Source organism: Nelusetta ayraudi, unplaced genomic scaffold, assembly GCF_046127955.1.
Source record: "Nelusetta ayraudi isolate G7.1 ecotype Tasmania unplaced genomic scaffold, CSIRO-AGI_Nayr_v1 ptg000050l, whole genome shotgun sequence".
NCBI lineage: Eukaryota > Metazoa > Chordata > Actinopteri > Tetraodontiformes > Monacanthidae > Nelusetta > Nelusetta ayraudi.
Genome location: NW_027466100.1, coordinates 3,592,245 through 3,736,423, shown reverse-complemented (window position 1 = coordinate 3,736,423; position 144,179 = coordinate 3,592,245). Strand labels below are relative to the sequence as shown.

Here is a 144,179-nt window from a genome sequence, read left to right as displayed (position 1 = left end):
TATTGTCAGAATAAAGCAGAATAAGCACTTTTATATTTAACTCATTTGCTAGGCACTCACCTCTGTTTGATGCCAGAATGACTCGGATCCAGTAGAATGGATCAGCTGAGTCAGTGGACATGATGCCAAAAAGGGGAATCTGCATGAAGCAAAGTTCACACCATGAAATCAAGTACCTAAACAGTGCACACTTCTGGTTGCGTTCAAGAGCTTGTCAAACAATGCCATTCACGTAACAGTTTTAGATGTCAAATCTTAAAAGCTCTGCAAACTTCAATGACGGAAATGTGATTTTTTTTTATTTTTTTAACTTGGACGACCATAGGGTGGCATTTTACCTGGCAACAGACCAGAAAGATGAAAAGGGTGATGGCAGTCCATAATACCTTCTCTCTGAACTGGATCTGTTGGAACAACAGACTTTAGTAAAGCAGTCACACAATTGCAAAAACCACCGTTTTCATGAAACGAGCCGTACACACCTTTCTTTCAGGTTTCTGGATCTCTGGTATCACCGCACAGAACGGCTTGATCACCTCCAGGAATTTGACTGAAAACCAGCACAAATTTTGTGAGGGCAGTTTTTTTTTTTTTTTTTTTTAAACTCAGTTTTACTTTTATGTAAAAAAGAAAAACAACAAAAAAACAAACATCTGAATGTTTATAAAGAAAACTTTAAAAACAAACAAAGCTTAAAAACTGTCAACCTGTTTTCTGTCTGCGATGCTTTGTAAGCTTGGTTTAACTGGTGGTAAACGGCTCCCTTCAAAATGTCAAACAGTTATGCAGTGCAGGCAGATACAGATACATCTAGTACTCTTATTTCCAGAGCCATGCAGTTGACTGAATTTCAACAAATGTCATTCCTCCATGTACCCTTCTCGAAGACACTATTCTCAGGGATCCAACCTTAAAAGAAAATCTACTTTAACCGAAAAGCACATTTTTTGCTTTGCATTTCTCAACCTAATGATGAACTTGGTGGGTTTTCTGGACGTCATTGACGATAATTTGTGAAACACTTGATCCTGTGTGAACTACCTGGGTTATTTCAAAACGTTTGTAAAATTCTTCCCACTGTGACTCAGATAGCAATGACTGTTGTGAGTATACAACTTCTAAGCCTTTGGCCAGTCTATTTTCTGAACAGCTCAACCCCCCCCCCCCCTCCCCCCTCAAGTATCAAACCTCACAACTTCTGTGAAAAGTGAACAAGTCTAACATTTTTGCATAATCACGGCATTCAGAATAATCACTCATCACCTAATATCTGACAGTATTTTCGTTGGACGTGTTGGACGAGTAAGGACATCTTCGATTTTAGGAACAGCATTGTAGCTGCCTGGATGGACATCAGTAGGACGTGGCAGTGAATGGTGGGCGGACCCAAGGCGAAATCTGAGTCTACAGTGACCTAAACCAAACCGTTTCTACAATAAAAAAAATACACGCTAATGAAATGTAACAAGAGTTGGGCATTCCCACCGAAACAAGATTCATATTTATCACAAGCAGATGATTTAGAGAGCGGGATAACAGCGGGTCTCTAATGCGTCGTCATCACTCGGCTGTCGCTGTCTTTGAATGAATGGTTAGCAGCCTTAGCTGAGAGGCTGTTCCAAGATGAACTGCAGCGTTTGTAACGCTAAACCGCGAACGAGATGCTCAGAACGGGGGGAAACCTCTTCAACTGTTTCGCTGACCCTTTGCGAAGTTTTTCTTCAACGCCAGCCCCTTACGCGAGCACGAAACTGTCCTGGAACAAGCTAGCATCGCACGCTAGCGCGTCCCCAAGGCTAACGCTCAAACAGTTGGCTAAATAAAGTTATTAGTGCATTGTGGGGGTCTTGGTACACATGCTCTCTGTGTACAATCTTGCAGCAGCAGTCGAGAAAAGTTATACTCACTGCCCATGGTGTGCCAGGTGTCCAGTCGCCACCTCCACACAACGCTCGGCTTGATCACTGATGTGACAGATGCGCCGGCGGCAAGGGGCAAGAGGGGAGGAAACTTTAGAGACACGTCACTACTATAGAGACACGAAGAGCTGAGATTTTTAAAGAAGCAGCCAGTGAGCGTCAGGTTGGTTCAAGTGGGCGTGTTAGGGAAGCATTGCCTGCAGTGGAGTGACTGTGACAGCCTGAATTAACGTCAACCTCGATGTTTATAATAAATCAGAACTATCTCATATCTCATAATTTCGACTTAAATAAATAAATAAATAAATAAATAAATCTCATAATTTCTGTAACAATAGGATTGTTATGTTAATATGTGGTCCCACACGGACCATTTTGGAAGTTACTCGTGTGTGCAGTACAGCCGAGCTGACGGTGATTTGGTTACAAGCTCCAAGAGCAAAGTTATAATAAAATCTATATGCAGTTAAAGACTGCGTCCATCGTCTATTCTTTGAGTGGCAAGACAAAGAAAGTAACAATTTCGGTTTTCTTATCTAATAATTTCGATTTTTTTTTTTTAAATCTCGTAATTTTGATTAAAAAAAAAAAAAAAAAAATCTCAGAATTATGATTTACCATAGGGAACGGGCGGAAATGGGCTCCCATATAACTGTCAGAAGGTCATAAAAACAATTTTAACCTTAATTCCTGATTTTGTAATGGCTCGCATTTGGTTTGTAGCAACTGCGATGTCGGAATCCTGGCTCAGTAGATCCACATCATGTACTGTAAATATGTAGTGACACAAAAAAGGTCAACACGTAATCAACAAGTCAACACAACAAACGCACTTGTGCGTCAAATGACACATAGATAAAACCTTGATAAAAACTGGTAACAAATGTGTATTTTCCTCTGAATCTGAATCTTCTTAAGAATATTCTCATGAAGTTAGCTACCTTTTAACATTCCTGGTGTATTATTTGGATTGTCTGTCTAGAAAAATGTTTGTTAATTGATCAACATTTGATGACATGTTCTAGATTAAATCAAGTTTATAAAGAAGTTAGTCTAAACAATTATCCATTATTATCATAGTAGTGGGTACTTATTTCAATTAAAGCAGGAGATTATCTTAATTACTTCATTCCTTAATTGTGCTCAAGTCTAATTTGCAGTGCAGAAACAATTCAGAATTTTGGTAGTTTTGTGCCTTGCATGAGCTGGCTCTGGTAGTCTATTGTATGTCTTTGGCAGTAGTCTTACTTTGAAAACAAGGACGCCAACGATCACTACAGCGCACAGATGACATGTCCCCACTAGATGGCAGCAGTGGCAAGACCATTATAACAGCGAGGAGTTTGCGTCGGGTTTGCTTGTTTTCTCTCTCTCTCTCTCTCTCTCTCTCTCTCTCTCTCTCTCTCTCTCTCTCTCTCTCTCTCTCTCCCTCCCCTCTCTCTCTCTCTTTCTACCCCCCCCCCTCCCCTCTCTCTCCCTACCTACATGTAACCTAAAGAACTCACAAGCAACAATTGTATTGACAAAATAGCCCAAAGGCTCCGTGGTGTCAAAAGAAACACTTCACCTGAAATCACCTTGCAATTAACCTTTTGGTTACCAGGGTTTTTTTGTTTTTGTTTTTTTTTACTGAGCGATGATGCTAAAGGTTATACTGTAGGATTCAACTTTAAGAGGACCAAGCAACAATAAATGACAGCCCAATTCAGAGTCAGTGTGTTTTGAGGAAGACGTAACCCACAACTCATAACCTTTCCTTTTATGCATTTCATTAATCATTTCTTTCACAGCTACCATTCATACCGCTAAGTTACTACGATGTGTACGTGTATAACCCATGCTGAAACTGTGTGTAGAGATTAACATTTATATCTTTCCAAATAAAGCTAAAGTTGTCAGCATTTCATAACTATATTACACTGTCATTGTAAAAGAGCAAGTGGCAAGACGCGCTATGGTAGACGACCAGATGTGGAATCTCTTGTCCTGCTTCATTTTCACGTGGTGAACTTACAGCACACCCCCAGCTTGCTTTAGTAAATGACCTAATCTGACAGTTTGGTATGTGACACAAAAGTCATTGAAAAACCTCATTTTGTAAAAATGTGTAGAATGTTTGCAATATTGCTTTATTTCTATGAATCACTTGTGCGTCTGGCCAGCTTACGTAACATTGAGAAAGAACAACAAGAACAACAAGGCAACAAGTCTGGCTCTCTACTTGTAGTGCATCACTTCGTCCAACCCCTCTAAACTTAAATCTAGTGTATTTATCCAAACTAGATTTAGAGCCTATACTTGCAGGGGTGCCTCGGCTACTCCGCAGACAAGTTCAAAACAGAGAAACTATTTAAACTAACCTGCGTATCAGTGAACTCTAAGAGGAGGTCCGGCTACACATGTAGTCATAAAGACGAAGAAAGGTCTCAAATCAAAGAAACATTCTAGGACAACTTCACCTGCTATGATTTGTCAACAAAAAGATTGTCAATTTAAGCTTAATAATAATAATAAAAAAATAACCACAACCACTCTAGGACATAACATTAGATGTATGTCTCTAAATTAAACCGACCAGCTGTTTTAGAGGCAAAACCTTCATGTGTTCATTAGACCAAATATCTACTTAGTCAGTCACATTTCGGAAACTCAGTGCATTTTATAGTCAAGACAATTGGTCCGAACATGTTCAAACTGGGCATCAGAGTAGGGCAAAAGGTTGATTCTGGCAACTTTAAATGGTTGTCAGTGTGATAATTGGGCTGTTCTGAGTATCAGGTAATAATCAATCAGGAACTATTGATCTACTGGGATTTTGCCACACAACCTTCACAGAAGTTCACAGAAGATGGTCTGCAAAAACCAGGATATCTTAGAGGAGAATGGTGAGACTGGTGCGGGATGTCACAAAGACAACGGTAACTCCAATCGGCTCTTATTACAACCAAAGACCACCAATTTTTTTTTTTTAACCTATCCTGTCAGCAACTGAGACATACGGTGAAAGATCTGCATACCCTTGTAAAGCGTGCCAGATTTATCCTCCAAAGGAGAAGCTTTGGGGATAAGGTGTACATACACCAGCATTAGCAAGCTGGGGCTGACGAAACCTCAAAACCTGCAGACTTTTAACTGTCTTTTCTCTTTCTTCGTTCAATTTTACTGTAGAGGGTGATAGAGTGACATGACGTTTGAAGTCTGATTAACCTAAAACTGTTAATTGCAAAAGAGTATACAATGGCCCAAATATGTCGGCACCACATTCTCTTTACCCTCGTGTGCACACGGAGAAAGGAAATGCTGGATTGGCAGCTCAGCTCCCATTACATAAGAGGCTTTGAGTTTGCTGTACTATGAAGGAATGTTGAACTCCGCTGGCTGCTGCGGTTTATTCCCGCTTGTATCTTGTGGGGTCGACTCTCTGCTGCAGAGAAGTACCTGCGGGCTATTCCAGTTATTGCTCCCCATTAATCCTCTGCCAACAGTGACTGTTTATCCTTGTCAGATGTTAACGCCAGTGCAGTTTTGCTGTGACAGGATGGTAATAATCGGTGCTCTGCCATATCAGTGGAGTTTCTTTATGTCAGAGGGGAACGCTGGGAGAATCCAGTAGGAAAATGGGTGGGAGTAAGGAGTCACAAGATCACCATGAGACTGGGTGAAGGGAGTCACTTCCCACTCACGCTTTACCAGCTTTTACTGACCATCAGATTGAGGTTACTTGCTTGGACATCGTCTACAATTGTAACGCTACAGTATATCTGTTGCTAAGGGGTCAGATGGAAAGGTTGGTGGGTAACTGGTGGATTAGACCCCTGCCTCTAATCCATGGCCGTGACCCAGCACGCAGAGGAACGTTGTGTCCTCGTCCACACGCATGAGGTTACATAAATGTTGACAGATTAAAGATCCCTGTCTGCTCTCGCTCATACAGACCATTTCTGGCACAGCGTTAGAAGGGTTAATGAAGAACAGCCTGTTCCTCCAGTTTGAGATAACCCCAGCATCCTCATTCCAGTCATGGGGAAAAAGCCACTCGGCAGCACTCAGTGCATCTTTCACACGTCGCTGGTGGAGTTGAGTCAACAGAGGGATGTGCTGAGGCTGTTGGGTGAGAGAGGCAGATAGACTAAGGACCCGTTTACACCAAGATGGGTTTAACTGAAAATCATAAAATTCTTTATTGTTACTGCCGTTGTCACCAAGACCCGCACATTTTTGAAAATGGCCTCCAGGGTGGGAAAGTTTGAAAATATCTCCCTTTGCTTAAATTCCAAAAAACAGCATTTTTTTTTTATTTAATTGTAATGATGTTGTAATGATGTTATCTTAGGTCCACCTTCAGCTCGCAACCTCAACTTGAAGTGACAACAATGACGGACAAAAGACTTGTGTTACTTCTACAAAAGATTATCAGCCTGAGTGATCTTCTGCTTCTGCACAACAACAAGCAGATAATGGTGGAGAATAACTGTGGATTGTGTGCAAAGTGTAAATAGACACAATGCAAGTAATTTGCAAACTTCTTGTTTTCCTTTTTAACTAATTTTCTTCTTCTGGGTTACGCTGACTGGGATATTGAACCAGAAAAGCAAAGCAAAATGTCGCAGAACTTCGACTAGCATGACTCCCTATCAACATCATCAGGAGCTTTGAGGCTTCGTATTCTACAATAACTAGAAGCAGAAGTTCAACTTTGTCGTCTATCTTGTCCGAGTTTCTCCTTAATAGACCATGCTCCAGGTTTTCCACACCTTCTTCAGGGAGTAAACTCACATTGCCACACATGGCCTGGAATAGGTACTGCAGCGCTATCAGCAGTTTCCGACAGTCACGTGTAAGATAACATTTTTGGCGACGGCTTTCTTGAAATATATGATGCGGTCAGTTTCAAAGAATACAGTCTTTGTGTAAACAGGGCCTAAGTCGCACTCTGACGTGCAACACAGGGGCCCTTTAAAAGTGAAGCCACATTGTTTTGACAGACATTGAGGGACACACCCACACACAAGTTCTTTCTGTCTTTATGTCATTTGTTCAAGTGTTGAGCGCGACTTTAATGAGTCACCTAACACAACAGAGATGGGCTGATGGGTCAGTCCTGCATATCGATGACTGGAAATTGAGGACCGTGCATGCGTAATCCCGCTCACTGTACACAAAGACAGGCTGAAAGGAGTGAGCAATACAATGGATGTGATGAGGGGATGTACGCAGCTGGTCGATGACACTACCTATACAGTTTATCCCCAGAGGGAGTGAAGTGGGAGGTGTGTGCTGCTGGTTTTGCTCTTTGTTATCCTGCTAATCTCATTTGAACCGCTGCGCTTGTACAAGCACCAGCGTCCATTGCAGTAGTCTGTGAAAAGGTTTTCCGGATGAACGGTGCCTGGCTTTTGACAAACTGACTTGCAAGGTGTATTAAGAGCAGTTGATCATTAATGATAAAGTTAACGCTTAGTATCTGGGGCAACAGATTAAGATGGTTAATGCCGAAGCGTGCATTACACTCAGTGGCAGTGTACAGTGCGGCTTTATCTGAGCAGAGCAGACGTGCTGTGGAGAACGTTGAAATGAATGCTAAAGACAAAGGGCAGCTGAAATACGCCTTTTATAGGAGTGAGCTATCCAGCATGGCTTTAAAGATATGCTGTTCTGTTGCAAGCTTTATTACAGTAATCAAGATGTCAACCGTGACATAATTGTAAAAAAGGAACAAGTGCTTTTGAGGACATGTCGGTGGGACACACCTCCATCGGTCCACAATTACAGCACGTCTAGGAACATTGTAATTAGCTCAGGCAAAGTCAAGGGTTCCTGCGTGCACGAGGTGGAAAATGTACGTGTGACGGATTAAGGCTGCCAATTTTAAGTTGAAACTTACACGAGAGCTAAGCATCCCTGACCAGACTGTCGCCGTGAGACTTGATCCAAATCATTCCAGAGCAGAGACTGCACACTCATCACTGCCTGTCTTGTCCTGTCTGGGATATTTTGAGCACACACACTCATGCTCTGTGATTGCTACAATGAGAATACACGTACATAGAAGAATAAAATGATCCCTTTTACTCTTTGGTAAACCTGCAAAGTGAAAAGTCACTTTTTTTTCTTCCTGGAAAATTAGCTTTAAAAACACACATACATTGTGTTTTAGTGATGACGCCAGCGTATGTATTCTCATGTTACACAATCACCCCTCTGTCTCTGCTGTATGCCACTGCCAGTTCAAAAACTGCCAGTCTGTGTGGCCTCTTCATTCCTCCACTAAATGTGTTTGTCCTGTTGGTCTCATCCTGGAAGGAAACTCCACAGGATGTCAGGGTGTTGCCGTACGAAGAAAATGCATTCGAGCCAACCAAATATCCATTCCGGTATCTACTACACACAGATAGTCGCATGTATGCAGGGAGTACAGTTGTCTGTCCACCTTGCTATGTGTTTGACAGCGTCACAAGAACTAAACCTGTTCAGGCGCATGTGGCAGGAATTGTTGAAAATAAAACATATATGAATACTGCCTAAAGTTAAAAAGAATATATATAAAAATGTCGGCCTGTTCTGCTCATAAATTCTCTCTCAGGTCGACTGTGACTTAGATCTAATCGAGTGCTGTTGTCTCTTCAGCCTGCTGATCAGGGTTCAAGGAAAAGTTGCATAATAAACTGTGACATCACGGCCTTTGAACATGTGATACGCTGTGTGGTGTCTTTTATAGGCAAAGAGCAGGACAGTGGCTTGAAGCAGCACAACCAATAATATCTTTTTGCATGTGGGCTGGACGACGACGAGAACGTCGGCCTCCACTGAGCTCTCGGCATTGGCTGCCAGTTGGAGTCCTTCTGACAAACTCACTATGATTGTGGAGCGATTATAACTCCAATAAAAATCGGCAGTTTCCATAAATTCCGTGCGTGCTGCGCTGAGCCTCAACCAACAGCCGTCGTCCAAGTGTGAAGAGGCCGAGATGACACAAGGCCTTCTCCGATGACACGCAACCGCGCTAATCTAATTATACCCTCGTTGGAAACAATCATTGCACCTTTTATAGGGCAAAACACTTCTGCAACTATATTAAGAAATATTTTCCAGACCACAATTGGGTCTTGAACAACCACGCAGGTCCAACTCATGCGCGCTTTCACTTTTAGTGCTCCGCTTTAGTGCTTTTCTGATAAAAACTTATCAGCCTGGAGATTATTTACCACCGTGTTTGTATATGTTCTTTTTCTGGCTCTTTTGGTAGCAGCTTAATGCTTGTGTGTGTGTGTGGCAAGGTCAAAGCCCCTGCCTGTGTGAGCAAACAAACAACGCTGAAGCTGTTGCAGAGAAGAGGAGCGTGCGTGTGAAGTGACACAGCTTTTTCGTATTCCATGTGGCTGTTCTAGTTACATGGTGGCAAAGTTGATTTTTTCCAACTTTGCCACCTGTTACATAATGAGGCCAAGACATTTCACGCAGGTCCGCTTGGACACAAATAAAAACACCTTTGTGCGTTCCTCCACGTAAGACCTTTGCATGCGTGAGCTATCTGCCCTGTAACATTTATCACAGAAGCTCTTACAACACCGCTCACACTCTGCTGCAGGTTATCAGGTCAATCTGGCTTGATTAGTTGCATTAGTACATTGTGAAACCACCAACTGATCTAAAGGTGCAATTTCATTTCAAGCGATGATCCTTTTTTCATTCTGGCATTAGAAATTTGTCAAGTTTTTTTTTTTTTGTATTTATCTGCTGTGTTGCTTGGCAAAATCAATCAGGTCAAGTCCCATTTAGTCGTGCAAAGCTGCAAAAACATACAAAGGAAAAAAAAACAAAAGACAGGTCTGTCAAAAACTAGACTCACATGATACACATTAATCCCTCTGAAGAAATAAACCCAGAGCTGCTAACGTTTGTTTTGAATGCAGATTACTTTTCATTTTCATTTTCAATGGTATAATAATAATAATAATAATAGAATAATAGAATTTTATGAACACAGGCACAAGTGTCTAGTAACAGGCAGCAGATGAGCAGTGGCGCCCGATTATTTTTAGAGCGGCAAAGAGGAAACGATAATCTGTCTCCACGTGAACCTCAGGCTGTTGTTAATCCAGACATGTCTGACACTTTATTAATGTTAAAAATAAAACGTCTTCTTTTTATTTCTACAGCAGCTACTATCCCCGTGGATTTACCCTCCGTAAATCTCAATGTTTACCGCTACTAGCGAACAGATTAGGAACTCCTGCAAAAAAAAAAAAAAAAAAAGAAGCTTTTTTTTTTCTTCTGGTCAGCAGCTTTCACTACAGAGTTGTTGCTGCACGCAGGTTAGCGATCAGCTGAGTTTGTTGCCCTCGAGTTGTTTTTTTCTCGTGGAAGCTGAGGGGGGGAAAAAACAGCAAGTTGTAATGCTTCCTGCTTAGCATTAGCGCCCTGAGAGAAGGGTTTATTCTCCTTTTTGAAGTTTCGAATCTAAGCCCTGCTGCAGATCAGTCACCGATATCTCAGCTGAATTGGCAACCCTGCCCCAACCTTTCGCTAAACCACTTAATAATGAACTCTGAAACAGCGATGACGCATGCAAATCAAGGTTGGCACTCTTTGTATTTAGGCTGCCACGACATGTTTGCTCAAAACAGAAAACGGGGGAGAATGTTGCACTTCTCAGGTTTTGTCACACACAGTGTGTTGCACAAACTAGTCCCAGCTGAACCAACATTTTCCCTCCCCAGTCGTCATCAGCGCTAAATAAGGACACAGAAAGCGATCTGAGGAGCTGATTTTAAACCACATGGCTTTTATATTTTAGGTGCGTGAAAATATCCAACCACAGTTTTGTGTCGGATGTCACAGACTTGCACGCTCCGTATTCACATAACCACGCAGCGTTACTCAACCCTAACTAAGCACGGAGCGGTTTTGTCTGCCCTGTGTTGGTATTAGTGACAGACAACATCTGAGACATGTTATTATATCTCACCCGTCAGATTTCAACAGACCGCAAAGACGGCTGGGACTTTGATCCTTTTGCAAAAAGCAAAAAAAAAAAAAAAAAAAAAACCTTTTCCACAGTTGAGAAGAGTGTTGTTCTGTTAGATAGTCTAGTGAGACGACTGAATGACTTTTCACAGGTTAAAAAAAAAACATTGAGTACTGTGTCTATACAACTGCTGAATTAGAACTCACACTATGCAAATTTGATGAAAGAGTCTGACTTGGAAAGAAAAAGAAAAATGACCCACTGAACACGATCATTTATGCAGCATGTTCTCAAGTGTGCGGTTGCACAACTCAGTGAGTTCTGCTGATGATAGTGTCACCAGACGTTATCAGCAGAAGCGGCAGCAGGAATATCACGGCATTCTTTCCATAGTGTAGTGTCTATACTATACTGCCTACATACCCCACCACCTGGACGCTGTTCACTCTGTTTATATTGTTTATATTCCACCACCTCGTTGCTGTTCATACTGTCTATACTATTTATATTATACTCTTGTCTATTTATTTTTATTACACCAACATTCTACCTCCAGATATCTCATATTTTTTTTATTTTATATTCTATCTCGTTTGTACATAACATAGATTGCTGTACTGCGGAACGGGGCAATGACATTTCGTTGTGGAAGGAATCACTGCTGTGTTTCTTTAATCAATGACTATAAAGAAAGTCTAAGTCTAAGTTAGTCTCGTCTTTTAAACAGCATTATTCCCTTTTGTTATAGAAACTCATTTACGATCAGCGTCCTGCATGAACTCCACTTGTTTTTGTGTGCTGGACAAGAATGCACGATTTCCTTCACACCACATGGATATGGTAAAGAGACAAACAGAACATTTTTTTTTTTTTTTACCACAAATGAATGCCTTTATTTTCCAAGACACGTATATAACACACAGGTACACAGGAGAGGTATTAGCTCTCTCAATAATAAAATAAATCAAAGTCAGTACAGAACAAAACATTAAGAGTGGCAAAATGGAATGTAGCTGTTTCCATTTGTAATCTTTTACACGATCCATTTAAATAAATAGTACTCTGTAATAGTCTCTGTGGCTAGTGTTTCAAATCAATAGATATTCTTTGTTTACTTTCAGGAATGACGAGAAAGAAAGTACTAAAGCAAAAGCAAAGACCGAGACAAGAACACAAATATTGTCCTCGTAGCAAAATGTCTTGATTATAGGCAAAGACGTCGAGAGGAAAACATCAGAAACAAAGGCAGATCCCTTCTTCTAGACCTAAAAGTTTTTGTTCTTCCACCGAAAATTAAAAGTGTAAATCCAAAGTGCCAGTGAACTGACAGCCATGTCTGATACGAACAAACAGACACCAATAGAAAAACAAAGCAAAACAGTCCTTTTCAGGAGTTTTAAGTTGTCAAGTGCTACAAAGGCAGTTGACCTAGGCAGCCAAGGCCAGCTTATACAGACAACGTCCCCGCTATTAATGTGCTGTGTTGTTGGGGATCAGCAGTCGAAAACATCACTTCAAACAAATCCTAGAAAAAAAAAAACAACAACATTGTTTTTTTTGTTTTAATATGTCACAGGTAAAGCACCACATCAGGCTCCTACAACTACGTTTGAGCTTCAATACTCCCCGACTCGACTCTTTCTCTCCTGGAGAGAACATAACAAGGAGGGAACAGAGGGGAAGAGGCGGGGGGGCGTGTCAGGGGTGTGTCCTGTGCTTTTGTCAATGGAGAGTGTCCTGAACCCCTCCGATTCCCTCCTGAAAGAACAAAGAAAAAGGAGCAGTCTCACCGAGAGGAAAGTGCAAGTGAGGGACTCGGGCAGCCCCGCCCTCTGGCACCGCGTGGCCACGACAGTGCCGGACCCCCCCTGAGGGCGCCTCATAGTCCCACCGGGCAAAGGGAGGGTCGCAACCCGCCGCGCAAGACAACGAGGACGACGCTCTTCCCCAGAGCAGAGCGGCTCCGGCGAGGCCAGCTTTGCTCTTATGCGCTAAAACAGCAAAGACAGTCTGTCAGTCTGTCTGTCAGTCGCTGCTGTGACCCTCCAGCTGCGAGATGATGGTGATCAGGTTCTGGAGGCCAAAGATGAAGCCGCTGTCCTGGCCTTCGTGCACCACGCTGTCCTCCCCGTAATGCCGACAGGTGGTGTGAGCAAAGTCGATCATGCGCACGTCCACGGCGGCGCTGCTGGCCTCCCCGCCGCCACCATGGGAGGAGCGACTGCCGCCGCATCCGGCCACGCTGCTGACACCACCGCCGCCGCCGCCACCGCCGCTTGGCGAGGGCGAGAAGCTGAAAGCACCCTCCTCCTCCTCCTCCTCCTCATCGTCCTCCTCCTCCTCTTCGTCGTCTTCATCGGACTGCTCGTCCTCGTCGCCCTCCTCGCCGCCGCGGTGGCGGGGCCGGGCCGGCGGCCTGGGGGGCTGGCCGTCGTAGATGATGAGCAGCGAGCTGGAGTAGAAGCGGTAGGACTCGCAGGCCTCCAGGGCCGCCTGCATCTCCCGCAGCCGCCGCAGCACCGGCGAGAGCAGCTCGCGGCGCAGGCGGAGCCCGTCGTGGAAGAACTGGTAGAGGGCGTCCTTGAAGCCGGCCAGGGTCATCTTACGACCCTGGTATTTGTTTATGAACATCAGGTGGCCCAGGTCCGCCTGGTACACCTGCGGAACGACAAACGTGGACGCGGTCAGACGCCTGGTGTCAAACACCTGTCACAGCTGCACAGCAAAAAAAACCACAACTGACCCACACCAATGACTTTGCACTATTAAGCCACTTGAACGCCTCCGCAAAATAGAAACATTCTGCTGCTATTACTGTTACAATTTCAAACTCTGTTGCTACCTCGTTTGTTATGATCGAGTATCAGTAAATGTCTCATCTCTTTACTGTGCATTTATTTATTGATTGAATGCATAATGTTGGGACATGTCAGTACGTGCCAGTACATGTTTTTTTTTTTGTACCTGTACCTTTAATTTATCGCCACTGTGCGACAGTGGGAAACGTAATTTTGATCCCTTTGCATGTCTGGTACATGTGGCGAAACCGCCAAATAAAAGTGAGCTGAATGGAACCGAGGCTCGACATCCCACCTGCATCCCGCAAAGTCGCACGCCGATGGAGGCCGACGTGCTCTGCTGACACTTGCGGATCTGGTTGGCCTTCTTCTCCTCCGACGCGTCGTCGCCGTGCTGCCGGGTTCCCATCTTCAAATCCAGCACGCACGGCACGGCGTAGCGCCACGTCAGGTTCTCGAGGAGGATGAATTCTTTAAGGGGGAAGTCAAGGATCACAGCAAAGACAAAGAAAAAGACAGACTGGTACGGAGAGGTATATAAACACAGTGCGTGGGGGCTCAGCAGTGGAAGGATACTGTATTGATTACGGTGCTTCGAGTTCTCCTTCATCCTCTGCAGGTGCTGCTGGTGACATTTAAGACTCCAGGGGTTGTGTATGAACTGCGGCACCCTGTTGCCCTTCTCCAGGCTCAGGTAGAGGACCTCTGCTTGCTGATGTTGCTGCATCTCATCACGGTTAAAACTGCAAACAGGAAGAGGGGGGGTGAGTTTGGCCATCGAAGGGCATCATGTCGAAAATGAGAGCCCTCCACCGACTCCTACCTCATGAATTTGTCCTCTTTTCGGCCGTGCCTCGACCTCTCCTTGCTGTAGTTGTCCTTGTCCAGGAGCAGCGCAGACTGCATCTTGTTGCTCCACTTCAGCATCTTGCTCTTGGGTTCGCAGTCTGACGCAGGGTCGTGGTTCTCCAGGTCCCCAGTTTCGCTGTGCAGAGGGTAGGCGATGAGGCACAGGTTCCCTTCCTCATCCTCCTCAAAACTGACCGACACCACACCTGCGATGGGCGAAGGGGAAAGAAAAAGCTGTGACTTCATGTAATTTATTGCTGCCAACCGCATTAATACAAACACGAGCCAAAGCACATTCACATGTTAGATGTGCGAGAGAAAATGTTGATGAGAGAACAAAAGTGGACGCCAGAGAGAGAAAATATCACACAAGGCCAAGATGAATAGAGTGAAAAGTTGTTTATTAAGCAACTGCTTAGGTCACCGTGAAAAACACACAACACATATTACTATCATAGCTAAAAAGGAAATTGAGCTTCTCTATTCATGCGGTGAGAAAACATACACTTAACAACAGCAGAGACGATACAAATTACAGTCACTGTGAGAATCACTACAGCCAGTGATTGGTTTGATAATATAACACAAACACTTACAAACTGAACATGTTAATGGGGTGGAGTGTCAGACAATGACTCTAGATGTAAACCAGAGAGGCAAAGGAAATTTAAAGGAAACACAATGGAGGAAACTCCAGATAACAGATAACGTCCATCGGCACTCAAACAGTCCCTAAATGGGCCTGTGTGGCCCTTCTTTGTGCAGTGCGGGGGTGTTGTGTTGATATGAACGCCACAGCTGCAGCAGCAGATAGCGTCTGTTCATCAGAGCTGATCAACAGACAAGGACAGCAGCAGTAGCAGCAGCCAGCAGTATTCCAACCCGAGGACTGGCAGGAGCCCACTCGTTATTTCAAAACCACATAGAAAAAAAAACCCATAGTAAATCCAGTAATAGTCGTTTGTTCCATGACACCACCTAAACCTTCTGTCAAAACAAGCGGCGGCATTTAAAAGGCAGGCCCGAGCTATAGGCCCGAGGACCCAGCGCCGCCATTTTTTCCGCAGCCCGGAGCCTGGCTGACGTCATGCGTGCTGACGTCACCGTCCTGCAGGGAGGCTCGAGTCGGTCCTGTCATCCTCGTCCCACCAGCACGGCGAGTGTGGGAACTTGTGAGTCACTTACCAAAGTTCCGCCGCCAGTTAAGGCGTTTTTGGCGTTTTAATCATAAACTATTCGATAAGTTCTTTTTTTTTTTTTTTTAAGAGTTACTCACTGGAACATTAAGAGCTTCCGCTGTGGAAACCGGGTTCACGGAGCCTTCTATAAAGCATGTAAATGCCACATTCAAACCCCGGGCACTGCCGTGTCCTCGTATCGGTACCGCTGGCATTTAGTGCACAGTGTTCTAGTCTGATTTCAGGCACTGCGAAAAACCAAGTGGGATAAGCAGCTATTCCGGTCTGCTCTTTTAAAAGGCAAGGGGGAACTCCGGGTCACACGACCAGTGCAGACAGCAGACCGTCACAGTGGAGGAAACATTCCGAGGGCCGAGAGCAGCGCCGCCTTCTCATGTGCAGTCCGACTCATGTTAGTCTTTTAATAGTCTCACGCTGTGCCACTGCGGAACCAGATAGCACTCTAGTCTTCCCTGTGCCCCAATATGTCTTTAACATCATGTTCTAGGTTTTATCTATCCTTGAGGGAGAAACCACGTGGGAATGTGGACCTAGTCAGGACACAAGATATTGCAAAAAAAAAATAAAAATAAAATAAAAACATGGAGAGCTTTGGGTGAATCTCCTCAAGTGACTTGTAAATAAGGTTTTTGGTCGTTTGTCCCATTTATTTTCTATCTTTGTGGGACTATATTTCACACCCGGAAATGAAACTCTGGTAGGAGGGACATGCTAACCGAAGACACTCCTCCTTCCTCCGAGCAGGTGGTCAGGCCATCGGCTTGGATGCTACTAAAAAAAAGCCCGTTCTTCAATTGCCCGGAAGTGACTGGCTTTGCTCGGATGCGAGTGAATTTGAAGCAAAAACAATCTGACAATCCGCAGCAACGATTGCAAGCTGACCACTTCTATGGAATTTATCATAACTAAAGATTTGAGTCCACACGTCATCATCTTAAACAAGCCAAGAACAGCCAGGATGTTTCCATATTTCGCTAATAAAAATAAAAAAAAACAAAAAAAAAACGAAACACAAGATCCACACAGGTCGTTCTAGATTAACAACAGAGGAGGCGGGATTTGGCAGCTGCCCCCCCAAAAAACAAAACAAAACAAAAAAAAACATCGACCCCATCAACACACATGCGCAGTGGCGACAGACGCCTTGGCCTCCGTTTTTCAGCGCACACACAGGATGCTGCTTCTTACCTTTGTAAAGAGGGGTGAACTTCCTCATCTCCGGAGGCAGGCTTTTGTAGAACTGGTGCTCCCGAGGAATGAGGGGCTTGCAGATGGTCTGCTCCCCGAACCGCAGCACACACGAGTGGCCTCCCACCTGGTGCACGAAGGGCTCAAGCATGACCCCTTTCCCGGGGTAAGGAGTCCCGTCCGCCTGCATGAGGGCTTCCAGAGCGGGACTCATCCTCACTCCGCATCGGACAGCTGAGCTGGGGGGACCCACGTCGCTCAGGTGGCACGAGGCTCGGCAGCTCGTCTCGCTCCCTATCCTCGAGCTCGCTCGCTCGCTCGCCTTGCGCGTCGGCTCGCACGGGGGCGCTGTTGGTCGCCTGCACGAGCTAGCAAAAAAAAAAAAAAAGAGGCAACAACAAAGGGCTGACGGAAGGGAAAGAGGGCGACGACGAATCCGCTATTTCCCCCCTCTCTTGTCCAAGTCGGAGGACAAAACTACAAGGCTCCCCCGTTAAACGACACACTCTCCTTGTTCAGACTTGTGACAAGCCTGAAAAACGACACCTATTTTGCCGTGAAGGCTGCTTAAAACGTTTGAATGCTGCTGGCTATCCTCTCCGTGACTGGCTGCGACCGAAACTGACGACGATGCTGATCCCTCAGCTAGACAAACAGCTCGGGCAGGGCTACAGGCCCCGCCCTCCCTCCCGACAGCCAGCCAATCACAGGAGCCGTGTCTGTCGCTGGGAGGAGACAAGGTGCAGAGGAGAGGATCAAGCAGATCAAACAAACAAAGAGGAAGGAGAGAGAAAACAGGGGAGGAGGGAACAGGAAAAATACTAGACGTAAAAATACAGCACTGACGGCATTTGAGATTTAAATGTACACTTGGGACAAATCGTCCGCGTATGTTTATTTACATCTTTTCCCTGTGACATTTATAGCGAGATGCATATTGGTGCTTTAAAGGCTGTTCAGTGGCTGGTCATCAGTTTCTGCAACCCTGACACCCACGGGGGTATTTCAAGTGTTGCATATTAAAAAGTTCACCTAGATTTTCTGTAGTTCGTAATTTTCACACACACACACACACACGCACGCACGCACGCACGCACGCACACACACACACACACACACACACACACACACACATGTATATATGTGTGTATGTATATATAATATATATTCATTTATACACACACATACATAACACTGTATATATGAGCTAACATAACCTAAATAATACAAAAAACACATCGAGATGAACACAATCTGTGAATATAACACATTTTCTGATCGGTATACAGCATGGTTTGAATCTGTGCATCAAGTGTTGTTTCAAAAATATATAAATGCATCCCTTGCAAAGTAAGATGGACAGTCCAATGCATACAATTGCCGTCCCTTCCTCAAATCTCTCACCTCTTTGCAAATTTGACATTTTCAGTATAATCATTGCATTTTGGTATTAAAATATGGCAGTTGCATAGGAATACATTGTGGTTTAGTATAGAAAAAATAGCTGTATTTTGGACCTCCGGAAGTCGAGCCCATGTATCTATAAATACATTTCTAATACTTTTTCTGTTTTCTTAAAATAACAATGTTTTTTGTGATAATCTAGGCAGAACTTGCAGATGATCACAAAATGGGTCATGTGACCCCATCATCCAGATTTGGCAGACTGAAAGCAGGATTTATGACCTGACATCATGAAAAGGTCTGAAACATCGACTGAAACAGTTTCACATACACAGGGAAACAAACAAATGGTCCTTGTTTTTATTTGTTTTTCATTCAATGTAAGAAAACAAAGGGCATTTTCTGATTGCACTCCCTGCATGTGACCAATTCAACCTGCTTTGGATTTTCTTTTTTTTCATGCGTATCAAAAAAGTCTGACTGGTGGCCTGGCTAGACAAAGCTAAAGTAGGCCTACTGTAGCCTGGATCACTGGACGACCTAATCACACACTAATCTCTGATGTACCAGTTCTGCACTGGGATTACATGTGGGAAGAAAAGATCCCACATTCAGGCTGTGAGGGGATTAAATGATCAGCGCTTGAAGATGGAGTTCTGTGTTAGTCTGCCGTTCCTGGAGGAGTGGGCTCCCCGGTGGTCTGCTGTGAAATGTGGAACAAAAGGGCAGGCTGAGAATTCGGTGTGCAGGGCACTGTGTGAAACTGTGTGAAACTGCGTGCGCGTGTGTGTGTGTGTGCGTGTGTGTTAGAAGGTACACCTTGTCCTTCCCAGATGTTCTGATCCCAGGAACAATTTAGATCTAATCATTTCAAACCATGTCAACTTACTATGCATCTTTGACTTGTGATTTTAAAGCTACAGTGGTACCGTGAGCCAACGCACCAGGAGTCAGACCTGAACTTTCTGTCTGTGTTCAAAACTTTGAGAAAAAACTTTAGTCTTCAAACTAATTTATTTTAAACATTTAAAATACATTGTGTTCTACGAATCAAAAGTAAGAAACAACTCGAAAACGGGAAGTCCCACTGGAATGCTTATAGACACGGTCAACCTGTCTAATAAACATGTTATTCTCTAACCCTGTTTTTTAGCGAATTAGATGACTTGCATTTCGTGACTTTGCGTTTCCGAGGACACGCGAAGGATCCGAATAAGCTTGTAAATGTATGAGAGCAGAGTTTCCACCCCCGTCACCCTGGCTCTTCTGCTGCATCAGGGTTATGTCATCTCCGAGCAGCTTTCCTTCGCATGTCATGGTCCTGTGCTGCAGGACAATAGGCTCAGGCTGTGTCACTGGGTCCTCCAGCCAGCTATGACATAGTAGAAATTCATCAGCCTAATGCTCACTGAACAACGAGAGGCATTCTCAGAGCAGAGTCAGCATTGTGAACTCCACCCATCAAAAGCAGCAGAATCTCTGTCTCTGACACACCCGGGCAAGGTGAAGGGCAGTTCCAGTGTCAGAAATTGTAAACAGATTAAAAAAAGAAGAAAAGAAATGCAGCACAGGGAGATGATGGACTTTTGCTGTGGTGGGTGTTGATGCCATATTTGGGATTGGCTGGGCAGCATGTACGTTTTCAGGGCTTCCAGGGCCCTGCTCAAGGGCCTTCAGTGGTGGTGATCATCCCAGCCAAATGTCCTGTTGGTCCAGGGAATCAAACCAGAAGTCTTCCCATTATGAGCTTGCTTCTCCAACCTCTGGACCACCACTACACTGCAGTGGCTCACTGTGTTGTGTGTGAGTAATATTTTGTTGTTGTTGTTGCTGTCACTATGCGATTTACTGCGTTACTGCTCATTTACTTCAAGTTGCAAAAACAACTTAACGATGCTGATGGTCATTTTCCGACAGACGTAGGTTTCCTGAACTTGATTTAGCGTTTCCAAATGACCTCGTACGCACGTGCTGGGACTGTGAGAGGAAACTGGAGAACCTGGAGAGATTCCATGCAGACACAAGGTGAATAGCAAACTATACAAAGACCTGGGAATAGAACCCAGGAACGGCAAAACAAACAAACGAACAAAATAGGCCACCTAGAAATACGCAAAAGAAGAAAATAAATGTTATAGAGCTGATAAGGTAATTTATCGGAACAGGACCCATTTAAACAATTTATTATAGAATTATAATTTTTATTACAATTTGCATTGTTGCAATAAATGAGTGATACTGGCCAATACAGTGTGCACTTACTGACCTTGAAAGCGTGACCCATTTAGCTCAACCCTGTTACCAGCATTAACTCAGTGATATCAAATAATAAATAGTAATAGTCACTCGTTTGTCTGCAGGCTTGATGAGTGGACTACTTTGGATGTTGTTTAGCTCCATATTTTATTATTATTATTATTATTATTATTATTATTATTATTATTATTATTTTTTTTTTTTTTTAATTCTGTAGGTTATATTCATGTCTTTTCTTTTACATTTTGTGCAAATTATTATTTTGAGAACAGGTTTGATTAAACTCTGCTCCTTTGTATAGGAAGAATTTCAAAGCTGGTCCTCACGCTGGTACTTGCCGCCCACTATACTCTGAGTTGTTATTATGCTTGTAATGCAGTAACGCAGCCCAACTGTTGGCTTGAGCCTTGAATGGCTGTGTCTCCAGGTCACGGTTGGACTTGTTCCAAACGGATATATCAGTTTGATAGCTAGTTGATATTCTTGGTCAAAGGAGAACCAGGCCCACGTATTTAAGAGCATGAGGCTAAAAACAGCTCCTGCAAGATCATCAGCGGGGGATTTTTACAACAGTCCTAATCTGCAGATGTGATTCCACTTTTATAACCCCTCCCTCTCATTTCAAGACACGTGAGGAAGTGGAACTCTGGGGGAGTGTGAGACTTTGCTACAGAGAAGGGATGGGCTCACATGCTCTGTCGACTCCTCCAGCTCGTGCTTATGCTGATGAGAATTGCTGACACACTCAAAGACAAAGTAACGCCAAGGGTAGACCTGTGTATTCATGTGTTCTGATCAAATGTTCATGCCTTCCCTCTCAGTCCACACACTTGAAAGGGAAACCGTGTTCAAGGACGCTGACTGGGAGGAAGGGTTTATTTTGGTCAGCAGGCCTAATCCTCAAGCCCAATCAGCTTCGAAACTTTTTCATTGCCTCTACCAGACTCTTGAACTTGAACGAACATGTGGACGGTTTAAGCTTGGCACACGAGTTGTGTTTGGACAGTTTATTACAAGTCAGTATGCAATAAGGATGTTTAGCTGACAGAAAGGAGAACCATAAAACGTGAGCCGGGGCAATATACGTAGAGTAAACACAGAAGCCAAACGATAAGGCCTAATGGAGCTCCTATTCTAGGAAATCCAAACTACACACTTCTCTTTTAGACACCTCGAACTGTTGACACAGGGAGGGAAGTATGAAGGCACCAGACAGAGGCTGATAAAATTAGGGTTATCAGGTTTACACTGCACAGGTTAGTACTTGAATAAGAATCAATCAGACAGAATTCAGACTCAGAAAAAATTAGTCTTACAATCTTAAATTCTGTCATTGTCAGCTCATTGCCAGTAATTGCAGTTATTACATTATACAAGTGCATTTCCTGAAATCTGTTGGCATTGGCATTGAAAACAAATTCCCGTGAGCCAGTTCCCTCCAGGTCAGTGCATCCGTGCACGCTCGCGAGTGACGCACTCACACTTCAGGTCGCGCCAACGAGCGAGAGCTGAGGAGGCACGTGCAAAACATAAACAACGCCTGATGCCTTCAGCAGCGCAAAAACCGTCAACAGCAAATGACCGAGATCAATGATTGGCCGCCGCCGCCAGACGACCCGGCGCTGGTCAAGCTCGCGGTGTTTGGGGATCGCCACAGAATCTTCAGCTTGTTGGAAATGATAACAGGCGGTCAACCTTACACGTCCACAAACAAGCGGCTGGACCCTGACCCACTTAGCAGATGGCAGCTGACTCCTCTTCTTAAGTTTTTCTTAAGAGGAGGGGTGGGTCTGGTTGAAGGTGAGGTGGTGGTGGTCATCAGATACCCTCCCAGGGTATCTGAGGTAAACAGGCTTTTCAAACTGGAACGTGAGGCCCGAGGAATTCAAAAGGAGAAATGAGTGAGTGAGCGAGTGCGTGGGCAAACAAATATCCAAGAATGCCCCCTCCACCCTCCACACACACAGACACACACAGACACACACTCACTACCCCCCTGTGCGTTTTCATTGCTCACATGCCTGGGCAATAAATAGTGGAGTGTGTTTAGGTGCCTGAGTGCTCTGGCCCAGTTTTTTTACACCCGGCAGATCGATTCAAATCTTTCTCCATCACATCACCATGGGAACAGCGTTGAGAGGACAGCATGCATGTCAGCAGTGTTGGAACTGTTTTTTTGCAGGTTTCATTAGGTCCCTGGAAGACATGATACACACTGATATTTGTGCATGTTTCCAGAGGATGTAATCCGTATGATACCAATAACAAACAACATGGTGTGGTTTAAAAGGAGCGAGTCACCAAAAGCTTTTCACTGCCTTTTATTTTTATTATTTAGGCAAACGCAGCAAGGTTATATATAGTGCTCGCTCTGTTTCACAGCTCTGCTGACACGACTGTCAAATCCAATTCTAATCTTAAATACCTTTTACACCAGCTCCCAAAAAACCTTGAATTTCGTTTTTGTGTCCAATTCTTGGGCGAGTCTCCATCTCTGCTATAGCATTTCTCCAGGTTTGGGGCGGCAAAGCTCTGCCTGCCTGCCTGCTGGTAGCATTTGGGTAGCTTCCAAACTGCAGCACCGAGTCTGGTACACGTGCTTGGCTCATTTCCTCTTGCCCTACATCCTGCCCTGACTGCCTTATTATCATTTCTGGACACATGTCTATTTGTGCAAAAAGCAATTACAGGGACGACTAAAGGCTTTTTTTCTCTATACATTGTGCTTGTTCTGGACTTTGTTGCTCTCAGTTTGTATGATTTACAGGGATTGCGAACTGAATTTTGTGTTTCTTATGTTTTAGTACTGTTTTTCCAATGACAAAGTTGAACTAAGAATATATTATAATTATACGTATTAATATGTGCAATCATTGTGTATGATATATCACAGCACGACAAATACAGTCTGGCCATGCTCATGCTGTCCTCTTATAAGGAGAGTGTATTAATTTAGCGAAGTTGCCCTTTGCCACAGCCAACCTTGCTCAGTGTCCCAGTAAATTCAGCTGGCTGTTGCCACATTCGCTACTTAGCAGCAGTGACACTTGATGCTTGTCACTGTGCCGTGATGAGCTGTGGTGCCCTGTCGTCTTACACTAAACTCCTGCCAAAGCTAATCAGAAGCAGGCAGAACCAGTTTCTGTCTTATTCTTTGTTTTAAAGTTGTCCAGGTTTGGCGAGACTCATTAAAATCGCAGAATTCATTGTTTACACGCTTTCAGAAACATCTAGCTTTTGCTACAAGTAAACGTTAACCTTGAAGCCGACTTTCTAGCAACACCAGTCGTCCCTGGAAATCTCTGTTGAGCTGCAGACGGCTCAGACTGAAGCTGGGAGATGAATTTGTGACTCAAAGTCTCAGTGATCCACTTCCTTGTAAAATCAGCTTTTCACTTCTAACAACAACAACAACAACAACAAAATAATCTACACAGTACACAGAAACAAAAGTTTTGTAAAAGGATTTTTGTCACGTCAAAGTCAGCTAGAAAACATTTGTCCAAGCTAAAACCAATGGAGGAATCAAATAGTTTCTACATGTGAAAAAACAGCAACAACTCCTGGTAAACAAAGTAATAATTATGTTTTTCCTATTAGTGAGCGTCAAATGACCAAGTGCAAACAGGGCCTATGGATCATGTCCAAAACTGAGTGAAAAACACAGGAACCCCACGTGCATTGACAACCTTGGTGGGAGTCGACCATAGAGACAAAGAAAACAACTTTCTAGCTTCTTGGTCTGTGCCAGTTTTTTTTTTTCACTTTCTGTAACATGAGAGCTGTCTTATCTCTCGGCTATCTTGCTCGCGGCTTTCTCTCAACATAAAGCTCATTCGGCGTCCGCCGAGAGAGGCAGTGAGTAAATATGAAAGCAGACACAAACAGTGTCACACAATCTTGTGAGATTCAGCCTTGAACTGAGTGACCGAAAAACACAAAGTTGAAATGACATCATGCGAGTCGTGCACTGTGGGACTCTTCGCGCTGCGCAGTTCACTGTATATTAACAAGCTCCATATGACTGGAACATGCAGAAGGGGAGAGAGAGAGAAGAAGAGAGTGAGGGGTCCGATTTCTATAAACACACCACTCCCCCTCCTTGTCCACGTGCAGGACATCACATGTTTCTTGGGAGTGCAAAAAAAACAAAAACCCTAAAACCATACTATTTTGATTTTACACACGGACGCACAGAGACACACATGCGTAAAAGAGGGCCTTGTGCACGCTTGAGATCCAGTCCAAAACAAACAGAGCCGCATGCCATTCAAGGACTTCTGAGAAAGAAAAGCTCATGGGGTCAACTAGAAAAAAATAACAACAGAAAAACTCAGTGGTCGGGAAAAAATGAAACGCAAAGGAAGAGTCAAGCTTTAATGGAATGTTTTGATTCCATGCAAGTATTATGGAGTTGTCCTTCAATCTGTTCTCAAAGCTTGGGTGTGGTAATGTTTTTGTCCACAGTGGACAAATAGTTAATCAAGTTTGTTAGTTAAGTTAATTAAAGGATTTGTTTTTGCTCTTTCCACACATATTCTTTCAGCCAGCGTCCTTACGCCGTGCAGTGTTCTCACTGCATAGTTCAGAATGCTTCCAGGAAAAGTGAGGCAAACATCTGCTAAAAGTCAGGGCCCAGGCTCCTCCCCTCTTGGCTGTACATAGTGAGGGTGTTGTTGTTTTCCGTCTGGCTCGCTGGAGTTCCCTTACAGTGCAGGCATGCGCACTCACCTACCTTCATGCAGATGTGTGCTTCTGACAGAGGGGAACGAGAACATATCTTCTGCCGCGTTACATAAGAGTCCAGTGAATCCAATCTAGCTGTACTTGGACCCCATGACATTATATTGACACAATGTGCCGCTTGTCCGCAAAGTCACAGCAGCCATGCTGCAGCCGTGTTTTGAACAGAAAAGCAGCTGCCCCGCTGGCACCTTACGCAGCGTTCCCCAGGGCCAAAGTTTGAATGTGAAATATGCAGCAAAGAACCCCAGAGTGGATCTGGTAGCAGTTTCCCCTCGCCTTCTTTAAGTTCCAAACTTAAACTTAACTCTAGTTCAGACAAAAGAGATGATAGGCCAGTTTACATGAGAGGCACGTCTTTACGTCTCCATAATAGAGATTTCAGTATGAAGCCACACAAACAACACAAAGTAAAGAGTCGACAGCTATTGTGTCTAAAAAAAACAAACATCTACAGCTTTTAAGTAAGAATAGGATAAAATAAATAAAAAAAGAAAGATTGAACAAAAAGGTTTAGTTTTTGGGATGAAGATTACAAGATCTTTAAATGCCTGCGTGTATCTGACCTTTGAATAATTAGTGTATCACTTAACATCAGTGTTGGCTAGTAATCTATAACTAAGCAATCCACTACTGTAATTAAACTAATTTTTGAGTAAAAGAGTAATGTAACTAGATTACTGTGACAAAACTGGTAATTATATCATAATTACTTTATCAACTAATTTGTTACTTTTCCCGAAAATTTCTAATCATTTTAACAATATGGGCAGTGCAAAACTTAACCCTAACCAAAGTAATTAGTAAAGTAATTAATTATTGATTACTTATGAAACAAAGTAGTTTAACAATTTGATTACTTTATTACGGAGTAATCAGTAATCAGTAGCATTACTTTTATGGATTAATCCCAACAACACTACTTAACATGTTGTGGTAGGAACAGGAAAAAACAAGAGCCATATTTGTGTCATGTAGTCTTTTGACCTTGATCATGTTTTCACATTAGCTTCAGCTGTCAAAGAATATTTTTGCCCCTCACACATCCAGCCTGATCATTACTAAATATTCAAGAGAAGCTCTCAGCCCAAAAGCAGAAGCAGAAGCAGAATGATGAACTTTTATGAGGTTGCTTTATGTAATGATCCCGTTCAACTGTGGCAACGGCAGCTGCCACTGCGGTAGAAGACAAGAGCAAACAGACCACAGAGTATTTGTTTTTAATTAGCACCCTGGCAGCCGGTATCACTAATTAGTGCTATCATGGAGCCAAACCATCAATATGTGACAAAGTTAGCAACAGCAGCATCCGGCAGCTCTCTTGCTTGCTGAGTGTTGTGGCTGAAAAGAAAGCCATCAACAGCAGGGACACAATAACAACTCCTTGTCATGTGACACCATGCGAGTTGTTTTGGGAATTATCACAGAAGTCGGCCACGTTTAAAAAAATATTGTTAAATGGATGCAATAAAAAAGTACAAAACACATTTTTGTTTGATATTTTTTCTTTCCAGTGGACCAGTTTTATAACAGATGTCCTCTATTACTAGACCAATAAAACCAAAGTACAGGCACATTCCTATTTGTTCTGGAAGCCCATGCCAGTCCACGTGCTACAGCTAGCTGTCCTTCCATGAACATACGCCTAAAAGGCCAAGACAGGCCAAAACAGCAAATATTGCCAAGACCCCTTTGATTCACATTCTTATTGTGCCCGGCAACAAAGGCGTGGCCACTAAACTAATTAAAATGAATGTCTGCAAGAATTGGGAATAATTCAGAAAGAAGAGAGAGAAAGGCAGATTGTGACGATGAGGTGGCAGCAGACGGAGCACTGGACCAAACGCTGGATGAGTCAGAGTCTATTTAAAATGATAGTAAACAAGAAACAACAGCTCTTGGGGTACAATTTAACTGTTTCATTCGTGACTTCATCATTAAGATCTCTCAGGGTGCACAAGACAGATCAGGCATCAGAGTGATATCTTGAGTTTCAGTGACCTCTTCATACAAACCACACCTCTGAAAAATCAAAAACATTTTCGATGAAAGAGTTATAGTGTCCAGATGGTTGTGTTGACTTGGGAGTGACATTCGGCCAACATGTTTCACAAATCAAGTGGGGGAAGAGAGAGGCCTCATACGTTCTGAGAACTGCTGACAAGAAATTGCAGTTCAGCGCTTTGGGAGCTTTCAGCAGCCAACAATGATTCATAAATGTTCCGAGTAAGCATTTCTAGGAAGTGCTCTTAAAAGTCCTCTAGGAGATGCAACATAGAAATTCAGGGCCAAATATGCTGTAATTCTGGAGATATTATCATGATAAAAAAAACAAACTACACTTGGGTAAACAGGTAGAATTTAAGCCACATATTGAAGCTACTGACACTGTTAGACAGCAATGTGGAGCAGGTTTGGAATAACATTCATCATAAATAGTGCAGTCAAATGTGGGCTGAATATAACGAGGACCAGTAACACATTCAGCCCATGTTCACGTGTCAGGAGCTTCCTCAATTTTCCATTACATTCAGTCCGTGCTGATGCATCACTGTGATGCTGGTCAATAACACAATGTGTCAGTTGCTTCAGATGAATCTGTACGAGCCAACTGGCAAAAATAGAGCGATTGATTGGTCACTTCGTCATAGCTGCTGTGGTGCTCTAGGCGCCGAGTACGTTCCAGTTTTCTCAATCTAGAAACAGGTTGATAGTAATGGTGTGAGGTCAGTTTCTGTTTATATGATTCCTCTCTTTCTGATTTTTGTTTTATCTGTGGCAGATTCAGAAAGAGGCGCCATGTGGCTGTGAGCATGGCAGTTTTAAGCCTTGCAATCCAATAGGGCCCTTTAATCCTGAGCTTCGCTATCAATCTGATGTTTACTCTAAATGGGATTTTGGGAGGCAGAACCTGCAATTCCCTCCTTGGCTGTTATACGTGCATTGAAACTTCCACTAAGGGGACATTCCATTAGAACAGCCCTCAACTGCCCCAGACCTGTCTCTCAAGCTGCTGAAAATTACATAAGACACAAGGCTGTGTCATGTCATGTCAGTCAACATCTGCTTCTCCAGAATCAGAGGTGGCTGTTATTGAGTAAGACCTGGGGGCAACATTTCATTTCCTATTGCATGACAAACACACAAATTGTCCAAGTGTTCCCCTTCCTGCTCTCTGACCTGCACCATGCTAAAATGAAATGAACCACTTACGGCTTTTTGCTGGTCTGAGGCAGTTTGGGGATTCACTCCACAGGAAGGGAGAAAGGCATGCTGGGTAAGACAAGCCCTGCCACAGCTACCTCTACCCCATATGGAACCAGTTGAATTCCCTGGAAATACACTGTGTCAGCAATTTGTGAGTCACAAAGTTTTCACAGTGTGAAGTGAACAACTTGAGCAAATTGTAAACACAATTGACAAAATTAACTATTAGACTTGAAACTCTTCCTGATTTTTTTTAAAAAAAGAAAAAGAAAATCCAGCCAAAAATGAATTGTTTCCTGACACATATTATACTATATATAGTAAAGGATTACATCCTTACACAGGTATTTCATATTTAAACTGCAAAAAATTCACAAATAATCAACTATTTTAAAATGTGTTTTATGTTGAAATTATTTGAATTAACAGTAGTTGTCATTATTTTCTTAGATGATATTAATTGGTAAGTACTGTTCATTTCAGTTTTTACTGTTTCATAAGAGATTTTGTCCCTAAATGCTCAAGGCTTTTTTGGAAGAGTGGACGTGGATGCAAGCTGCAGTTTTCCAAGGGTCTATAGTGAGTCAGTGAGTGCCAGTGCTCTGAGCAGCCGTATTTGAGCACTGCAGCGATTTTCTGCCTGTCCTTAGTGCACGTGATGATGGGTGCACGTTTCAGCAGCCCACAATTTGCTGCACCTGCTTGTCCCTATTCAGGTCTTTCCTTCTGCTTGAGTCACTGCAATTTATACCGCTTCTAAAACATCCCATTACAGAATAAAGCACATCTTTTAGTGGCATGTCCTCTAAATCAGAGTGCCTTTGTATTGTTGAGTTAATAGCATGCTGAAATAGACAGGTTTAAAGAATCAGATCTACAGTCATGTTTTCTTCAGGTTTTTTTTTTTTATATATGGCCATTGATTAACTCTCCGAAGAAAATTCTCCTCTCTGCTCTGCATCCCCACAGCATCTCTCCCTTTCTCATTCTCTGCCACCCCTTTCTTTGCTGCGGAGTGGAATTTTCCAAGCACAGCGAGTGCTGCAGTGACCCCAGAAAGGATGACACGATGAGGGAAGGCAGAGGGAAGGGTTAATGCCTAATACATGCAGTGTGAAGGCAAACATTTCAATGAAATGCATTGAAATTAGGATCTGCATTGCACAATTTGCCTAAAATATATCTCAACAACATTTTCTCACTAGTATTTAGATTACAACCAAATGCACAGTGAACAAGAAAATGATCACAGCTTGCACTGTATTGCAACATCACATAACCCACGGCTATGTGTTAAGTTTTGGAAAGTGTCTTCATTCACTGCGAGGAGAAAATGTTTCTCAGCAGCTGATCCGATAGACAGATCCTGCTCTGTCCTCCGTGTGAACGTGGGGGAGGAGGCGATCGGAAATGTGCTGAGGACACTCAGTGATTGCAGTGCGGAAACGACGGCACACTGTGCGGCTGCAGCCGAGGTCGTGCCGAGGCTAAATGGCTGGCTCCTGTATTTGCTGCAGTGAGCCAGCCAGTGGGTGACATTGATGACGCTGAGGAAAAGGGATGGTGAGGTGTGCATGCGTGTGTACCACGCCGCTGCTGTGGATGTGACATCATTTACCCGCTGCTGCAATGGAGTTTTCCTGTCCTTTGAGTCCAGTCACCTCAGCAGGTTGAATTTTCGTTACACATGCATGCTCTCACGCACACGCTGGTAAAGATGACTGTACGTGTTTTGCAAGTTTTAATACATGTCAGGTCATTCTGAGCTGGAAAGACTGCTCTCCTTTCTTTCCATCACACATACATAGTGTTGTAGACTTTACAACAGATACACCAACCAGGCAAAATGGATATAAACTATAAGACTGCAGCAGTATCATGCATATCGAGCATACTGTACAAAGCATAATGAGAGCTAGTTTGGACAGAGTAGATAGAGTAAAAGATTGATTGGGTGAGGAGAGTGATAGAAGAACGATCCCTGTAACGGGAGCGAAAGATCTCCTAACTGTGTCTGCCCCCCTCACCGAGGCTGGAAGATGATTCCAAAATAAAGGTGCCAGGAAACTGAAACACCTACCTCCTGACCTAACTCTAGAAATTTTTGGGATAACTAAAAGACCTGAATCCTCAGAGCGAATGGCTCTTGGAGGATGATAAAGTTCAATTAGTTCCCTAATATAAGAAGGAGCCTGAGAATGAAGAGCTTTGTAAGTTAAAACTAGAATCTTAAATTCAATTCTAAATTTGACTGGCAGCCAATGCAAGGAAGCTAAAATTGGAGTAATATGCTGCCTCCTTCTAGTTCCCGTTAACAATCAGTTTTGGATTAACTGTAATGTCCTAAGGGATGAATTTGGGCATCCTGCTAGTACCGAGTTACAGTAATCTAGCCTAGACGTAACAAAAGCATGGATTATTTTTTCCGCGTCTTTGAAGGACAAAAAACCTCGAATTTTGGCAATGTTTCTTAAGTGGAAGAAAGCTGACCTCCCTACATTCTGTATATGAGAATTAAAGGTCAGGTCCTGATCAAAAGTGACTCCAAGGTTCCTCACAGTAGAACTGGGTGTAGTACCAAATAGACCACCTTGTCCATCAAAGGCTCTGTCCCTACTCTCTCGCGTTCCAAATATAATGACCTCAGTTTTGTCGGTATTAAGCAACAGGAAATTCTGTGTCATCCAAGTTCTAACATCACAAAGACAAGATTCCAATTTGGCCAACTGATGAGCCTCATTTGCCTTAAAAGACAAGTACAACTGTGTGTCGTCTGCGTAAGAATGGAAACTGATGCTATGCTTTCTGATGATGCCACCAAGAGGTGACATGTAGATGTTATATATAGATAGATAATGGAGAACAATATTGCTCCAAATCAGTTGGATAACTTGATATTTCCAGCTTTCTGTCAGTACTGTAAACACCGACATTGGGCTACTGCCCAACCATCAGTTGACACATATGTTGCAATAAGGGCAGTTTAATCAGAGATGACAATCTAGTTAAAAGAAGAAGGAACAGCAGCGAATGCCTTTACTCCCACTTGGCTTTGTCAAGAGTTTGGCTACTAAACACAACAGCGCATTGGCCACCAAAAGGAAGCATTGCAATTAAGGAGTATTCCGGTAATTATCAACAAACTCCTTATTTTATTTCTTATTACACTAGATATTTTCCTTTTACAAGCAAATGTGCAGAATCTAAATTGCTACTAATAAAGATGGAAAGTCTTAATTCTCTCCCTTGTACTAATCTAAGGATTTATAAAATACGGTTACTTTTTTGAGTTTCAAGAGAAAAGTGTTTGGCACCAATTTCACAGAGGAGTGACACTGCTGCCATTTGTTATTCTGCCACTAAAGGAAACTATGCGTTGGAAGAATCTGTTCTTGCATTCACACATCCAGAGACACAGCGGAAATAACTCAAAATCCAAAAAGAGGAACATGTACCATTAAAAAAAAAAAAAAAAGTCAGCTAGAAGTTAATTCCATGCGAAGAGATAAAAAAAAAAAAAAAAAAGTGACGTTACATCAGACTTTCTCAACCTGAAACTTATCCCGTAGCCTCCTGTCAGCGCTATAGGAATGTAACTTTGACCACCGGACATTTCAGCCTGTCTGACTAAATTCATCAAAAGGAATAATCCTAGGGGGTTGCATAACACTGACCCCAAAGCCCTTCATCACAACTAACTGAAATCCCAGAGATGAAGAAACAGATCAGACAAAAGGAGGACAGAAAGAACAATGGCAGGATGAAATGAAAGGGGCCGGCCATGCAGGAGAGGGCATTGGTCCTTCTCTGAGAACACAGACTGTGTGGGAACAATGTTGCAGCCGAGCACAAAGCACCGGTTGGCAAAGGGAAACCAGTTACTACACACACACACACACACACACACACACTGTCCAATTGCCTTGGCTGCAAAGAACACAAAGGTGTCGGGTTGTTACACAAACAGTCGGCTAAAGAGATAATTATGGAGGCAGATGGGAGATTGGGAGGAAGTAATGAAACGAAGCAGGCAAGGAGTTTTGATTTTCGAAGTGTGTTATCTCCGTAGTAGGTGGAAAGTAGTCCTGCCAAAAAAAGACCTGGGAACTGGGGCAAGCCTCCGTGTGTCCATGGCAAAGCATCAAAAAAAGCTGATGCAGAAAAAAAAAAAAAAAGTGACCCGGAAAGAGCCAAGTCAGAAATCTTTTCAGTTCTTCAGAGACAAGGAAGGTGAAACGGTGGGAGGAACTAGGCTAAAAACAGCTGTTGGGGAGGTAAATTACAGCCTGTATCCGAGGATACGAGTACGTGTTTGCACTTAATCAGAACAGCTCGAATACAGAGAGGAAAGGGGGAGCTGAGACAGAGCAGAGGGCCTCGGCTGCAACCGCTCACTCTGAACATCCTGTGATCAACTGAAATGTATGCGAGTTTAAAAAAAACACAAACCAAAAAAATGCAACAAATGTGCCTCCAAAAAAGAGAAGTGAAAGAAGAAAAACAGAGAAGTGTCTCTCCTGCAAAAGGTGTCTCTGAAGAGAAGGCCACTGATTGCTGTTAAAAGATCAGAACCTGACAATATCTACATCTTAAAAAAATGACATCATCTGCAGTGTGTTCTGGTTCGGCTTGATTATTTCTGCCACGTGTAATGTGAATACAATCTCCATGTGAAAAATGCGCACAACTTTATTCCAGAAAGCGAATGGTGACGCACACAGGATGTGTGAGCGTTTTAGATCAGGTGTGGCACACACAGTCTAACTTCTTCCTCGTCTTTTTCTTTTTTTTTTTTTTCCCCCTCAGACTGAGAGGTCTGTCAAAGTGGTCGCATGAGCGTGACTTCATTTTCTCCCCGCTCTCGACGCCTGTATCCCTTATGTTGTTTTTCTCACCTGCCAAAGAAGGAGCTGGATCCGTACCATGGAGACCAAGCAGGGAATGCCCTCGCATCTCGCTTGCATAAGACATACTGTACGTGAAAAGTGAGACGTCAAACGTCTGTCAACAGCCTGGGTTGACACGACGAGGCCGTATTTGCCTGACATAAAAATACACTTTGTCCAGTGCAATTATTTACCATCCCCACCTATTTCTAAATCAAAGAAGAAAAAGGGGGAGCGGAAGAAAAAAATAAAAAAGTGCATACATTTGTTTTGATGGCTATTTTACGATATGCAGGTCAGCCATTTATCTTCTGGGGGTGAGCTGGTTTGTCAGTGGAATTCGGCAGGAACCCCCCCCATGAACACGGAGTCAGGCCAAAGTAAGCAGTAGCAAAAGGTCAGGCACACTGTTGACATGAGCTGCGTTTAGGCCCTCTGCTTACATAAGATTCAGTGAAAGTGATCCACGCCTGTGGATCACCCGTTCAAACCGCAGCACATCCACCGAGGACAACCTTCGATCTTACAAAACGCACGGACACAGCACGATTGAAGACACACAGTCTGGAGCCGGGCGAGTAATGTTTGGTAACTCAACAGCAGAAGCATATTGACAATAAGTCTAAATGTTGGGGTAAAGAGCATCAACATATCAGAAGTGAGACTAGAAAACTGCCATAGTTGCAAGTGTGTTGAAATTGTGCCCACTGACCCAAAGGTCACTGGGTGAAAGTTCTCTGGGTGAAAATACCTCCAGAGGGAAGAATTGCCAGACTTGAGATAAAATAAAGGCCACATTTGAATGACTTTGAATAGGAGGTTCAGCAATTGGTGTCACCAACATAAAAGCACGGGTCCATCCCGCCTTGTATCAACAGTTCAGGTACACTCATTTAAATGTTCCAGTCAACCAGAGTATCGTTACTCTCAGTACCTTTGTCATGCTATGGTGTCAATATGGATGCCTATTAACAGTGTGGTATCAGGGCATTCATCCTGTGTCAATACCTGCTTACACAGATCCATTATATGTTGTCCCACTTGATATTTGTCTGGTTAGAGGTTAAGTGCATGAGGCTCCGCTGCAGCAAGCGGATGAAAGGACCTCTTGAACTGACACAGTCCTGGCCGTGCCGCAGGTGTCACATGATAACTGCATCAGAGATCTTCGGGATCTGAACGAGCTCGCTTACTCACTCTGACCACTTCGCCCTCCGTAGTAAAACCAATTGGAGCAGTAATCCAACACCAGCCAGTCTCTGACGTTGGGTGTTGCTCCATGGGTCCAATGGGCAGCTTGCTGTGAGCCGCAGCTGACACCAGCAGCATGTGTGCCGTGCCGCTGCTGCCGTGCGTCGCTAGGAGGGGATCAGTGGGACGATGATATTAAACTTAATTGGCAGACTCCCAGGGGAAATATCAAGAATGGAGTGGGAGGATCTCATCTACCACTGACCTACACTGTATTCCGACACGTGAAACTGGGTTGAAATAACTTGAGTGGCATTCATCTTGATAATTGGGGCATTTGTCCAGTCAATTACTAACCTTGGCTCAGAGTACTAATTTCCACTGCAAAAAAAAGGTAGTGCAAAATGTGTCAAGGGAACAAGGAAGAGGCATACGTTGGCTGTCCTCCGAGCATGGAAAACAAAAAGGGATAAAAATTTATCTCAATTTTTTTTCTACCTACAATTTTTTAAATTGGTTGGATTATCTATATATATGTAAAGATTGTATAGCTATACTACGCTGAGTTTCCATTGTGGGAAAAAAACCCCAGCAACTATTTTTCTTTGTTAAAAATAAACAAAATAAGTAGTGTGCGGAAGTTACTCTGATTCAAGTCAAGTCAAGACGTGACGATGGCCCTCAAACTCATTCAACATGTTGAAAAAGTTGCTCAGATAATGAAAACCCAAGGGAGTTCTTTGCGTACTCTGTTCTTCCCGCAGCTGAAACTGCCCTAATCAGGGTAAACAGTGGGCGGAACCGCTGAATATATGCCATTAGCTCCATAAACAACTTAGTAATAGGCATGCCGGCGAGGCTGTGGTTGGTTCACCTGGTGCTTAGAATGCCTCCTATGTGCTGCGCTGACAGTCCTGCTACTGCTAATGTTCACTGGCAGGTACGACGTCAGTCACTCCCCTGCTGGCCACAGGTGTTTAGCAGATGACACGTCTGCCCTGGCACAATCCCCCAAAACATTATAGCTGGAGTTAAGCTGAGCTCTGGTCCGACCATTCAGGCCATCATCAGACGACTCGTTTTGGAGCCGTCATCAATTTCATTGTTTGCGCGGCAACTTGGGCGCTTCCACGATTGTCCTCACTGCCAGAGTCGGTGTTGAGTAAGAGTCGGCTAACGCCCTTGTTGTGTGCGCGCTGGCCAACTGATGCGAGCAGCTGCTCCTGGCCTCAACTGGAACACACTGATCCGCAGGGGTTAAAGCGGTGGTCAACCCCGACACGACACAAGCCGCTCATTCCGACAGCGCGACAGCCCATTACCAGACTATAAATACAGAGTGACTCCTGAGAGCGCTGGTCAATGGGAAGTTCTTCGCTTGGTACTGCAGGAGCATTGACGCGGAGAGCCTACACCGGCGTGGTATGCCTCTCATCAGATTGTATTGCGTTGCCGTCACTCAGCAAGTGGAAAAAGAGGGCATCGCATGGAAAACCTTCATTACTCTTCGCTGTGAGGAAGATGCCTGTCGAGTCCAGTGAGCAAAGGAACGGCAGACAGTGATGGTCCATCGGCCGCTTGGTTTGATGGCTGACCTACAGGTGAAGATACTGAGGAATTATTTTCTTTTTAACTTTCCTGCAATGTCTCTCAGAGAGTGCAGTCAGAACATTGCATTTCTAATCAGGCTGTGTGTTTTCTACTTAGTGTAAATCAGCAGCTTGAGTTCAAGAATAGCTGCAAAGAACAAGATCGCATTCACTCCAATCAGGAGGCGAAGGTGTCACAAAATGATCAGCACAATGGCCAGCTTTAAAAACACCTATTACAACTATGAACAATCAAAAAGAGGAATAAACAGGAATGTCCTTCAAAATTCCTCCCTGTGCTCAGGAGAGGAACACCACAACTGTGTGGGTGAGGAGGAAACGATCAGTGCAAGTGTGCAAATGGGAGTGCATGCATGGCCAGTGGAAGCAGGCGTGAAGCCAAGATACATCAGGAAGACATTAAACAAAGGAACCAAACATTATTATTATGAAGCCACAGTAAACAAATATTTTGTAAATCAATGCTTTAATCCATACACATTCAGACCAAACATACACTGTGCTGGAATGAGTCGTAGTCTGTCTTTCCTGGTGGTAGGTGTTGACTATCACTGATGATCAAAAAAGGTGTGTCGCCGCTTTGAATTGGCTAAATAAATGAGATACATGTGCTGAGATAAGATAACCGCGCCAGTGCCACTTTGTCCCTCCACACCCTTATTGTGAAGGCCCGGCGCTGAAACCTGGGGCCTTGTGGAATAAGGTTTTTTTTATTTTTTTAAAAGGCAACCTAATGCGGCTTCATATTTTTGTGATAATACTTCCCCGGTTTTTTTTTTTTAAAAGCAATATTTTAGAGGCCACCACAGGCTGTGGCTGCTCCCCAACTTCCTGTATATCGCTATGGATACGCAAAGGCAAATATAAATTAAGAGGCATCAGCAATGGCAACTCACCACCTTAATGAGCACTGTTGTTCACACTGGTCCAATACTCCCACAAAAAAATCTGTTAACAAATGGGACTCATTTATAAACGCATTTTATTAGAGCGCAGCGACTACTTTCAAAACTTTACAACACCTGCTTATTATCATTCCTCAGTCACTCATGCCAGCGTGGCGTTCAAGGCTCTACCCTTGTACGTTCTGATCCACAGCAAGACTTTTGGTCAACCCTCCAGCCAGGGACCTGCAAACTCCCTAAATAAATTTCCTTTTGCTTTGATTTTGATTTTATGTCTTATCATGATACAGTGACGACTCTAAACAATGATGGAAGGAAGGAGTTTTGTGCAGGAGAATCACTGGTCTTTGAGTGACAAAAAGAAAGAGGGCAATCTGCACTTTGTCGTTCATTCATCTGACCTCCATTTTCTATTTATTAGCAGCTGTGACTGCAATTTTTTAATGGCCATGTGACTTCTTAGCGCGAGTACAGTAACGGAACTGCAAGCTGAGGCCTGAAAGATGAACCTGAGAGTTGCCTCAATGAAAAAAAAAAAAAAGGAACAAGGACGAGCGTTTGCAGCAAACCACAAAAACGCGCTCTTCCTGTTCTCTCTCTGCATCGCTGATATGCCAAGTCAACACAACTGCCGGGGCTGCTGTGAGACAACGTTTGAAAGGAGACGCCATTGCATTCCCGTGAAACAATAAAAGCTTCCATTTCTCAATGATGAGCGCGAGTGCCACAGTTAGCATGAAATGTTCCGCGTCTCCTCGCTGGCTGAGAACCGCCCTCTCTCACAGTCAGACCTGCAGCAGTAGCCATGTCATATCAGAGAGATCACTGCGAACATGAGTATCACTGTTTGCAAGTCATTGAGCACAGCTACCCATTGTATTGGCTGGCTCTGTCCCGGTGGTTATCGAGTATAAGGACCCTGAAATGTAGACTAGTGTGTCCTTCACAAACAATTAGTTCGAAAGAACACATTTTCTGAACAGGATCACTTCCTGAACTGACTCTTTTCTCACTTCAGTTTAGCTCTACAGTGGAACTACAGACGCGCAACACACCAGGCAACAAGCACAAAGAGAAATGCATTTCTGCAAAAGCTAGTGTACGCAGGTAAATGTGGATCTTATGGACAATGAGTCCAGACAGCCTAGAGGGCGGGGGGGTTCACAAAGCAGACGAGGCCTCTAAAGATAGCTTGATTATGATTTAAATAAATAAAATAGAATTCAAAAGGTCAGGTAGCGGACCAGAAGAAGAGCTGTGTGTGTGTGTCTGTGCATGTCCTGACAGCAAGGCTGCAGGTGGAGGCGAAGAGCTCCAGTTTAACATCATGTGATTGCACAAGCAACAAAGAATGCAGAAAAACATGCACTGGACAAAGACACCCACATGAAGGAAGCAGGAGAAGAGGAAACAACGAGGGAAGTTTTCTGACACTCAATCTTCTTGTATTCTGTCATTTCGTTTTATTCTCAGCCAAAACGTTGTTCATTCTGCACACAAGGCTAATTACACACACACACACACACACACACACACACACACACACACACACACGTCGTCCTGTGTGTATGTGCCCATCAATCATTTGTTAGGCTGCTGTCGTAGAGCTTCATCTTTCTCCTTCTCTCTCACGTGTCTGCGCCTGTTGTTTTTGCGATGGGAGGCCCAACTTTTCATTTCTCACCGGGACATCTGCAGTCTGTTGAACCTGAGACAACTTCACCAACATCAGCGCTTTGTGCGACACGAGTCAGATGCTGACGCAGTGGAGAATGGAGGGTGCAAATGCTTTGCGCCAACGATGGCCACACTTCAGGTCCTCAGTGCACTTACAATTAAGATTCTAGTGAGCAATCACATCGTTAGAGGTCATAGGTCAGTCCTGATTCTCTCCAGTTTCTCTAGTTCTGCAGCGTTGCAGAGAAAAGTGGTCGGGAGATTCGCTCAGAATTAATAATGCAAAATCTTTGCGATGTGACCGGGTTCAAGGATCACCTAGAACGTGAATAATTTACGAGGGCACCGCAGAGCTACTATTAATTTGGGGATTTTATGACCTTTGAAGCGGCTGAATGAAAGGAAAACACATCTCCTGGATGATGACACATTCCAGTTGGCTCATGGTAGCGGCACAAAGGCTAGCAATCAGTAACAAGGCCATGTGTTAAAATTATTTGGGAGAGGTGATTCCTGCCACAGGACAATTAAATTCAGCCAGGGTTCTGAACTTAATATCTGAATTTGTGAAACGCTGTCATCCAACACCAGCAGACCATGTGACTTTGTCCTCAAATGCAAATTGCAGCAAACAAATCACTGAGTGTTGAGACAAAGTTCAGTTTCTCTACATGTTGCACATTGTGAGGACCAAAGAGGGGGTGGGGGCTGGGGCGGCTATGGTGGCATGATTTTCTTTTGTGTAGACGATCAATGTTATTGTTATTATGATACATAGTAACAGTGGAGTTTCTGCCTGTGCTACACAAGACATTATGATCTGTATATTTAAAATTGCAACAATAACATTTGCTAATGTTGTAATGGGGAATGTGTAAAGAGAATGCAAATCAAAGACAAGTTCAAGTTTAGTACACTCTGCTCCTGAGAGTGTCACAAGCACAAAAAAACAAAAAAAAACCCAGCCAGGCTTTGTGCTGTGGTTGCAGTCATTGAGTTCAGGCGACTGAGGTAGAAGGTGTGCGTAGTATAAACAAAGGTGTGGCACCTCCTGGGAAAGAATAACAAAGTCACGGTGGAAAATCCACACGTGGAAGCCAGTGGCGACAAAGAATTGCCCTGATTCGTCGACGGATAAACAGTGGGGCGAGTGCTGTGTGCAGGGGGAGTGGTTTGCAGGGAAATGCAATAGATATTTGAAATCCGGGACATTTGATGAGCTGTATCAGGAAATATGCGCGCCTGATCCAACGTAGTAGCTGTTGCAATTGTCTTGATTCTGTTGTGTCTGCAAAATATTTGTGGTTTATTAATAACCTTTCTATTAAAAGGTTAATCAGGTCAGACGGCAGTCATGCAAGACTGTGTGTTTTTAATTGTGTTTCCTTGTAGGAGGGGAGAAACAAACAGACAAAAAAAAAAAAAAAACCTGTTGTACAACATGTCAACACACATAAAGAAAATAGGCTGGGATGATGTGAGTCACCACAGACAAATGACATGATAAAAACTAAGATGTTATTTTGAAAGCATTTTGAAGACACAGGGACTTTTTTTGAAATTGCCTCTTACAATTTCCTTGGGAAGGAATTATGAGGAACTTACTTGATTGGTACAATACAAGACAAAACATGCAACAAGATTGTATGGCCAACTGTAGCCTCGCTACAATGCTAAATATTCCATAAAACCTTCATATGCAGGCTCAACTCAGCGTGTCATGGGCCTGTACAAATGCATTTCCTCATCAATTAGGAATAACAAGTTAAAAATATGAAGTAAGAAACCGGGACTCTGTTAGGACGCACACACTCAACCACCAAAAAACAACCCAAATCATCCTCTAATTTGAATGTAATCTCTAAATAGCATCAGGAAAAAAAACGTAATATTTGAGATATTAAGGTTTACATATCACAGATCATGTCACTGAAACATGTAACAATCATTTGTCCTAAAACTCAATTCATTAAAAAACAAAAACAAAACGACCACTCAGATACTTCGAAGACACGTTTGAATGCAAGTAATGGCTGGTGGTTGCAGCATATTTAAAGTTGGTCACTCAACTAACCCTCTATAAATTCATATCGTCTTCCGCTTGCCTGAACTGAACTGCAGGCAGGTTTGCTTTTCGCGCTCCCCTATCTGTGTTCTGTTGGCCAACATCGCCCCCTAGTGAAATGACCGGAGACCGGTTTAATTTTTGTAACGAAAACATAAACCTGGGACCTTCAGTCACACTGAACGCGGGTTTTTTTTTTTTTTTGCCGCGGTCTGCCGCGCGGTATGGCGCAGACAGGCGCAGAGCGCTGTGACGATATCTTGGCGCGAACAATAGGAGTGAAGCCGGTGCTAAAAATAAATAAATAAATAAATAATAATAAAAAACTACACATACATACATACATACATACATACATACATACATACATACATACATACATACATACATACATACATATGTATATATATGTAACGGTGTTATTAAATTGTTTTAGTTCAATTATGTTAAACTTGGTTGGGGCACACTCATGGCTCTTTAGATTTTATTTTTATTTCGTTTTGTATTTGATGTATTTTATTTTGAAGTTAGAGCTTTGCATTCTGGGCGATCCTCAGTACAGAGGAAGCCTATGAAACAGGAGGTGACCAGGTTGCTTTTTCCCTTTTGGCATTGTAAAACACAAATGGAAAAAACAGTGCCAAAATTTTTTGTCTTTGCCTTTTCTTTTGCCCTTTTTCTTTCTCTTTTGCCTTTGCCTATCTATGGTCACGATCTCCAGATGAAGTGTGCGCTGCTTTTAAAAGTCCGGGCAGCTACAGTACGATGGATCTTCTTTCCGTTTTAGTAGTTCTTTTATTTATTTATTTATTTATTTATTTATTTATTTATTTATTTATTTATTGCCGTGTTGTAGTTCTTTAGTAACGCCCCAGTTTAACGATAGATTTACTTATAGTGGCGGTCATAATCATTTGGCGTTTGGCTGGTGATAATGACCGCCACTCCGGATTGTTTAAACTGACCATTGAAATACCTGTAATTAAATAAATCTTTCTCACGATAATTTCACAAGTAGATGTAGGTCATTCTCCATGAAAAAAAGTTGAAAGTCACGGACAGCGGTTTCTCTATCCCACCGCCAAAAAGGGATCCCCTCATTTCTGCCGAAACCCGGGATCGAACCAGGGACCTTTAGATCTTCAGTCTAACGCTCTCCCAACTGAGCTATTTCGGCGTCTTAAAAGCATGTCGTAAATTAGCAATTTTGTAACTATATACAAATACAAAACGCGTCACTCGCACGTCTAATAAATTGATTGAACAAAGACGACAGAATTCTTCTTGGCTAAATAACAAAAATGCGAACATGTTGATAAGTCATTCAGTCATATGTCGAAGTTAAAAAAAAAAAAATTAAAAACTTGAACGGAAGAGGGCGCCATTGAAACACCGCACGCTTGTGAAGCTGCAGTGTATTATATGTCGAATAGAGTCGATTTTACAGTTACACTCATTGAAAGGCGTTAATCTCTTAAGGGAACAATGAATGAATCGAAAGCCACAACACACAGGTCAATACTTAACAGATTATAGCAAATGTGTTTTCTTGGGTTGTTTTTCTCATGCATAGCACAGGACAGTGAGTCCATTTTTTTTAAAATATATATCATGATGCCACCTAAAAATTGTACAGCTATGACTTCTCCATCTATAGGCAACTGCAACTGGCTGAAGGTGAAATACTATCTTTATCTTTATCCATGAATTGTGCTGCTATCTGTGTTTTTCCCTCTGTTCCCGATCCCTCATTTCCACCAAATACACAATCTTTAGTCTTACTGACAGACTCCCCCCCCCCTCACTCAGCTATTCGTCTGGCAGTAGACAAAACATTTGTCCAAATTAGTGCTGTGTGAATGCTGCCATAAATCACAAGGTGTTGGGTGGGTGGTATAGGATGCTATAAATATTTGTTGTTCCTTCAGACTTATGAGCTGTGTGGTTATCGAATAACCAAATGTGAGAATATTTTCACAGTATAATATTGTGAGACTCAACAAGGCCAGAGGAGGAAACACAAAAGCCAATGCAATAATTTCCTCACTGTTTCCCCCCCTTTTTTTCTTGCTGGTTTTCTGCAGTGATGCGGTGCTGTCCCGTTATTAGTCATAAGATGTCCCAATGCCAGCTTTATGCCTCCCCCCATCCCTCTTTCCCTGCTAATCTACCCTCCTCGTTGCCTCACTCTCTTTCTCTCCTCCTCTCTTTCTCCATTTTTTTGTTCCTCTGTCATCCCCCAAGGTGACTTTCCATCCTTCACAGGCACTGCAGATTTTTTCTGCTTTGTTCTGGAGGCCCCTCAGAGTGGATAAGAGATGAAGCCGATGCAGACCGACGGAATAAAAATAAATAAAAAGGAGCGCCATGAAATGACGGTGTGAAAGAGGAGAGACTGATGGGCTTTAAGTGCATCGGTTCTGCAATGTTGTTTCGCAGCACAAATAAGTCAGGAATTCAACTCACTCTCACACTGTGCACGCAGCTCCAGACACGTCCTGTGACATCACCTTTTATACAGGTACTTACCTGGTGGCCACGTTTTCTTTTCATCCGTGCTTGTGATCAGTATAGTTGTCACATCACAGTGAATAAACAGTGAGGGCATACCACGCTCACCATTAAATACAGCCAGTATCTGGGGCGGAGTTTCTAAATTTAGGAATTTAGGGATCAAAGAACCGGAGAGTGGAAATAGGAGACATAGAAAGGCAGAGGCAGCTGGAAAAAAAAAGGAGAATGATTTGGACAGTAACGTCCAGAGAAAGAGGAAGGGAGGCCTCCATATACAGCACACAGAGATGAGTCCATGCAGTTGGCAGTTAAGACACAACAGCCCAGTAATGTAACCTTCCCACTAGAAGATTCTAGTAAATTCTTGAAATAAACAATTTTAAATTTCCATTCATGTGGAGGAAAACTTTTCAGCCAGCAGTTTTGTAAAAAATAATAAAAATGACCTTTTTGCAACTGCATTGAATTCTCCATGTGACAATGTTCCATTATCAGCTGGGAGGAAACATTGGTTCAAATAGTTGAAAATAGATGACAAGTCAACAGCAAACTGAGATAAGATTACCTTTTTTAATACAGATTCTGCGCTATGTAATAACACGTAATATAAATCTTATACAATACTAATATTTCTCTATACACATGGTCATAAATGTACAGTACATTGTACACACATACATAATTAACACAAAAACGCTTTTTTTTTTTTTTTTTTTTTTTTTACAGTAACTTGCTCAGAGTTTAACACAATGGCTGAGTTTTCAGTCCAGTAGATGATTGTGACTGAAAGAAAATAAAGGAAAAAACTAAACAAAACAAGACAATTCCCCCCCCTTTTGGACTAAAACCAAAACATAAACTTCATTATTTACATCCCTGAAAAAATGTACACAAATACACAATAATTGTTGTCTGCCTCACAAATAGTGTAAAAGGTGATGAAGGAGATAGCCCAAAGCCCAAGAAGCTCTCCAAAACTTGAGCTTATACAAATTTTAAAGTGTATTGTATCTACTACCTCACAGAAATGTTAATCTATATTGTAACACCCATAATGCAATAGCCGATCAAGGGCTGCTTTTTTTTTTAATTTGTCATGTGTTCCGAACATTTGGAAATGAGAAATGAAGCCCTGAGGAGAAAGAGAGACACAGGTATAGTGAATTGTGTCCAGGATGCTGACAGAGGCGTTTGTGTTTTCTCAGTCACTCAAAGTGCTGTTCAGAAGCTGTGACTCTGTCCTACAGAGCAACACAATGCTAATATGAGGAGGTGCCCCAGCTCTCCGGTTTGAGATGCTAGTTTACCTGCAGTGACTACATTTTTATTTTTATTTATTTATTTGTTTTTTTAAACAAAATGCTGCCCTTTAATTTCCACTTTAAAAACTAAAGTGATATGATTTCAGTGGTATTACAGTGACCTGTGTGGTTACGATTGCTTCACATAACTGATTTATACATTTTGCTTAGTGGCATAACACCCCAGCAGATTAGTAAGTCCCCGTTGCTCTCCTTTCCTCCTGTACGCTCACTAGAAATACAAAACTCACAAGTCTGTCTTCGTCACATCCTAGAGGTCATTGCTTTGCACACGATTTATTGCACATAATCATGGACGCACGCGCACTCATGCACACATGCAAACTTACATTCAGGCGTACACATTTGGAAAGTCATTCGCTCCTATGTCATTGTGGCCGTCTTGCCCTTGAAAACACGGTGCTCACAATTTAAAATAAAAATCTTAATCAGCATTTTTCTTTTTAAATTTCTGTAAATAGTTCTTTATAAGCCTGTAAACATGAAATTTGTATACTTGTCTTTACCTGCCATTTATTTGCTTTAGCTTCAATAATGTGTAAATGCTGTTACTCCGGTACATTATTGTAAACATACGCCAGCACACATTCAGCACCATGAGGATATTTTAACACAGCTCAATTAAGGCATGGAAATTAGGTGACAGAAAACTTCTGTTAATGTTCTTTTCTTCAGAAAATATCTGTGCAGGTAGATATTGGTGTGCTTTCACAGATACTGACTTAGTACAGATTAATGTGCATTAGGTATGTGTGTGTTTGTCTATCTGTGCATATGAACATGCACGTGCAAGTTAAAGTTGTGAGTAGGAGCATTAATATAGTTTATACCTCTGCTGTTTTATTCAATTTGACTCAACTTGATGGGTGCGTGCCTGCATTTGTTGATCACTGTGGCTGTCGTGCTTTGTCATAGTGCTTTGCCTGTTGTGTTACTGCGGAAACGCCACTGTGCCACTCTGGCGGTGGACTAACGAGGCCCAGTTGCAGGACCAGCCGTCAGCAGCCTCTCATTAGAGCTGTGGACTCGCCTGTCTCCACATCTGCATGGAGGCAGAGGTCGCGTGATTTGTCCTGACCTTTGTAAACTAATTCGTTGTCATTTTTCTCACACCCACCTCCAGCAAATTAGTGACATACTGTACTTTAAATTTGCAAATACGCACACACACACGCGCGCACACACACACACACACACACACACACACACACACACACACACACACACAATCTCTGAAGACAAGCCTCATTCCCTCACCACCTCAGTGAGGCACCGATCCGTGCCATCACTGGCCTCCACCCTTGGCTTACGGGCCTTCCTCTGACCTCCACCCTCCACCCAGGAGTTGTGAATAACTGTTCCCCCGCTGGGAGCCGGGTCCACCTGCAAAAGAGACACCACCCGTTTCTTCACGCGTGTCTTGAGGGCACGGCGCAGCTTTTGTCTGGTGAAGGCATAAAGCAGAGGGTGGAAAATAGTTGTCCCGTATGCCATGGCCAGGAAGCAGAGGCGCAGGCGCACCAAGCCGTCGCTGGGGCCCAGACACAGGATCAGAACGTTGACTGCGGACAGTGGAGCCCAGCAGCCAATGAAGGTGGAGATGATTATCAGGGACATTTTTAACACTCGACGCTGGCGCTCCCGGCGGTCTCTGTGCCTGCGCACGGCGCGCCTCAGGGCGATGATGGCCGACACCGACGCCTGTACGCCCATTGAAGAGGCAGGGAGCGGAGAGATGGCGTTGGTCGGGTTCGAGACTGAGGCCGGGGTCGGAGATGCTGGGGTGGCCGGCGTCGTAGCCACCGGGGTGGTGGCGGCGGTGCTGACAGTGGTCACGGTCGCTCCGCTGTCGGACATTCCCTGGGGTACAGAGGAGAGTGCAGGAGGTGACGTTGGTGTCGGAGTGGGGGAGGGTATGAGTGGCGGGTGGTTGAGGTTCTGGTTGGGGTTGGAGGAGACTGTCTCCGTGGGCAGGCTCAGGTCCTTCATCTTCTGCCTCCGGCAGCGTATCCTGCAGGTGGAGTCGCTCTTTGCCCGCGTAGTCCGCATCATATGGGAACCAATGCGAATGTTGAGAGCCTGCAAGATCCTGGAGTAGGTGAAGAGCATGACAATGACGGCGACGAAGAAACAGGGCACTTGCAGCAGTAAGTGGTAGTACATCGCCAGGCCTGTGTAGTAGCCTTGGCCCCCTACACACAGCAGAGTCCTGTTCTGCCACACAGGAGGCAGGTGGTGGGGAGGGGTGGATGGCTGCGGCTGAGGTGCAGAGGATGGAGACTGGGAGGTAAAAACGGGGTTCAGAGCTGCAGTGGTTAGCTCGAAGGTACGGTTGCGCCCGTCTGCCTCCTCGTCCTCACCGTTATCGGTGCCAGACGAGAAAAAGTCGCTCTCGAGGAAGGGCAGGAAGAAGACTGCTAGAGACACGGCCCACACCGCTGCCAGGAGCAGCGCCGCCCGCCGGGGGGTCAGCAAGCGGCTGGCCGGGCGCACGGAGATATCATAGCGGTCCAGGCTGATGACCAGCACATTGACGGCGGTGGCCACGCTGGTGAAAGTCACGCAGGCCTCATGGAAACAGCAGAGCATAGCCAGGCTGCCCACCCCGCTACCGTTGGCCGGCAGCAGAATGACGGCCACGGTCAACGGCAGGCACAGCACGCACACCAGGATGTCCAGCACGTGCAAGTTGACCGTGACCAGGTTGCTGACGGAGTCCACCAGGTTGGACTGGGCGCAGTAGAGCACCAGCACGGTCAGGTTGCTGCTGAAGCCCAGCACCAGCTCCAGGACGAGGACGGTGGTCAGGGACACCTGGAAGCCCAGTGGGTAAGCGGCGGCGGCGCCACTCCAGGCCTCCTCCGCTCCTGCCTCGGCCCTGCCATCCAGCAGGCCCGCCGCCTGACCGTCGCTGGTCTCCAGGAGGTCACGATAGCCTTCGGTCTCCATTGATGCCGCGTCGCTCCGCTCCTTTACGCATAGCAACGGCTACGGCTATAACGGTCCTGCGCACCACCACACCATGCTCTGCCGTTCCCCCTTTGGCGGTGGTGGTGGTGGGGTTGGGTTTGGGGGGCAGTGGAGAGAACGATGGCCAAGTCGCTGTCGGAATCTGGGGGGGTTGGCAGACAAGAGGACAGAGAAAGATCAAGCGTTTATCAGTCACTCAAAAAACACAGTGCAACAAGTACAAGTCAATCTTGTCACATTTCACAAGTGACGGTGCAGCTTTAGCCTGACACAGCGGGGGGTGAAAGCGGATCCTGGCAGTCGACTGGAGTCACAGGTTGCAGTTGGAGCTGCCGAGTTGACGGCCCGCTGGTGCCTCAGCGCTCAGGCAGTGAGTCGGATACATGCTCGGCATCGACAATGGTGACGGCTCAGGCGGGACTCGTGCCTTTGGGGGAAAGGTGCTGCTGCTGCTGTGTGTGTGTGTGTGTGTGTGTGTGTGTGTGTGTGTGTGTGGACTGGCCGTGCAGTAGTCTTTTGCGCAAAGACCCTGAACAATCTGCACGTTTGAACAAATCCACGTAAAATGCTCCTCACTGCACTCACAGCGCATATACTACTCCATACGCCTCCCTCAGATACACAGAGCTGTGCCTCTTGTGAGTTTGAGTGGGTGGAATTTTGATTCGTTATTACACAACGTGGATTATATAGGTCATACATGGAAAGGCAAGAGACGGTATGTGGTGTGCGGTTAAGGTGCCAGTGTCGGTTTGCCCGTGATTTTTGTGAGTGGCCGCCACCTGAACTTCAGTCACTCTTTTGGGACTGAAAGTGTAGTCATCATGACAACGCAAACACAAATCTAGATCAAATCCAGGACGTACCCGGTTGAAGAAACTCCAATTTTTAAAACCCTTTGTCTTCCCTTCTCTCTTCTACCTCTAAAAGGGAGAAGCAGGCAGGGACATCAGCAGGGTGGTGGAGACGCCGTGCAGTGAATGTCAACGGACGGCAGGCACCTAACTGACAGTGGCAGCAGTTAATAGTTCTCACAGGGAGTCGTAATGAAGACGAATGGATCAATGATCTGCCGACAGCAGCGCATAAACAACGCTATCAGTGAACGACAAACTCCCTGGGTATATCCTCTCCCCGCAGCCCCGCTTTCTCATCCGCCTGCCCTCGCACCTCTCACACCTTCCCACATTGTTCTCTCCCTTCTTTATTGGCGCAGATGACTTCTTTTGCTTGTAAATTCATGCAATCGGTGGTTGGCTGCATCTTCTCCTTTCTTTGGGAAGCCATTGTGAAGTCTTGTGAAGTGAAGTGACTCGAAAACCGTGACAAAAAAAACTATTCTGTGAGGATAGCTACACCTGATAGCTGTGAGGAACCTACAGGTGTGTCCTTACTGGCAGCGCTGACTCGAGTCTTTGCCGTCATCCTCGACTCTGCCACGGCGCTGTCTTATTGTCACCCTCATGTTTGCCCTTTTCTCCTTGTTTTATTTCACAGTCCCCCCCCCCCTCCCCCCTGTCATTTGTCATGTGGAAAGGACCTGCAGGCAGAACAGGGCTCACTGTGGAACGGCTTTCTATCTTAATCCACTAATGGGTTCCATGGGGTCTGAGGTGTTGCTGGAACATTGATTTAAAGCATCATTGATCTGCCTGTCCAACAAGCCCTTACCAAGAGAGCAGAGAGACACGCTTCCCTTCTCATCGTGTCTTAGTGCATCTGGTATTTTAAATGCTGTGTACAATAGTTCTTGTCTCAGCTGTTGTCTTATGTCAAAAAACATTCTACAAACACTGAATAGCATCAGCAATGTGTGTTTGCGATTATTTAAGCAGCGGTTTGAACTAGCGGACCGAGGACAGTGTGACCTTAAGGCTGACAGCAGAGAATAGTCATGTTAACAAAGGAGCACTTATTATTTAGCAGTCAGTCACTTAAACCAATCACAGGGGGAATGCACCTGTCAATAGCGCATTGACCTGGCAGGCCGCGCCTTCAACCCCATGCAAAGGTTAGCAAAGCACTACAGTAAATGAGTATTGTTGTACGGTCCGTTTTTTTCAACATTACAACATTGCATTCAAAAAAGAGAAGCAAAATTGGAGGAAGGTGTTTGTACAAGTAAGATCACTGCCATCAAAAATTTGTATCAGAAATGTCTATGTCGATGTTTACTGTTTCTTTGCCTCTTGGAGTGAATATAGTATTCATCCTGCAGCCACTGGTTTGATCAGCTTCATCAAATACCAAGCAATCACCTGCTTCCTTGAACAATCGAACCAATTATTTCAAGTGGGTGATTTTGCGCTGATGAAGTGAGAGGGCTGGGTGGCTTTCAACAGAAGTCATTCACACTTTTCTATGACAGAACAAAACAATGAGACACAATCAGCCGCGTGATAACAAATACTTGTGGTACTCTGATGAGCTGGTAGGAGAGACAAAGGGCCACAGCCACAAGATTAGATGAAGTCTGCATTAGCATTGGGTTGTAAGGAAGGCAGAACAAAATGTCACAAGTGTTTCATGTGAATTGCTTTTACTGAGGAAAGTTACAATCATTTTATTTGTATGGAGATAATACACAGGCAATTCTTCAGTGAAATCAGGGAATAAGGCTGGAGGTGGACTTCTGGTTGCCTCTATTTTTATAAAACAATATTTACAATCATTGCAAGAGTTGCTATGATGAAATCAGTTAATCTTCTATTTTTTTTTTTAATGTTTCATTAATTCTTTCATTTAATCATAAAAAACTAAATAATAGTTCACTCACCCACTCAAATCCAAACCATATATATAAAAATTAAAATGTCTTTTGTTCCTGGGTTTTGGATTTGACGAACCAAAGAAATAAAAATCCTGACAATTGTTTATAAATGTAATGGTGAACAAAATGGTTAATCAATGAATGCTCTGCACATAACATGTCTGATAGAATTACTGTAGGTGTGGGTGCATTTTATTCATACAAGAAAGTGGAAAACAAGATGGAAACACTCTAAGATATTGGCAGGTCAGGACGCATTAACAGACCTGTGCTGCATAAGATGTTTTATGACCTGAACAAAAGGGTTCGCAAAGACACAAATCTAACATGTCGAGTTTCGCGACAACACAGAGTTGACAGTTCTTTCAGGAGATAAACAAGCCTCAAACCTCAGTCATGGAGTCATTTTGATTGATTGTTGGAGAGAATAATCTCCTCTCTCTTACAGTTTAGTAAATCTTCCCCTTAGTTATCCATCAGCAACATAACTGTCAGTGACGTAATGGAAGGGAAATATGTCAATTGTTTGCCCAATGCATAGGCAAAGAAGCAACGGTCACCTCCAGATTAGTTTGACTTTGAGAGAGGCTGGTGACTCAATTACTGTTGACAATGTGCTTTGCCTGTGATAATGCGATAATGCCTAGATGGAGGGGTTCCTGGACCCTCCCGTCGAGGTCCTATGTCAGGGCTCCACTCTGTTTTTTGTGTGCTTAGAATGCAAGTGGATAGCGACTGGACATGGAAAAAACAATTTTTAACAGCGGATGTAAAGGGGGTATAGATAGTAGTCTTTTTCCCCCCACAATCCTGAATTGGTTTTTGCACTTTGAGCTCAGCCAGCGGCTAAATTACTTTTGGTAAACACAGAGACAGAGAGATTTTTCCCCCCTCAGGTATGGTCTGGAAAAAAAGAAAAAAAAGAAAAAAAAGAGACGAAATGACCGTACTGGTCATTTAATGTCGAAAGAGCAGTACTGTGTATATAGTCACTTCATAATCAAGGTCCTCTAGGGAAATTAAGAAATTGTTTTGTAACAGATAGGCAAAGTAATAATAATGGCTCTGGATGCTGATGGTTTCTCCCTGATGATGAACAGAGAGCAATTGTTTTTATTTTTGTTTTCTTTTGTATAGTCTTATCAGTTTGATGGATTTTAAGACCCAGGACAAAGGCAGAAGAAAAACTCTTCACTTCCCAATTATTGCCTGGTACTGGTAGAAACAAGCTGATTTTGCTGCTGCTTTACTATTACTGACTATTACATGCAGACGTAAAAAAAAACTAAAAACACAAGCAGTCCTACTTCAGAAGGAAACATCACACTCGACTTATTTCAAGCAAGATGAAACCGAGATGACAACCGCACTTCTGGGCCAGTGAACCTGTCCGATAAACAACAAACACGCACACGTTAACCAGCAGGCCTGAAATGAGGCAGAAACACTTTATTAAATTTGGCCCATTGCACCATGATTGCTGTCCGTCGCGCTGCTGCGTGCCGAAGGTAAAAATCCTGCGCCACGCCTGAGGGCTTTTTCACCTCCTGTCCTCTGCAATCCAGCGATGACAGCGTGCTCGGTACACGTGTGACTCCCGTTTGCTAATTATTTAAATAGAAGCGCCGGCTGAATGTGCCCTCCACGAAACCTTCTATGCTCGGTCTGCATATTTCAGCAGCTGTAACAACTTTTCCACAAAAAAAAGGATGTGCCTGCTGAATCTTTTATGATTCGTGCCATTATTTTGAGGCGTTAGAGTGTTCCCTAATTAGTCTCTTATCTCCATACTGTTTTCGTGAGGCAAATCACTTGGACCGGTAGAGCAACCCTCGGTTAGCGCGAAATATCCTTTCATGTTGTTCTGATGTCAGCAGGTGCTCTAACTTTTAATATACCTGCTGCTGTGGCTCGTATTCAGCAGTTGGAAATGATCCAGCTCTTCTCCATATGCCTTGTGTTTTTATGTCCAACTCGGGGCCAGGGATTGTCAGTGTTATTTGCACGAGGCCACTAACCACAGTAGATGTAGCTGATGTGTATATCAAGCAAAGGTGTTAAAAAAATTAAGAAGAAATAAAAACAGCATCAGTATCAATCAACGACTGTGAACCTAGCATCTGCATCTCTATTTGTGTATTACAAACAAGCAAAAAAAGAAAGAAAAAACACAAGCGCTAACTGGTACGGCGAGATTTGGGACCCTGCTCTTTCATTCCACGTGACTGACATCAAAAGGTGACATTTTGAGCTAAAGGGGAAACGATGACAGGAAAGAGGGGAAGAGCAGAAGAGAGGGGGGAAGGCAGCGAGGTTGATGGTGCATGCGGCAATGCTACTGTGAGTCATAGCAGTCTTAGGCATTCTCACCATCCGCGCTTGGACAATCAATCAAAGGCTTAATTTGCCCGCTCGATTCTTCCCGCAGCACGAACAGACAGCAGCCACCAGCTGGGTAGCAGCATCCCTGGCACGCTCCCAGCAAAGCAGCCCGAAGTGGCTGACAGCACAGGCAGCTATTGCACCCATGTGTTTTGATCAGGGGGCGTCTTTTTAAAATGAGGGCATGCACTGGCGAGAACCGGACTCCAGGAAGAGACTGGACGAGAGGCTGGACCGGTCCTGATGAGCCTCAGGGACCGTCATCCAATCAGTGCTGCAAACCAGCCTGGTAGTCTCATGGTAGGGGGTCCACCCTAAGATTGGGAGGTTGTCGGTTGCATCCCCAGCTGAGTCATGTCAAAAAGGCCTTGGGTCGAAAAAAGTCGCGTCCACACGCTAGCAGATGGAAACGGAACGGTGGGTGAAAACGATGTAATGCGTATGCCACAGCGAAACGTGGCGCTGTTAAAAGACGCTGACACAGCCAACGGACCAAGAATATGAAAATAAGCCCATTTCCGCTACATGCCAAACACGAAAAATAATTGCCATGTGGACGAAAGGCCGTAACGGTTAAATACTTTACCGTTTCCACCAAAAAACGTTCCCGTGGGGACAGGTCCCAATGGTACCCATTGTCTCCCTGCATTAAACTCAGTATTTGGGGTTAGACTTTGGGGGGAAGATCACCTCACGATTCCCGAGCACGGGATCTCTGCTACTCTTTTGGGATGTGACTGTCCGTGGGACTTTAACTACCGTCTTTCCACATTACCTGCCCACATGCCCCCCCCCCCCCCTTTCACTCTTGCCATTCCACACACGGGAGGAGCACTAGTGATCTTTACCCAAAAGGTCTCGTCGATCCTTAGGGTAGGTTTACTAGTTCTTATTGGAAAAAAGTCCAAGTCTAGATCCAGCACTTGTCCATGCTTCCTGCCTCAGAAAGGTGGAAACTTGTGTTTCCTGCTTCCTGTGCTCCACCTCTTCCTCTCACCTATGCCTATAACATATGTCACTGCCACCGTGTTTCGGAAACAAAAGTGAATACTACATCTAAGGGTGAAAAAAAAATATGTCAACGATAAGTTGAACCACTCCTACACGCAGCAAGAGGCAGACAGATGGCAGGGTGAGGTGAGTCCACACCTCGTGTGCTTAAAGCAACTTCCGACTTGCGTCTGAGGCAAAGTTGGCGGAGGACGGGACAGTGTGAGGACGACGGCCGGAAGTGGATGCGACAAGGGGCTGATGGATGGCGGTGGCGGTACGGGGGGGTTAGCGTGCGGACAGATGCGGAGCGCTGCTGTGATCGCCGGAGGGTTCGATGTTTGCTCCCCGCTCACTACCTCCATTCATCCATTTCTCTCTTCTCAATAGCCCCAGCCGTGCCGCCTCGCCTCCCCTCTCCACACCATCCATCTCACAGCCGCCACGTTTGCTCTCCGCTTTTGCGCCGCAAAATACTCCCCCACAGCCGTCCACCCCTCTTGCGCCTGCACTGGAATAAATGGTGTTCCGATTGTCCAGCGCCAAAGCGATGCCTCGTGGTACAATGCCGTTGCAATAAAGCTTCTCATTTTCTGCCACTTCGTATCCCTCCGCACTTGACGGGTAACTGCTGGAACGTCAATAAGTGAGCTATACTGAGCTGGTTAATTATCACGGGGAATAATCTACAGTAACAGCCTCATTCGTCTGGAAGACCTTGGTCTCTAGGACAGCCACGGTCCGCAGCATGAGAGGCATCATTATCCCCGGACAGCCTGTTCAATGGATTTCAGTTAGCGCCACCATTCATCATCGATGCTCTTCAGCTTTCTATAAGAATGTGAATATGAAGTTCCAAGCCGGTAATTTTGCTATTACATGCGCCGCCCATCAATAAACGCTAATCAGGCCTGTGCGTTTGGGGGATCTTTGCAACAAAAAGGAATCAAGGTAAAGGCCTGTGGGATGAAATAAGAAAAGAAAAAAAAGGCACACAAGTGGCAGCAAGTGGAATTTGTTACCTAAATCAGAGCGGAGGAGGGCTGCTTCCTTGCTCATCGCACAGAATAGCTGTGATTAGCTGCAATTATGACCGGTGAAATAATGGTAAAGTGGTACAACTGCATTCAGTACATTAAACAAAGCCATGAATTATTCCGATGGTAAGTGTTCTTCTGTAATCAGCAGAGTTTCTCTCTTTCTGAAGCACTTGTCATTGGAAGGAGAGTCACCGGTATACTGAACTTTCATTACTTCTGTGAAGGCGGTCGGATGGTTTATTTGTCAGCAAAATTGTAGAGAACAAAGTAATACTTATTTCTCACTCTTCAGTGTTTATGGTTATAAATTTGGTTACAAAGCTGAATGTTGCTTTGGCTGTACATCAGTAGATGAGAAGTAAAATGTTCAATGGTACAAAACAAATGGTGCGAAATAAACACAATCAACCCATTAAATAATGTTTATAGTGATTTCAAAATTATTCCAAGTCATCCTTCTGAATCCTTTTCCAGACTGGATCCTTCTCCTAGTTCTCTCTCAGGTTGATCCTGACAGCGCCTCTATTGTTCTTGCTGCAATTCCAAGCTCCCGTCCTCCAGCAGCTCCTGTCCTGAAGGCTGCTGCATTGCGTACTGATAGATGGACCCATGCACCAGGAGCTTCAGGTTAAAGCTGCACCTATTAAAAGGCCCTCTGTGCAGCAACCTGTGAGACCTGAGTTAAAGTATTTACTATTTTAACCTCCTCTTTTCTCACCCGCCTGGCCAACAGAATAGTCCTACACTCAGCCAAGCCCACCTGAGGCGCTGAATGCTGCAAACAAACCTCCCCCGTGCTTGGATGCACAACCAAGGTAAATACTTCTGGTGCAATTATTTCATTAACCTAAACAAATGTAATTAAATTCAATTGAATAAATTACTAATTTAGCATTTAGCAATTTCATATTCAGTGGTGGAAAAATGCTTTTAGAACAACAACACGGAAAAGTCAAAAAGCTGTGCTGCAAAGTGCACCCCAATAATCAGACTAAAACCCTGTTTTCACTTGGCAAAAACATAAAAGTTTTTTTTGTTGCAGGGTAGCATTTTGACGACCCGGCCATCAACGTGAATGTGTCAATTACGCACAGTTTTGCATTTCAAATTTGGGATATTTTGTTTAATGATTTGCGTTATTTGACAACGTGCTTCTCACGTAAGTAATACCTCACAAAACTGAACCCCAAGTGAAAATGCTACATTCCAGGAAATAGCCAGCTAGGAGAGCACATGAAGACGGCTGCCCCACTGGAAATTCCACCTGTTTTTAGGATTCACTTTACAGTCATTGCTGTGAAAGCACGACAACTGAAAAACTGTAAAACCAAATGGTGCATTTACAAACAAACAAACAAACAAACAATACAAACAAAGTGATTTCAAATCTGACCTGCTTGACAAGTCTGCGTAGAGGAATGATGCAATGTACATCTGAGCTGGCCGTAGGATATAAATTGTCACCGCTGTCATTAGAACTTGGATCTGTAAAGTTGAACTTAACGAGGACCCCCCCCCCGAAAAAGTATTTCCTATTCTTTCTTCTCAAGTATTTCTTAAATCTTTTAAATGTATTCATAGTATAAATCTGGTGCACAGTAATGTTAAAAACAGTAACCTTAAACAGAAAGGTAACTTAGAAGAGACTTGTTTGATTTTTGTTTTTTTTCCGTATTTTTTAACTACCTGAGTGCCAGATAGAAAACACTCAAGGTTTCCAAATGGTAGGGTCAATAGGCAGTTGGCACCCTGCTGCTGCCTGCCGTGTACCGCATGGTATTGACTAAACTCTTGGCAGAGCCACTGGGGAATACAGTGATAACATCTTCTTCGCCAATAAAAGACTTTTGTGCTGTTCTTTGTTTTTCTTCAGGTGTAAAAACTGGCACTCAGTGGTATACCACCATTATTTCAGAATCCAAACAGCTCTCTTGCAATTGTCGCTTTCTGAATTTCTTTTCTTAGGAAGGAGGGCGGTTCATCCCTGCTTTTGTCACGTTTAAAAGGAGACCGATTTGTGATGGAATATAAGGCCAAGTGAAAACATTTTCTACTGGAGCAGCATGGATACACACAGAAAAAAAATGATTGATCCAGGTTTTTGAGGAAAAACTGTAAGATTAACAAGTTTAAATTGGTTCAAAAATTATTGTGAAATGCGTAAATAATTTAACTTCGAGCTCTCCAGGTTATGATGCTTCAACTACTTATCCCTAACAATACATTTCAACAACAAACTATTTTTCTATGAGAATGAGTCTTCAGTGAATCGTTTCATTCCATGTATCATAAAGGAAGAAGTGTGATTCTGACTCTGGCAGCGGTCTCATATTTTATGGGAGGCAGGTGTTTGTAGCCTTCACCTTCATCTTAAATTTAATCAGTCCTCACTCCAGCAGATTGGTGCTCTCTGTGAGAGAAATCCCAAGCAACGAATCGCCTGTTCTATAGGTACCCGAAGCGGACTCCGTGGAGGATTGTGCTTGAGAGGAACGGCGAGCAGATGAAGAAGTCAGCTTAGCCGGAGAGAAAAGCATTTACAGCGATGGGAAAGGGAGGAAAAGTGGAAATGCGCCGCTAGAAGGAGGCGACTAATGTCTGCTGCAGATTTAAATGATTAAGCTGCTCCCCTCCAGAAGGCAATTAGAGCACAATTAATGCCATTTATATCCCAAAGACGGGGCATCGCTGGCCATGAAGAGGGTGAGTCACTGCGGGTGTCTTTATTATCACACCATAATGAAAGACGGAGCCCGACCTGTGGCAGGGAGCACAAACACACCATCCAAATAACACAGAAGAAATTCCTTCATTTTTTTTCCCCGACACCAAGAAGTTACATAAGGATGCTTGGAGGGAAAACAGGACCTTTTGTTACCCCCTTAAATCTCAGTTTCCATCCACTGTGCTCCAATGTATTCAAACATAATTTAATAAGCATTAAGCCTTCTGTGCCACATCTGTTTCATCCCTGTGGACGAGACAAGCTCACAGTCTGTGTCGTCTTCTTCTTTGATTCACGGTCGCCCAAGTCCACCGCTGCCTTGACGGTCTATTTCACCCCAGGTGTCACGGCCACCGTCACCCCACCGTCACCCCACCGCCTCGCTCCCTCCCATCAAGTGTGTCCCTGTTGTGTAGCTGCACACCAAAGTGTGTCTGCGCCGCCCAATCCCCACATCCGACAGTAAATAAACGCCCGCCCGCCGCCCGATCACTTCATTCCGCCGCTGTGAGTTTTCAAGATCGCAACACTGCGAGCAGAAGGAGCTGACAGGAACTTTTAAGTTCCACCACCCTTGCGTTACGCTTCCACCGCTGGTGACGCCACGTAATGCTCTCAACTAGCCTCTGTTTGACGGGTAGACAAGGCCTCTCAATCTCAATCGACGTAGCGTAGCATGTAGCGCTGCCAGAAGCTCCGGCTTCCACTCGCCACACTGCGGCATCTAGCCGAAAGAGTGACGCGCGTGGCGGAATACCCCCCCCCCACCCCCCCCCAACCACCACCACCACCGGCAGCATCAAAGCTCCTCTATAAATACACGCGCCGACGAAAAAACCGCACAGTGACCCATTTGCAAAGCAAACGCAGGCAGTCAACACCAGAGTGAGTGGCAGCGGAAGATGCACGTAAACACTTTCAGAATCGCAGCCTCGCCAGAACATCCACGAGAGGAGAAAACGTGTGTGAGCACGTAGCACGTGCACACACACACACACACACACACACACACACACACACACACGGAAAACAGCGAGGGCTTTGGTGTCCTCTATCCAATATCTTGCAGGTTTTTGCGCTACAGGTCGTATCGTAAAAGATGGAGGTAGTCAGAATCGGAAAGGTTTCACTTGCCAATTAAGTTTCCACTCACAGAAATTTGCTTTGGTTTGATGGGGCGCCAACATTGACTGCACAGAACAACAACAGTTGTTATAGAAAAACAACAACAACAACAACAACAACAACAACAACAACAACAACAAAATAAATAAACAAATCAATAATAATACAAGCACCACAAGACACTTAAAATGTGGGCTGCTTAATAATAAGATCATGGAGGCTAGTAGCTTGTCATGACATACTTCTTGAAATCCTTTCGGTTGGTCAGACGGATAGGAATTAATTGAACTGTGTAAATTCAGGGTTTTTTTTCCTCTCTATTTCAAGACACGCTCGCTGCAGTCGAGTTTGAAAATCAGCCAATTACTGTCTAATCACGCATAAACACAAATGAAATTTCATCTTAAATTGTCACGGGCCCGAACAACCTCTTTCACCTCTTCACATGTTTACATTTCACCCAGGGTCAATGGAGAGTCGTGGCTTCAACATCCATCCATCCATCCATCCATCCATCCATCAATCTATTTTCAATACCCACTTATTCCTTAACTCAGGGGCATGGGGGTCTGCTGGAGCCTCTCCCAGCTGTCATAGGGCGAAGGCAGGGTGACACCCTGGACAAATCGCCAGTTCATCGCAGGGCCACATAGAGACAAACAACCATTTGCACCTACATACACACACGTAAGGACAATTTGAGCTTCCAATTAAACTCACAATTCACTGTGGGAGGAAGCCGGAGAACCCGGAGAGGACCCACGCAGACACAGGAAGAACATGCAAACTCCACACAGAAAGGCGCCTAGCCCGGAATCAAACCCACAACCTTCTTGCTGTGAGGCGGCAGCGCCGACCACTGGGCTATAATGCCCTAAAATATAACACTAAATGACTAAACACACCAGACGTGTGTCATTAGATTAAACATCTAAAGTAATTTAACTTGCCCCAACAGATGGCCTTGGAACTGCTCAAACACAAAATACGCACATGCAGGCAGATTCGCGGTTTTCTTTTGGTGTTTTTTTTTCTTTTGGTGGGTTTTTTTTTTTTTTTTTTTTTTTACAACGGTGGTCCCGCCAGCAAGTGACTTGAATTGTGGACTCAATCTGTTCGCTCGAGCCGATAAATGTCCGAACATTAGTTGCTGAGTTGATGTATGTGGCTCCTAAAAATGATGGAAGGGGAAGCGAAAGGTGTGTGTGTGTGTGTGTGTGTGTGTGTGTGTGTGTGTGTGTGTGTGTGTGTGTGTGTGTGTGTGTGTTGAGGAGGTTGGGGGGGTGGGGGGGTGGCGCAAAGCATGGCGCGTCCATGTGATGGTAGCAACCCTAACCCTGCGGGATGGGGGATCCAGGATCCTGAGCCAAGTTGGATCGCCTCAACCTCTGCGGCTTCGCGGTGTCGCTCTCACCGCTGAGCTCTGAAGTCCGGCTGCTGCTGCTGCAGCTGCTGCTGCTGCTGAGCGGTGAAAGAAATTTGACGCGGTTGGGTGAAAAAAAAAAAAGTTGGGGGCAGCTCGCAGAGGTGATCGCTGTTTGTTCCCCTCCGAGGCTTGGGGTTCGGGTTTGACAGACTCACAGGTTCGCAATGTGTTGTTGCTGCTGCTGCTGCTGCTGCTGCTGCTGCTTTTCGGCCGTGTTTCATTCCGCAGGACTGTCTTTTGGCAAGTAGAGGGGAAGGAAGAAGAAGAAGAAGAAGAAGAAGAAGAAGAAGAAGAAGAAGAAGAAGAGTTGGACTCACCAGTCGGCCGAGCGGGTTTCCCTCCTTTTCACATCTTGCTGCAGGTGTCGGTGCGCTGCGCTACACCGCAGACACTCCGCGCGCTCAAGGCAGGACAGCCGGCTGTCAGCGCAGAACGTGACCAGAATACTTGGCGCGCTTTGTCATAAATATTAGAGAGAGAGAGAGAGAGAGAGAGAGAGAGAGAGAGAGAGAGAGAGAGAGAGAGAGAGAGGAAAGCCCAGCAGCTCGGCTGCGGCTTCTTGTCCTGCTCCTCGCGGATCAGCTTATTATCATCATCATCATCATCATCATCATCATCATCATCATCTTCACCACCACAGTGTTTCTCTTGAAATCCCCGCGTGAATGCGCCGCGCCCGCGCCCGCGCCAGCACACGCACACGCACCTGCCCACTCCGACGCGGACCCGGACTTCCACGGCATCCCGAGCCGCGCGCGCCGAGACTGACTGTGCTGCGCTAAAGCCGCAACGCTGGAGCGCTGCCGCTCCGCCGAGGCGACCAATACGGTGATGTGAGAGGAGGGGGTGGGGGGGGAGGAGGAGGAGGAGGGGGGCTGCTGAAGGATGGAGAGGTTTTTTTTTTTTTTTTTTGTCGGGAAAGGGGAGGAGACTGGGATGCGGAGGAGAGGAGAGAGAGGAGGAGGAGGAGAGGCGTGCGTACGCGTGTTTGTTGGTGGGGGGTGGGGGGCGGGGGCGGTGATGGGTAGCTTCTCGCAAGGACGACCTGGGATTCTTCAAGGGTGAACGCCCCCCCCCCCCAAAGTAATTCAACGAGACTTCCCAATTACTGCCTCTCCCCATCCCCCCACCCCCCACCCAACACTCCAAACGTGTTACACACACTCACCTGATTCCCCCGCAGGAGGGGAAATGACTCAGTTCAGGCACGGCATTATAATGGCCTATCAAAACCCCCCATAGCCGTGCCTTCAGGAAGGAAGGCTCTCTCTCTCTCGCTCTCTCCCCCCCACCCTCCTCTCCCGCTCTCTCTCGCCTCGCCTCCGTGCACAGATGCCGTCCCGGCCACGGAGCAGCGTTTCAAGATCTGAAGCCTGCACATCCCTACTGCCCCCCCACCCCGGCCCCCATCCCTCCAGCATCCGCCTCACAAAAAAAACAAAAAAGGAGCGAACGTCGTCGGCGAGGAGTCAGATCATTTGGATTGTGACTCAGATATTTCAGTTTTTAAAATGTCGTTCTCACTGACTCCTCTGAAAATCACACAGAGAAGACGAAGAAGAAGAAGAAGAAGCCACTATGAGCGTAATGGCTGCGGCTGCTGCTGCGGCTGCTGCTGCTGCTGCGGCTGCTGCGGCTGCTGAGCAGATTAGCGTGGGTGCCGCCGTGGAGGCCGTTTCAGCAGAACCACAGAGATTTTTCTCCCCCCCCGCTCCCGCTCCCCTCCGCCACAAGTTAAGTGTCAGCACTCTGTCACTGGGAGCCGTACGCCGCGATGAAGGTCACTGACGGTTACATTTGTGACCTTGGGAACCCAATAAATATAGCATCCCCACCACCACCTCCTAGTCTCCCCCCTCCCCCCCTGTCCTGTCAGTGTGGTTCTCAAGCTGATCCACAGACTGTTGTTTTAACAGCTGGTATGAATTACCAAGCCGGGGGTGTCGGAGGAAAAAAGTGAGCGCGACGAAGTTTCGATTAAAGGTGTGAAGACCTTCAGTCTTTGAGGGGAAAATCGGCCGACGTAAGCTCTTCACCGCTGGAAAAACTCCCTGGGTGGAATGAAAGCAAGATAGATAGATGGATAGATGGATAGATGGATAGATGGATAGATAGATGGATAGATGGATGGATAGATAGATAGATGGATGGATAGAAGGATAGATGGATAGATGATAGATAGATAGATAGATAGATAGATAGATAGATAGATAGATAGAGACATAATTAATCTCCAAGAGAATTTCACATTACCAGCTTGACAGAATGGAATTACTGAGGTACACACACATAAAATAGTTGGAAAAAAGCACAATGAAATAATTAAGAACATGTACACTTGGCGTGCAAAGCAATATCCATCATATATGTGCGCGTGTGTGTCATCATGTGTAAGATGGTCGTGTTCGATGAGTCCAGCCAGCAGCTCACATGAGCTCCAGTTATAGCCTGATATATTGTGCTCCTCACCCCCACGTGCTGTGCCAGGAGAATGAGACACGCAGGATGAAAACAATTCTTAGAACTGTCCACTGCAGCAACTGCCACGTTTGACCTCAGCCTAATAAACAGATGGTGAAGTAATTGCTGTTCAACCTTGAGGAAAAAAAAAAGAAGTGTTTAGAGCGTTTTAGTTAGCACAGCGCCCTCCTGTCGCCCAGCGGTATGAATTTTTCTTGATTTCCCCCCCCCCCCTCCTTGTCCTTGCCCCAGTAGCGGGGATCGATTTTTATTGACAAAAGAGTGTTTGACTGTGTCATCATTGGAGATACGCAGCTTCGACTTGTTATCGCTGGACCTTTTCCCCCGTGACCTGACCGACAAAGCCACAGACGAAACCAGTGACAAACAAGTTAGCTACAAGCTAGCTACAACTGTAGCTACTGAAAACGTAGCTACTGAAGTGGCAGCATAGAAAGGTGCAATTGTGTACTAAAAAAATTACATATACAATGTAATAATACATTAATATTTTGCGGCTTGTTTGAACTGAGAAGTATGCAAAGATATTTTTTTGATGTTGTAGTGTGTTGTATATTGGCATTCGCTAGCTAGCTACTCCTTGCTACAGTGGTCTATTTTGATCAACCATTGGCATTGCATTCAATCAAAAAGCTAATTAATGTAACCAAATTTAGAATCAGTGTTGTTGGAATGAAAACAGACAGGCTGATAACATAACCAATCTCATTTACCTCTGTAAACAGTGTCTTGTGTATGATGTCATGATTTCGCACCCCTCCTCCTCCGACCTTCCCTCCCCCCCTGTCCACCACATCCTTATTTTCACCAACACTAAAAGCAGCGATTTGCCCTTGTTATCGATCTGAAAGTCTTGTGAAAGTGGTCACATACAAATGCAAAGCTTGCCAGCGATTACGAGCATCTGCCATCCACCCACATACCATATGTCTGTGTCGCTCAGCCAAGGGAGAAAATGAAGGGGGAACAACCCTCCTTCACACGCACACAGACTGAGAGAAACCAAGCAAGGATGTCCAGAGTTTGGGTTTGAAAGATGGAAACAAGAATGGACGCACATAAAAGGCTCACAAAATATTTATGCAGCAGCCTGTGCGGTGAGATGACGACAGTAGAAAAAAAAAAGAAAAAAAAGAAAAGCGCCTTCGCAGAACCAAAGGACGCTCCTCTTTATAATATCCATCATTCATTTGTCACATCACAGAAACCACTTTATTTTAATTTTTTAAACAATTCTTGCACGTGTACTGCTTTGATCTACTTTCGTGACGTGACGATCACCTTTTTCACACCAGTGCGACTCTGCAGGGAAGTTCCTGGGCTTCCTCGCATAAGCTAACTGACGCACTCACAGGGACACCGGGAGGGAAGTGGTTGAGGGGGAGAAGGGCAGCCTGCTGACCTCAAATGACTGAAATCTGACTGGAAATTTCAGTCGTACTTTGCTCCACGATGAACTGTCATGCTGGAAGCAATTTCTGTGTCAAACAAACAAACGATTGATTGTGAGATGATTAATTGTGATCGAAACAAACAAGCAAAACCTCAATTGTGAATTGGTTAATTGTGATTTGAGACAAACGTTCGGTGATGTGAATTGATTGATTGGGATGTGAAAAAAAAACAAACAACCCTTGATTGTGAATTGATTATTTGTGATTTGGTTGTGCGGATGAAACCCAGTGCCCGAACGCAGAGGCAGGAGCTTCTCCGGACAAAATGCCCTCCTGACAAACGGCCTTCACTTGCCTTCACTTGATCCGCCAGCGTCTCCAGGGCGGCAGCTGATTGGTTCGCTCGCTATCTGCATCTCTTCCTTGCACTCCATTACCTCATCTACTGTACTGATTTCCTATATTTCCCAGAATGCCCTTCAGCAGCGGCAAGACAAGGGCAGCGAACTTGCCGTACGAGGTGAAAGCGAAGCGGCAAGTTCGTTTTACTCCCTATTTGTACGCAGATATCTTTCATGGTCACCTTTGTATTTAAAAGATGTTAAAATGTACAAATTCTGTGAAAAGTAACTCACTTATTCTTATAGTTGCTGTCGCTTGAAGTGGATCTGTTGGATCTCTGAACAATGCTGTTGTGTAGATAAATAGAAAACTGGATCATATTTAGAGGGACAATGTTGGGGTCACTGTTCAGTTTTCAGTGTTCAGTTTTCAGTACAGAAAAAAATAAAAACTTAGAAAATAACATTGATTATTGTTATTACAAGTGAAAGCCTCCTATAATTGATCACTGGTTGTAACTATTACTGATTACAGTTTGGTTGAAACTGCATAATTATCTGCAAATGTTTTGTTTCATCAATGGCAATAAATAAAAAAATTAAAAAATTAAAAAATTAAAAAATTAAAAAATAAAAATTAAAAAATCATGTTTACTTTTTTATGGAAGTACATTTCCAAAACTGCACTTTCTTTTTCTTGAGTAAAGGAGTTGAACCAGTACTTAAGTACAGACGGTGAATATTTTTGCCTCCTCTGCCAAACTCTGTGGGCCATCTCCTGCCTTTCCCACCTCGGTTTTGAAGCTTCCCGCGGCACACGTTTGGCTCACATCAGCACAAAACTTTGTGGCTAAAAAGAAACTGCTGCTCTGTGATTTCACGGTGCGACTGCCACGACAAGAAAGTGACAATGTTTCCTGCCGCTTTGGAGCCGATTACAGTCGCTGTAGCTGGAAACACTTCAAGCGGCCTGCAGTGTGTGATACAGAAAAAATATATGACACACGCCAACGTCCTCCATCTTTCCTGCTCGCATCGCAGATGAAGGTCTGTCGACAAAACATTAAAGAGTTTCTCTTTTATTCCTGTCGTCTGATGTCTTGCCTTTTTCCTCTAAAGGCACCAAATGTAAAAATGTCTGTGATCACAGACATTCAGAGATCAGTAATAGAAAGGGCCCTCCTCAGTTTGTTTACTTTGTGCTGCAGCTCTGGTCTGGTGGTCCTTGCTGACAGCATGCGCAGCGCTGAGGGGGGTCTCCAGCTCCGTCTGTCTGGCAGCGCATCAAAAACCCAGGCACATGTTGAGGCCGGGAGTCGCACTTGACTGCAGTCAGGCAGAGAGCGGAACCAAGGCTGTAGTTGCGTCTGCCGACTGGCTTTTACATGCTTTTCAATTGCAGCTTTCCATCGCGCCACTTAATAATGTTGGCAATCCTTTAATGCGCCGTCAAAAATTCTGAGCAGTAAAATGCACTGAGAGAGCAGAACGTGACGGACCAAAGCAGGGGCACAAAATACACAACGTGCAACGTGCAACGTGCTCAAGCAGACATATGAAACACAAATTGTAAATACAGCGATCAAAAATTAATGTTACTGTGAAAGGTGCACTGATGCCAATAGAGAAGTATACAATAATGGAGAAGTATTCTAATCCTTGAAACACTTTCTATGAAGGGTTATTGTATAGCGTGCACACAATTCACACTAATGCAATTAGAATGCTTTACACACATGTTCATAATTACAACACTGATAACAACAATTGTAAAGTATTGTTAGAGTTGGATATGATATGTTTATAGGCTCAAGATAATTTACTTTGTGGACCATATTATTGAAATATTATGAACTGGTGCATCATCATCATCATCATCATCATCATCATCATCATCATCATCAGTGTTGCTGTGCAACTCCCATTAAAACTCTTTTTGAATCGGACATCCAGCAACAAGTATCGGTAACTATCTTGCACATGTAAATGCAATATGTCCATGCAGTGATTTGGATGTAATTGGACCTGCTCCGCCATGCGAGAGCGTCGCACTGTGGAGGCAAACGTGCACATCCACCCGCTGACCCCATTAGAGTCGTATAGACAGGGAGATCAGCTGGAGTGTCTCGTGAAACTGGCACAAATTAAAATGTCAGGATGTCTCACCGTTTCACCCGCTGACACAGATGCACTTCTTGCTGGAGCGCAGGGCACTCAGACAGAGGAGGTGACATGCATCAGACAGACCTGCAGGGAGAGGAAGCAATAAGCCTCATGATCTCCGTCAGGAGGCTTCCAGCTGATTCCCACACACGAGTGATGTGTCACTGATGCAGATAGGAGGGCGGAGGGGTGGAGGGAGAAATATTAACACAGGGGGAGATGAAATTAGTCACTGTGTGACCTGGTACATTTTGATGAGCTTGTTCGAGGAAGAGGAGGATCATGAGGACATGAGAGTTGTTAAAAACATGTCCGTGCAGTTACTGTGGTGCCACAATATGACCTTGAGTGGAAGTCTTGGGGAGGGTAAATACTCAGCCAGTAGCGTGGGGGCAAAACAGAGTGGATTATGGGTAGCGCAGACAGCCAACGAATGGAGAAAATGTCTTTTAGTGTAAGTCTGAACAAATGTCACGTGCACAGCGTGCGGACAAACAATTGGACTTGGTGGCCAGGCTGGTAAAAAGGTAAATCCTTCTAAACTTCTGCAAAATTGTCTGATTACTTTGTCGCTGGCTTGTATTTTCAGAGCTTGTTGAGCAAACACTCGCATAGGGCGCCCGTATTTGATTCTGGTGAGACTGACGGAAGGCATCTGTGTTTGTCAAAGCTCCATGTGCTCTGCTACTCGTTGTTCAGCCTCACATGACTAACGAGAATTACTGGAAAGGATGGTGTTCCCACCAGTGAATGGGCCGAAGACCAGGAGGACCACAGTTCCCTTCTCGCCTGTCGTCTCAGATGGTAGGTTTTGTTTTGTTTTTTGTTTGTGTTGACTGGTTTTTGCATGGCGCTGCAGGTGTCGTGTTTCCATGACTCCTGGCGAGAAAATAGAAGCGCGGCAAGCATCATGTTTCTGTGAGACCTGAATCCAGACCAGAATAGCTAATGCAGAGAAATAAGGAAGACAAATAAGCACATCCACATAGAACCAGGGATGAGGGATCGGCGGTAAGCATGCTGGCAGGCATGAGGCGCAGGAGGAAGACCAAAGAGGAGATTCATGGATGCAGTGATACAGGACATGAGGGTGTCTAGAAGAGGATGCAGAAGATTGGGTTAAACGGAAGCAGATGACTGTGGCTGTGATCCGCCCCTGAGGGAAAGTAAAATACATTTCCACACCACCACCATTTTCCATTTTTTACCCCCATTTCCAGTTTTACCTTTAGCCGCATTAAATCAGAGGAAGCACCGCCGAGAGAAACATTTCGCTAAATGCCATCGCTAAAGAGTAAAAGTGGGCGGGGCCATGAGAGGGGGGCGGGTCAAGAGAGGAGGGTCGGGCTGACAACTTGATATTTCCTCCCGTGCGTGTGAAAGCAGGAAGGAACCCCTGGGCGGAGCAGCGGGTCTGCTATTGATAGCGCGGCGGCGTGACCCACCGCGGCTGAGCGCCAACCTTCAGCTGGTATTTGGTAGTGTAAGTGCACAGCCGTGTTCTCCACGCTGCAAGACTCCGCTGCCACTCCGCCGGCCGCCGCCTTTCAAATAAGTCTAATGGGCTGTGAAATGAGTTTTATCTCCGGGCACAATATGGCTCCACCAGTACTTCTGGACTATCTTGAGCTCCTCCCAAAGGCCAGAGTTTTTGAGAAATGCATTTAGCCTCTAAATTACATAGTGTGCAGCCATTCGATAAATAAATACATTAATAAATAAAGAAATAACAACGCTCTGGTCGTCCCCCTTTTACATAAGAACCGCTCCGGCAAGACGGCTGAGCCAATTTCAACAGTACGTGTAGGCTTCAATAACCTACGCAGGCGGAGAGAATCCTGTTATTTCATTGGATTAGATGACACATATATATTTTTTTGTCCGTTGTGCACACATTCACCTGCGCCGCTGCAGTCGAATCCACTTAAGGTCCCTCTACCTTGTGCTCGGGAGCCAAACCACAAAGGGACTGTTTGACGGGTGAGGGATGAGACGCGCACTGAGCTGTCACTTCGGCTCCGCCAGCATCCACTCGGCGACCCTGTCTTCTGACCTCCACCTGTGCGGTCGCCTCTCTCCCGGCCCCGCCTGACATCCGTGTTTTCCAGGCGGCGGTCCCCCTGTTCTCCTTTCTGCATGTATGGCCTGTCATTTCCTTCTCCCCCCCAACGCCGAAGCGCGCCGGCGCATCTGCATGCAGCAGCTCGCGCTCATCATCCGGGGGAAGGTTTTCTGAAAGACATCTCTTATCCAAACCCGTTCAAAACCGGCGACTGGTGGGCTTTTTTACACCCAAGGGTGTCGTTGGACGGTATTACTTGAAGCCTGCCGGAGATAATAAGCTGAGCGAAGAGACCCACCCGTGAACTAATACATCCACAGTGACAGCCCCTCTGTACATTATCGTGCGAGAGGGAACAAGTGCTTCACAAGTCGGCTGTTCCCTCTCCCCGCTCTGCCAGCGCGTCTCCCAGGTGCTCATTTCTCAAAATTGAATTGCAGGGGGGGGACTTACTTGGGAAAATTTAATGAATCAATATTTAATTGCTCAGGGAGGGTACTACTTAAATGAGGTCGGTTAGGGAGCAGGGACGAGAGGAGTCATTCAGCTAATGATCCCGAGCGGTCGGAAGCAAAGGGAACCATTTGAATCATGACTGTGAAAAACGTTACGGCAGAGACCAACGTGGTTCCAGCCATTAAGAGAGATAGATATACGGAAGCGGGTTTGAGGCGCAGGACAACCTTGCTTCAGCTTCGGCTTCGGCTTCGACTGGATGGTGTCTCGCTGACAGGGACGTGTTGATTCAAAGGGGTCATAGGTGGAATGGCTGTGGTCCTAGCCCCCCGACTCCGTTGGCTAGCATCCCGACGCCGTGGACAGCACAGAGTGAAAAGGTTGCGGAGCAGTGAAGTTATGGGTAGTACAAGAGATGCTTAGAGCGACCTCTGTGACTCTGTTATTCAGCTCAGGCGGAATTGGTTGTAATGAGGGAAATGTATAAAATACAAACCTTATGTAAGTGCCTGTTTTGTGACATTTGAATTGCTGCAATACGCACAGGAGTTGAAAAATGAAAGCAGTGCACAGGGAGACACAGATTGCCTTGCCAATAAGCACAGATGACAAAAGATAAGAAGACAAACACCAGGAGGAAATGTCCGCTGGAAACCATGAATATCTGTTGGGTTACATTCACACCAAATGTAGTGCTGTGGAGAAACGGCCACTGGGTCCTACAGCAGTTGTGTGGCAGGGCAAAAGTCACTCAGCAAACACAACAGGGCCCTGCCAAAAGACATAATTAGCTGTGGCAGTTTGTGTTACGAGGTCTAACTCCTCTCAGCTTCTCTGCTCCAGAAGTTAGTCTGTATTTTGGATGGCAACTGGCACAAAGACTGCCACCAACAGATTGAGAATGACAGGTAAAAACTTCATCTTATGCACGATTAAACAGCGATAGCATTCAGTTCTAACAAGTGCCGAGCTTTTGACTAGCTAATTTGCTAACCCATGGTTAGGTAAAAAAAAAATAAAATAAAGAAATAAAAAAATACATATGCATACACTTATTGTGATTGTTGCTGCATAATAAGCAGGTCCCGTGTGAGCTTGTCCTTGTCCTGCCAATTCAGTCCAGTGTGACTTGGCAACTTGTCCAGGAAAGTAATAAACAGCCAACATAAAATGACGGAAGCGAACAAAGTTTTGCAAAAGAAGGAAATCACAGTCAAGTGATAGGATTTTGGAGCACTTTAAGGCTGAATAGTATGTTATTTACATTCCACTCTGCAGGAGAAAGACAGAAACATATTAGCTATTTGGCTGCATGAATGCACCAGTTAGCACACATAATTACATTAGTACAAAACACCATTGTGCTGATGTGACCCAGTCCAATAGTATCCAGATACGATTGCAGAATAATAAAAGTCCACTTTTGGTCCCGTTGACTCATGGAAGACACAGTAAATGTAAATTTATACAAGTATAAAACATATAATAAATTGCATCGACAGATATTTCCCTGTCAATGTGGCCAGTTTAATAGGTTCATTGATCCCACTGTGCTGCACGTCATCATATTGCTGAGGCCATCACAACGTATCCTCCGGGAACCATGACTGACTGTCTGGGCAGTGCAACCAACAGTCAGTTCTTGGATTATTTATTCATGGTAATTTCGTTTAGCCTGACTTAGCTGTCTGGCGCCGGCATCCAAGATGACAGTCATGCGAAACCTGGTGACAGGTGTAAAGCTGCAGGAACTGGGGCGGGTGCACGCTACCATCCTGCACCGTCAAGAGCACCTCTAGGTGTTGCACTGCTTCCTGCGTGCAGGCAGTGAATGACAGGATCCTATCTCCTTGCCATCCCTCCGTCCCACTCCTCCAAGGAAACGGACAATTTTCACCACTCTCTGCTTCCTAGTCAGCTGCAAAATTACAGATCACAGATTTGCGTACAGTCGAGAGGGAAGTGGATGGCTGGAAGGGAGGCAGACTGAGGGGGAGAGGTGAAGGATGGTGACAGTGGGGGCTGGGAGACGGAGGGAGGGGGGGAAATAATATCTGGCCACCGGCAGTTTCAACTCGGAAAGAAGTGGAAGCCTGGGCGTGTGAGTGACAGTGGGCGGAGATGAGAAATGGCATATGCTAATTCGTGCTCGTGCGCTTGAGACGTCCTGGGAGGCCGTGGAAATAATGCTGAGACGCCGCAACACTCAGGTGGCCCCGTCCGTGCTCATCACCGCCCTAATGAAGAGAATATGCTAATAGCTGAGTCATCCGCTGGAGGAAAAATTAAAGGGGATAAACATCACATTTGCTGCTCGCCGCTAATGAGGACGGCGGAGATTGACATGAGCGGGAACAAGTGAGGTCTTCTCTGACATGTTGTTGATGCATGTTTCCAAAATCTGCGGATTTCTGCCAGAATGCCGACTAGTGACGAGCCCATAGAAAACTGAAGGAGATCCATTGTGTCTTCTTTTAATATAGTCAGTTGTTGTTCACTTTTAGGACTCTTGCCTAAAAGGAGAGACATGAGACATGGTTTCAAGCCTATGAAGTGAGCCAGGTCCTGTGCAACATGCATCGCAGCAAACCAGCATCTGCTGCACAACATTCTTCTGGCAGTGTAGGCCTGCAACATTCAACGGGGAATGTAGCCTCATCACTGCCAGCATCAGTGTCTCATAGAAGTGCACCACAGTCACAACCGCCAGCACCCGTGCTGCATCAAAGAAGTCCAGCACTTCAACCAACATCTGTGCCGCATAGCCATAGGAATGTAGACCTGCAACATCCAGCCCCTGCTCGTCACTCAGCTGAGAACCTAGGCCTACTACAACAGCCAAGAACTGTGCAGCAACTTACATTTGGGAACGTAGCATCTTTTCCTCAATGTGCACCCGTGCATTACAGAAAGTGCACCACCCCAATCAACATCCGGGCCACGGCAACAACCTGCGTACAGGAATGTGGCCACCGACAACAATCAACCAAATACATTTCAGTTGACTGGAACCCACTTGAACGCCTTCGTTAGGCCCTGTTTGCACTTGGTCATTTCATGCGTTTTTCGTATTCAGATCGGCAAAAAACACATTAAGTAACCAAGTGCAAACAGTCCAAATCCGTTTTGTCATCCGCATCGCATAAAAACGCATTCGTCATGGCCGTGTGAACAGAATGCGACTTCAGTCCACATTAACGACCGCCTACTCCACTCACCTCTCCCGTGTATGTACTTGGTCGGCGCCCCACCTCCCGGCGTCGTCATTATAAAGTTACAAACAAGAAGCGAAAACAAATCATTTTTGTTAGACTCATTTATTAGCATGCTAATAAATTTCACTCCGGATTAGCGTATTTTGTCAGTGAAGCAGCGGTCGCAGTTTCCCCACATATGAGATTAAATGTGCGACGTTGCATCCGAAAATTTGCCAGCCACTGTTGATCCGAAAATAAAGTCGTCACCACTCTGTCCCACCAGTCGTTACTCCTCGTTCGGAAACCAGTGACTTGATATAGTCCGCAAACAGGAAGTTGATTCTTATTCGCTGTCATGTAAAACTCGCCGTGGTTTTGCGCTTTACTGCCCCCAGTCGTTAAAAACGCAAATGACGCATGTTGCATTTGCATAGGTTCGGCAGGGGGGGTGTGTGTAATGCGATCACAAATGGCACGCTCGAGACGCATGTTAATGCTACGTGCGGACAGATGCTTCGAGATCCGTTCTCGTGATCCAATCCCCCAAAACAGTTACAAGTGACCAAGTGAAAACAGGGCCTTAGATGCAGCCCGGACCCCGGGGCTGGATACCCCAAACACTCGGATCAGCTCGCTGAGCAAGTGCTTACGCCGGCACAACAGCGAAGCGCTCAGGCAAAAGACTTTAAGGACGGAGAGAACTTTGATGATGGTCCACACAAAACACAGAGTGCAGGAGATAAAACCTGCTAGGGGGGTCAAAGCATCAAGGGAATCTGCAGCGAGAGGCGCTCACAAGCTTTAGAGTAATCCCAAAGTCCAGGGATTCTTTTTTTTTTTCTCCAGCCCCGGTTCACACGCCTGGTGTAATGATAAGCAAGTGCACACGTACACACACACACACACACACACACACACACACACACACACACACACACACACAGGGGCAAACACAGGGGCAAACAGCTCCCTTCGTGCACTCAATGGATCACATGTGGCAGCAAGTAAGATCCAAATAAAGGTTAAATTGAGACGGATCATTTGGTGAGATGACGGAGTGGGTAAAAGATCAGTCACATTTCCACCATGTTTTATTACTATAGCAACGGCCTTTGTGCTTGCAGAGGGGAGTGGGTGGCAGAAAAAATAGCTGGAGTGAGAGGAGTGAAAGAAGAAGACAGGAAGGAAGAGAGCGAGAGAGAGAGAGAGAGAGTGAGGAGTTTGGCCAGCTCCTCTTGCTTGGCATCGTTCTACCAATCAAGGCTGCTGCCAGCCCAAGACCCCAGGGGGCTTTAAATAGTCAAGGTCCCTGACGAATGAAAAATGAATAGCTCCTAAATGTTGCGCATAGTTGCCACCTCAGAGCGGTCTGTCGACAAGCACTTCCGGCTCTCACAGACAGAGGGAGCCACTGACGCGAAGTGGTTATCCTCCAATAGGCCATCTTGGTTTCCAGCAGAAGCATGGTGTGGCTGAGTGATACCCTTGAAGGGTCACAGGTTGGGAGCGTGAGGGTGTAAATCTCTTTACGCTTAATTTAATTTGCCTCGGAACGGTTTTCAATTTCAAGGGAAAAATAAAAGCAATTTGCATCCAGGGTTGTTTTTTCTCTCCCTAAATAAGAAAATTAGATACAAAAGTCTGCAGACTTGCTTATTACTATTATACCTGCAGAATCTAATAACCGCAGGGTAGGCTCTTAACTCGGCGAGTGGAAACCAGCAATAATGCAGCTCCTCACATTAATGCATTCAATTGTCTCTCTATAGATTTCAGTTTAATCTAACATTGTCCTGTGTTACCACAGCGGGTGGGACAATCATGTGCTGGAAAACCACTGTGTTCATGTCGTGTGTGTGTGTGTGTATGTGTGTGTGTGTGTGTGTGTAACAAGGGATCTTTGATATTCTCAACAAATTCAATATTCGCTCCACGACTTCTAAGCTCGAAATTGTTTCTCTGAAAACACACACACACACACACACACACACACACACACACACACACACACACACACACACACTTGCCTTGTCTCAAGTAGTACTCCTTGCTAAAATAAGCAGTCTTGATGAAATGCGTTGAGGCATGAGAGGAATCAATTTAGTCCAACATAATAGGTCCAACTTTATATGTATGTAATGTTATCTAAATGAATGCAATGAAAATAAAAGTTATTGTACTGTTTTGTACTGTTATATACCTTTTTTCTCTATTATTTGCATTTGGGACTTTCTTTTTCTCCAGGTGCATTTGCTGTCCGAAAATGACAATGACCCCATATCTTGTCTCTTAATTGAAGTTGAAACCACTTTGAAGAACGTGTAATGTGACAAGTATTTGGTTTGTGCACAGCAAAAGAAACAACAACCACAAAACACTGTAAGAATCCAAAAACTGTGAATGCCCCAAAACAGAAGCAGGGTGTGAAAACAAAGGAAGGAATGCAATACTATGAAGGTACAAACTATGAAAAATGATCGAGACGGTTTCCAAGGCAGAAGAACATACAACACTTCAAAGTCACAAAATTGCTAAAACTAAAATCGCACACTGGTGCGGCATTGTGCCGTAATGATTTCCAGAGGAGTTGAGATGGAGTAAATCAAAGCTTTTCCCTCCACACTCCGACCTTAGCCGTCAGATGGGGTTGCCGAGCTGATCGGGTCATCAGAATGGCTCATTACTTGAGCGAGACACATCATTAAGCCTCGTTCTGTCACAGTGAGCGCAGGTTGCTGTGACTGAGAGAGGGCAGGCAGCCTCACGCTGCGAGACCACTGTTCCTCTGCTTTGAAATATAACACAGCCTTTATGTATTCCACTCTGGATCTCCTGGCAAGTAGCGTTCCGTTTCAAACGAGGCCAAGTGGACTTTATAGACGGTTCATTGCAAAATGTAAATGCAGCTTTTTGCTGAGAAAAAAAAAAATAAATAAATAAAAAATAGGCTTTGCGATTATCTTGAATAATCCCAACTGTCACACCTAATCTAATTATATGATCATCCCTTTAAAAAAAAAACAATTATTAGGTTTTCATTATATTCACAGCTGCTCTTGGCTTTCAGTCTTTTCTTTTGCTACCAAACTGGCTGCTTATTGCAGTTGTCACACAGCATCTGTCAGCCACAGGTGAGCCCGGCACCATCACGCAGTGGCAGCTGAGACCACTTTAGAGAATTTACTCAAGTGAGGCAAGACAAAGCAGTGGTGGAGTCACATGGTGTCTTCCACCAGAGGAAATGGGTGTGAGGGCAGCGAGTGTGGAGGAGCCTGGGCGATAGTGGGGGGTGTGGGTAGGGGTCATGACAAACAGGCAGAAAATCAGCACGTTATGTAAATTTTCTGCTTAAATTGAAAACATAAATTCAATTCACACACACACACAGAGTATGATGTGACTTCATTGCAATTTTTTGTGCACACATCCAACCATACAGTCACTGGCCACCTTATCTGGTGCGCTTGCTACAACAGCACGTCTGTTAGCCAACCAGCCAATCACATGGCAGCACGTCTCAGTGCATTTAGGAATGAAGCTCCCAGTGAGCGTCAGAATGGGAGAGAGTGGCCCGAAGCGACTTTGAATGTGGCCTGATTGCTGGTGCCAGACGGGCTGGTCTGAGTGTTTCAACTGGGATTTTCAACATTCCATCCAGGTTTACAGATAATGGGCCCAAAAAGAAAAAAAAATATCCAATATCACTGAGTTTGTTGGTGAGTTGGCAGGCTGGTTGGAGATGTCAGGCTGGCAACTGAAATTCTAGTAACCACTTGTTTCAAACCAAAGTCTGCAGATTAGCATCGTTGAAAGGTAAAGCAAATGGGCTGCAGCAGCAGAAGGCAACACTGGGTGCTGCTCCTATTAGTTAAACCAGGGCGTTCTGTGTCGGCATTCACAATTTTGATGTTAACAAAATTAAAGCACGGATCCATCCTTATTTATGTCAACAGTCCAGGCTGCTTGCGGATATGTGTGTGTGTGTGTCTCTGTGTTTGCGTGTGTGTGCGTGTGGTGTCACATTCATCCATTTATGACCCCGGTGCACTCTCATCTTCTTGCAGCTACTTCCAACAGGATAATGTACGATATCACAAAACTCAACTCATCTCAAGCTGGTCTCTCTTGCACACGACCACGCGTTCACTGAACTCATTTGCCCCCACAGTCACCGCAACTCAGTGTGCAGGAGATTGACATTACGGATTTGCAGTTGACATATGAGCCGCAACCGTGCAATGTCATCATGCCAATATGGACCAAAATAACTTGTGTAATCTATGCCAAAGAAGACAATAGTGAGGGGGAAACAGGGTGCAGGGCAATGCTAGTAATGTGTACTTGATGAAATGGCCTTTGAGTGAACATAGAAGAGGCCTCAGGCTTCTAACAGCTAATGTATCCAGTGCAACGCAGACTCTGCACCTAACTGCATAGTAAGTCACTATTAACAGTTAATGCATTGCTGCCACTGGATTCTAACCAGCTGATCTATACTTCAGGTCAGTTTATCATTTTTAACAGTCAAACAACATGCAAACATGTTCTTTTTTTTCTGAAAATTCAGTTTAATAGAAATTCTTTTTTAAATTCTCCATTGTACTACATAACAAGATAGTTTGTGCCACATCAAAACAAAGTACACAGTATAAAAATAGCACCATTTCTTTGGTAGGTAAATATATGCAGTTGTTTTCACACCTCTTTTTCCAAATAATAAAATACATACTGTACAATATATTGGGAGAATATTGTTCTTGATTCTTCATATGTAGCATAAATGATATGTAAGTAAGTATCCCCTTAATAAGAACAAATAATGCAGCTGTTCTTACACTGCTTTAAAAAAAAAAAAGATAATTGTGAGAATTGATTTCAGGCATCATGCTTGGTTCAGGTGGTTTGAGACCCATTTATTGTCTGCAGAGTCGTCATCAGCAGACTTCTGGATAAATACAGTTATTTTGCCACCATCTTTGATAAGAACTCATAAGTACTACACCATGTACATACCCTCCAAAGTTGGGATCAATATAAAAAAATGATAGGAAAGAGCTGTTTTTTTACAATAATTTTATTTTCGTCTTTCAATGTTTTTTGTGCTTATTTACTTTGTTTAGAGGAAGGCTTTAAAATGCTGTTGGGCTTTTGGATTTAGTCTCGTGAGGTCATGCTTTAGATGTCAAACTGAAACGAAATAAAGAAATATTTCTCTATTACTTGCAGTAGTAACAAGCAGTTTGATACAAACATACTTTCAGACACTGGAACACAAATATAGTTTTTTTTTTCTACTTTTTTGAAACGATGCATCTGTTGTGAATTACCATCACCTCTGCAGTGAAAGAAGTTTTTCTCCGTCATCATGTTATGGCAATTTCAAAAGATTTTTTTTTTTTGCAGTATGCAGTATGTATTTTTCATAACCTTGTATAGCTTATTTTTGTCCTTTTTCCCTTTATCAGATTTCACAAAAACAGAAGTACAGTGGGGGTTGCAACAAAGCAATAAATAAATAAAAATCATTAAAAACAACAACATTTGGCAAAATATCTATAAGAGCAACATGCCGACGGACGTCCCTGTAGCTGCGAAGGATTTGGTCACAATCATCATGTGGTTTTGGGTGGATGAGAGCCTGCAAGAGCACAAGGTGTTATTCCAGCATCATGTGTCCGCATCATGTGTCTATGTATGTGAGTACAGCGTCTGGCGTGCGTGCGTGCGCACACCTTTTGCCCCTCCAAGGCAAACCTCCTCGCACTCCTCCAGGTCAAGGAAGCGATTTTCGTTCCCCTGGCAGCCACTGTAGATGAAGGGTCTGCAGGCCTGGGCCTCGCTGTTGAAGTACCATCGCATTGTGTATCGTCCACAGCTCCCCTCTTCCATGGGCAGCAGGCACGTGTTGGCTGGATCGTCTCCACAAAGCACACATACACACACACAAATTAGATAAGTGCAAATGTGGACACCACGAGGCAATTATGGCATGATAAGAAGAGGGGAAGCCGACAAGAAGCATAAAGGTGGAATCACTTTGATGAAGAAGAAGAACTGACAAAGTTGCTCTAAGAACGGCAGCGGGTGAATTGTTTGTTTACCTCCCTCTGCTACTGTCCTCTTGGTTCTGACTGATCTGAAGTCATTCAGAGGGACAGCTTTGACTCTTCTCGGCCCAGCACTGGTCGCTGCTTTAGTAACACCCACTCTGGCTGATGCGTGTGGTTCAATTTTGGATGTTTTCCCAGCTTCACCTCTGATGGTGTCGCCTGTTGACACACACACACACACACACACACACACACACACACACACACACACACACACACACACACACACACACAGAAAGAGAGACAAGCTTATGAGCAGGCACATAGACAGCAGCAAAAACAAAACACTGACACATTCTGACTGTAAAGAAAGAAAATGACAAGAGTGAATTGTTTGCACTTAAAATAGACTGTGAGAGAATAAGGAAGGCAAACCTGAGGTCACTAAGTCACACAATTGAGCGTGCACACACACGTTGTTTTGAAGACACACCTCTGACTGTGCGAGGTGGATCATGAGAAGACAGAATCAATCGATCAATCAATCAACCAACTTTTATTTGTAAAGCTCTAAATTCCATCCAAAGGCGTCTGGAAGAGCTTTGCACAGTCTAAAGAAAACCAACTGAACCCTGCAGAGCAAGCAAGGCTCGACAGCGGCAAGGAAAAACTCCCCTGTCGGAGGAAAACTAGAGCAGATCAGGACTCCAGAGGGCGCTCATCTGCTTTGACTGGTTGGGGAAATACAAGAAAACGAAGAGAGGGAGACAGATACACACTAGTAGTAAGAGTGGCAGACAGGCCAGAGTAAGTTACAGGGTTAACAACCAAATCTATATATGTGTACATATATACTTCAGGAGGTTGTAACGCTGATCATATCAGCACTAAAAAGATTGTCACTGAGAGTCAGTGCGTTTACATGGCACTAGAGCAATTCAAATTATTGCCTTAGTCCGATTATGATCAGAGTTTGAGAACTCTGATTGGAGTCGGAGAACTCCGACTGAGACACCCAGATAAGGCGATTGGAATTCGAATTTCTCTGCCATGTATACGCCTTCGTCGGACTATTAACTGGACAATGCGCGTGCGCGCGCGTCACACCTCCCTCTCGCGACTCATGGCCGCAGAACTACATCGTCGAGAGAGGAGGAGACTGGGCTGAGGCTTTCTCTTCTAAAAGAGATCGACATTAAAATACACGGATGGACGGAAAACGCGCAACGGAGACCTTCTTAAAAAGGTTCGGGGACAAGGTGAGAACTCCGATTGGACGAGAAAACCGAATTATTGCTTACTCCGATTAAGCTCTGCATGTAAACGCACTGTGAGTGAAGGAAAGTTGCCTATGGTGAGGCATCTGTTCCATAAACCGTATATAAAGATGGACGAAGCTTCCAGTTTCAAAAACGGGGCCAACGTGGAAGTACCAAAAACCTGCATTCTAGCGTTTAAATGGACTGCACTTATACAGCCCTTTTTCCAGCACCTTCACGGTAGCCCAAATCGCTTTACAATGGCCTCACATTCACCCATTCATACACCAGCAGGTGGCTGCTGCCATGCAAGGCACTCCCAGCCCCATTGGGAGCAATTTATGTTGGCGGGATTTGAACCGCCAACCTTTCAGTCATTGGACAAGCTAGTATTGAATTTGAATCGTACATTATCCTGTTGGAAGTAGCTGCACGAAGGTGAGAGTGCACCGGGGTCATAAATGGATGAATGTGACACCACACGCACACACACGCAAACACACACACACACACACACACATATCCGCAAGCAGCCTGGACTGTTGACATAAATAAGGATGGATCCGTGCTTTAATTTTGTTAACATCACAATTGTGCATGCCGACACAGAACGCCCTGGTTTAGCTGATGCTGTTAGCCAATAGGAGCAGCACCCAGTGTTGTCTTCTGCTGCTGCAGCCCATCTACTTTACCTTTCAACGATGCTAATCTGCAGACTTTGGTTGAAACAAGTGGTTACTAGAATTTCAGTTGCCAGTCTGTCATCTCCAACCAGCCTGCCAACTCACCAACGAACTCAGTGATATTGGATATTTTGAATTTGCTAATAAGAAAAAACAGAGCTAACAGACCTCAATAATAAATGGTATAATTATAATACCACACACACATTCAAATGTGGAACCTCCTAGTTTCAAAACAGACGAGAGCTCATGATGGCACATTTATTCACAATGACCCATTCATCATTCCTCTTTTCTTTCTTTTTTTAGCATTGGCTGTAGTTATTAAGAGCAAACATTCAATAATGGCTCGTTGATCAGAACTATCACTGATTACAGTTTGGTTTTGCTGCAGTTAAAAAAAACAAAAAAAAAACGTTACAACTTATCCAGATGCTCATGCAAGACCTCTGCTCAGTTCAGTCCAGATTATTCTGTAAGAATTTTTAAATTTTCTTAAATCAATATCTTTTTTTACTTTTTACTCCAATGCATTTCAGAACCTGTACTTTCTTACTCTTACTCGAGTAAAAAGAAGATGAAGTTTACTTAAACACAACAGGTGAATACTTTGGACACCTGTGCTGGCTAGATGGTTGTTCTGCAAATGACTCCAGAGACCAGTCTGGTTTTTAACATCAGCTAGATGCACATGGCCGCATAATACTGGACCGTACAACACACATTACCATCACTTTGGTTAGCAGATGGATCCAAGTACAGCAGCTCGTCCGCGCCGTCCCCGTAAGACTCGATGGAGTAGATGTGCTCGTAGTCGGGGTCGTTGGTGTTCACCACCACTCGCAGCTCGCGGCCTTGGGGATAGAGGGGGGCATCGCAGGTCAGAGGAGACCTCCACCTCAGTCTAGTCTAAGGGGTTGGGTGCTCAAGAACAATCAACGGGGCTCAGCCTCCGACAGCCGTCTCAGCCGGCCCAGAGAGACTGTGACGGTGCTGTGGCGCCGACACGGATGGAGCGCTCTGTTTTCTTGATGAGAAAACCACCCAGTGTTCAGAGGTCTCCCAGTGTCGAGCCACAAGCACCAGACACTTTGTTATCAGGGGCACACACACACACGCACACGCACACAAACACACAGATGGACAGCGAAGGGGGCCGAGCGGCAGACGGACACAAACTCACCCGCCTCACCCTGCAGGGCCAGTTGCTGTTCTGGTGTGGGCAGAGCCCTGACTGGGGCCCGGGGCCGAATGTTTGGACCCGAACCTGAGAGACAGAAGAAGAGAAGGGCAGGGAAGCAAAGACACCGAGGGAGGAAAAGAAAGAGGAGGAGGAGACCAGGGACCGCATGGTTGGGTTAAGGGAGAAAAGGAGTGGAGGAACCAACAACATGCCCACATCACCACAACAACAAAGTCTTCCACTGGTGCAGCACGCAAACTGAAAGGACTTAACAAAGTTTTTATGAGACTGATCAGTGAGCAGCAAGACCAAGTGAGACCAAAACCAAGACCAAGACCAAGACTGAGACCAAGACCAAGATTTAAACCAAGACCAAGGCCAAGACCGGTCTTGAGATCACTTCACGTTCTCTCAATCTGGTCTTGGCCTGACAACTCTTTGGTTTTGACCTTGATCTTGTCATTCTCTCGGACGTCCCTGTCTCAGAGGATTTAAAAAAAAAAAAAAAAAACAGCAAGCTGCTGGTGCAGCATTATTATTATTACGCTCCCTTCTTCAAATGCAGTGAGATGCATCTATTTTAAAAACATATTTTTTTGTCTGCCAGTGACCTCTAACATCCCAATGTGATACTTTTGCTGTACAATTCATGCAAGTGGCCACTTTTGTTCCACCCTTGGTCTTGTCTTGGTCTTGGTTCAGGAGGCCTTGGCAGCATCGCGAGCAGGAGTCTCTTAAAAACTGGTTGTCATCCTTCAAGGACTCAAGCCAGTGCGCTTGTGTCACACTCGAGTCAAACATTCTGTTTTTTGACTTGAGTTCAAATCAGTGACCTGTTCATTCCAAACTAGACCCCGTTAGAGACAGATACATTATGAAGCACACACAACTCTCTCTCTCTCTCTCTCTCTCTCTCTCTCTCTCTCTCTCACTCTCACTCTCGGGGAAAATCTCTTTCTCTTCTTCGGGCATCATCATTGTCAGTGACACTGTGGATCTCTCAGCTTCCTGCCTCTTCATCACCTATCTCATGCTGCTGAGCCACAACTCCAATGAGGACCCGGCATCCATTAACAGCCCAGTCAACAAATGCATAATTTAAAACTTTAGAGAACATTGATGGCTCTGATATTCATGAATTTTCACTTTTCAATCACTCTTCTCTCAAATATTAAATGCCATCCGTCTTCACTGTGAATTTAGATTCGATTCATGCCGGTCAATCCTCCAGGCGTCAGTATGCCTGAAAATAAAAGCTTTTGATCGTTGCCTTTCGTGAGAGCGGAGTCGCCATGAGGGCTGATCAAAGGCTGCTTTGTCAAGATGTATAATGTAAATGCGCATATGCTGAAAAGTTCATATGTAGAGGCATATGTTGTTTTTTCCACTGACAGACGTGGCCATTTGTGACTCATGGTAAATCACAGCCTTCAGGCCAGCCTCCTTGCCTGTAGCTGCGGCTGAGTGGCTCACTCACCTCCACACGCTGAGGACGGGACAGACGGACGGACCGGAAGGAGGGAAGGAAGCACAGACACAGAGAGGTAACGTTAAAGGCCAGTTTCGAAAAGAAAGAAAAATACTCCTTCTTTTGAGTCACGCTTTTGGAAAACTTCCGCTGAGGCTGTGACTCGTGCTCTGTTTTGCCATCCTCAGTTCAACCCGCGGACAACTTTCCATTTTTTCCTCCCCTTTTTGTAATAAATTAGCAATGCACGCCGCATAAAGACTCACCACAGTGCTGACTCATCTCGGAGCGAACGTACTCCCTGACTTCATCCTCCTGAATTTGAAAATAGAGAGAGCGGAGAGGAGCGAAGAAGGGAGAAAATAAAATGACCTAGATATCAAGCGGTTGTGCGTGTTCGCTCTGTTGTGTTATTGTTGTCGGCGTCTTCAGATCGAGCCCTGTGGAGCGGCCCTGCCACGCACTGACCGTCATGCCTGGCTCTCCTCTTTCTCCTTTGGCACCATCTGGGCCCATCTCCCCCTGCAAGTGGACAGCTATTAGGACACTTGTGCCCCGCAGAGAGGCACGCAGCACACTCATGCGTCAGACTGAGACCAGGTGCAAACATGAGCTAAAGACACAGTCAAAGTCAAAAGACTTAAGTGCATTAAAATGTGGGCATGTGTATACATATTAATCTAAAATTTCTATTTCGTTCTACATCAACCCCTGTAACTGTCATCCATTAGAGCTTTAAAATAAGGTTGTCAAAAATTGATTAAGATGTTATATAGTGTTTTTTTTGTTTTGTTTTGGCTAAATCAAGTATTACAAACTAAATGTTATTGCATTATCTATTATTTTATGCAATAAATAATGTAAAATTATTTGGTAAGCTTGTTTTGTTTTGACATTGCAAATTTGTTAATTCTATTTTGGCGGTAAATAAAAGTCAGTAGCATATATTTATATTAATTTATTTTTTAATGATTTTCCTAAATGGGAAGAGTACTTCTGTCACACCGTGGTAAGCTTTGCCTTGTATTGGTCATTTCTTTTTTTTTCTTTTTTTAGTCCTGTCATTGCCTGTTCATTCATTCATTCATTCATTCATTCATTCATTCATCTTCCATACCCGCTTATCCCCGAGCTCGGGCTCACGGGGGTCTGCTGGAGCCTAAGGCAGGGTGACAACCTGTGCAAGTCGTCCAGTCCATTTCCTGTTTTATCTAGAAAATTAACTGACCCTCTTCTCGTTTTGGAGCACTTTCCCATCCTATTACAATCCATGTGCTTAGATAGCCTGCGTCTCCCTTGTCTTGTGCCAGAGCGTCTTTGGCCGTTTGGTCAGTCACCACTGCCCATGTTCACAGCCGTAGAGATCACCGCTTGTAAGCCATTTTCCTCGAGACGAGTGATTTTTTTGCTTTGTATCTTTTATAGCTCAGTTTAGATTAGATTGTTAGTTTCTCTTTATAGCTGTTTTGGTTTTCCTCTTCCAGAGTGATTTTGGTTTCTTTGAAATTTCATTGTTTTCTTAGACCCTTCGTTTGCAGGCGTTAGTTGTTTCATGTTTTAGGGTAAATCTTCCATTTGGTTTGGTTTTCCTCCTGTTGGAGCATTTTGATGTGTTCATTTTTCTTAGCGATAGCCTTTAGCCTTCGTCCTCCAGTCGGAGTGTTTTATGTTTGCCTTATTTTCTTAGCTTTAGATTCTGGAGTGGTTTTCTGTTATCCTTTTTAGATTATTCTGAGAACGAGGTTAGATAAGCATCGGCGTTTCACAGTCCTTTAATTTGTCACTCTGTTAAGAAGTCGTTGGTGAATCAAATAAAAACTCATATACGATTTAAGAGATCTAAGATCTCTGCGTGCGAGCCCTGCCTTGAGTCCAGGCTTGACAACTTCAGTGGACAGAAAAATGTCCTCTCAGATCCTCACAGTGAGAGGATTCAATATTGAAATGTGTCTGCTCAACAAAATGACATAATTCTTTTGGCAACACCAACCAGCTCTCCGCGCTCTCCAGGTATTCCTGGGATCCCTCGCGGGCCAACTGTGGATGCACCTGCAGGACCTCTCTCCCCCTGAAACACACCAAAGACATCAAACATCACAGCCTCTGAATCCTGCTCTGGAGTGTATGCTCTTGTACCAGAGTTGCTAAGATGCATGCATGTTTAATAAGTCATGGACACATTCATTTCTCACGAATGACTAAAAGCACAGATTCTGCAGTCAGTCTGAGGAGAGTCACCTTCTGTCCCTGGAGACCCTCCGGACCCTTCGCACCAGCGGGGCCGTGAGCACCAGTCAGGCCAGGGGCCCCATCCACTCCCCTGGAACCCGGCGGACCAGGTACCCCGGGTGCACCCTGTCGAGACATTGGGATGCATCATGTGTTGTTGCTGACGCGAAGCGATGTGGAGCAAAGTGTTATTGTTTATGTGCCAACAGCAAGTCACGCACTCACCCTTTCACCTTTCTCTCCCTGAGACCCTTTAGGTCCTGCGAGCCCGTCGAACCCACGGTCTCCCTGTGCAGAGAGTCATTTGTCAGACTTCTTGGGTGACATGTCTCTATTTATATATGATACATACATGGACACATACATACATACAGTACATACATAAATAGTACACACACATACCTTGGGACCCACTAATCCCTCCTTCCCATGCACTCCTGCGGGCCCAGATGGTCCAATTTCCCCCTAGAAGATGCAACAAACAACAAACAACAAATGAGCACACAGAAACACTGCCATCTTCTTCACAATTACAAACATGAGTCGCACCTGTTCTCCTTTTCTTCCAGGCAGGCCAGACCGTCCATGGATACCTGCAGTCCCCTGGAGAAAATCACCATTCATTCAGCGCTCAAGCACACAGAGAGCAAACATTAAAAATGTGAAACTAATTTGACAAACTACTGTCTTGTTGATTTTATTTTTCCCTGGTGCCAACCTACACAGCCATACACGGGATAGCTGTGTAGGTTCGTAGGCTCTTCCATTGCGCTCATACTTCCTGTTGGTGTTTTTAATGCGCCCTGTGTTTGCAGCTCCATGGAGCACCACTGCCTACAACGAGTTTCCCCCAAGGAGTAATAAAGTTTCTCCTTGTCCTTATCTGCACGCTCCGTCATTCTTGGAACTACCCCCCCGATTGCCTTCTGCAGAATCCCATTCAGTTCCTCCGTCCTGGTCGCACCTTCTCTCCTTTGAGTCCATCAGCACCGCAAGCCCCTTTGGGTCCTTTTTCACCCTGGAAACATATATCATCATCAGCGGCAGAGGCACATAATGAGGTGTGACAGCCACAATGGGACAGAAGCGGAGGTAATGTAGGTCAGGGGAGGCTAAGCCTCCTCAAAACGACCGCTGGTGAATCTGCGCAACTGTAAACAAATTGCCTGAATCATTGCAGTAGTACTGTGGCTGCCTGTGTCAGTGTGTGTCTTCTTGTGTGGCGCCTTTTGTCGCAGCCAATGAGTGTGAAGGCTCTATGTTTTCTGGCAGCCTATTATATTCTAACCTGCATGTAAAGCATCATAATCAAGCGCTGTTTTGGAAGTTACACCGATCTCTGGCTTATTTCAAAGAAAAGGAACAATGCTGGCAGAGGCATCAGTCCAGGCTAGCATAATGCTATATCAATGAAAGCCAATGTGTTTATGAGTAGTTTGCGGCTTTTTTGTGTTATGTTACGTTAACGTCCATGGTCTTGGTAGGATATGAAAGTTGCTCAAACGTGAGCCTTTCAAAGTCTCAGCCTCATCCTGCACTTATCTACAAAATCCTTTTAACCAGCCACCCTATAATGAGCCACTCAGGCTGAATCACACGTATCCAGATTCATCAGTATTGGAAAAATAAGTGGGAACTAAATAAAAGGTTGGATGTTCAAGCAGTGAAGTTATCAGTTATTTGCAGCAAATGGAATCTCAGAGTGTGTTGCATCAGTGATTAACTTTGACAGATGGAACCAAAGTCTTTGCTTTTGATGCTGTGTTTTGTTCAATCCAGAGTTTATGGAGTTCACAGCCTCAGACACACCGCACACTGCTTGGCCATAATGGTGACTTGGGCCATTTAGGTGTGTGCTTTTCTAAACGGTTGTCGTCTCAACGATTTCCCGATGTAGCACAAATGAATGAAAACACACACAACAAGATAATGTGTTGACTGCAGCTGCTTCTCACTAAGTTCCTCACATTTTTGCCTGGTTTATTGATTCTACTAAAATTTAAAGCAAAGAGTGAAAAATAATTATTAGGTTTACCAGTGTGAGCAGGGTAGAGTCATAGGGCCGAACAACAACAGTAATAATAATAATAATAATAATAATGATAATAATAATAATAATAACAATAACAATAACAATAATAATAATAATAATGATAATAATAATGATGTATACCTTGATTCCTCTAATTCCTATAATGCCAGCCTCCCCCTTGTCTCCCCTCCAGCCTGGCTGCCCATCTTTTCCTTGCAGTCCCTGGAAAACAAAACACCTTCTAGATTCACATCCTGCTCGTGCAGCCAAACCGAGATAAGTACATGGAAACAAATCAGCATTTTAATGGAATGGAACAAAGAACAGACCGATTCACCGGGGACGCCAGGTTGACCAGCATCGCCCTGTACGGAGGAGAAGGCAGAGTGCTAGTAAGAGATGTTACCAGCGGTGACAAGTGGCCGGCGTTCCAATTGATCACGGTGCTGATTTAGTGTCGACTCAGTCACTTGCCTTCTGCCCTCCGGGACCTCGGGCACCTGGGAATCCAGTGGCTCCTCGTTCTCCTGCCTCTCCCCTCAGACCCTAACGTCACACACACACACACAAACATGCACACGCTGATCATTTCTAACAGACTTGGTGGTTTGCAGCCGCTGCCCTGGGAATATTGTTTGAGCGTCATAAATGTCAGCATTAGCGGACGCCGTTTCATGATTTATTCGACCTCTGAATATTTATAATTAATGCTTCTGCCTGCCAGATGATGAATAAGACTTCCTCTCATCCTTCCTTCACCCATGTGTTTATGTTTAAGAAATTTCAAGAAGCATGTTTTTCCCGTTAATTACAACATTGAGGAAACGTGCTAATATTCAACACATTGAGAGCATTATTCCAAAGTCTGTGGCCTCTTTGCAACTTCATCATTTGTACATTAGGTTGAAAGATTAAATTGAGATGCAGGTTCCAAGAAGGGTTTTATTTTGGCAGGACAAAAGAAAGCAAAGTCGATGGAAATCAATGAAAGTCCTCACAACGGCAGAGAGACAAGCATCTCTCTCTGTCTCTCTCTTTGTGCATGCATGCATGCATGCACGCACATGCACATGTAACAACAGAAGCCTCCGCCTGTGTTCTGCAAGATTACCTGCTCCCCTGTTGGCCCCTCTTGACCCTTCACTCCCTTTTCCCCCTGCACACCTTTAGGTCCTCGGTCGCCCTGAAACAACATTGTGCGTTCTTGAGTCAAAACGAGATTCGGAGCAAACGTTTCACGAGTTGGTAATACAATTCTGGGTCCCACCCAGGCCCAGTGCACTCACTGTTTCTCCTTTGTTGCCCTTTTCTCCAGCAGGTCCCCCTACCAGCAACGTGTCCCCCTGCGAGTGACATCGACACCTGTGAGCACCTGTTTGCCGCAGAGTGAGAACCAAGCGGCAAATACAACACGATGCCGCGGCGTTACAGCTCTCCCCAACCAGCGCTACTTAATGGAACGGCATCTCATTACGATTGTGTGTATTCATGTATTCCTCTTACGGTGCTCTTCTACCGCACACTTCACAAACAAGTCCTTTTCAATACATTCTCCATCCGTTGCATCACTCGCAAACGCGCACAAAATACACAGGAGACGAGAATGAGAGTGAGCGGCAGCCCGTGACGCCTTGAAATTCACGCACCTTCTCTCCTTTGTCACCTTGCAGCCCGTTCTCTCCCTGGGAAAAACGATTGAGAGCAGAGAATGTGATTCAAGTTTAATTCACTGACATGAGTGGAAAGCTCCCCGGGGGAAGCCGCATGCATAAACATGAATATGAATGAATGAATGAATGAATGAAGAGGGGAAAAAAAATGGGGGAAGCTCTGCTGGTGTTCACCTTCTCTCCCCGAGGGCCGCGGACTCCTGCAGAACCCTGGTGGACACGAAATAACATGTTTGTGACGACTCATCAGAACATGTGACATGTTAGACTGAGTGCAGGTTGTTTGCATCTCTCTTTAAAATGATGAGCATCCCAGCTCTGTGAGGGAGGGGACAGTGGTCTGAGGGACTCAGGGAGATCTTCACTAATCAGAACATGTGCAGATCGATTCCTGCCCCCCCCCCCCCTCCCAGTGCCGCACGTCACCGTGTCCTTGGGCACTTGGTGTAGTGATAGCTTGGAACGATTGGTTCCTCCTGATGAGCCGGTTAAGCCACTAACACCGTCAGCGTAAGTAGGTGAAGGTGGTCAGTGGTGTAAATAGCTATACGAGCCTGTTAACATGGTAAGCGAGTGGAAAAACAAAACAAAACATGTCATCCTGGTCGAGAGCAGCTCCGCTGTAACATTCTGGTTTGGTGATTTCCCCCAAAAAATAAATACTTGAATAAGAGAGATGAAGACAACCCAAAAAGATGACATTTTACCGTTGGTCCCCTCTCTCCGTCCAAGCCTGCACGGCCTTCCTCTCCCTATAGCAGGACACACCACAGCAAAGTCAAAATCAACGAGACGGTTTGTGTCTTACACACAGTTTCTTTAGCAATATCGTTTACGTCTTACTCTGGTGCCTGGATCTCCCCTCTCTCCTCTGGAACCAGGCAACCCCACACCAACTTCACCCTGTCAGCAGAAATAACACGTGCTGCTGACAAAAGATTCCACTGACTTGTAAACAAATTAGAAATGAAGATGTGCCGGCTTTGACAGTCACCTTGTCACCCTTGACGCCGTTGGTCCCTGGAGAACCCTGTTAAGAAAAAAAAGGTTTTACTTAACGAAACTCAAACCCAACACACATAACTACACAATAACATAGGACTCCTCAACATCAGTTAGCATCAACTATGAAGCTAAAGACACTGGGATGAAACTCACTGCCTCTCCGGCAGGTCCAGCTGGGCCCAGTGGTCCAACGTTTCCTGGACGGCCTGCAAACCCTTGGAGACCCTAAAAAATGTGACATCGATAGTAAATAATGTAGTTCACGTCTGCAGCTGTCCCACTGGCAGCTACACTAACCCGTTCTCCTGGTGGCCCAGGGGGTCCAGATTGTCCAATCTCTCCCCTCAGGCCAGGGGGCCCTGAGACTCCTGACTTCCCCTCAAGCCCTGGAGGACCAGGTGAACCGGGAAGGCCTAGGTCTCCCTGACAAAAAAGAAACAATTCAGTTACACTCTGTCCGGTAGCACGTTACAAACAGATTTGAAATGGACGTCAGTCACCTTTAAACCTTGAGGCCCCACCCGTCCTGGAGGACCGGCCACTCCGATGCCTCTCTCTCCCTGTAATTAGCACAGTCACCAATGCATGAACAACATTTCAGTTTTGTGAAAAAAGACAAACATGCAACATCTACTCACCTTATCTCCTTTGAGCCCCCAGGGTCCTTGAGCACCCTAACAAGAGATCAAACAAAACATTGCAAAATCACACAGAATATTTTCCTGCGCTGTGGCATTTTATGTAAACGCTGTTACAGGTATTTTTTTTCCCCCTGACTGAAGCCACCTTTCACCTGTAATGGTGTGTAATTTCAGCAGCTTGATTATAATAACAGTTAACATGCCATGCAACCTCAAGGATGGCTATTAGTCCACACCCTCAAGCTTCCAGGTAGACGCACTGTGAAGTGCTTTTAATCAGAGTGCGATACAGAGATGGTGGATAAAGATGAAGTTAAATGATAGCCTGACTATAGCATGGTGTTTTTTTTCTCATTAACAGTGTGAATATATGACAGTGCATGTACGCCACGACAAACTGGCTAAAAGGCTAAAAGGGAGCCGACTGGCTGTGGTCCTAAGACTGACTTAAAGCCCATTCTGCAGGATTCAGCTGCTGTCCAAGGGTGAAAATACAAAGCAACAACTGCAATGGTAAGGAAACTGTTTAGTTAAACACAATATGTTCTCAACAGTCATGAATGATTTGCAAGTATTGTGGCAAAATACGGAGATGAGCATGTATAAAAAAAAAGAAGAAAAGATCACACTTTAAATCAAACATAAAATACATATTACAAACATACTTTTTTCTCCCCAGGCTTTTGCATGCATATAACTTGAGAAAGAAATGAGGACTTACATCTTCTCCTGGCTCGCCTGGTTCACCAGATTCTCCCTAATTGAGCAGAAGGCGTGATCTCAGTGTGTTGTCATACTAATGTGAAGTGTGTGTGCGTGGGACGGCACTCACTGTCTGTCCTTTGGCACCAGCAACACCTTTGTCTCCTCTGGTACCCTGCCAGAGAGCAGACATTATTTTCCATCGCCACAATTACACAGTCCAGATTTTGCAGCACATGCAATAGGTTCAGTGCTGCACTCACCTTCTCCCCCGCCAGACCCCGCTCCCCAGTGACGCCTGGCAGTGTTACCCCAGGGAGACCCTGAAAGATTCATAGCGGTGAGTTGAGACAGCCGCATCCGCCTAATTTGATCACACGCCACAGAATTAATGCGTAATTCAGGTTAAGTTAAAACTGGTTCAGGTTAATCCGCTTTTGATTGCGAGTTGTGTTTCATGTATGCAAATCATCAGTCTGTCGTCATTAACACTGATCACAGTGCCTCCTTACTTTCTCGCCTTTGGCTCCAGAAGGTCCAGCTACGGCCTGAGGGCAGGAAGAAAAGAAGGAGAAAATAACCGAGTGTGGTGATTACATGTGCGGGACAGATTGGACTCTTATCCTTATAAAAGCTTTGGATGTATCCTTAAAACCCTTTACATTCAGGTATTATATTAGCCGCTCAATTGGTCCTTTCAGCACTCAGGCGTTAACGGCTTTCACTTCTCCTGCAAGGCAAGATCAGCGCTGAATTACAATGCTCAAGCATTGATCTGCAGCAGATTGAAAGACAGAGATGTGAACCCTTTTACCCTGCAGGCTGAAAGAGGCTTTGACTGCATCTTGTTTAAGAGACGACCCACTTGCATTCCTGGTCACGTGTGGAGAAGAAACAATTTGCCCTTTTCAAGGGACAACTCGTACTGCACAGTATGTGCCGCTACCCAAAAGTTACTCCTCAGTCCTCCTTCATGCATGACGGTTGTGATTCATTCAGGGAACCAGTGTTGCCCTGCAGCTTCAGCCTTTCTTCACATAGGCCAAAGATTTGCATGTTAAAGGTTTTAGGTGTGTAACGTTTGAAGATTTTGAGAGGAAACAGCGACATCAAGTGGTTACATTTCAGATTGCAGCACTCTTTTACTTCCCCTCCCTCTCCTGAGTTTGCCAGTGAACTATGGTGGCCTGCGCACACAAACCTAGGTAGCTCGTCCACCTTCACCTTTGTTTGTTTAACTGAAGACGCGAGCGTTCATCCTCAATACAAAACGTGCTGGCAGGCAACCTGGATTGTCCACACCGGGCTTCCTTAGAAATATGGCAGTGCAAGATGTAAGCTAACTGGGAGCAAGATTGTGTATATTCTTATGTATAAATAAGAACCGCTCTATGTGTAGGAATACCAAATGACTTTTATTGTACTGCAAGTATACACTTCTATTAATGTATATATGGGCAGTATGTGAAGCTTTCACCAATATAAAAATTGTAAATCAGGCCAAATTCTACACACTGGACTTTTAACTGGCAACCAATTGCAGGTGGCTGTGAACGTGAGTGCGGCTGGTTGTCCCACTGGGACGTACTGATGACTTGTCCAGCATCCAACTTTGCTCTGAGATAGGTGTGATATGGGCTCCAGCAACACGGTGACCCCGAGTGCAGGATCCGCATTGACAGAAAATGACTGCGTTACCCTGCATGTGAACAAATGGCAGAGCCGCTCAGCAGATGGACGAGGTGCTGCCTCCCAAATCATTGTGTGAGCGACTGCTGGCGAGCGGCACTGTGGCTTCACCGAGGAGCCACTCCGGGGGCTGTCGGCAGTGAGTGAGTGAGCCGCTGACGCCACCGCTCACAACTCCGGTCAGCATCAATAACAGCAACAGTAGGAGGGAACGCTGGCCACCTGACTCGCCAGATCCATCTTGGACTTTTTGTTTATGAGTTTGTTCATACAAACTGCTGACAAACATCTTTGATTTTTTGATTTTTTATTTTCTAAAGGTCCAGTAAATCTTTTGAGGAAACTCAGTATTTAAGGTAGCTCGACTGACAGCGTGTTTTGTATTTAGGCCATTGTCGGATGGGCTTCCTTAAAAAAAATGGTGGCGCAATATGGCAGCTAACTATGTAACTGTGTCTCTATGTATATTCTTATATATATGCAGTGGGGCCAAAAAGTATTTGGCAGCAGTGTTGTTGGAATTACTCCATAAAAGTAATTCAACTACAGATTACTGATTACTTGTTTAAAAGGTAATTTGATTACTTCTTTAACTACTTTGTTTCATTAGTAATCAATTACTGATTACTAATTACTTTAGTTAAAAAAGATCAAGTAACAGTTCAGAACGTCTTGTTTCCTGCACATAACGTAAAACGGACCACAATATTCTTTCATTTGGACGAGATGAACTGAAAATAATGTTTGTATTTCCAGCTACAAACTCAATCGCTGTTTTTTTTTCTTTTGTCGCCGCCATGCTCATTTTGGTGCGTTGTCACATAGCAATGACTTTGCATGCACGGTTGCATCATCAATCTGCGACATTGTTGTTTTCGCTACTTGATAAAGTAATTATGATATAACTTTTGCCACAGTAATCCCGTTACATTACTCTGTTACTTAAAAAAAAAGTAGTTGAATTGCAGTAGTGGATTACTTAGTAATAGATTACTCCCCAACACTGTTTGGCAGCCACCGACTCTGTATCTTGTCCCACTTAAAAAGATGGGAGAGGTTTGTAATGTTCATCAGAGTTAAACTGTGATGAACTAAAAAAAATCCAGGAAATCACATTGTATGATTTATAAGAACTTATTTGGCTGTACAATACTTTTTTGTCCCACTGTAAGAGAACCGTTCTAAGAGTAGGACAACCAAATGACTTTTATTGTAGTGCGAGTATACTTTTATTAATTTATGGGCAGTATGTTAAGCTTTTACCAGTATAAAAATCAGGAAACAAGCCCAAGGGAGACAAAGGGAAATTAGTGAACAGCATGAACGTAATTCTACTGTCAATAACAAGAACCCACATTAATTATCACTTGTTTGTTCTGCCATGACAACTTCTAACTTGGAATTGGGGGTGATTGAGAGCCGAGCACTCTTTGCAGTGCAGTCAGAGCTTTTCTCCCTTTTCCAGACATGCGGAAATGTTGTCGATGAGTCAGACCAACAAGCTTGCGGATGCGGCGGGCTTTCAATCGACACTGTCAGTCTGCCTGAGCTGAGCGCTGGCTGAAACAGGGGTCTTCATTAGCAGAATTGGCACAGGCACTGTCAAGCTGAGCCAACCTCCACTAGCAGCAGGCAGTCGGCAGTCAATTTGAATACAGACAACAAACAGGCAGTGGTACGTCAGTGTCTGGGCTTAGTTCTCCTTCGATCGCAATCGCGGCCGAGCACATTTGCAGCGTCGTCTTCAGTTCAGACTCGGCTCGCCGAAGCGCACGTGAATGTCATGACGTGCACCTGAAACAGCCACAATTTTTTATGGCTCAAATGAAGTATGACCCGGCGTGGAGTGATGTAGTGTGTGTGACAGCGGCGCTCGCTAGTCGGCCCCAGATGAGGCTCCAGCTGCAGACGCTGTGTACGTCTGACCAGCAGCCTGATGCATAGGAGGAGACACGGGACCATCCAGGCAGAATGACGGATTGTGAAAAGCCTTTACTCATGCTTCTCATATTTATTTTTCTAAACGTACATTAATGAGTGATTGCTGAACACTCAAGCGAAAATGTCGTTTTATGACCAGTGACCATGTGTGTCTGTGATGCAGAAGTATATTGGTGCTAATTAAATGTATATACATTGACAATTAATTCCGCTGAAACAGCTTCTCCAAAGTCCCTAATCATACAAAATTCTATTTACCAATGTTAATCTGTATTGATAGAAAAGTCCATCCTTTTCTTCTTTTGCTTGCTCCACTTTTTCTAAAACCAGCCGTTCAGGAACACAGCCCTTCATGATGTCACAAGGTTTTTTGCAAAAAGAAAAACTCAGTGCTTTTGGAGGCAGCAAACAGAGGGCTAAATGTGCTATTTTCTAGAGATCTTTACAGTGCCTTAGAGTTTGAGACTGCTCCACTGCTGGTAGTGATGAAAAACAAAATTCTGATAGTGGGAAGAATGGGGTCCTCTAAATACCACAGCAAGGAAACTAGCTCAAATCCAAACTTAACACCAACCTGCAAACATCCCAACCTTACTTTTTTTCCCATTCAAAGCTAGTTGCAACACATTGGAGGGTCCAGGTTGTTGGAAGATGACATCATAAAGAAGGGATAGAGCACTAGCAATTAAAGCTGCCCCTGCCTCTTGCTACCTTTGCAGCGTCGCCCTCATCAACAGGAAAAAAAATGCCTCTTTCTTTTGGTTTATGGGCCGTTTGGGGCTAAAACTTACGCTCTGTAAGATCATCAAAAGTTTATGAAGTCGCCCAAGAGCGCCATGGATGCAGCAAACAGTGAACCTGTGGCCACAAGCAGCCATGTGTAGATGACAAGGAAATGTCTTGGAACCCCCCCCTCCTAGTCCTGTCCCCAGCTGCCAAAGTGACAGCTGGGCAAATAAAACAGCCAAGTCTTGGCCCCTCGGGGAAAGGAGGTGGGGGAGGGGGGGGGGGGGTCCAAACAGCACCAGCTTTGTGAGCTCCTGATGAAAACTTGTGCCGCTATAAATAGCAATAGACTGTTTTTTTTTTTTTCTACATCGCGTCTTCAGGCAGCAAATATTCAGCTGCTGGGATCACATCTAATAAAAGCAACCACAAACCAATTTCACTGACTGTCCTCGTAGCCGGAGGCTGCCCAGTAGATACAGCATGTTCTCACCTTCCCTGGGGGACCGCTGTCTCCCTGCTCCCCCTTTAAGCCTGACTGGCCTGGAGGTCCAGCAATGCCCTGAGGGACAAATTATACCATGAGGACAGCGAGGGCCTAATATGAGCTGCGCGGTTTACACAGCACACCATGTATCTAGAACAGGAACACAATGACCAATGCGGGAAAAGCATGTCGCGTGTAGCGCAAACATGCACACACCTGCTTTCCAGGTAACCCTGGTATTCCCTCCTTGCCAGGCACACCGTCTCTTCCTGGGACTCCTGGTTTACCTGCTTGGCCCTAATTTGCAACACACATCAAAATATAATATATATAAAATGCCTCTATATATAAAAATAAACCACACCATCAGAGACATAATTAGAAATAAATTCCGGAGTCTTAAATTGGAAAGCATATGTAATGCTATTTAATAGAATAATAGGATTTATTGCTCTTGTTAGATTCACCCACATGGGGTGTTTTTGATGATAAAGCTTTATTTCTAAAAAAGACAAACATTAAAATGATGGACTGTATATAAACAAATAATAAAAAAAACATCACTCCAGTGTGTGTTTGACATTCTGCTTGTTTTCCAGCTGAAGGTGCAACAAATCACATGCTCTGTAACCACATCAGTCTTCATATCATGGGCTTCCAAGGCTGCCTATCTATCAACACAATCTCAGTACACATGTTTTGGCATTTTTAGTTAATTACCTTCCTACTTTGCTGTTACAGCTAAAAGTGCCTCCGGCTCCCAAACACAAGAGGAGCAGCCATTTGAGAAATACTAACTCACCACCTGCCCTGACAGTCCTGAGGGACCCTGTGGGCCCTGTAGACAGAAAAATATATATGAATATCAGTATGAAGAAACGCAATATAATTCATGTGTGTGCGCACACGCAAACAAACAGATAAACATATTTTTTTCATCTTGTAAGAAGACCTACCACAGCTCCTGGAGGTCCTGGTGGTCCCGGCAGACCTGTGCTTCCTTGAGAGCCTGGAGGCCCCTGTGGATTGGAGATATAACGCACAACATAGCACATTGCCAATCTGTTTGTCAACATAAAAGGAAAATTCACAACAACAACAAAAAAAACATCAAAGATGTTTAAAGGTTACCTGAACACCAATACCAGGTTCTCCTTGGTTACCCTTGAGGAAAAAAAAATAAATAAAAAAAATAAACTTTTAAGAACACTTAGGGAACAAAGAAAGAAAAATATTTTCAAGTGTAAGGTTGTAAGGTTGCACGGTGACAGTAAACTGACCTTCACTCCTGGTGGACCCGGAGCACCGTTGGGACCCATTGGGCCCTGTGGAAAACAAGAAACACGTAAACTCACTGTATATCTGCTTCGTCTTTGCATTGATGCTCCATGAGACACATGAGATACTTACAGTTGGGCCCCTCATGCCAGGATCTCCTGGGTTGCCCTGGATACAAAACCGTAATCAACAACTTCACACTGACAACAGGAACATCAATCATTTGTTTGTGGCTGGATTACATATTTTTCTGGTATATATTTATTATATATTTGCAAAACTGTCTGCACCTAGCTATCATACTGTACATTTGATATTTAGAGATCAATATGCCAATATCATATTATGTATATGTCACATTGTTTGTCAATAATAATAAAAAAGACAGGGTACACATATTCACATGCTAAACTGGCAACAGGCAGGTTGCAGCAAACACAGAGGAAGAGCAGTGTCAACAAAGACATGGTCACGTGATCAGCTGTGAAAAATCGGCGCTGTGACAGGGCAGAAGCACACACACACACACACACACACACCAGACAGCAGCTGCATGCACGATAAGCAGACTCGAGCCAATCTGCAACACTGGCTGTTTGGACTGCGCCCAAATTAAAATTCAATATATTTAATAACCTCCTCCTCATTTTTGCAAACACACACACACACACACACACAACCAACCACCCACACACACACACACACACACACACAACCAAACATTCTAAATTCAACTTCCAAATTCAACACTTTTTTTTTGGTTGAAAGATTTGAGTGGCCCATATTAATATTTCATTCTAAACCAATTAATGTCTGACTGTGTCTGATATTTCCCCTGGAAGCCTTTGATGACGAGGAGGATGATGATGGATGATGAATGAGGTGTTGCCTCACTCTGCAGTTGTTCCATGTTCAAAAAAAAACCCCAAAATCTCCTAAGTTATTCTATGCTGTCAGAGCCAGCTGGCATCCCTCCGAGCTTTGGTCCATCCATCCTATCATGGAGGAGCACTTCTCAAACCACCCCAGCCCGCCCCCGCGGCTAAAGCTCAGTCCAGCAGCAATAGAGACCTACCGGGCGGCCCAGAACTCCAGGAAATCCAGGCAGGCCCTGGAGCAGATGAAAGTCAGGTGGACGACAGGAGGGATTCGGAGGATGGGAGGAGCAGCAGAAGGAGGACGGGATCAAACGACACAGACATGGAAGACGGACAGAGATACGGCATGAAGAGAAGGTGAAGTGTCAGCCGCAAAGCTGCGAAGAGGCTACCGTCTATGATCTACGCAGCCTCAGCCCAGGACAGCGAGCAGAGCGCCAAGCCAGTCGGAGGGTTTTTTCTCTCTCTCTTTCAAGAGAAGATTTGGAGGAAAACCCTTTTTTTTTTTTTTTTTTTGCTAGTTTTGCTGCTTACTCACTGGTTGGCCTCGAAGACCAGCAGACCCTGTGAGGCCCTGCTCCGACGTGGAGGGGAGGAAAGTTGTGGATAACAGCTTAATCGAATGACCCGTGATGTGTCTCACCCACGCAGTGGGATGCATTAAAAAACACAGCGACGCTAACAGAAATAGTTCTTAAATGTTTAGCTGGTGTATTTACACGGTCTGCATGCTGCTGAAATATATAAATGATTAATAAAGTCACAAATGAGCGCGAATATAACAAATAAGATCACAACAACATAAACAAAACATTATGAGGTTCCTGGGAGAAGGGATTACTCACCAAGTCTTTCACCAAAATAAATCACTTAAAGTTTAGTTGGACAATTATAGATTTTACGGCCATTTCATACACTCATTGGACACCACCAGGAACATTACAGGAATAAGTTTTCGCTTTTGCGTTTGTCTCCCGTCAGCTCGTCCACACCTACCGGCTTCCCGTCCTGACCAGTTTTCCCTGGTTCTCCTGGTATCCCCTGAGATGACAAAACACACCTTTATGACTATTTCATAATGTTTCAAAACACAACACAAAACAACAATAAAAAATTCAATTCTCAGACAGATGATGTGTCTAATGATTAAGAATACTCTATAGAGAAAGAGAAGCGGGTAAAGCTGAGGGCAGAGTGAAATCACCTGTGAGCCGTCGCGTCCTCTTTCGCCGGCCTCTCCTCTGTCTCCCTTATCACCTCGAGGACCCCCGACACCCTGGGAGACACACGGAGCAGAGCCGCATGCAGAGCAGGGACAGTGATGAAAAAGTAAAATGAAAAACAGCAGAGGAATGTGATCGACTGTGTGTGTTTGCATCACATCATGCTATTAAAGGTCCAGTGTGGAAAAATTTGGCTTGATTTCTATATTAGATTTTTATATTAGTATACAGTATATTAGTAAATATATTATTGCTCCCAGTTAGCTGCCATCTTCTGTGGGCTTCCTTAAAAATTCTCCACACCTTTAAGTTTTGAACCTACCCGTTCCCCTTTAATGCCCTGAGGTCCTGCAGAACCAGGCTCTCCCTTCTGTCCCACGACTCCAGGGGGACCCCGGGCTCCAGGAGCACCAGCCAGCACTGAATCAGCAGATGCCCCCTGCAGCGCGCAAACATACACATTCTTTACTTCACTCACATTCTTCCTTTTACTTTAACAGTCAGTTTCCCATTTGCACCTACTTAATACAAAATATGGAAATTCATGGTTTCACAGCGTCATTAAAACAAGAAGGTTGAATAACCTTTTGACCAGGTGAGCCGGCAGGTCCTGTCAGTCCAATTGTACCCTAAAACACAAGTAAGGTCTTGGTTTTAATGATAACATAAAATATTAATCACTGCTTTAAAAAGTAATAAAAAGGGCCCCAACACTTACAGATTCTCCTTTGTCGCCTCTCTCTCCTCTTAGACCCTAAAACACAGACACACATGACGACCACGCACTCATACTTACACTTACAGAAAGTGGTGCTACCATCGGTCTTCAGGTTTACCTTCTCGCCGGGTCTCCCTACTTCCCCCAGTTCCCCAGCTCTCCCTGGGACTCCTGGTATTCCTGGCTTTCCTGGCTCTCCAGGAGGCCCCGCAGGTCCCTCGGACCCTCGCTCGACAACCGCTCGACCAGGGGGTCCGGTGGCCCCAGCAGGCCCCCGCTCCCCTTGATCACCTTTGGATCCTCTGTCTCCTGGAATTCCCCGAGAGCCCTGGTGCACAGGAGGAGGAGGAGCAATGACGGGATTTACAAGTTTTCCAGACGTGACCGAGATGCCGTGTAGATGCACTTACATCCAAACCAGCCGGTCCTCTTGGACCAGTTTCGCCCCGACCTCCTGTTTCACCTTTCTCCACCTTTTGCACAGGAGCCACGGGTTTGTCCTTCCTGTCCACCACCACCTTCAGATCAGACACCTGCGTGGAGGGCAGAGGCACAGAAGGGGCAAAATGGCAACAACTGCAACCACACACTGTGTTGCACCTGCGACAGAGTTATTCAATTTTTCAATGTGTCTCTTTTAGCTTGCATCTCAAAAAGGATACACAATGTACACTTTTAGTTATTCTTTCTTTGAGTCTAAAATATTAATAATAGGACATATTTCTGCAATATTACAGACATATCTGCTATATGTTTGAACCACAAATGCAGGAGAACTATGACTACAGCAGAAACTGAGGGTATATTTTGGTGCAATTCCTTTTTATTCATTACAATTTTTTGAAACCTGAACCAAAATTGAACAGCAAAATAAATCATTAATTTATGGTCTGCATTTGTAAAATGACTGTTGACTAAATGACTAAATATGGAAATTTGAAATACTGGATTCCTTATGCATGTCTAATCAAAGCACCATTTAGCTTCTACATTAAGATTGTAGAGCTGGGCACTTGTGTTTACCAAGGGGTGTGATCAGGCCTGGCACGTCTAATAATAATGCAAAGGTGTGATTACTTTATTTAGCCTTTGAGTTGTTGTGAACAAACATTTTCCAGAATCTTTCAGCTACATTTTCTAAACCACCCACCTGGATGCCGAGGTTGGCCAGGGCCCTCTGTACGTCCTGAGTAGAGAAACAAGCAGCCATCATTCAACAGAAATGACAGTGACTGTGACTTTGTGTCCTCATTTTGCATCCGAGTGGTGACAGGCGGTTGAAAGACGTCTTACCACTGGTGTCCCAGGTTTGCCCGGCATCCCGTCCTCTCCTGGATCTCCCTGCCAAAAAGTAAGATGAAAGTCAACTGTCAGCATGTCAAACCTCGAATGCCGGGACTTTAATTCAAACGGGGATGAAAGTTCTACTCACAGCGTCACCTTTGAGGCCAAATGGACCCCTCTCTCCCTTGAAGAAAGAAAGTTAGAAGGTCAAAAAGCTCAGCGAGGTGCTCACTAATCAGAAGCAAACTAAGATCAATGGAGGAAACCACAACTCACTCTGGCTCCCACAGCTCCCGGGATCCCAGGTACACCCTGAAAGAAAGAACGGAAGAAAGAAAGATAGGAAGACTTAAAGCTGCAAGCAGCGTTTAAGAGACTGAGCCTGTTGTGGCCTGCTGACCCCAACCAAAGCTGCCATCATCCCCATGAAACCTCTCAATAAGCTTTCCACGGCGTGACTGAATATGCTAAATATCAAGGCGTCCGAAAATTGCTGTGATGTGAGAGATCCAGGTTCAATTCCTGCTCCAGGTAGCTATAGGCTACACTTTAGGATGTCGATTTTTACCATTTTCGGACATATTGAGATTTTGCGCTATCCCATATTCGTTCATTTTGCTTCAGGCTGTTTAACTTTTTTTTTTCTGATTTTCATTTTTCCTCACAGAAAAAAACAACATGATACAGCATGTTTATTTTTTGACATAAGTTTGTCAATTTTTCAATTTTCAGACATGTTGAGATTTTACATTGCACCTCTCCGTTTCATGCTAAACTATCAGAGGACAGTAATTCCGATGAGTTTCGAGCTGTTCAAAGTTTATATTGTTTTTTGCTAACAAAAACACCCCTGACATTCTATATATAGTATGTTTATTTTTCCATTTTCGGACATTGAGGTTTTGCATTGTACCACTCATTCTCATGACACTCTCATACAAATGAATACACTATCATATGACAGTAATTTTGCTGGATACTAGATGTTCGAGCGCAGGTCTGTGCACTGGGGCTCAGTCCCTTATTGTAGCTGCGTGGTTGCAACCTTCCATCAGCAGGCAAGTTGTTGTTCATACAAGCTTGGCTTTACACAAAGATATGATGGTGTCAACTTGAAACAAAAATAATGAAAGGTGAACCATGTTCTTCAAATGTCGCTTTCATATCGACGCTTTGATGGACTTTCGACATATTTGAGAACTTAATATGACCCAAAGTAACGGCTGGAGGTGTTTTGGTTAACCTGGAAGAGATATCAGGACCCGTTGTGACATCACAAAGGTCTGGTTACACTAGAATTGAAGGTCATAGAACACATTTTATGAAAAAGTGATTGAGTAAAGGATTTGTTTTCTCTCATTTCAGAGGAGTTGACTTGCAAGCTAGAGACGCAACATCATTTCAAATGAACTATCTTCATTTACTATGGGCACATAAAATGCTGTTGAGTCTTTGATAGAAACTGGAAAGTGTAGCCCATCATTCAACCACTACATTCTGATTCATTTCTTCCATTAGGTCAGAACAATTGTAGCGACAGATTATACAGAGACACAGACAATCAGAAGTGCCGATGCCTCTCCCCATCACTGCCAGCAGCACACAGGCCTGGTGATAAAGATCTACCGATAAGCCTACGGGCAGGCAGGGGTGGCGGCACAGAGAGATGGATGGAGACAAAACACTCGTCCTGCTGATACATGGGTGAGCGAAGCGGTTGACCGCACCAGGGAGAGACAAGATTACTACTTGCTGTTTCTGTAGCACTAAAATTTCTTTGATTGTATGGAAAGGGGAAAACAGCAACACACACATGGAATCATACAGGGAGGAAACCACTTTGCCACAGTGGTTTCTCGACATCATTGTACCACATACAGATCACAGCAGGGGGAGCAGTAACCTGTGGGGTTAAGTGGGTCAAGTGGAGTTAAAGTCTAGAGAAATAAATTGCTCCGCATGATTATTGTTGTTGTTGTTGACATGAAAAGCCGCCCTTCACTCGTTTTGCTAGCTAAACGTTTCACTTAGCGTGTGCTAGTTCCTGAAATAGGCAATTTGTGATGAACCAACACACCGCTGATAACTTTCATCAGGGTAGTGACCTCGCCCTCTGTTTTTCTCTCTGAGAAAACCTCAAGGTGATTTTGATTCTGACTCCTTCTTTATAGTTTTTAACGTAAAGCAAATGCAGCATTAGCTAGCAGCTTAAACCAGGTGTTTTTGTAGGAGGCTGTGAACTAAGGGGCTGTGTATGCTCTCCTCTAGTCTGTCTGATCCAAGTGTATAATGCAACATTCAAGCCATAAATTGCACAGCAATAAACACTTACAGGTGTTCCCGGCGGGCCCTGAGGACCTGGGATTGTTGCCAGATCAGCGCCTTTAACATACACCACCTAGGGGACAGAGAGAGCAGATGAAAAAAAATGCACCGCTAGTCCTGTGCTAATACTTTCCCGCCGTGTCTGCATCAATCGCACCTGTCCAGGAGGACCGATACTACCAGGCACTCCAGGGGACCCCGGAGGTCCAGATAGTCCTGCAGACCCAGTAGGGCCGCGGTCCCCTTTGAGCCCATCACGACCCTGAGAAAAACAAATTTGATTACACAACCAGCACTCTCCACACGGGGTGACTTCCCCTGCGCAGCGTTAGCGTGAACTGCTAAATCAAAGCAGGTGGCTGCTGCCACTCCTCCACTGATGTTCCAGAGATAATTATTATGAATTTGCACATGAAAACAGCACTCTGACATTTGATGCCTCTCTCTGACGTGGCGCTGCCCTTAAAGTCTCGGCTCGATCATTAGAGGCTAGCGCATGTATGTCGTCGCCCATGAGACGGCTATTGATCCGGAGGTGAGCGAGAACAAGGTGGCAAAGTCGACGTCAAAGCAAGCGGGCGCAGATGACGACACCCTTGGGTGGTGGAGGGGATTGGGATGGGGTTGTGGGGGTGAGGGGAGAGAAGAGACGGTTGAGGGAGCTGAAGTGAAGGGCAGTGATGGTACAGGAAGCAGGATCGATACAGGAAGAGCCGAGATGAAATGTGAAAACAAACAGCAAAACACTCGGCGATAATAAATACGTATAAAAGAGAACTAGTTTCACTGACGTCTCTTCCGGCTGCTCCTGCTTCTCCTTTGTCACCCTGCAGACGGGACACAGCACAGACGGACGCACACACATGTCAAACTTGGAGCATTTGGTCGGCAACATTTTATCAAAGATCCTGACGACCCCACGAACCTTTCGCCCATCTTCGCCCGGGAGGCCGTCCTCACCCTTTAGAGAAAGGACAGAATCCATTACTGCACAAAACATGAGCGAACAAGAGCGATGCCCACTAGTCCAGGTGATTCAGAGCCGTTACGCACGGATCAGTCATTAGTGACAGACCCTGGAATACACTGTTTCCATCAGTAAACACAAACATCTTTATTTACTGCTGCCATTTCGAGAGGAAGGGCAAGAGCACCCAGATCCTCGTTCAGTCTTAAGAGATTGCAGCAACGTGTCATAAATTCAAGCTGCTGCTGTTACCGCTTTGCCTGGAGCTCCAGGTTTTCCATCTTCGCCTGCTTTAGCCTGAGAAAGAAGTAGCAAACGGCGAATATGTTTAATTATTAAGCGTGTGTGTGTGTGTGTGTGTGTGTGTGTGTGCGTGTGCGTGTGTGCACGCAAGCGTGCGCTTACAGGTGTCCCTGAGGTTCCAGGAGGTCCGACAGGCCCGGGGGAGCCCTGCAGCCCTCTCTGTCCAGGTAAACCCTGGAAAATGGCCATTCAATCAGTTATCATGTGAACGCCTCGTGGGGTTGAAAAAAAGAAATTACAAAATTGCGTGAAAGAGAGCAATGTGCTTTCTTGCCTTTGCCACTTCAAATAGCTTTTGGACTTTTGAACTATTTCAAGCTGTTCTAGACTTGGAATATTATAATATTACATAATAACCCCCCCCCGAACTGGGAAGAGAATGTCCTTCCCAAACCTGAGCTTATGCAACCTGCCAAATGGGTGAGAGCTGAAACGTTGCACCTCCACAGTGCCCCCTTCAGTACATATATGTAAAGTACACACTTTGAAGGCAAACGCGTTGCAATAAAATCTGCTTCAATCAGACTCGGACAGATGGCACCAAATTTGATTCATAAGAAAAAAAAAACACACAGCAATTGTAATTTTCAAGCAGCACAGTGCATAAAAGGGAAACTCACATCTCTTCCTGGGTCACCCTGTTTCCCAGGATCACCCTGAGGGACAAAGATGAAGAAAATGATGTCGCTCACAAGTGAGCACTTGGAATCTACATCTAAGCTGCTTTAGTGTTTATTGTTGTTGTTAAGTCACATACCCTCTGACCAGATGGTCCAGGAGAACCCAGTTTACCATCCAGACCTGGACGTCCATCCAACCCAGACGCTCCCCTGTCTCCCTGTTCGCGCAGAGATTCAGCGTCAATCAAAGGCATTCAGAAAACCGGCTGAAACTTCAGATGCAGGCCATAAAAAAACTCTGCCGGGCAGTCAGCACTTCATCCCTGAGGGGAATTTAAACGTGAGAGAAAATCGAATCCACAGAATTGAGGAACAGGAGTGCCCTGCCGCTCACCAGAAAGCAGAAAATCCTTCAATTTATAATATTGATGAGATTACATGGGTCAGTTCAGGGGGAGCGGACGGCGATTGATTTCAAACCTTTTCTCCAGGTGCCCCTCGCTCCCCGGCGTCTCCCTGAGGAGAAAGGGATTCAAGTCAGTGTAAGCGCCACCCCGAAAAAATTCAGATGTTCACAGCTATCTGCGACAGAAAAAAAGAAGAAGAAGTGAATAGGCTGTGACAGGAAGTGAACTCACTCTTGCACCCGCGGGCCCTCGTTGTCCCTCGGAACCCTTCATGGACGGCGGAGGAAGAAGTAGCAGGGGATCATCAGTCACGCATAGCAAATGACCAGGCAAAGGGGACTGCGTGCATACAGGTGCACACAGTGCGTGCTGCTCAAGGGAGCGTCTGCAAATCGCAAGGAACGAGGCAAACTCACTCTGAGGCCCGAGGCTCCCAGTGCTCCTGCTTCGCCTTTCTGACCTTTGCCGCCGTGCTCTCCCGGGTCGCCGGCGTCGCCCTGAGGGTCACCGGGACACAAGTTGGGCTTCAGTTGCCGTCACACTGGCTCCAGGTGGGTGGCGACGGACTGAGGTGCAGCGCTTACCTTCTCTCCTCTGTCACCCTTGTACTGGGCCAGGACATCGGCCTTTTGAAGAGATTGTTAAACACACTGATTAAGAAGATATTAAAATGAAATTTGGAGAAAGACAGAGCTTTGAATACTGTGACTACTTGTGTACATGTGACTCCTCAGTTTTTTTCACTATCATCCAACAAACAAATTAGCAAATATTATTTAAAAAAAAAAAAATCGCTGAGGCTGTAATAATACTGTAATAAGGCTGTAACAGAGCAACATGTGGAAAAAGTGAAGCGCTGTGAATCCTTTTTGGATGCACTGTATAATATTATTTATAAAATGGGTAACAACAAAATAATATTGTAGTTGCAGAGATGCAGAGGGTGGATGACGTGCATCTCACTCTAAAACACAGTGAGACCGGCAGGGAAATCGAGAGCAGGTTCGAATCAGGTAATGACTTCATGGTGTCAGTGATCTGCGCCATGGGTGAAGAGTGCGCCACTGGTGTCAAGCCCTTGGCAAACAAATAGAAGGAGTTGGACTTTGCCGCCCAGACGACAGGCACCACCCACGACCGGTCTCTTGCATTCTTGTTGCTTTTACTCTTCCACTCTAAAAAAAAAGGCTAGTCCCACTCACTGACAGAAGATGGGCATGAGTCATCATGCATGACCCACAACTTTATGGCCATTTTTCACACAAACTTAGACTGATTCTGGTCCATTCAAGTCTATTTGCTAAATTTTAAATAACAAAAACAATGTATCCATTATAAAGGTATGAATTTCAGGTTCCTTTCTGTATTGACAGTAAGTCATTTTCAGTCTTTTTGCAACCAACTTTGGCGGCTCCTGCTGGCCGAACAATAGAATGCAGATTTTTGGTACTCCTGCATTGACCTCCCTCTGGAATGATCCCACTCCACCAGACAAAACACTGTACTTTTGTATAACTCACATATGAAACACAATCTGAACAGTTTAAATCCTGCTGAGAGAGGTGTAGATTAATTTATCAGGACAATAAAGTTTCCAATATAGCTTCACACATCAGTGAAGGGTTGTGAATGTAGCAGTTTTGCTCATTTGCAGATCATTTCCAAGTTATAAGTGAGTTTTTTCGGATGTTTTAAAAACCGCCATAATTCCATTATGTTCAATCCCCTGGTAAGAAATACATACTAGGATGCACCACTGACTTCACTGAAGAAATCTTGTATTGTTCTTGGTTAAAGGTTTGAAGCCATAGAGTGATTGCTTGTGTGACTCACTATTTTATGTGCCCACAGATACTCGGAGTTGGATGCTTTTGTGCTTAAATGTTCAGAGTTACATCTCTTCATTGAATATTTATTAACAAACAAAGATGGTAATGACAGGCACATACCGCTTTCCCTGGAGGCCCTGGAGGTCCTTGAGGTCCCTAAAAAGATGTGACAAGCCTGAATATAGATTGTGAGTTTGAAGGTTTTGTGTTGATCTTTACAACAAAGAACCAACCGTGTCTCCTTGCTCTCCTCTCGCTCCAGCAGGTCCGGGGCTCCCCTGCGATGAAGATCAGTACAGTTGCTGAGCTGCTGATGCTCTTCTCTTAAGCCGTGCTCAGATGTCACAAGAAAAAACCAAAACCATAACATGACAACACATTAGTGTGAGCCTCACGTTTCTCCCAGCCTCTCCTGGCTCTCCGGCGTCCCCTTTCTCGCCGTGTCGTCCCGGTTGACCAGACAGACCCTGAAGGGTTCAGTGAGAACCTTCTGTGAAATGGCTTTGTTTTGATGAAACCTGGAATTAAACCATGAAAATGAGACATGTGTCTCATCCTACCCTCACTCCTCTATCTCCTGCCTTCCCTGGTAGCCCGGATTCACCCTGTAAGAAAATGAAAAATCAAGTTCCATCATAAGGACGTATTATTATGGCAACAGCTGTTCCTGAGAAAAGGCCAGTTCACTTACAGGTACGCCTTCATCGCCTTTTTCTCCTCGAATTCCCTAAACGACAAGAACATTCATCAGTTTGACTTTGGCGTGGAGGTGAGCGACTCTAGATGTGCGTCAGGTGGTAGGAACAACAGTGTGAGTTTACCTCTACAGTGGCACCGTTAGAACGAGAAGCATGTTGAGAGGAACAGACAGAAACTCAAGGCTTTGTCTAATTGGTCATTTGAAAAGTGAAAGAAACACGACACGGACGAAATCTGAATTGATCCCACGTTCCACAACTGGAGGATGTAATAAAGCAAAGTATTTCTAAAGTAAATTGCCAAATTCTAATCTTTGTTTTGGATAAAACTGAGTTTTTCCAAGTGAAGAACTTGCAGATGTTCTGTTTCTTCTAGCTTAATAAATAAAAACTAACAAAAACTCTGAATGAAGTGAGTAAGCAGCGGCACAGAATCATCGTAGAAGATTGTAGGTGCCTGTTGATACATTGCTGTCTGATATTCAGCCTCTCAGCCCTTGAGGTGGCACCGTCACACTGAAAACCAAGGCCTGGTGAACAGAGGTTGACAGGACGGTGGCAGATTGTGTCGTGGGTTCCATGAAGCACCTCTTTTCCTGGAAGGCCAGGCTTTCCTGGGATTCCTGGCCTCCCATCCTCGGCCCTCTCGCCTGGTTCGCCCGCATCTCCCTGAAACAGACAGCGATGACTGACAAGCCAATGAGGGGAAAAGAACAGGTAAAATATATCATGGAGCAGACATCTTACCTTGGCTCCAGGTTTGCCACTGATACCAGGAAGTCCCTGAGAAAAATGAACGCGTTAGAAGGAGCTATGACAAGTTTAGTTGTTGCATTTTTTTGTTTCATATGGAGCCAAGTTGGAGCACAGGCTCCAGTCAGTGTGCACGTACCCTCTGTCCCGGTTCCCCTTTAGATCCAGCGACGCTGCCGCCCACTGAGACTGGATCCCCCTGGACAGGTGGAGAAGGTGTTTCAGACATATGCTGGTGCCGTGCAAGACGCACGTCACTTGACGCCCCTACAAGCACCATCCCCATTGCTCACTCTTTCTCCTTTGAGTCCCTGCTCTCCTTTCTCTCCCCTCCATCCGTCAGCACCAGACAGGCCTCGCTCGCCCTGTGGCAAAACACAGAAGCGCGGGAGACGGCTGGGATGAGTGACCATTTGGAAGTCAAAACCTGGAAGATTTGTTCAGCTAATCTGTTTTTTTTTTTCTTCCACACTATACCTGGTCCCCCTTTTTCCCTGGAAGGCCTGCAGCCTGCGTGAATTATAGAGTAAAGACTCGTCATCACTCACTGCCAGGACATGAAATGATGTCCTCTCTTTTGTTCTTAATTACTCACACTTCTGCCAGGTTCTCCTCGTGCACCCTCACTGCCCTGGTGGGGGAAAAAAAAAAAGGTGCACGTGTTCTTTTATCTTCGCCCCGAAAATGTATTACATCCACTTATGAAAGAGTCTGAGATGGAATCACGTTCCTATTGACCTGCCGCTTTTCACATAATTACACCTAATTAATTCAGTCTCACCTTTTCTCCCGCCGGTCCGCTGGGTCCTGGCAAACCCTGGTGGAAAATGAGGAGGCTCATTTTTCACAGTCATGCAGTGAAATACGGGAATAACAAGGGAGGAGGAAGGAGTGGACGTGGACGTCTGTCACTTACTCTTAAACCAGGAGTCCCTGGTGAGCCTGATTTTCCTGGTTCCCCCTGGGAGATGACATTACTTCATAACACTGAACGCCAACATCTCTGAGTCAATTGAGTCTCTTAAGACTTAAAAAAAGAGGAACACGGCTGAACTTACTCTCTCCCCCACTTCACCTGGTGCTCCTCTCTCCCCCTGCACAGAGACACTGTCACAGTTAGTCCAGCGCTCCTCCACAACACCAGCACATTTAAATGTCGTTATCTACAGACTAAGGTCTCTATATAGGTCTGAATAGGTCTGAAAGGTGCAATATAATATGTTTGAGACACGATAAGGTTTTACATTTAATGCATTTTCAACATCTTTAATTTTCATCCATAGGTCATATTGGAGCAGCTTTGCCGGCCTGATAATACAAAAACCACTATCGAGTTTCCCAAAGCAGCGTAAAGGTAAAACTGCACTGTGTAATGGACTTGAATAGTTTGATAGTTAGATCGCAGTGCTTGTTTTTAAAGCACCCTATTATGATGAAAACTGACATTTTTTAGCTCTATTTTTGTGTTATTGGCACTTCAATTAACACACAAATTATGGAAAAAGACAACTTTCGCATTCCTAAGTTTCACAAGGAGGAGGAGGAGGAGGGAAGTTTAGAAATCAGAGACACCTGAGCTGAAAGACAGAGGTAACATCAAACAAAGAAGAACAAAGAAACCGTAATCTATGAAGTAATTTTTTGATTTCCTTGTGGTGTTAATTTTGTAGGGAGACAATAGTGTATTTCTCCTTCTCACGTCTATAATTATTAATAGAAATGTAAAAACGTATATTTTCTCTCTGACATCCAGAATCCTGCCTGGCAGCCAACATTTTTTATCTCTCCAATATTTGCATATTGGAGAGGTGTGCTTTGCTACAAGCTCATTGTCATAGTGACACCTCAGCAGATTTTTTTTTAGAGGTTGGGGAGGGGCAAACTGAATTGAAACAGCTCAAGCCATGTTTACTGTTGGAAGTAGACCAGCAAAATGAATTAGTTACATTTGATAATGGCCATGATAGGGCGCCTTCAATATATTTTGGAAATAATCTTTTTGTTTCAAGAAAATAAATACATACATTGCATTTCTAACCTGACATATCAGAGATTGCAAAAATCTTTCACTTTCAACAAAATGTACATTAGTATTAAAGCAAGAGGCTTTTCCACCTGCCAAATTCAGCCTTCCTGACCCTTCCTGGTCCTGACCTGCTGCTGTGTTAATTTCATCTATATATTTTTTTTCTTGCGTTTGTGTTTGCTGGTATACAGCAAAACTGAACTCCAATCCCAAACAGACAGGACAGAGGTTCACACAAACACACAGTTAAATAGTGAACGTGTGAAGACACGTTGAGGCCGCTCTCACCCTGTCTCCCTGTGATCCGGCCTCACCAGGCTGCCCTCGGTCACCCTATCACAATAAAAGAGGGGCATAGGTCATTCCACTGTTGACATCTTACTGTAAATTTGAGGTGATCAAGTCATTCCTACCTTGCCACCAAGTTCTCCTGGAGGCCCACGGGGACCCTGAGAGCCATGGACGAAAGAAAGAAAAAGAAAAGACAACAGGAATTAACTTGATTAATAAGGAGGTGTTTTGCCCATTTCATGAAAAATGGTTCTGGTCAGGCAACATCAAAGATGTGGCACAAGATTTGGTCACGTGCCATATGGAATCATTTTTAGTCAAACAGCACCACCATGTGGCCAGTTATAATGCTATTGCGGTAATACCAGCATCAGAAGCTCAAACACCTTTTGATCAAGTAATAATAATAATAATAATAATAATAATAATAATAATAATGATAATGATGAATTGATTTGATTCCATGGTTACATAATTTCTGTTGGTGTGTGTAGAAATGAAAGAAGTCCCCAAATGCAGGTGTTTCAGCAAGAGTCTTTCTGTGATGCACATGTGAATGAATGCAGCGTGCATGAGAGGGCTTTTCAGGCACGGCAGACACACACTGTCACTGCTTTCTTGGCTGTACTGTGATGTCAGCCATGATAAAAGTGCTGCGCTTTCAGCCTCACCCTGTCTCCTGGATCTCCTGTCCTGCCCAGAGGCCCTGGCAGCCCGACAGCACCTTCTCCCTGAATCAGACAACAACAATTTCCCATGATTCAACTCCCCTACAAGCTCATCTGTTCTTTCAATGAATAAATCTGCATCTACCTTGTCTCCTTTGCTACCCTGTGGCCCTGTAGGACCCGGGACCCCCTGAGTTCCTGCAGGGCCCTGGTGATAAAAATGCAATTAGCAAATGCAAATGCAGCTCCGCACACGGGCGCAGAGTTCATCTGCAAAGCAATCATGTCAGCACACTGGCAGTGATTGGCAGCACTTACAGGGGAGCCCCTCTCGCCCTTCACAGCCACCCCGCTGCCGAATCCTGGAGGTCCCTGTCAGCACAAAGAGATAAGAGCTGAGAATCATTATGCTCGCATGCTCCTCGGGACATTTCTGCTGGTGATAGGGCGACTCACTCTCTCTCCCGTGCTGCCCTTTTCTCCCTGCAAAAGAGAGAGAAAAACAAAGAGAGAGAGAGAGAGACTGTAAGCAAGAGAGGTTCTTGGCAATAACATACCCCGTAATCTACACGCATAGTTAAGGCGTGATTCAAACAAACCACCTCTGCTGCTGCACAAAGTATGTTCACACAGCCAAAGACGACTTGTAAAACCGAACTCAGGGGCTGTTTACTCATTTCATATCAAAGAGAACTTAATTCTTGTTTGGGTGTGTGAAATATTTCACCGAAACAAATAAACACAGCATTTGCTTTAGATTATAGAAAAAGAGAGGAAATTCTTCACAAGTTGAAAATTGTTTTTTTTTTTTTTTTTTTTTTTTTTTTAAAGAATCCACATTGTAGAATAAAACTCAATTAAAAGCTGAGATCCTGCTCTGGGTCTCCCCTTCCCTTGTCATATCTCTTTTAAAAACACTTGTATGCATATGTTTTTTTCTTCTAAGTAAGCAACAGATACACTCTTCGTTTTGAATAGCAATAAAACAAGCAAGCGATAGAGTTTTTGACATAACAAAATTTAGGTTCCCAACAAAATAGGAGCTTATCTATTAGCTAAGTGATTAGATAAGTAATTATTCAATTGAATATTTTAATACTAGTAAATACCTAATGCCTAAAAAAACCCTCTATCTTAAAATACTAAATGAACAAACAGTCGCAAGCGAGTCGCTGGCTCAAAAAGACACATAAATAAAGAAAAAACGGTATTCATAATGAATAGAAAGCTACACGTGTCACTACATGTATTTCACTTATCAGATCACTGACTGAACACATCCTCATAGCCACACCACATCGATTGGCTTTTGAGAACTAAAACTATGGCATGAAGCTCAGGGCAGCTTCAGAAACTCACCTTGATGGACAGCCCTGGTGTTCCTGACACTCCTGGCCGACCATCCTGACCTGGTGGCCCTGGAAATCCAGAAGCACCTTTGGTCCCAGGGATCCCTGGCTGTCCTGGGCTGCCCTTTGTACGTAATGTTGTAGGGACTGGTTAGCATGTAGCATCACCTAATGACAGAATTCCTTATAGTAGGACTGCTAGGAACCTATTGTATGGACCCAGCAGTCATGGAGTCCCCCCAGAGGATACAATTATTAATATGCTATAGTGAGAACATGTTGGTTTGGGAGGGGGCACAAACCGATGCTAAGTCTTGGGGCTTAAACTGGCTAGCCGCACCCCTGCTAACAATGCTAACAATAGAGCATCCTGCTTTCTCAGAAACACACTTACAGGTGTTCCTGGGAAACCGGACTCTCCTTTTCTTCCTGGAACAATTCCTCCTGGGACAACTGAGCCTGGTTCCCCCTGAAGCATCAAGACATAAGCACAAATACACACAAAAGAGCAGACAAATAAACACACTGCCTTCTCTCTCTCTTTTAGACTGACAAAAATGTAAACAATTGCTTTGTAATTATGAAACTGGTGAGAAATGATTTCTTACCCTTTCACCTTTGGACCCTTTCGATCCGATCACACCAGGTTCACCCTAAAAAAAAAAACAGAAAAAGAAAAAGAAAACACCCAAATAAGCAAACTCCCAAGTACTTTGTGTGTATGCCCACCTAGAAACTGAGCAGAAGGTGGTTACTCACAGCTTCTCCTCTGACACCAGGTATTCCCTGAGAACCCTGCACACAGAAAGGAAACCAGCAGCATCATGTCAGAATGAAGCTGTTTGGAGAAAAGAGGCCACTGACTCCTCCACTCACCGGCACGCCTGCATTTCCGGAGGGACCCGGTCGTCCCGGTAAACCAGGATTTCCGTTTATGCCAGGAAAGCCCTGCACAGAACCTAAATCTGGTGAGGGGGGGTCCACTTCAGTCTGAACTACCAGTAGTTTTTCTCATGAACTCAGATTTACTCACTCTTTCCCCCGTTTCCCCCTTCACTCTCCCTGAGGGGTCGAAAGGTGCGGCTGGTCCTGGTGGCCCCTGGGCTCCTTCAGGCCCTCTGGGTCCCTCCCTTCCAGGCAAACCAATACGACCCTAACACACACACACACACACACACACACACACACACACACACACACACACACACACACAGACGGACTTGAAATGTATGTAAAGAACTATCTATATATTAGTACACAACTGAAAATGCACAACTGAATGTGAGGCTTGGTGATTGACTCACAGGTTCTCCCTTTTGTCCCACGTAACCATCTTGGCCTCTGTCACCCTGAGGAGTCAAACATGCAGGACGGTAATACAAAAGCCAAAGTACCACACAAAAGCATTAAAAGCAAGAGATTTCTCAGTTTACTGTACCTTCTCACCACGGCCCCCCTTTTCACCCTGAGTCAAATTAATAATGAAATTGTATTAACATACAGACAAATAATACCTCTTGAAGCTATTGTCATGAAACATGAGGGCGTGAGAGTACAGAAGATAACGAGCTCATCAGAGCTGCTGCCAAGTTCTTATTACAGCAAGAGAATAATTACCTTTGGGCACTGAGTGGTACACCGGTCTGGATCCTAAACAGAACAACAACACAAACATTAAGTCCACGGTATGTTTAAGTAATTCACATAAACGCTAACACTTAACACATAAGCACTCAATTTAAACCTGTTTAGAAAGGAGCTACAGTTGAGGAAAGTCGACCGGTTCCCACTTGCCTCTTGTGTTCTGGCAATGAGACAGAGGGCGTCTGCCAGGCTGGTGTGCAAGGAGTTCAACTGGGCTGCGTCACGAACGTAGAAGATGTTCTGAGCGTTGCCCCCGGTCACCGCCTGACGCAGCTCTCCAGTGTCTGCTTGGCCCAGACCTACTGCCAACACTCTCACACCTGACACACACACAGTCAACGTGGAGAAAAGCCAGTCAAGCAGGGATACACGTGCCCGACTTGTCTGCCTCCGCTAGCGCTCTTACCGCTGGCCTTGAGGCTGCTGGTGGCGCGCGTGAGGTTGTCGACTGATTTCCTGTCTGCGACGATGACTACAGCACCGGGGACCCTCGGCCTCCGCCCGGCCGAGGGACTCAGGAGGTACTGTGTGGTGAATTTCACCGCTTCACCTGTAGGGGGAGACATAAAAGCAACTTGAAGCAACGGCTAAGCACATAGAGAGCATGGAGGTACAAACAAAACTGACCAATGTTATTTCCTGGGCTTTCATCGAAAGGTGTGGACTGAATCTCTTGCAGGAGCGTGTCGGACCTTTCATGGCGATTCAGCATGAACCATATTTTCGGTCGGTAGCCGTACACTACGACGGCCATCTGGAATTAGCAGAGAAAAGGTTCAGGCGTTGGCATTTTGCAGGCAACGTGGGCGAGTTTTCCTACCTGTGAGTCGCGAGCCCCGACAGTGTGAAGTGATCCCGCCATGCTTGTGAGAAGGTCACGCAGAGGCTGCGCCAGGGCGAGTCTATCGGTTGATGCAGGCACCAGGAACACCACATCCAGACGGCCGCCCAAACAAACTGTGGACAGTGATGCTGTACTGTGACTCAAAATAATGCAGAATGTCTAATATTAAAGCCAGATTTTGTCAGATTTCTATGTTGTTGTTGTTTTTTTATCGCGTTGTCCTGAGCAGTAGATAATGTAGTCTCCAAAACTATGCACGTCTCCAGAATATACAGAGCAGCAAGTTTGTTCATGGCCTCCTTTAAAAAAACGCTGTGATTTAGCTTCCTGCTCATGTTTTACTGCACCTTCCACACATTTGAAAGGAGACAAAAATGATAGGGCAGATTAAGAGGGTGGGTCAAACGAATGCCTGGAAATGATGTCAATAAGCTGGGACAGGCTTCATCATTTGTTACTCATATCAAGGAGTAATATATTTTATTCTATATATTTTATAGAGGAGTCTATAAAATGTCTGTTATTTCAAATGTTAAGTGAATTGAGTAATACTGATATTACTCGTCGAAAAAAATTCGAAGAGTGAATTTCGCCCCCAAATGAAGGAAAGAGCGCAAGTTTGTATTTTACCTGTGCGTTCATTCACATAACTCGCTGATCCTAATCCACTTGGAAATGTCGGCTGCACTGTGAAGCGATACTGGCGGCCCAAGCGCAACCCAGTCACCAGGTAGGAGCTGGATGAAGCTGGGAGTGTCACAGACGTGTCTCGGCCAATATCTGACAAATCCAAACAGTTCAAATGTTTAGAGTTGTTATTTATACGCATATATCAAAGGGTAAATAGAAGTACATTACAATAAACGTAAAATATAGATGCACATTTGTCACCTGAAACTTCTCCCCATCGTAGAACATATCCGGTGGCACCTTGGAGTGGATTCCAGCTAAGCCGCATTGAATTCTGAGTGATTTCTGCCACTTGTAAAGTCGTTGTAGGTAAAGTAGCAGGGGCACCAGCTATACCAAGAGAATTAAGACATGCCCATTTTACATTTATTCGGTAGATATTGGACATTTGAGAATTTGTTTCTAAAAGAATAAAAAAAAAAAATGGAAATATTACAATACAAACCAACTGTTGATAGTGGACATGGTAGCTACTTAAGTTACTTGGAGGCAAAGGATTGCACCTAAGTCTATTTGGCCCCATTCCAGGAGCATTTTAACAAATTTGCATCACTCATGCGTTTCTTTTTGTTATAAATGTCATAATCGGGATATTCTTTCCCCTCATTCAGTGGTTCCAAATATCACCACACTGGGAGTTTGTGGGTTTGATCCCTGGCCTGGTCACACCATCTATCCTTCTAGTTTCAATTCCCGCTTCTTCCTTCTTCCTCAGGGTCACGGGGGTCTTCTGGAGCCTATCCCAGCTGTCATAGGGTGAAGGCAGGGTGACACCCTGGACAAGCCGCCAGTTCATCGCAGGGCCACATAGAGACAAACAACCATTCACACTCACATACACACCTACAGACAATTTTGAGTTTCCAATTTGTCTCACATGCATGTTTTTTGACTGTGGGAGGAAGCCGGAGAACCCGGAGAGAACCCACACGGACATCATGCAAACTCCACACAGAAAGGTTCCAGGCCCGGAATGGAACCCATGACCTTCTAGCTTTGTCGCCTGGGTCAAACCAAATACTATAAAATGGTACCCATTGCCTCCCTGCTTGGCACTCAGTATTTGGGGTTGGACTTGGGGGGGTTGGATCAACAGTGAATCTCAGGCGCGACACTGCTGCTGCTCATCACACCCTCCGGAGGTCAGTCAAATGCAGAGGACAAATTTTGCATCCTTTAGGATGTGACAATCAGTGGGCCTTTAACCTCGTATCAACATCCAATAACAATTTTGGTGAACTATCCCTTTAGCAATACTGTAAAAGTGCCAAAAAAAAATTCAATGTCTGTATTTCAATGTTAGGACTTACGTGTGGTGATTCTGACAGACACTGGGGTTCCCTCTCTGTTTTGGACCAAAGCCATGACCTGCACCTCATACTGGGCTCCAGGATCCAGCCGGTCTAAGTCCACTGCTGTCACGTCGCCACCCACTAGCTGACTCCGCTCTTCACCACCTACAGTAGAACATAGATGCACACATGTGGATGGATCACAGGCTTACAGCAACAAACATATACTAAATATCATTTAGAGAACGACTCGTTCATTCTGAGAAAACATTTTTGTGCATTGTTTCTGGGTTCCAACTGCAAATGTCGAAAAATACGCACCATCTGTTCTCCTCCAAGACACGCGATAAGCTGTCGCCCCTTGAACACCAACCCAAGTAACACGTACAACTTCTAGGGTCTCCTGCACTTGGAGAGAGGTCACAGTCCCAACAGAGTGATCTGCCTCTGGATGTTGACGTGCAAAAGAAAAACCAGTCAGTAATTTTGCTTTGTATGTTTTCATTCATAGGCAAGTTTCTCCTGATAGTCAAACAACAGTAGTGATTGGCAGTGTTATTTATTGGCTTTAACCTGTTCGGATGACTACGTTGACGGGGCTTCCCTCTCGAGAGCCAATCATAGGAGAAACAAACACAGTGTAGGCCGAATCTGCCTGTAGTCCATCAATGGTGAAGGTAGACGTGTCAGCAGGCAAGTTACGAGTTGATTCAACTCCTGCACAGAGCAAGAAAAAGAAAAACTGGGTCTTTCTCTGACTGTGTTGAGGCAAGACCATTCATTCCTTTAAAATCAAAGCATAACTTATCTTGTGTTAACTGTTGCTTGCAAAACTCAAACAATTAGTGCCATGTCTTACCATTCTCATGACGCCAAGTGACCTTATATCCAGTGGCCCTATAGGACGGAGACCACACAACGCGTATCCTCTGGGATGAGATGCCAACAACACGAAGACCCGTCACGGATTCGCTCAGAGTGATAGGTCGTGGAGACAGTGTAGCCACCTCTCCAATACGCTGGTCAACCAAAGCTGCAACGCCAATAACTAGTCCCTCCTCTGGCTGCTGGCCAGATATTAAGTAGACTGTGGTCTGTGCTCCCGCAAATCGGGACTGCTCTACACCTGAAAAGCAGAATATAAAGCTTAAGGACATAAGTGTATACAAAAACAAAAAAAAACAAGGGGGCTGTAAACATCAATAGTTTCCTGCAACACCTACCATTTCCTTTTCTCCATGTGATCCTATAACCTGTTGCCCCTGTAACACGCGTCCAGGCAATTTGTATTCCTCGACCGTCTGAGTTTGCCATTCTGAGGTCGGTCACTCTGCCTGGAGCTTGCTCTGAAATCAAGGACAGACAGGATCTTGTATGTTAACCAAAGACAAGACATAGCATGTGTTTTGAACACAAGGAATCACAGCCACAGGAATTCAAGAAAAAACATTTTGGCCATTCTAGAACGCACCACACTAAGCTAAAACTGTGCTCAAATACGTGACTAGTATATAATGGCATTTTCAGCTGGTGCAGAATCAGATATCAGTGACAATTTGTGAAATGCAGCTAATTCCAAATTTGCACCTTTTTGGGTACGTTAAGTAAGCTAGTTCTCTGAAATAAAGCGTTGATGAGTAACATTTTGGAAGAGTAGCCTAATGTCAGGTGAGATGAGAAGCTTGAGGACACACCCATACAGTGTAAAAGTGGTTAGATGATGGAAGATACGTTCTCCCATCCAAATTGTCTGGGGTCTACTGCTGAGGAAGCCAAGAATGTAGGTGTACGTAGAAGAAGGAGCAAATATTCCTCAACTTCTGAACCAGTTTCAAGGGTACAACTGTAGTAAAGCTGGAACTGGACAGCACAAACAGCTTCCTTCCATAGATCTTACTGTTGTCCTGGTGAGAGAAGTACCTGTGTGGGTCTCTCCATTGCATTGGTCAAAGCAGATAAACAGCTGGTTTAGAGTCTTGATCACTTGACACATCCCGGAATTGTTGCTATTGAGGATCACTCAACCTGCCGTTTGTGTTTTAAATGTGTGTGTATACCTGGTCTAGCTGTTGTTTATGTTGTAGACCTAAACAGGCAACAAATGGTGTCCAGCCCGCGTGCTGCACTCACACGTATGAGTTTCTGAGTCAGACTGCTAAGGAATGCCAATGAGTCAATGGACAAGAAAAATAACAAGGATCAAAAGAAGAGGACCGGGGAAGGAGCAGTGTGGGAAACCAAACACAAATTAATGTGTGTCTGAGTGGAAGTTTCTGGAGCTCTGTGCCAGAAAGCTTTTACGACAGGATGCCACGATCCCACAACTTAAGTCTAGGATTTGAGAGCCTGGCTTTTATTTACCATCCTTTCAATCTCAGGGGTTAATCTTATGTCATTAACAACTTTGGGTTGTTGTTTAGTTTTTTTTTATAAAACATTCAGGTCTAGTCCTTCCCCTTTAGAAGTGGTCAAACAGCATTTATTAAGAAAGCAGCTCGAACAGATTTTAAAATTGTCTGTAGATGTAGAGTAAGAGTTTACAGAGAATGACTTGGAGACAGTCCACCCAGGTCAACAAACAAGCCACACCTGCAGGTTTCTTTTCCCAAGCTATCACCCATGTTGCCTTATGTACACATTTGTTCAAGCCAGAAATGTAACTTGTATTACGTTTACAAAATTTGTTGTCGTATTCTCAAAATTTTAATAGTAAAACATTGCACTGTGTAATGAAACTGTGAATGTGTCATTGGTCTGGATGAGAGGGGTTGTGATTTTAAAACAGGAAGAGGTGAGATAATCCTGATTGAAACGTATGCTGTTGAGTTAACTTCACAGCCCGCTGGCAAACCACTTTTAGCCAAGAGTTGCAATGACATCAGCACAGGTCATTTTCAGACAGAGGAGTCCACTGATTTAAAGGCTCAGCTGAGTGTATTTAGACTGGGCTTTGAAGCAGTTTAAAAGGGAAGATAATGAGGCAGCCCCTTGTGGGTAACCCCTGTGACCACAGTCCAACACTTAAGCTCTGCGCCACAAAAAAGGTTTAGTCTGCAGTACAGGCATTTTATATTCTTCCAGCAGTCTTTGATTTTTCAACGAAATGCAAGTTAAGAATGTTAACGTTGGCATAGTGGTTGGCGCTGTCGCCTCGCAGCAAAAAGGTCGTCAGTTAATTCCGTTCCTCTGTGGGGATATCTGTGTGGAATTTGCATGTTCTCCCTCTTTCTGTGTGAGTTGCGTTCTGTTTATCCTGTCCCAACAACCATCAGGAACATGTGCTAGTTTAACATGCAGTCCATGCGCATGGCCAAATGCCCTGATTAGGACCATTGGGACCCAGACCTGGTCCTGTGGTGCTGCCCAAAGCTCATCAGAAAAGGATGGGTCGGGCCAGGTATCAGGCCAGTAAAGTGCATTTCCTTCATTTGTAAACATTCCACTATCACTGCATTAAGATAGAAAAGAGTTTTCTTCTTTTCTCACCTGGCTTGATGTAAACGGTAACTGGGTCTCCTTCACTTTCCGCCACTAGCGCCGTGACACTGACACCATAGGATACTCCCACAATCAGATCTCTGAGGTCAAGAGTTGTCTGGTTGCCAAGGACACTGCGGATCTCCTCTGTTCCCGCTACATGACAATTACAGACAAACCAGGTTTTTCATTTATTCGTTTGTATTAAGCAGAACAAAGAATCTGTCAGATTATCCACTCTCCTGACCCTCTGTGTTCAGGATAATGATGCGGTACTGCGTGGCCCCTGCTACACCCGTCCAGCCGAGTCTGACGGTACTGCCCAGAGACTCCACGACCCTCAGGTTGGACACCTTGCCCACTGGTTGCACCTCTGCACCATCAAAAGGACAAAATACAAGGGTGTTTTTATCAACTGATACACATCTGATATACACATGTGAACATTCATCATGCTAGGAAACAACCAGGGATTTTTTATGAGCTTTAAATCTCTTGCATTGTGCCCCCTGGCTGAGTCACTGACCTCTGGGCGTAGTGGACACAGGTGTGGCCTCCTCACGACCCTCGTACAGCGTGAAGAGGTTGATGATATATTCTGTGTTGGGCTGAAGACCTGTCAGGTCATAGCTGGTGACGCTGCTGGGAAAGGAGAGGCTCTGCATACGACCTCCTGGAAGGAGTAGAACGACCACACGGTCAGGAGAACGACAGCAACTTGAAGAGCAAATGAGAAGAATACTCAGACAGTGAGAAGTAAACATGCAGTAAAAGTTCACAGAGTTCAGAGAAGTTGGGACAAGCAGGAATATAGTGCAATGATGTTGCTAGGTTTTCAACATCACAAGTCCTGCAACTCACAGGTGCTATTTCTGACCAATCCCAATATTTGTCTCTAAAAAAAAAAGCCACATTTTTGCACCAATTTTCAATTCAACAACTTTCTTGGCAAATAATAAACTTGCACTATGCAGTTATCTTTTAAGAGCTACACTTAATGAGTTTTTGTTGGTAGTCTTCCTGAAACTCAAAAACAGTAGCCAGAAGTATTTCACCCCAATTTTTTTCAATTTGAAAAGAAAAGACATCCACATAGCACAATATCTAAAAACTTGAGCATGCTCCCATAGCGTTGCAGGCCTGACCTTCCCCCTCCCTCCACTCCAGGCGGTAACCCTGGGATGATGGGATGTTCCTCCAGGTGAGGCGAATGGTGGACGGGCTGGTAGTAACCCCTCGGAGGACCTGCTGCTCTTGATGCTCTGAGGGAAACATATGTTGCATCATATTCCTGTCCCGTGATCAAAGTCAAACTCTCAGCTCATCAATCTGCCAGTGAAGGAGAGGAAGGCAACTGGAGAGATCTACATATCATGAAATGTCATGGAAGGGAGGCTGCACATAGGATTAATGCCTTGCACATTAAAGGCCCACTTGTTTCCTTGCTAAGTATACGCTGATTTATGGCAGACAGTCTCCTCCTCCTACACACACACACACGCGCGCGCACATACACACACATACACACAGTATACAGTATATCATCACCTATTAAAATAATAGCCTAAGGCATTTTCTTTTGAAAAAAAAATGAGTTTTTGACTTAAATCACCTCTTGCTAATTAATGCTGGCCATCTCTTTTAGTGTTTTCCACAAAAAATTGAAAAAAAAATGACATAGGCCATTATTTTAATAGGGTGATACTATATTACCAAAAGTATTTGCTCACCCATCCAAATGATCAGAATCAGGTGTCCTAATCACTTGGCCTGGCCACATGTGTATAAAATCAAGCACCTAGGCATGCAGACTGTTTTGACAAACATTTGTGAAAGAATGGGTCGCTCTCAGTAGCTCAGTGAATTCCAGAGTTGAAGCTGTAATAGCTGCAAAAGGTGGACCGACATCATATTGAACCCTATGGGTTAGGAATGGGATGGCACTTAAGTTCATATGTGAGTCAAGGCAGGTGAGGTAATATAGTGTATATACATACATATATATACATGTATACATATATACATATATATAGTGTAGTAACCCCTAATAACATATACATTGTCACCCTATTAAAATAATGGCCTACATACATACATATATACACATATGTGTATAATATGAATAGTTACACATATAGATTATACATTTGCACTACATGTAAGTATCTATTCTGATCTTTTACTAAAGCCACAAAACAGATTTTCTGGAGCAAAAAGCCTGTTTAAATTAGAAGGGACAGGCAGCTCATCACAAACCAGAGACACAAAAACTTGTCCCTCTACCAATTTAAACAGGAACCCAGAGGAGACAAACACACTGCAGAGAAATTTAAGTGAGTGCGGTTTTCCTCATGCTGATCGATGTACATGTCACTTTGATCGCAGAAGTAGGCCACGGTCCTCTATCGCTGACAGCTCTTTGCTGGTGCGGTGGCCCTCCAGTGACTCAGTCTCTCTATCGCTGGCTGCCATATGTGCGCCGCTCAGCGAGAGGCAGATGGCCTGTGCGTGTACAATCAGTGTGTAGGTGCTGGGAATGTTCTTTCAACCAACTAAACGGTACCACGTGTCGGTTCATATTAAGGGAAACAAACAAAGGGCTACATTGCCGGCGATCCTCCGTACGTGCTGTCAATGCTTAAACTCACCAGAACAAAAGAACAGTGTCGTCGCTGATTTAAAGCGCTGACTTGGAAGAATTAGAGTCAGGATCAGTAAAATATACGAGAGGCAACAGTTTGCTCTTGACACAGTTTCCTCGTCATGCGCTGGCACCAAATGTGGACGGAGGACTAGAAGCGGTCTGACAAACTCTTGTCATGCCAGTGTTTTGCATTGTTCGTGGTTGCTGTAATGGATGTAACCGAGAAAACATCTAAGCTTTTTACTGAGCGCTCAAAATTGTTCACAATGGGGGGGGGGGGGGGGGGGGGGGCGCAAGAAGGTGACTGCAAAAAAAAAAAGACCGCTTCTATAGTCTTTGTTTGTGGTCAGGAGTCAGATAATGTCCATGTTATTATGAACACAAGTTGCATTATGTGGCTTTGACATGAGGTGAATTTTCAAATGGTTCCTTTTCTTTGGATTTCTGCCCTTTTTAATGGAGCATTTTGAGCTCTGTTTGTTGTATTTGTTCAAATGCAGCTAATTATGGCTTTTCTCTTTAAGTTTGCCTTTAATGTTGTGTCTTAAATTTAATAAGGACTGTGTCCATTTACTACCTATACTTTTGCCGAAGGTTGCATTTTGAAGTAAGATGCAACTTGGCTGAGAAGCCTCATCCCTTGGCAACTGAAGAGGACACAAGCAAATAAGAACAAAACAGCTCGGATATAAATAGTAAGACAAAAAACAACGGAAGTGGTTTTGAAGGACACGACTGCTGAACACTGCTCGGACAATTATTGTTGCCACGTAATCATGACCACCCAGGTTCTTGTTGGGTTTCCAGTAAGAAGGAGTCGCATTTGGAAATGTGCATAATCACAATGTTTGGCTATTCAAGTTCGTTAGGGACCAACAGCATCGCTGGATGGGGCTTCTACAGGTTATGTCTAATGTTAGCATCTAAGTCAGAGAAATAATAATAAATAATAATAACAGGCTAATCTGAGAGAAGAACAAACAAACCTATCTTGAATCTTGCTGTGGCTACGGGACCTTCGGTGTTGCCATTGTACAGCGGGATGATGGTGACAATATACTCAGTGTCGTGCCGCAGGTTGGACAGCGTGTGATACGCGGTGTCGCCAGCGAGCTCCACCGTCTCCACATCTCGACCTTTATGTGATGAAACCAAAAAAAAAACAACAACAAATGCTAGCATTAGGGGAAAAAAAGTCGGAGGAAATGGGCGGTGCTATTGTTAGCACTACGTACGCTAGAAAGATGATCTCGCTCTTACCTGTGAACGGACCCCAGACCACTCTGTAGCCCCTCACACCGGGGACCCGCCTCCACTGCAGACGCACGCTACCTTCTGCCTCCGTTTCCACTGTCAGCTGCTGCACCGCCTCAAGGCGCACTGGCGGGGAAACAGTTGGAACCAATGACCATTTTCTCTAAAAAGCATTTTTGGAACATCTCAGTGACCGTCCCCCAACAACACAGATATCCCCACCCCACCATGCCCCACCCCAACCCCATTTTAAAGGTCCAGTCAGTGCATAAAAATTTTAAGCAAGCCTGACTGACAGTGCGTTTCATGTTCAGGCCAATGTCAGGCAGGCTTCCTTAAAAAAATGGCGGCGCAAGATGGCAGCTAACTAGGAGCAAGACCCTTGATCTATGTATATTCTCATATATATGAGAACCATTCTACTGGTAGGAAAAACCAAATTGCTTTTATTGTACTGCAGGTTTACACTTTTATCAATAATGTTTATTGGCAGTAGGTTAAGTTTTTGCGAATATAAATGGGCCTCAAAGCAAAACCTTGTTACATCATGACCCAGACATGATTATTAATCCTGTCACAATTACAAATAGACAAGGGATTCATTTTTCAGCAAATCAGAAGCTTCTTCTTCATCACCAACAAAACGATGACGATGAACCACAGTGTGAACTCACATGTCCGCGCGTTGAGGATTGATGGCGAAGCAGAGTTTCGGGGAAACAGGGGGTAAAGACTGATAACATATTCTGTGTCAGGCAGCAGTGACTCCAGGGTGACTGATGTGGCGTCGGCAGACAGCGAGCGCTCCAACAGCTCAGACGCCGGCTGACCTGGTCCCAGGAAAAACAACAGACGCAGGGGAGAATACGTTGGAGCCGGAACAATTATACATGAGTAGAAAATAGCAAATACTTCTCATGTTACGCCATTAGATAAATCCTTCGGTGGGTTGATGAGAGCCTTCGCTAATGAATTGTTTGCAGTTTGGGAAATGAATGCATCAGCAACAGGTGTTTGTTCTGTAAAGCTCTGTAGGACAACACGCCCCCAGCAGTTGCTTAAGTGGAACAAGGTGTTTTTTTTTTATTTTTTTCACAGAACTGAAGTGCAAAGTAGAATAGATTAAAGACTGTGTCCGTCTATTGCTTTGCCTACATTTACAGTTGAAACTAAGCTGAGAAACCATGTGACTTGGCACCGCAAGAGGACACAAATGAGCATGAGCTTAAACAAAAATAGTAAAAAAAAGACAGTGGAAGTGGTTTTGAAGGCCACCGCTGCTGTAGTCTGCTTGGATACAGTTTGCCGTTGCCATGTACAATGACTGAGGTTGCTGAAGTTGGACGTGCAGTCGCCAAATTTGGAGTGCAATAAACACAGCGTTAAAATTGTGTGGACCATAATTTCTCAAAGCGGGAACCATAACAGCAAACGTTAACAAGTCGTGTTCACCTCCCGGCTCTCTGTGAAGTCCTGTGCTTTTCCACAGACTTCAGCTTCTTCCTGCAATGTGCCGGCCAAATCTGGTCGTTTGGTTCATTCTGTTTATTTGTCATTTGCAATGTATCGCGTAAACACAACACACATGTGCTGTCAATCTGCTGAAGAATTGGTTGATGTTCTTGTTTTTTTTTGTTTTGTTTTTTTTTTAACTCGATGCAGAGTCTCCTGAAGGTGCAGAGTGTTGAGTTGTCGGCCTGGCCTCTGTCCAGACATGTAAGTCGTCGCTGTAAAGTAGCTCGCCAAGTAGCAGCCGACACCACAAACCAGGTCGTCACATCTCTCCAGAACATAGGACACATTTGAAGGCGTTTTGGAGAAGACAGTTTTTCTTTGTATTGTCTCAGCTGACACAAACATTTTTCGAGCCCCACATTCTGGAAACATATGTTTTATTGTTGCAAATCCCATGTGTTTGTGATATATTGCATTACGGATCACTCTGAACTGAAGTTTCCAAGTGTTTATTGCTTCTAGTCCGGTCAACCATAGCCTGCTTGGCCCCCTCTACACATTGCACTGTTTCATCCAGGTAGAACTGGATGTTTCAACGTGACGATGCCTCTTGCTACACATACCAAGCAAGTAAAAATAATTGTGTTGTGTGTGTCTGATGACACTTTTTCAAATGCAAAATCTAAACAATGCCCAATATCTTCATTCCCCCCATGACTGCAAGATCAACACAAGAGACTGTGGTCTTTCTCAGAGCTTCACAAGTGCTTTGTGTGTCGTTGAGCACATTTTACTCTGATCGGTGCTCAGAAGAACAGGTAGAAACATAGCACCACTCGTTACAGGGAGCACACTGAGCTCATTTGAATACAAGCATAGTACCTGTCCAAGTCATTGGGGGGGCTCCATTCGAGACTGGCACTCCTGCCACATGTTCACAGGAGAGGCTTTTTATATCAGCCCTCAGGGGCCACTTTGCTTTCCTGAATCATCAGCACTCAGACACCCTGACACTGTTATGATGCACACCACACCCTGTCTGTAGAAGTGCAGGAACAAAATTACTGACAATGCGTGACAGACGCAGGTTACCCACCACTGTCTAATTCTGTTGACGGTAACATGCATTTGATATTTAGGTAATGATTGAGCAGTAAAAGTCGCACTGACAGCAATGGCCTGAGGGGAGCTCCTGCTCCTTCGCACATATTTGACAGCTGTACATTCCCAACATGTTTCCAACCTCCCACCAACCTTTCCAAGCTAAACGTTATTGACAACTGTAGCTTGTTTTCCCTCGGTGTGATTTAACAGCGATCCTTCCATCTGCCAGATGTGTTCGGCGTCACAAGGTAAATCCAGTCTCAACAGCAGCGTTTAGAATCAGGACATTTTGGAAGTAACATGCAGAGATAAGTGTGTGTGTTAACTGACCTGCCCAAAATTCAACATCGACGGCCTGTGAGACATATAAAATGTGCAATATCTTAAAAATACACTTCTCAAGAGACTCCCTGAAGAATACCTTTAGTATGCAGAAGAACATTGGAAGACCCCTTAAAACCACCTTACTCGAGACATTCAGTAAGTAGCATTCATTGGCTACAACGGCAGAAAACACAGAGACTAGTTTGATGACAATGACTCCAAAATAGAGCATCTACCTTACATTAACGCAAAGAAAAAAAAAATATTTTTGCCAGAATGACATCTCCTGCAGGACCAACAGGCAGATAGACTCCAAGGCACTTATGCAGAAGGTTTTGACTTGGGCGACACCAGGGGTTTCTTTAATGCAACCATGTGTGTTGCATTAAAGGCCTAAACATCTACCACTCCAAAGACGGAGTGGTGGTGTTTCAAATTGAAACACCACCACTCAATTTGGTGTTTCAAATTGAAACACCACCACCACAGCTGAGATTGAACACAGAATCAACCAGATTCAACCAGAGCATTTTTGGAACATCTCAGTGACCGTCCCCCCAAAAACACAGACATCCCCACCCCACCATGCCCCGCCCCAACCCCATTGAAAATGAGTTCCTGGATGCCACCACAAGACTGAGTGAGAACAAGACTTCTTGATCAGATAGTATTTCAGTAGAAATCCTCGAGCAAGGTGGGAAACCTTTCTGAATGAGTCAAGATCACAAACAGGACCAATAGTGGGTTATTTAACTTTAAGAGCATAAGGGCAAAAAGCAGAGTGCTCACATCATGGACCACCTGCAGCAGACATCTCAAAGTCCTGTAGCAGCACCACCTTCCTCAGGTGGGAAGAAAGGGAATCAAACACCAGCGTCCTCAAGGTAGCCAACATCCTTAGTAGCACCAACCCATCACTCAGCTACATTGGACAGGACACGTTATTCAAATGTTCAACAGCCATGTCACAAGAGAGACATCCGGAACAGGATGGTCCATGAAGGCACAGCACAGAGAGAAATGGACCTCCATCCGCCAAAATGGCTTCTCACCCCACCACAAAGACAACCACTCACAATAGCAACCACTGCGGCCAGATGGTTTTGGATCAAGGATCAGTGTGTGTCTCTGTGTGTGTGTGCGCCTAACCTCTTGGTCCGTAGGTGAGTCTGTAGCCTTGCACGGGAGACGTGGGCCGATCCCAACCCAGAGACAGAGAGAAGAACCCTGCCTGGTCCAGACGTAAACTGGAGACCCCTGGTAAAGACCCTGAACATAATGATAATACAGTGATGTTTTTTGAGTTGATTCTCTTAGCTCACATTTGTCTTCTTGACTTTTTCCACTCACTGGTTCGCTGTTTTGCGGAGACAGACTCGCCCACACTGTTGGGATACTGGGCAATGACAGTCACCAGGTAGTCGATTCCTGACCTCAGCTCCCGCGCCGTGAAGGTCCTCCGACTGGCAGGCACGGTCTCCTGCAAGGGAAAAGGCACAGGTACCTCTCTATGAACGCTCCATGTTGAAACAAGTTTTTGCATACATTCTGGAACATAATGACATGTCCAACTCTCTTATGTAAAACACATCTGTCAGTGAACGTAGGTGGGAATTTTTTTGCTCAGGTTCCCTCCCATACTTTCATTTCTAGAACATCTAGAACATGACAGAGATCCACCCATCTACACGGGTTGGTGCTCAGGCCCGAGGCGTCCGCTTATCCCACAAATCATGACTGAAATGGCAGCTAAAACTACGGCTTAATTCTTCTTTCCTTTTGTGGTTAATGTTTTTCTTCTGCATGCCAGAAATATTCTCTTCATCACGTAGACCAACCTGACGCAGCTCCAAGGTCAGCTGCTGTCCCAGGCCAGAGAGGGGAACATACTGCACAGTGTAGCCACTCACGGGGCCCCCTGCTGGATTCCAACGAAACCTGAGGGAATCTGATGTCTGGCCGGTGAACTGAAGGTTGGACGGGCCAGAAAAGGCCTCTGAAAAGACAGACAATAAAGTTGGTGGTTGTGACCTGCTCATGTGTTTCTCTTCTCCATCTGTGCAGTTAAAGTGCATTTAACTTCCGACTGTAATAACACCTACACACACTGTTCGCCACATTAATCAGTGACTTAGTTTATGGTTCAAAGTGTTATGTCATATATATCTTATCTCATGCCCTTTCTTTGAAGAAACCAATACCATCTTACATGTCAATTTGTTTATAAAATTGTTTAAAGATGTCTGTCATGAATGCACTTTTCTAAAACAGTTTTCATTTTCGACATTTAAAATGGAGTGCTTGAAATGTTCTTTATCTTGTCTTGGTCGTCATGCAGTAGTGTCTTGATTATAAATTCTGCGCATCATCTCCTATCTATATCATCAAGTAAAACAAACTAAATGATCTTTTGAAGTAGAGCATAATACTGAAATGAGCCCACAAACCATCACTGGCATAGACTCCCCCTGCTCTGGAACACACTTGAGGGCTCACAAGTGGTAGAAGTGTGTTCAGCAGTTTAAAATCTCCTACGAAGAAGATGAAATCTCCGATGGGCTGTGAGGAGATCGTGGCCAGTTCATTCCTGTCGGCACTCTTCACACCTGAAAAACCAACGGAAATCTTTAATTTATATAAAAAAAAAAACTACAACAGCAACAACAACAAAATCAAAGTAGTAGAAAAATTGAGAGAAAGGTCGTACCAACTGCAAAAATATACACTCCTTGACTCCGAAGCTTCTGTGCAGGTTCCTGAACGTTGTCCTGTGACCTGCCGTCTGTGATGAGGATGCAGATCTGAAAGTTAAAGAGCCACAAGTTTATCACGCTAAGTGCTTTCTTAAAAAAAAAAGATGCGTGTGTGATGAAATGGTGACTCTACAGACCTTCGGTACATCTCGCCGGGATGCGGAGTTGAACAAATTATCTGCAACATATTTGAGACCAGCGCCGGTGCGCGTATTTCCCCCCTTGTAGTTGAGATTCTGCACAGCGTTGACCAGCTGAGTTCCATTCAGGTAGCTACTGAATGTAAATTCAACTCTGAAGAAGAGAAACAAACCATGAATGTGCAAAGCTGCAGCTAAAGCAGGACAGGTTGAGGAAAGTATGAGTCCTGCCAGTCACCTGGAGGTGTCGCTGTACTGTATGGCCCCAAAACGTATTCCTGTGGCGTTGACAGAGCTGGCAAATGGCTTGATGATTCCCGCCATGAAGCCCTTCACCTGGAGGAAGTTAGCTTGGCCAATACTGGAGGAGCCGTCCACCAGGAAGACGATATCTGCCGCCTGCACATTATTGCACCTCCCTACAAACACCGTGAAGAGAGAACATATGAGATCCCAGTGAAGCTACTGTCTGAAGAACAAACTGAGGAGAAGGATCGCTTTACCCTGAGCTTCAGCAGTCTGAAGGGCAGACAGGAGGACAGCGGACGTGACGAACCAGGTCCACATCTTCACAGCCTGCTCAAAAACAACATGTATTATACCTCAAACAATCACAACAATTCTGCAAGATAGGACAAACACATCCTACATATAATGATAAGTAAGTACAAGTTAACTTTGACAATTATTGCGCAAACTTTTAAAATCCATTGATCGAGAAAGAAATTTCCACTCAGGTCGATAACACAAAGAAAACCTGGCGTCAAAACAACCCAGTGTATGTTTCTCTAGAAGTGATCACTAAGCGTGACTGAGGACAATATATACTGAGGACTGGATTTTAGTGCAAATGTAACTCCAGAATAAGTCAGAAAGTGTAGGTATACTATGTTCCAAATAACTGCCGTTTGTGACATCACAAAGGGCAACGCTATTGATTCCAGGTTACCAACAAACAGCACCCCAACCAGGTATGCTGTTTAACTTTAACTAGCCTTTTACAAAGCTCCTCATACTACACCAACACCTACTCTGTGTCCTCTGTTCACTGAACAGGGACTTCATCTTCCCTGTGTGACAGTGGCAGTCCTGTCACTATGCCTCCAATTGATAATGCGCCCTGGCTACTTGGCCAAAGGGAATATCCCTTTGGCCGAATGGTTAAGCATGCATGGCTATTACCCGGGAGTCTGGGGTTTGAAGCCCGCCTAGGCCCTCTGTGCCTTGCCACACCTGCATTCCACAAGTACCTGTTCTGATCCAACCAACAGCTCTTAATCTGGCCCCCACCCAGTGGTTTGTTCTTCCATTTACTGCTATTGAAAAAAACTGACACTGATACACACATATTATTTGCACATCAAATTAAACCAGACCCGAGATAATGAAATGAAAGTATGATGCAGGGCTTGTTTGCGAGGACAACATTGGCTAATTCAAATCAGTTGACCACATTCATGGATTTTATTTAGGGCTTCTTATTGGGAGAGAGTAGTCTTTTAATAATTATTAACTCAAACAATAAAAAATAATGATGTGAAATATGAGTTTAGTAGTGGCATGCTGACACATAAGCACCGGCCAACAAGCTCTTGGATTGAGCATCTGCCCTGTTTTTATCTATAATCTTTTAAAAGTTGCTTCATAAACTCTTTTTTGGCACCAGATGTTAAAGTTTTGCCCCACATATGCAACCAAACAAACCGACCACATGCACATCCACAGCATCCTCCACAAAGCAAGGATCTAACCAACCGTCAGCAAATTGTAGAGTCAGTTCTTATAGCGAGGAAGAGATGATGTCACTCTGCTGTATCTTTTTCACCTCTAAATTGTAATTTAGCGTGCGTTTTAACAGCTATGTTATCATGCACCATGCATGAGATGTATCAGTTTGCCTCTATTTGTAGCTTAATGCTCCAGTGTTGGGAGCTGCAGTCAACTACTGTTATTGACTGGAGGGAGGAAAAGGAGATTCACCAACATGACTGTGCGGTCAACGACGTAAAAAAAAAAAAGAAATCCATCATAGTTCATTTAAAATTCACTTTTAACATTCTGCCTCATAAATCATATCATTGATCCCAGAGTTGATCCTTCAAACTTTTTTGAGGGTGAGGAAGAGGAAGAACAGGAGACTGCATTTGCAGGTGGCGCTTTTTCTGTTTCATCTTGTCAGCATCAACAGCCACAGCTCATAAGTGACAAGCAGCAACTATCAATTTCAGTGGCCGCCCGTGTCAACTTTCATCTCGTGAGAGAAAACCCAACTTAAGGACAGGGAACATTTTTCTTCGTGGCAGCATGTCTTCACATTCACCTTTTTGCAGCGGTTGATGCATGACACGGCGGCTACTGCAAACGGCTGACAGATGTTGAGCCAGCGAATAAACCTCCGATCTGCATTTTATGGCGATGGTAGCCAAGATAAACAATGTCACGGTCCAAAAACCATGAAAACCTTGAAGTCCATGACAGCAAACAAAGCATTTTTTTTCAGTTTATGAAAAAATGCAAACAACATTAGTTTCATCTGAAAATTGGTTGTAGCGTATACAAGACTGACTGTCAGAGTACAAATGCAAGACAGCTGCATTGAAGGCAAACACTGTCTTGTTAAAAGAGAAGCAGGCAAACAAATAAACTCATTGAACTCATGTTTTGCAGATATCTGTGGCTATGGTATGTATTTACAAACATATGAGTTATAGTCATTTTCCACTGTGTTTCCAAGAGCAGCATCTCCTCAGCTTACAAACACACTTTTGCAATAAAAAGTCTTTGCGAGCAAGAAGCACATTGTCTTTTCATCTTTTTATTTGTTCTGCAAAAGGGCAAAAAAAACAACTTTGATTGCCTGCAGCAAGTTGGTCATCATTCTAAATACATGGCTGCTACCTACGGCTCATGCTTTTCCTGTAAATCCACCAGCACGAGAGTTTGTTTTCTCTCACAAACATGCCTCGCGCACATAAAACTAACTTGTCACATGTGTGACATATGTCCTTTCCCTTTCCCAGGTCCTTACTTTAAGGCTTCGACACCTATAAAAAAGAAATTGTATACAATTACCCTCCTGCCGAGGCACGCCGGCTTGCTCACCTTGCATCCAGTTTCCTTTCTGACATGTATGCATTCTAATAAAGCGACGCATGTGCTGATACTGCGGTCACACCGTGGCCAGTTTGGCCAATTATAATTAAAAGGCATTCATCTTTGGTGCAATGTCAAAAAAAAAAAACACCAGCTAACAGCCAAAATAAGTGTCAGTTAAAATTATAAAGGCTGCTTTCTTAAACTTCCTGCTGCAGTTAAAACATGTGGCATGAACCCAAACCCTACTTTCAGGCCCTACTGTGCATATAATCCTGTTTGTATATGCAGCTTTACACTTATTTGAAAACCTCACTTGATAGATCACCTGACAGCTGTATCCCCAGCCCATTTGGTCTCATATGCACCTTGTCATTACAACCATCGAGAGGCTATTAGTCATGCATTTACCAAGTGCATTCCATGGCGGCGACAACACCTGGAAATGTAAAGGGAAGAAGTAAAAGTTGTGATTTGGGAGGTTGCACCTGCCCTACGCCACCTGGAAATGAAAACTTTCACCAGTGAATTATGACCTTTTATTTGTAAATTGGCATTAAAAACAGGTGAACTTGGCCTCCTCCCACAATCTAAAGAAATGCACATGAGATCAATCCGGAACTCTAAATCAGCCATAGGTGCAAGTACAAATGGTTGAGATGTGAATGAATGGATGGATGGATATTACCAGTTTGTGCAATATTAGATATATTGTTATTGATGTTAATGTGTCTCCTACTATAGGAGTATTGGCAGGATTTCCTCGACTGCTTGGCCGTGGCAAAGTGAAGTTGCAGTTGAAGTTGAAGTGGCTGTCTGCTGGGTGGCAGTGAGCTGTGTTGGATTATGTGCAAGTCTGCCACAGAAACCCATTAACATTGTCAGAAAACAGCATTGTAATATCTGTCCGCTTAAAGTAAAGGCACAGCAGCAAAGTGCAACTGCAAGTGATATGAAGTGGAATTCAGGTGAGTGTGACTGAGTGCAAAGCTATTGTGGCAAGGCGCAGAGGGCCCAGGCGGGCTTCGAACCCCAGACTCCCGGGGTAAATGGCCATGCGCGCTTAACCATTCGGCCGAAGGGACATTCCCTTGACCAAGTAGCCAGGGCGCATGATCAACTGGAGGCAAAGTGTCACACTATGTAAAATCCTGCGGCAAGACATTAAAGATCTGTGCTGTAAGTGACCCAAGTGGAGGCAACAGGGCATCACAGTGAACTAAGAGGTTTCTTTGGGGGTTTTTTTTGTTTGTTTGTTTGTTTTGTATTTTTGGAGGGAGTCACAAGCGACCTGTAGCCAGGGCAGAGGGAGCTCCCCCGAGCCTGAAGCTGATGTCAAACCCAGGGTGAAGTGCTCTCATCCCCTCTAAGCCCCTTCTCCCTCAGGTCAAGTACAGCATCGCTCACTTCCTCCATTAGCAGATTAGCATCTTTGTGTCTCCGTCCAAACTAAGCAGACCCCACGAAATAGCAGCTCTCCAATGTTCTATGTCCTCCTGTTGGAACAAGTTTAATGTTCCCTTTTAGCTTTGACCTGATGATTACAAACAGCAGATGGGCTGCAGGATGAGGAGCGAAAGCATTTGGTGCACGGTCAACAGCCTCATCCGTTCACATGAAAAACAAAAAAAAAACAAAAAAAACAAGTCTGCTTGATTATCAAGAGTTCTTTACAATATGGCCACACCAAAGGGCCACTTTCAATCAGGAACAAATGCTGCATTTTTCCACTCGCAGCACAAGAGGTGGAGTCACAAAAAACAAATGAGCAACAAATGAAAAATGAACAATGCGCTAGTTCCGCTAGGAACAACAGAAAATGTTGTCTCACGCTGACAGAAAATACCAAACTCCTACACGGATGACACACTTGGGATGCATCCAGGGCATAGCAGTACCAGAGTGGCGTGCCAAAAAAACTAGGCTCTAACAATGTAGTTAATGAAAGGATGCGAGGGCGGAGGTGAGGGACACTCGGCTCACCACCCCAGAGAAGGATTTGGCATTATTCAAAGCAAGAACAACAACCAAAAGGAAGAAGAAGAAGAAGATGAAGAAGAAGAGTGTCAGTGGGAGATTTCTTGGACTTGCCAGTGCCAAAAACCACAACAAAGAAATGCCCCTAAGACTCGGAACAGACAACATGGGACAAAGACAGATGAGGAAGTGGTGGAGTCTGACTCCCTTCCTCTCTGCAGCATCCCAGCCAGCCCGGGAATAGTGGCCCATCTCATTATCACCAGGGTTCAGCCGAGGTCAGGGAGGTTGCCCCGCGCGATTTCAATCACGGCCGATATTTGCCTCATCCTGACTCCACATTTCATACATTCGGATGAAAATTGATTTGATAAACAAATAAATGCCAATAAAAGTGCGTTCCTCGCTAAACTATGATTGAAGCAAGTCAGAAGAGGGGCGCCCACGGTGAGGAACTCGGCTGCGCGCCGAGAAAACAGCTGATGCGCGTAATTTGCGCAGTAAATGCGTGCAGCACTTCGGTGCCAGGCTTCCCCCGGTAATGCAAATCAATGGATTTCTGCATCGCTTCTTCCACACCGGAGCACACCGAGTGCTGCAATCGTGAGCGGCTCATCCTTCCTACCTCTGCGCCACCTGTGGCTTATCCAGCCCGAGATCTCCGCGCAACGTTTGGACACACGGCGCCGCTGCCTGGCATCGAAGTCCACCGTCGCAGTTTAGCAAAAAAAAAAAAAAGAAAAAGAAAAAGAAAAAAAAAATCTTATAAAATAACTTAAAAATATATATATGTGTATTTAGATTATTAATCAAAAAAGAAGTAAGCGAGGAAAAACTGGGGCGAAGGTATCAATGACAATATTGGAACAACCAAAAGGCAACTTCCAGGCTTCTTCCCGAGCGACTCAGCAGCAGAACTCGTGCCCGTGCATCTCTGCAGGAGAGCAGGCTGCGTGTGAAGGCGGCGCTCCGGTTCTCCGGGCTGCTGCAGAACAGTCTAGACTTGTTCGGATGCCTGTAGGGGAGTCCTCAGCTCTCCCTCTCTCTCACGCGCTCTCTCTCTCTCTCTCTCTCTCTCTCTCTCTCTCTCTCTCTTTTTTTTTTTTTTAATCCCCTAACCCCATTCTCTCCGTCCGTCCCTCCCTGCCTGCTCCTGCCTGTCAGACGTACATGCGCACGCGGCTCGAACATGAATAATTCTCACTCTTTAATTCTCTGGGCAGGGGCCACGTGGAGTTACCCCAGTCCACACTGATGGCCATTGCTGAACCAAGGCAAACCCATGTTTGACCATGACAGAGACAGAGAGACAGCGCAGGGTCAAATGTCTCAGGTTCTCAAAAGCAGACAATCAACAGACTGGCTGTTTTAAAAGTGGATGTCTGACAGCTTCCTCCAGCAAAACACACACTGAGCCCTCACTGAACACCCAGTTCCTGCCATCAAACAGTCACTGGATCGATTCAGTGTTCATTCCAAGCATCACATCAATATAAACATGTTAGCCAGCATCAAACCTTGCATATCGCTAAACTGCGACCAAACTGAGTGGCTGATGACTGCACATGGTTTCATCTCTTCTCGTTTAGACAGTGCAATACCATATTACCTGCTTTTGTCAAACATTCCTGAACCCAATCTGGATGTCAGCTCATGTGACCAGAATTGGCTTGCTGTCCAAAGGAACTACTCCAACACCAGAGGTCACGCTGTTGCTCAATGCAAAACACAGAAATGACTTTTGCAAAAACTCTTGCTCAATTTCCAATTAATGTTTATTTAATTACAATTGTATTGCCTTTTTTATGAGCCTGGTTAATATTAATACACTTTGTGATTTTGTATTTGTGTATTAATAAAAAAAAAGCTTAACTCGTTGACTTTCCTTGTGAAGTTAAATAAGGAATTGTTTGGGGAAACTTTCAGCACAATAATCATTAATAATAACAATATATCCCACCCCTCCACAGACACATCAGTTTCAATGCTTTCTCGCCAGAAGTTCACCACCAAACCAGCCTCAGTGGCTCAGGCTGCATAATTCATTTCAACATAAATTCCATGCTGTATAATTACAGCAATATAAGTTAAAATTGCGGTCATTCTTTAAAGAGCAACTTCCTGTATAATTAGTGTTGTATATGGACATGTTGTATGAACTGCACCTGTACAGTCTTGCTCCCCTCACAACTGTACTGCTGCCTAGTGTGTCCCAATTCTTTTGCTTTATTTTGTGGATTTAAATGATGAACTAACGACAAACTGTCGTTTCCTGGAATGAATGCGACTACTACTACTACTACAACTAATAATAATAATAATAATAATAATAATAATAATAATAATAATAATAATAATAATAATAATATTTTCCTAATCTCAGATGCATATTCAGCCACAGACTCAGTTGGTCTACTTAAATTTAAATCTCTTGACAATTGTACTGGGTTTGGGGTTAGAAAGTGATTCTTTGTGCAAAAGTCTTACTTCCCCATTTTGCAGTACTGTGGAGGGTTCTTATCAAACTATGAGTTTTGGGCTCCCACCTCACAGTGGCCAGAGAGTGGGCCAAAAAAACATTATTATCCTCCAATCCACCAATATAAGAGTTTGACCCAGGAAAAGTCAGAAACAGACAGACCCACATCTGACCACAGTTTTTCAACTTAGTAATAGTGTAATAAATTCTGAAATTGATTCAACTTGATAGGTTTGAAATAGACTCACACAGTTAACTCTCCCTTTTTTAATAAGTTTATCACATTTTTCCCGTTTTATCCTCCTTATGTATTTTCCATCTCCTTGATCTGTGTATTGGCCATTGTTTTTCAGCACTGCACCCAATATTAGAAAAAGAAAAAGTTATAGGTACAAACACATACGCCTCCATGTTTTTAGTTGAAAATATGCTGTGTTTTGCAAACATTTCTACTTGCCTCTCCGATAAAGATCCGGTTATTTTTCCATCCTTGCATCCTTGCCACAGAATGGGAAGAGGCTGTGCTCGAGCCCAACCTGGCACGCCAAGTGAGCTGTGTGAGGCAGATGTGTGGCACAGATTCAAATCCTTTTTACCCAACCAGCAAAGCCGAGCCGTGTAACCATGCTGCTCTAATAAAAACATTCCAGCATGAGAAAATATTTCTTGTCCTGATGCTGCTTTTTTTTTTGTTTGTTTTTTTTTCCCACACAGTGTTCCGCTGGAGACAATAGTCGTGAAACAACGGTAATACACTCTGCCAGGTTTGCCCCTCGGTTCGACATGAATCCCACCTTTTTGAACTTTGCGCAACTTCCCACTGTCGTAATCATCAACAGGCTGCGATTAAAACCTTGAGCACATGTGTCAAATCCGAAAACCCTCTGGGTAAAATGCGGTTCACCGCACTGCGGTGGCCCACCGGAGAATACAAAGAGGTTGATTACAACACTTTGAATTCAGACTGTACTACGGCAGCGCAGTTTCCATAAATTACATTACCCAGAGCCGGATGCCTGCCCCGGCTGCTAAATATCCCCCAGATAGTGTCCTTTACTAACTGTTTCCAGCAGTGGGAATTAAGTGGTTGGAGCTTGTAGCACAAATGGAAACAGTAAAGTGAAATGAAGGTTATTGAGCCAAATTTGTGATTTCCGGTGTGCTATCAAAAACTCTACACATTGGGAGACAATTTTTTATATATTAGGGACAATTAAATAGTCTTGTTTTCACATTTACATGGTCTTTTAAGGACAACTGAAACACAGCTGTGGGCCAGAATAAAATCACGAACATTCCCCTGCTAGAGGTCAGAAAAGGGAGCTCTGAAGAGGAGGCATCGAGAAAAAAAAAGAAAAAAGAACTGAATTCTTAGACCTGCCGGCATCTTCTGGGTGGAGTTGGACCACTCGTGGGTTTGTAGGGTTTATTTGTTCAGTTGCTGTGGGCTCCAGCTATTGTGATTGTCTCTGTTATAATTATGCTTCAAGAGTGGTGACTGTACAACAGAGTTTCACACGCAGTACCAAAGAGAAGAAGAAGAAGAAGAAGAAGAAGAAGAAGAAGAAGAAGAAGAAGAAGAAGAAGAAGAAGGGGAAAAACCCCATAGACCGCATGGATGGATCACATCTTGTCCACATCTTGTTGGTGGATGCCTGAGATAAAGGATGTGGAAACAGTTGCGTATGGACGTGCAAACAATTTACTTGACTGTTTTCCAGACAGTCTGAAGGGGCCGACCTCCAAATAATCAGCCGGGTGGTTCAAACGACATCTCTTAAAGCAACATCAGAGTGCATCTTGTTGTTGGAGTACACACATGCCCTCCCACAGGCCGCTGTCAGTCGGCAGGTGTGAACTAGTTTTTTTTTATAGGGTGACAGGTGGATATTTAAAAAACACTAAATCTAAATTGTTTTTTTTATGTTTAATTAATTTGTTCTTTCTGATTATACTCATTATTACATTCATTGGTAAGAATGTAATAATGAGCTCAGTTGACAGCTGACGCTCTCCACAGTTTTGCGCTGTAGCACTTTAGCAAAGAAGACGAAACAATGACCGCGTTTCTTTGCATTCCATTCCTTTCCTTCTTCTGACAGACACTGATCTTCCTTTTGTCCTCCTCCAACTGTTGCCCCCCAGGTTTAACTGATCTCACTGCATTTAGGAAATATGTGACAAGACGGGCCATTAGGGATTACAGGGGCTTGTTGTGTTTGGGGAATACGTTCTCTCGCGTAGTCGTGCGAGTGCTGAGACAGTGACAAGAGAAACCTGTCACCTTGTTGGAGAAGAGACGAGAGAAAACCGTTCAGTTTGCTTGGAGACACACTTAAGAGCCTTTTTCTGCTTTATTTTGAGTGTGACTTGGCTTGCCGCATCATGAGGAATTCACAGGCTCCTGGCTGACATGCAGAGCTGGAGATGAGGGAGGTGAATCGCTCCAGACATTCTGTTTTTATCCTCGACTGCCCGTGGTCTTTTTCCCCCCCTTCAAATACCACCTGTCTGATTGACAAACAGCACAGTGACCTACCTCTCTTACAAAGACAGATGATCTGGTTTAGTGAGATAAGAGGCAAGAAAGCGCAAGAAAACATTTTTGGACGAGCTTCCCACTTTAACCCCAAAATCCCAGTGGCTCCAATAACTGGATTGGATTGGATTAGACTGGATTAGATTAGATTAGATTGGATTAGATTATAATGAGTGGCTTGTTGTTGAGGTCATATCATCAAAAGAGAGCTATGTCAGGTGTGATGTTTTGGAGGTAATGAAAGAGATAAGTGGGTTCATAGTGGCAGTGGAATAAACAGAAGTCGTCCATTGGGGGGAAGCTATTAAAGTTAAAGACAAACAAAAAATATTGTTTAACTGCAATATGACTGCAATCAGAATTAAAGAGGTTTTGAGCAGCAGAGTTATGGATATTTGTCTGAGGGGTGACAAATAAAAACTGGAAAGAGCCTCTGAATGTGTCTTTATGGATGAGGGAACTTGTGATGTTGTTGTTGTTGAGTGTTTTAGCACCATGAGTGAGGTCATCGGTAAAGTGTTTTAGAAAAGTGACAGATAGTTCAAGGTGCTGGTGGGATTACATTGGGGCTTAAATGGGAGTTTGCAGTGGTGATGGACAGGTTGACACCCCAGATGAGCCCCAGGTGACTGTGTTAGGTCACAGTGCACACGCACGGCAGTGTAGCATCTGTCGTTACAACAGCGAGGGAGAACTGGAGACCATAACTGGTGGGATTATCCCTGGCGAGAAGAAAAATGGGAGAAGTACAAAGCCAAACCAACCAAGTAAGTATACTGTAAGTGCTGAAGGATTAAGGATGGCAAAGGTGAGCGAGTTTAACATCTTGGGGTCAGATGAAGGAAGTGGCCAGCGTGCTTGAGTGAGAGGGGCACACATATAAACACTGGTGTAAGTAAAAACAGAGAAGTTTGAAGATCTTATTCAGACTCACCGACTGGAACATTACCCAGTACCCATTCTGTTAGATGTATGACACATGTTCATTTCTGAAAAAAGTCATAGAAAATATTTGGGCCAGGTAAGTGATTGGATGATCCTTCTGTCTGTCATCATCAAAGCCCAGACAACTGTTCTGGGTTGTTGTGGGGTGTTTTTCTTTTAGCCAGTTTGCAACTTCAAGCTTTCTATTAGTGTTTAGTTGAACCCTTAAAACTGCCAATTTTGGAGTAAAGCAAAAGCCTATTTCTATCAGGGAAACCTTTAATACTTTATTTCTGTAATGAATGAAAATGCCATCAAGTACTGATAAAATTGCAGAAGCGGTAGCATCCATACTAAACTCACACAGCACTTGGGTTTACAATCACCTTCTCTGAGTCTTCTTCATCTACTGCTTCATCTTAAAGCAGAGGAACCTGCAAAACAGCAGTGTGTATCTGCTTCCATGACTACAGGATACTAGAATTTGGCAACTTGCCCGGTGGACAAACAAGATTTCAAATTTGAACTCCAGCTACCTTAATTTTAGTTTAGTTGAGGTAAATTAGGTTAAGTTAAGGTAAGTTCAGGTAAGTTCAGGTAAGTTCAGGTAAGTTCAGGTAAGTTAAGGTAAGTTAAGGTAAATCAACATAAGTTAATGTAAGTCAAGTTAAGTCAATGTAAGATAAGAGGTGTCATGTTAAGTTAAGTTAAACTGTGTTATGTTAAGATAAATTAAGTTAAGTTAAGTTTGTTTAGGTTATGTCATGTTATGTTAAGTTACGCTTTGTTAATTTGGGTAGTGTTCAGATTTGTTGTGTTACGTTATGTTAAGTTATGTTAAGTTATGTTACATTTAGTTTAGTTTAGTTAAGTTTAGTTTTGCTTTATTTATTTACTCTATCATTTGTGCACATGTACAATCAGAACCACACAATGTAAGTGGTTGTGTGAGCAGGCTAAAGCTATGAAGCTTATATTTGCCACCCTTCTAAGCTTTTTCTGATGCTGCCAAAACAACATAGCAATCGCATAGCATGATTTTATAAATTAATCACGCACCCCAACCCCCCACCAAAGAATTCAAAAAACATAGACTTCACAATGAGAAGTCAGCTGCACAGCCCAAGGTAGCTAGCTTTTAAATGGCCTTAGTCTGCTGGCTAACTAGCTGTCCATAAATGACATTATTATGCTTTTTACAAGTCTGACATTAGAGGCTCACGCATTCAAAATGAAAGAGGCAAAAGCTAAACATCAGCAAAGTACATGGATACGATTAAGATGTTCCTTTGTGCCTTTGGTCCTTCTGCTGCTTCTCATTAACCAAAGTGACTCGACTCACAGCTTTGCACGGCTGCACTGGCTCTCACTGGGAAGACACGGGCAGAAAGAATGCTGGTCTCAAGACTGAGAGTTTCTAAAAACAGAACAGCAACATGTCTGAACAAAGAGATGCAGACAAGGAGAGTTTCCGCTAATGATTCACCAATTTGCCCTAGCCTGGTCCCGTGTTTCCTCGGCCGAGGCACCGATGAACGCTGTTGTGTTTTGGCAAAAAAAAATATCCATCATCGCGTTTCAGACTTCACAGGAAAACCACAGGATTAAAAACATCACAGTCGTCTGCACATCCTTTTGTGAAACAGAGAGGCACATTAAAATAAGACAAAGGCTTTGTAGCTGAGGGAAGGTCATTTCTTTAAAAGGGAGATTATTGAGAACAAACTTTATTTATTTGTGTTCCTGGGTCGTATTTTTTCCTGTTTCGGGCGTGGCCCTGCTTTCACTCGGGGTTTCATCTTTTTTTCCCTCTTAATAACAACCTTTTCGTCCCAGCCGTCCTCGTCCCTCCATAACAACAGGGTTCCGAGGTTTGACGGCCAGTTTTAACTGGTTAATACTGTAGTCTGTGATATCACGAGCGCATCATTTCACTCAGAT

At 44.4% G+C, this 144,179-nt stretch overlaps 4 protein-coding genes and 1 non-coding gene across 6 annotated transcripts in view; all 5 read right to left on the bottom strand.

The window, feature by feature from the left end:
• Positions 1-2,041, bottom strand: part of LOC142895805 (protein transport protein Sec61 subunit alpha-like) — a 7,090-nt gene extending 5,049 nt beyond the window's left edge. The window contains exons 1-4 of one of the 2 annotated variants that reach the window (XM_076037103.1): positions 1,908-2,041; positions 483-550; positions 339-404; positions 61-139 (exon numbers count right to left, since the gene is read on the bottom strand). In XM_076037103.1, the coding sequence (XP_075893218.1) occupies positions 61-139; positions 339-404; positions 483-550; positions 1,908-1,914 (220 nt within the window). In that variant the 5' untranslated portion in view covers positions 1,915-2,041. Of the gene's footprint in view, positions 1-60; positions 140-338; positions 405-482; positions 551-1,263; positions 1,482-1,907 lie in introns of those variants that run through there. The other variant, XM_076037102.1, reaches the window with a different exon arrangement.
• A 9,698-nt stretch (positions 2,042-11,739) lies between these two features.
• LOC142895730 (inositol hexakisphosphate kinase 2-like) lies at positions 11,740-17,562 on the bottom strand. Its single transcript, XM_076036974.1, has 5 exons — positions 16,922-17,562; positions 14,509-14,740; positions 14,262-14,428; positions 13,981-14,156; positions 11,740-13,545 (listed from the first exon to the last, which is right to left on the bottom strand). The coding sequence occupies exons 1-5, from the start codon at positions 17,133-17,135 to the stop codon at positions 12,913-12,915; spliced, it is 1,422 nt and encodes a 473-aa protein (XP_075893089.1). The 5' UTR covers positions 17,136-17,562; the 3' UTR covers positions 11,740-12,912.
• A 24,407-nt stretch (positions 17,563-41,969) lies between these two features.
• trnaf-gaa (transfer RNA phenylalanine (anticodon GAA)) lies at positions 41,970-42,042 on the bottom strand. Its single transcript has one exon. It is a non-coding gene; the product is annotated as a tRNA-Phe (tRNA).
• Positions 42,043-43,930: 1,888 nt separating this feature from the next.
• Positions 43,931-60,910, bottom strand: LOC142895960 (G-protein coupled receptor 22). The gene is made up of 2 exons (XM_076037337.1): positions 60,447-60,910; positions 43,931-47,813 (listed from the first exon to the last, which is right to left on the bottom strand). Exon 2 carries the CDS (start codon positions 47,648-47,650, stop codon positions 45,947-45,949), a length of 1,704 nt encoding a protein of 567 aa, XP_075893452.1. The 5' UTR covers positions 47,651-47,813; positions 60,447-60,910; the 3' UTR covers positions 43,931-45,946.
• A 16,211-nt stretch (positions 60,911-77,121) lies between these two features.
• col7a1 (collagen, type VII, alpha 1) lies at positions 77,122-131,794 on the bottom strand. Its single transcript, XM_076036908.1, has 120 exons — positions 131,730-131,794; positions 131,465-131,645; positions 131,224-131,380; positions 131,041-131,134; positions 130,781-130,939; positions 130,172-130,329; positions 129,684-129,813; positions 129,483-129,602; positions 126,125-126,280; positions 125,457-125,576; positions 125,183-125,332; positions 122,698-122,814; positions 122,079-122,225; positions 121,800-121,925; positions 121,562-121,708; positions 119,299-119,421; positions 118,935-119,201; positions 118,649-118,792; positions 118,397-118,522; positions 118,094-118,240; positions 116,985-117,113; positions 116,724-116,873; positions 116,070-116,206; positions 115,877-116,003; positions 115,656-115,799; positions 115,400-115,569; positions 115,223-115,255; positions 115,044-115,070; positions 114,910-114,954; positions 114,639-114,758; positions 114,482-114,553; positions 114,365-114,400; positions 114,214-114,258; positions 114,000-114,074; positions 113,616-113,729; positions 112,713-112,739; positions 112,575-112,628; positions 112,402-112,464; positions 112,260-112,319; positions 111,711-111,746; positions 111,586-111,630; positions 110,330-110,365; positions 110,188-110,232; positions 110,053-110,088; positions 109,867-109,902; positions 109,749-109,781; positions 109,565-109,636; positions 109,411-109,470; positions 109,266-109,301; positions 109,107-109,187; positions 108,512-108,547; positions 108,381-108,425; positions 108,216-108,287; positions 108,054-108,098; positions 107,941-107,976; positions 106,576-106,617; positions 106,408-106,488; positions 106,223-106,258; positions 106,065-106,100; positions 105,722-105,802; positions 105,585-105,620; positions 105,067-105,138; positions 104,914-104,958; positions 104,620-104,655; positions 104,486-104,521; positions 103,852-103,956; positions 103,702-103,767; positions 101,646-101,681; positions 101,518-101,553; positions 101,379-101,426; positions 101,236-101,271; positions 100,496-100,618; positions 100,204-100,413; positions 100,086-100,121; positions 99,952-99,996; positions 99,690-99,806; positions 99,349-99,420; positions 99,141-99,185; positions 98,683-98,718; positions 97,399-97,434; positions 97,269-97,313; positions 97,120-97,152; positions 96,945-97,007; positions 96,791-96,826; positions 96,205-96,285; positions 95,995-96,063; positions 91,658-91,693; positions 91,409-91,468; positions 91,276-91,320; positions 91,165-91,200; positions 90,441-90,476; positions 90,303-90,362; positions 90,100-90,225; positions 89,956-90,027; positions 89,792-89,827; positions 89,641-89,700; positions 89,505-89,549; positions 88,972-89,007; positions 88,774-88,809; positions 88,414-88,470; positions 88,239-88,310; positions 87,602-87,673; positions 87,457-87,492; positions 87,269-87,349; positions 86,060-86,113; positions 85,645-85,698; positions 85,498-85,560; positions 85,321-85,383; positions 85,105-85,221; positions 84,857-84,934; positions 83,335-83,388; positions 83,133-83,181; positions 82,876-82,884; positions 81,399-81,482; positions 80,944-81,069; positions 79,942-79,960; positions 78,533-78,717; positions 78,325-78,492; positions 77,956-78,141; positions 77,122-77,861 (listed from the first exon to the last, which is right to left on the bottom strand). Exons 1-120 carry the CDS (start codon positions 131,791-131,793, stop codon positions 77,836-77,838), a joined length of 9,423 nt encoding a protein of 3,140 aa, XP_075893023.1. The 5' UTR covers position 131,794; the 3' UTR covers positions 77,122-77,835.
• Positions 131,795-144,179: the final 12,385 nt, after the last annotated feature.

Coding starts and splice junctions, on each gene's coding strand:
- col7a1 (XM_076036908.1), bottom strand. CDS start 131,793: ATGTGGACCTGGTTCGTCACGTCCGCTGTCCTCCTGTCTGCCCTTCAG. Junction 122,815..125,182: donor CACAGCAAGATTCAAGATAG/GTTTGTTTGTTC, acceptor TGTTTCCCTCAG/AGCATCAAGAGCAGCAGGTC. Junction 97,314..97,398: donor CTGGCATGAGGGGCCCAACT/GTAAGTATCTCA, acceptor TGTTTTCCACAG/GGCCCAATGGGTCCCAACGG.
- LOC142895960 (XM_076037337.1), bottom strand. CDS start 47,650: ATGGAGACCGAAGGCTATCGTGACCTCCTGGAGACCAGCGACGGTCAG.
- LOC142895730 (XM_076036974.1), bottom strand. CDS start 17,135: ATGAGTCCCGCTCTGGAAGCCCTCATGCAGGCGGACGGGACTCCTTAC. Junction 14,429..14,508: donor AAAGAGGACAAATTCATGAG/GTAGGAGTCGGT, acceptor TCCTGTTTGCAG/TTTTAACCGTGATGAGATGC. Junction 13,546..13,980: donor TGCGACTTTGCGGGATGCAG/GTGGGATGTCGA, acceptor GTCGTTCCGCAG/GTGTACCAGGCGGACCTGGG.